Source organism: Strigops habroptila, chromosome 13, assembly GCF_004027225.2.
Source record: "Strigops habroptila isolate Jane chromosome 13, bStrHab1.2.pri, whole genome shotgun sequence".
Taxonomy (NCBI): Eukaryota; Metazoa; Chordata; class Aves; order Psittaciformes; family Psittacidae; genus Strigops; species Strigops habroptila.
The window spans coordinates 14,377,294-14,520,993 of NC_044289.2; the positions used below are offsets into that span (position 1 = coordinate 14,377,294).

Sequence of the window (143,700 nt, forward strand, 5' to 3'; positions counted from 1 at the left end):
TCATGCAGAGTAAATGACCTTTTAACTAGTAGAATTTCTTTCTACCAGGATGTCATTTGGAAAAACGTCAGGATTTTGGAGAAGTTAAAGGCAATAGAGGGGTGAAGAGGAGAGGAAATAATGAAATCAACTGAGTTTGACCTATAGGAAATGCAGACCTCAGTCTGTTCCTCCCATAGGGTGATAAAATTGAGATGCAAAAGGGAGGATTTATTTCCAGTTAAATTAATCACCTTCTACCGTTATAAAGAAGCTTGGAGTGAAAACAGCTTGTCTTAGGTTTGGAGTTATCACTACACAAGATCCTAAATGTGTGGGTTTAGGAGTGAGGCATTAACGCTCATTAGGATATAAAGGACCTAAGGAACTCCAAACGTGGCACCATTTCACATTGCCTGGAAGATCAAATGAGAGCTTCCCATCAACCCCACATCTGCCTTATACTGTAAGCTATAACATAATGTGGCAAAACAGCAAGAATGACACTGAAACCTCCCCAATTCTCTTCTCCTTTCAGATTCTTTGTCACTTCAGCATTTGGGAAGAGAGTGTTGGGTCTTGGAGTTTCACTTACAGATTTCATGTCATAGATGATAAAATACCTACATTTTGTCCCCAGCTATAAAAGTGCATTATACCGCGGGTTTCCTGCATCTAACCCTCAGGCACCCATTGGGGTTTTTGCCCCAACACCACTTTGAAATCTTAGCAAGTTCTCTGAACTCCTCCCCGTACCCCTGAGGACCCAACTCATGGTCTGGAGCAGAGTGTCCTCTAGTGGCCACCCAACCCTTTCACATAAACAGGTTGTATAAGGCTGAATTACCCGCTTCAGCAGTCCCCTAACGACTGGCAGCTGAGAGCACATTGTCCCGGGTGACTGACAGCTTCCCATTCCACTTTGAGAAGTGAAGTGCATTAGAAGCGCATCCTTCATGTGCATCAGGAAAGACAACGCGGGTTATGGCGAACTCTTCAAGACTTCAGTCCTGTGTTCCTCTAGCCTGATTGCTCCCCATATCACTCACCTCTTCCCCAGACACATGGAACTCTGTTAGGACAAGGTAACACAGCTATTTAGGAGCAGCTCTGTAAAGAAGTATTCATAGGAAAAGAAACAAAACTGCCCTCTTCAAACCATGCTCCAGTGTTTAGGAAAGCCATCAACACCTTCCCCAGCACATCTGGCCACTTCACAGACACAAGGCTTTTGCCTTCTGCCTCCAATTACTTATCCCTGCGCGTAAACTCCAAGCTCTAAACCATCTGCAAAGTAATAATCCCTGCCAGGTTTATCTGTGTTGCTAGCAGGAGAGCTGGGCTAGGCACCAGGCATGCTTCTATACGTACTGTCTTTGGAATCTCGCTCCAGCGCCCAGCTGTGCAGTGGGTGGCAGCTTCTGGAAGGATTGATAGGTATTTGTCAACTGCACTGGAGGAATGGAGTCTGTTAAATGGAAGCAGATTTAACAGTGGCAACACAGGGAATAATTTGAGTGCAAAAAGGCAGGTTTCGCAACCTACACATTGACTCAGAAGCAGATCTTCACATGAACTTGAACCATGCGTCTTCTACCTGATCTCCCCACATGATGAATGGGATGTCTGTGAGATGTTACAGAACATGGCAACCACCACTCCCTTCCTCGCACATTAATTTGTCTTGTTTCCCATCAACATGACAGATTGTTTAGAAAGGGGTGTGCAGCTCTGATCAAGAACCAGCAGTTAACTCCTAAGCAACAGGAATGGAAGTTGATGCTTGTGTCCCATGGTTAAACATCTCCAGCCTCTGCTGAACAGACTTCTTCACATGCAGAGAATGCAATGAGGTTTTGGGGTTGGTTCTTCAGGTGTGGGGGGGTTTCCGTCCCCAACCCTTGTTTTACCTTTAACTTCCACTTCTAGAGAGATTTCACTGGAGCAGATCCCCTGAGGAGCTCATCACTACTTCCCAAGGAATTGTGATCTTCATCTTACTATGAAGTGAACATAAACCTTATCTGACCAATTTAACTTGCTTGATACCCTTTGTATGGCACATCCATAGCTTTCCAAAGCAGAAGAGGAGTTTTCTTTTCCAGCAAGCATCACATGAAGGAAAACATTAACACAGAACCACCTCATGTTATAGTTGGTAAAAGGACATCTCTCATCACACAGGTGACAGGAAGAAACACATCCTACAGGCAGTTATCCTGTGGAGTAAAGGTGATCAGATGCAAATACCACTGTGGCTAATTAAATGTATTATGATCAGTTTGCTATTACAGCTGAAGTATTCTCAATGCTAGTGAAATAGAAGCCTGGAACACCAGCTCTTACAAATCTGCATTAACTAAGCACTGAAACAGAGCACAGGAGACAAGTTTAATGCATTCTGTATTAATGCATTAAACTCCTGACTGGTTTAGGCAATACCTTGAAGCACAGAAATGGATTAAGTGACATCCTGATATCTGCTGTCTCCAGGTCTAATAGTCAGGTAAGTGAAGTCATTCTTTAACCATCCCGATATATAAGATCTGGATCAGTGCTGTGCGGCTCATTCCAAAACACATCTTACACAACTCCATTACATCAAGGTTTATGGGCAGGTTTCTTTTGAGAGATTATATTCTGAGGAGTTCATCTAAAACTATTCACCTTCACCGTGTTATTAAGTGCTTTCTCCAGTGTCTCAACCTTCACTTAAGGAAACAAGCACCTATCTCCAAAGTATTCCGATCACAACATGACGCAAAGCCATGTTAAGAAGGCTAAAAAGTCTACTGAATTTATTGATACAGAAACACACATAAAGGTTCAGTTGCATAACACTTCTGCATGCCTCAGGCCAATTCAACTCTAGTTTCTATACAGAGATTCTTGCACTTACTAATGATGAAAGCAGCTTGAAGCTCATTTCTCTTTGCAGATCTACTGCTGTATTGAAAGCTAAAGAGAGTCACACACAATTCAAGTGAAGACTACTTGGAACACAAAGGGAAACAGAGCAGGTAGAATTCCCAGACAGCTTATAGACTACACAAGAAGAGTTATGCTACAGTTACTCTACAGATGCATACAAAACTACAGTGCTTGTGCATAGGGAAGATGTATTTACAGTTCCCCTTTATTTACAGGCTATAAGCAAATGCTGTTTCACAATTATGTTACACATAAAATCTCTATTATGTTTGTTTGGATTTGTGGGGTTTTGGACAAGGGGACAATTTGACAAGCTAGAACATAGATTTATTGTATATATATTTATTTATTCAACCTCATCCAGGAAAAATAGCAGTATTTTATGTTCTCTTCTAGAATGCTAGAAAAATCTAGCAAATGTAATAAAAAAGGCAAATCTGGTGAAAAAAATCTGATGGAATATCTTTTAGAACTGGGGGTGGGATGGGGATAAAACCCAAACAGGGATAAATAAAAGGGAATTCTCCCTCAACTGGCCAGTTTTAGCACCACCTCAGCAAGGCTTATTGATACAAACCTCAAGTTTAATGTCATTTTTAAAGCAACTTCTTCCAAAGAAAGAAGTGTTGTAATTAAACTGAAGGATGATCTGGCAGCCAGAAGCAGGAAGCACGCTCTACTTTGTAGGGGTATGGAAACTGTGCCATGATACAGAAATGTACATACCTGGATGATGGCCATGCAGCAGAAACGGCTTAACAAAGAGGCCACAGCCTTTGGGGAAGCACAGAGAAGTATCACACATGGATTATATTAAGCCTCTATTCACCACCATAGTCAGGATTTTCATTTGGAGAAAGAAATCCATTGCAGTTGCCAGAATTACAAGGTGGCTACTTGCATGTTTGCAGGAAACCATCAGCTCAGTGGCCACAGAACTGCCCCATTCCAAAGGAAGAAGTTAAGATCCGAGGGGGCACAATAGCTTGGGTACCATTTAAACCAAAAGTAGACACTTAGGAAACCAGAGGCAAACCAAAGCCTATGTGTTACGTGCCAGCAGCCACACAACAGCACATTATCAGCTGATGTTCTCAAACATACACAAAAAGCCTGTTAATCAAGGAAGAGTTCTCCACCTTAGACATACAAGTTATTCCTTTATTTCCAAAGCCACACAGAAACATTGTTTATCATTAAGCAAGTTGTGCAACTCAGTACCATGAACCGAAAACCCAGCATGTTTTTGGCAAGAGAGTTTTCATTCATTCCCCCTCAGAAAATGAGGAGACGGCATAAAAACAATAAAAGATATCAAAGTGATACCAACTTAAGTGCTTCTGATGGGGTAATGCCTTAACATAGCTTCATTACCTACTGAAAGCAGGTTTTCACACATCCTCCCCCAGGTTTAGGAGTATTTTACATCACTACAAGCTCAAGGGTTTCTTTCCAGCCCTTACCAGTTTAGGTAGATTGTTTTCAAACAGGCTGAACCAAACAAAACTTCCTCTTCTAAACATGGTATCTCCTTCTATCACCATTCCAGGAAGACTTAGGAATAAAAATAAGAGTTCATATCCATGGAATTGCATAGTGTAAAGCCCTTCTATACAAGTCTGTTAAAACATCTACTTAATAGCTGCAGGAATAAAATAACCTACCAAGTCAATCAGCTCCATTCCACCTACAGCACATGGACCGTGTGTACTCAAGTTGTATTCAGGCCACCTTGCTACAGCAAAGCCACACACATGAACAACCAAGAACCGCATCAATTTGGCTTTCTAGACCGTTTTCAGGTTCTACATAACCTCAAACAACTACATTTGGCTGATGTACCAGGACACAAACCACTCTGCTCAGGTTGGTGTTCTGCACTTCACTCCGTTCAGCTCAGCAGACTTAAGTTATCTCACGCAACTGCAAAATCCACTGATGCTGCTTTGACAGGCAGTTTTCACAAACCCACTGCTCTGCATCACCTCTCCACCCTCTTCCCTATTCAGGATTACTCTGTAAACACTCCCAGAGACAACAGTCACAATCCTGCCTACCCCAGCATCCTGTCACAGCCAACCAGCTTTGCAATTCTTCACTTGCCTCCATTGCTATAAAAAAAGCCAAATAAAACCCAACAACTTTGCATCTCAGACTAATTCACTAGATGAAGAGTTTCCCGTTCAGAAAACCAATATTCTGTAAAACATTTCTACCTTTTACTGAAAAAATCAAATACAGTTTAGAAGCAAAACTGAGACCAATCAAAGGGGAGCTGATGCTTTCCTTCTCATTCAAAACCTGGATGCCCTAAGGGTAATGCCAAAAATTCTGTTGTGCTTTTTCAGGTTACTGGAAGAACTAAGATTTGCCAGGTCAGTTTTTACTAATAATCCTCCTTCTCCATTAAACACGCACCATGGAAAACACATGGCAGGTTTAGTGGGAGAGAGCACAGACAGCAAAGGTCTTTGGGGAACTGCTTAAGAATATTAAAAGCTGCAATTCAGTAGAGCAGCCACGAGATTGAGAGTATCTCTGTGCAGTTAGTTCCAGGGACTTAAATCCTGCTTTCCATAAGCAGCTGAGCATTTCACCAACTTGCTGCCTCAGGAATCCCTGCTGTAGGATAAAACTATAGCACACAACTGAGAAGAAAGAAGAAACTCAAATAAAAGCTATAATGTTTAAGTATACAGCAGCCACATTCCCCAGCTAGCCTACTGCCTTGGGTGGTCGTATTAGCAGGCAAGCAAGTGGTATACATTTGTCAAGCCCTAAGTAGTACTTTATTTTCTGCCTACTTCCAGCTTTCTAGAAGGAGGAAATTACTTCTCCCTGTAATAAAGCAGGTAATACTTCAAGGGATCAGGCAAAGGCAGACTCAAGACCTTTTCCCTCAAAAAGTTTACAGGGGGATCTGGCTTTAGTTCAGAGGGTTTAGCATCCTCCTCCTCTTGCGTGTCATCCTCGATATCCTCACTGTTGTTGTTATCATCTGATGGGTTGGAGATCCGACTAGCGAAGACCTCTTTGTCCAAGAACACAATGGTTTCCATGCGACGGCGCCGCACACGTCTTCGTTTGAACCTCGGAGGGCTCTTGAGCCCGTTGCCAGTTTTGCCCATTGTTTCTTGATGGATGAGTTTCTTGATGGTTCCTCGGATGGCAATGCGAGCCAGGTCCTGCAGGCTGCGAACAGCCACCGGGGCTGCAACGAAAGGAAAGCCATGAAGAGACACGGAGAAACTCCCCCTCCAAAGTACTCACAGCAAAAAGTTGTATTTGCTCAAGTTAAATCAGGCCACTTGAATTCCCTGCTGTGATTACAGAACCAGCTCTATTCAACCCCTGTCAACTCTGATCAACTGGATTGTAACTTCCCAACCAAAATTTAATCATGCATTTCTCTCATTAACTGAAGAAAAAGAATGGGATGAAAGAAGAGTTTCTTATTCTCATGACAAGTCCCCACAATTATTTTAAGATATTATGTCTTAGAGATTATAAGAATGAAGACTTAAGTGACTGAAACTGTGACTGTTTAATAAAGGTATTTTCCTCCTGTAGGTAACCAGACCTAAAGTCTATTTAACTCTGCCATAAAAATCATTTTTCTATTGTGAAGTTCTTTCAGCTTTGCCAAGTTCCTCACTTATAAAACATGAGTGCTATTTATGCTCTTCAAAAGCTGCTTTGGCTTTAGTGGTGAAAACAGGCTGGAAACCATTTGGTAAAAGTAATTACAGAAGCACACAATAAGTTATTGTATTAAAATACCTCCCACATTAATGGGTTGGAAGACTGTTCTGTCATCTGCACTTACTTGCTGCCAGCCCATAAAATGCACAGCGTAACTCATGCGGCATAAAGAACAAAATTTATTGATGCACACACATCCACGTACTAAAATGAATTAAAACTGGAACAAACCCCCTTGTCTTCTACTGACAAGTGAGCATTCCTGTGACCTGAATGAAGGAACTAGGAAAAAGTTACATGTCATATATATACAGGTCTCACTACAAAGCCACCACATGCTGAAATGCACTTGATGGTCTTTATAGCACTGTACAGAGTGTTACCGAGCTGCTTTTTGTCATGCAAAGACACCTTTCCAGAATAAGAACAAAGCCTGACTAATCTCTTTATGGAAGTATCTCTGTCTTCATATGTTCTTAAGAGGCCTCTCTACACTCAAGGATTAATCTAAAGATTGAGGCCACTGTGTACAACGTGTATTTCAAAGAGCTAACCAAAAATTGCACAACTTTATCCCTCAAGCGTTCCAGGCTCAGGATAATTCTGAATTGCTGGGCGGTGAGGGCCTTTGAGCAGATAGGTTTGTTCACAGGTACTGCTGGTGTATTTGCCATCACCATGGCATAGTGCCTGGGAACCATAACAGTACGTAATTCAGGCTTGCAGCAGCTGCCTGCATGTGCAAAAACAATGATCAAACATCCCACAAAGCTTAGGTATAATTTCACAAGAAATCATTTGTATTTACAATATTTTATGCAATTTTGATCCTTGCACCAGGCCTCACAGATATCCTCAAAGCTAAGACTGGGATGCAACACAAGACTTAGGCAACTGTTCAAAGAAGGAAGCAGTTGGAGTAATTTGCCTTGGAAGGATTCATAGGGATGTTACATCTAAGGTGCAGCTGATAGTCAAACAGCAGGAGAAACCTCCCCCATACTCAAGAATGTCTGTACTCACGCAAGTGAACAAGCCTTGATTTTCCTGAATCTGCGTGGTTGGGCTGAATCAAAGGAGCAAAAGAAACAGCAAGAATCTTCTTGGTTTCCCAGGCAGAAGGACCAGTACGAGTTATCTTTGTCAACTAAACCAAAACAAAGAGATTATTGTCCATTGTGTGAACCGCAGTAAGATTTGTGAACAAAAAAAAATATGAACAAATGACTTAGAACTTCTTAAAGGATTAGCCCCAAGTGATTTCATCTGTTGCAAGAAAGTATGAGCACTAGCAGGTTGGGTCACACTGCTCTCCCAGATCATCCTCAAGTCTAAACTAGAACAGAGGTAGAAGGTCTGATACCTACATCTCAGCCATTCAAGTCCATTAGAAGAATATACCTTTACATGAAAAGATAATACAAATTACCATCCTGAGCTCACACACAGGGCAGTTACCCACCTTTCACTGAAAAGAATCCACTGACACTTGCAAATAGGGACAACTTGCTCCTTCGCAAGCCAGTCAGGGTGTAGTATCTTGTATTTTGCCATTAAGTATAACACTACTTTATACAACTTGAGCAAAGCTTTGCAAACACTTTTCTGCAGCATGAAATTAAGCTTGTAATTAACAACAATGGATTGGAATATGTGGGAGACTGGTAGAACTATGAGTTTCTTGAGTATTGTGAAGTGTGCAGAGTTCAGTTTCCATTCATAGTGACAAGTGGTGCCCTTAATGCTTTCTTCAGCGTGCCATAAGAAGGGCAAACTGAAGGAAGAGCTATTGACTGAACTGAGATCAGAATTAAGAATAAGTGAAGAGGAATCGTAAGTAGAAAAGCACTCAACCTTCTCTTCTAGAGGCATGACAAGAATACCCCCGACTTTCAACAGGTTCTTCATGTAGTCTTCATGTTCCTTCTGTACTCCAGCCCCACAGTAAACACGGTCATACTGAGTGCAGTCTGGAGAGATCTCTAAGCAATTGCCAATTACAAAAGATGGCTCACAGAATTCGAATCTAAAAAGGAAATAAAGATGTGCAGCACACAAGAATATCGCAAGTCAGCAATGAAACATCTTGAGAAACCTCCCCCAGTTTCACAGGATTTCTCCTCTGCAGCCCATATATTCTAGACCACAGCTACAGGACTCAAAACCACAGAACAATGAGGTGAGAATTCCCAGATGGAAACCTCCAAAGGATAATGATGTATAATTTCATACCTGACTTGCATATAACTTCAGAAAGAGCTATTTTCAGTCACCCAATGCTGACTCAGTTATAATATGCAAATATAAATATTAGACCTGCAGTTTCAAGTGTTCAAGTCTTTTAAGCACTGCACCAGGGTGGTTTTGGCATTCTCAAAAGCTTTGAAATGGCTTTCAGATGTTGTGGGGAACTATCACCTGATGCTTCTGAAATATGCTTTGCTGAAGCCAATGGAAGTTTTGCCACGAGCTTCAAAAACTGTGATTTCACCCTTCAGAAAAAGAATTCCTGCCTATAGCATTTCTGATGCAGTTTAGAAGAAAAATGAATGACTGTAGGATGCTCCCGGTTTTCTTACAGGCTCCAAAACTACAGAAGGTTTAAGCCTTACATTTAAGGGCTGATTTTGATAGAAGTTGAAGAACAGATCCATTCTTCTCCTGCTATCTTGAGAGGCAGCTCAATATAGCACCTATTTATTCCTAAACACTTGCTGAAGCTTTCTGCTTTGCCAAAGCGTGCCACACATTCAGAGCAGGCAGCTAACAGTGCCTGCACACGGTGTTCTAACAGCATCACCCAGCAGACACTGCTCTCAGCAATGCCAATTTTCCAGTCATTTTGATTCCTGAATTCAGCTCACTTTTGTTCCACAGCTATATTTGTCTGGGGAGAGGAAAAATAAGTATTCCTTATCACACCTATTCAAAGAGCAGTAATGTGACTGAAAAAAACCCCAGCTATCCATGTGCAAGCACCATCCACACTGAAAACTGTGTCTGCTGCCAACACCAAGAAAATACAGTGCTCTCATCAGCAGCTTTCCAGTCCAGCACTAGCAGAACAAGGCTGAGTAGCTTAAATTCCAGCATGTAACGACTTTAATTCTCTTCCTCCCAGGAGAGGAGGTCTACCAGGTACCCAGAGATGCTATACTTCCCTGTTTGAACAAACTGTGAGACTGAGTCCAAAATATGACAGCTACAACTTTTATTGCTGAGGTTACTATTGGCAATGGTTATCTTGCTGGAGAGATATTACTTGTGACAGCAGCAAAATGGATGTTCTAAGGAAGAACATAAATCAAATCCCAAGCACTTTTAGTACCACTAAACCTACCATCATATTTAAAACACCATTTTTCTCCTCAGATAAAACCTATTAGGCCACCACGGAAATCAGTTCATATTTCTCTGATGCATGCTCTCAGATCACAAACATAACTATTACTGTTATCTGCAAGCTTCAAGTTGTACCTGTAAGAGTATTATTTTAAAGTAACCTTCTTTGGCTCCCTCTAAGCTCTGCAACAGCAGCACTGCAAAAAGTCCTGAAACTCCCCCCCAACACACATCAGCTTCGAAGGTCACACACTGCAGCTCAGCCAGCCTAAGGAGCCAGAATCCTCAGATTACCCTGATCCAGAGCTGCCCCATAGGAGCAAGAACTGCCATGACTAAAGCCAAACACACAAAAGGAATCCGAATGGCCATTCCGTGTTCTTACTTGTCAAAGCTGTCGCTTGTTTTAATGAAGAAGTCCAATTTCTGCTTCGCATATTCGATCACATCGGAATGAAGCTCCACCCCATGGTTAACACCAAAAGGACCTGGAAGTTTAAAACACCAGGATAATGTAGGCACCAACAGCAGGATTGAATAGAGACTTGGTTACTTCCTACAACAGATTGCTCCTCGAGTGCCAGCCAGTGCTTGTGTAGGGTCAGCTACCTTAGTACTACAGTGGGAATTACAACCCTATACCTGCACTTTCTGGCAGCAATGAGGCTGCTTTGCACAATTGATTTTGAATCATTTGCTCTTCACTCTGTAGGAAATTCCTCCGTGGGAGGGAAACACTGATCCTACTGCTGTAAAATTGATCACCTGGAAAAAATGCCAATGCAGAACAACAGCCTGAACGCTTTAAAGATTTTTTTCGGAGGGATTTATTATGTTATTTTTATACCTCCTTGCTGATATGCTACAAATCTCCTAGAGGAGTCAGGAACATTCGCCATACACTGTACATCATCTGACAGCAAAAACACGTTGCAAAATGCAGAAGTTGTTCAGGACTTATGCTTTTTATTCAGAATTGACTCGGTAACTTTTCCAGAAACTCAAAAGCCCTGGAGTTACATATCAGCATCCCAGGTAATCTCAGCAGACAAGGAGAAAGCCACAACTGGCAGACGGGAGCAAGGCTCTATCCTGACAACAAATACTTCAGCAGTTAAAATTCCTGACACTCCCACAAGAGGAGAATAGGTACCCAACAGTCATTTGCTATCATCTATCCTGGCAGCACAACTGCTGGCTACAATACTTAAGGGTGAACTGCAATTGTGTAATTGCACTTTGATGCTTTGCCTTGTGCCTATGGGGTCACAAAGCCAGTTCTGATGCACTAACTGCTTTCCTGAGATTATTCCCACCTGTATGTTGCCAAGAGTTAAAACAGGATCTCAAACATGTTTCAGTCTAGGCAGGACAGTGTAAAAACAAACAAAGCACAGAGCTGCCTAGTTACAGCTCAGGAGCTGGAGTGCCTCCTTTAAAGGACAACAAACCCAAGTTTGCACCCAGTCCTGAAGGAATCCCACAGCCACCTGTACAACTGCATCCTTGCTTGTTCTGAACTGCCAAAGAAATCTAGATTGCACCCAACCCCAGAGAGAAGGTTGCAAGAATCCTGATAAACTGGCCACTTGGATTAATGCATTCTTTACTTTCCCAGCTACCTTTTAGTTTCATTACTTGAGGAATGCTTCATTCCCAGTTTCAGAACTCTTTAACAGAAACAGTTAACATGCTTGAAAAGGTATTTACCCAAGATGAGTCCAACCATAGAACTCAGGTAACCAGTGCCACTGCCAAGATTCAAAAACGACAGCCCTGGTTGCAGATCCAAAGCTTCCATCACCTCAGAGTAAATGCACGGTGCTGAGAGATGGATATTTCCATGCTTCCATGCCAAGTCCTTGTAGGCATTGTCTTTGAACTCTTCCAGGTAGTAATCTGCTCGATCAATGGCTCGGAACGCCTGTTCCACCAGTTCTGTCCTGATGTATTGTGCCTCCTTCAGATTATCAATTAATTCATCATTATCTTCTCCTGCACTCACAGCACCTCCCATATTCAAGGGCACTAAAACTAAAGGAATAATAAAGGAAGGTGAGGTATAGAACATGCACTTCCACACCGAATTATGCTGCTGTATAGGAAGTACTTTGAGAGACACCTTTTTAGGTACTCTAAGGACCACAAGCACCAGGAAAACATCACCTCAGTCAAACAATGAAAACCAAACTGCAGCAGATCTGGCATCTGGTACCTGACACTAGTGGGGAAAAATCACAATAGACAATTTCAATGTGCCCTGCCTGTCTTCAAACCCTACCAACATTTTACTAGCACGTCAGCTCTTCTGCTGAACCCTTTTATACAAAGGATTATTCTGGCTCCTGTGCTCAGAGGTCATTTTCCATTGCAAATCCAACCAACAGCGCAAGTTTGGCTTGCCTGTTGGAATTCTTGCCACATGCAGACTTTCCTATCTCTAATAGTAACAAGGGGAAATTAAGAGACTAAGACAGAGGTAGAAAGAAAACTCTCAAAGAGCATTTCTTTGAATATGCTTCAGGGTGCTGATTTCACTGATGTTAAAAACACTCTGACCTAGAGCACAGCCTTGCTCACTTTAGCAAACACACTTTGACACAGCTCATCCTTATAGCCTGAGCCACCATCATTAGTAAAGCACTTAACACAGCAACTGCAGAGAGAATTCCCACTGAAGCCTGTGGAATTTCTGAGCTCCTCTTAAGTCCTTAGAGGAGGTAACCCCCATTTTGGAAACTCTTCAGTGACACAGATGTATGAGTTACAAACACTTCTTTCTGACTTCACCAATGTGATCATCCCCAGCAACATATCCAGGCTTGTTGGTGTGGGGCAGAGAAAAGCAAGCACCTTCCCTGTCTGTGCATCACACTAAGCATGGCTATATGCTTCCTGCAGTAAAACATCTACAGGTTTTAAAGGCAAAGGAGAAGAACATAGATCTTACTGCTCTAAATAAATCTAGTTTCCCTTTCCATATCCTAAAAGTAAAACCTTTTCAGAACACACAACATGATTTTTGTCAAGCATTTATTTACTCTGCCTTTCTCTGCCCACAATAACAACCCAGAAGCAGCAGCTTTCGAGTTCATTCCTGGGATCAGAAGATCTGCCTACAGCTAAATTGTTGGGTTGATATGTTACATTCACCAAGAGCAAATTATGCACTTTCATTTTCAGAGGAAACAAGGAAAAGCTATAGAAGTCTAAAGAAATTTCACAGTTCTATATATATATTTCACAGTGTAATAACACAGTTATTATAAATAACACCCCATCCTGATTACCTGTAGGGAACACACAAACCAGGATATACTTATGCAGGGAACTCATGCCAGTTTTTAATACATTCATGTCTCAAACACACCAATCCAGTTCCACACCATTAATAAAACTTAGAGGAAATTGCTACCCCTCTCCTTTCTAGAGTTACTCCTTCATTTTCTCTACAAAAAATGACTGTATTTTATTACTTCACAGTGGAAATACATCAAGTTGAAGGTTTAGGGGGGTTCACCAGCCAATTTGATTCTTTCTTTTCCCTCCTCTTACATACACAACTCAGTGCATCTGCACATATGGGGTTGCTTCTCTCTTTGGTCAGACTGTTTGCTATAACATTCCGCATTAAAATCCTCCCTTCCCTCACAGTATTGATTCCCTTGACCTTCTTTTGTCTATTTGTTCTTACGCTTACTTCTTTCTTCCATTTAAGCTCTTTTTGCTGTTAAAAACCTACATTTCTAGCTATAAAGTAGAAACAAAAAGTTGTGTCTCTAACAGTGTTCTGCTTCAGATCCCAAACAAATTCTTCCTGCTGTACACAACCCTCATTTGGACAACTGGCCCGACCTGGTTTTGGCTCAGCTTTATGATCTACAACTGTTCCTCCATGTTCTACAACATGGAAGGCATTTTTCTAATGAGATCAAGAAATATCCAAGTTGTGCCAGGTATCAGTTTCTCCTGAAACTGATCATTTTTTTCTGGATGCTAGCTTACTTCCAACAAAACGCATGTTTTAGATGCAGAATATGTTTAAATGATGTTCAAATTCCGCTTTTAAACTCCTCTTTGGATAATTCCCCATCTTTGTTTAACCTTTATCTCTTCTCCCACTGGAAGTAGGAACCAATGAGCAGGACTTACTTTTAACAAGCTTTTTAAAACCAGATCCTCTGCCTCCACAATCAGCTCAGTTGCACTTTTCACACTTCTAAGCAAAGCACCGATTGTCACGAATACGAGCAGGGACCAAGGTGATCCTTCGCTGGTCACAACACGGGGAGCAAACCAAGCAGTCCTTCAGTGCTGAAACATCCCTTCAATTGCATGTTGCCATCTTCCCCTTTAAGAAAAACAAACCAGAGAAACAAACAAGTCCGACATGAGAAGCTGCATTCAGACGCCTGAAACAAAACACTTGAAATTAACACAGTTTCTTGCAGGGCAAACACCAGCAGATGCACAGGGGAACACTCAGAACAATACACAAGGCACAAAAATGCAATTCTTCGCCCCAACAGATTTCCAGGGTAATCCCGGCTCTGACATAACACGCGCCAGAAGGAATAACAAAAGTGAGGCTATTTACCCATTAAAACACAGAGTTACAGCAGGCACAGCTTTCGACCCAATCCCTTCCAACCCTCTCAGACAACACATTAAGAAGCCCCACGCCACATAACCTCAATCACTACCTGAGTTATCACGCTGTTGATGAGGAAAGCGATGGAGAGATGGGAATGAAGCGAAGGAAAGCCTGATGCTGGCACCCCCGCCCCGGTTTAACCATACCTGGGTACCCCAGCTCTCCGCAACGCCCCAATCCGCAACCGGCCGCCTAATGGGGACGCGGTGCTGGGGAGAGGGTGAAGCCCGCAGAAGGGTCATGCAGGGACGGGGACCCCAGCGCAGGAGGAAGCCGCAGGGATGGGGGGGGGGGCAGCGGGTTGAGGCGGCGGCCAGGGCCGAGGTGCAGACACGGGAAGGGGGAGTAGCGCTGCAGCGGCCCGGGGAGGTCGGGTCGAGCCGGGACCGCAGCGGATAGGGTGTCCTCGCCCCGCGGCTGTACCTGAGCGGCGGCTCGGCACGGTGCAGCCCGGTACGACCCACTCTGCTCCCGATCCCGGTCTCGGTCCAGATCCCGGTCCCGGTCCAGCTCCGCGGAACGGTAAACACAGCCCAGCTGAGCGCCGGCCGCCACACTACGCATGCGCAGCACGCACCACCACTGCGGGATGGGGGGGGACGGGAGCATACCATTGCTGCCTGCGCTGTACCGTGGAGCGGAGGGGGGAGGACTGTACCACTTCGGGGTTTTGGGGGGGGGTGGGGGTGGAAGTGGTGGTTCCCTGAGGGCACGGGCGGGCTGAGCGGGTCCGGGGTGCGGCACAGCGGGAGCTCGGGGTGTCCTGGTGGCTGAATAGGGGCTGGGGCAGTGTATGGAGCCTGCTCACAGCGGGGTCTGTGTATAGGGCCTACATGCACTGCTACAGAGCAGGGCTAAATGCAAACCACAGCACTCAACACGCTGGGCCTGCGGGTTAGAGCGAAGTACAGCCCGGCCGCAGTACAAACGGGGTCTAAATACAGCCTAGGGCAGCAGGCTGGGCTTAAATAGGGACCAGAGCTACAGACTGGGTCTAAATACAGCCTAGGACAGCAGGCTGGCTGAAAGTATGGACCAGAGCTATAGACTGGGTCTAAATACAGCCTAGGTCAGCAGGCTGGTTTTAAATAGGGACCAGAGCTACAAACTGGGTCTAAATACAGACTAGTTCAGCTGGCTGTGCTTAAATATGGACCAGAGCTACAAACGGGATCTAAATACAGCTTAGGAGAGCAGGCTGGGCTTCAGTATGGACCACAGCTACAGACTGGGTGTAAACATAGCCCAAATCAGCAGGCTGGGCTTAAATAGGGACCAGAGCTACAGACTGGGGCTAAATTCAGCCTAGGTCAGCAGGCTGGGCTTAAATATGGACCACAGCGACAGTATGGGGCTAAATGCAGATGGAGCCAACAGACCAGCCTGAATGCAGCCTGGGCCGACAGCACAGGGGTGTCAGCCAGGCATGAACACAGAATGGGTCTCAATACAGGCTGGGCTCCTCTCTAGATCAACCTGATGTAGTTGAAGATGTCCCTGCTCATTGCAGGGGGTTGGAATAGATGAGCTTTGGATGTCCCTTCCAGCCCAAATGAGGCTGTGATTGTCCAGCTCCGATTGTGCCTGTGCAGTGACTTTCCCCCCTTCTTAAATCTGTTATCCCAGAGGCGCTGCCACCATCGCTGATGGGCTCAGTCTTGGCCAGTGGAGGGTCCATCTTGGAGCTATTGACACCGGCTCCATTGGACACAGGGGAACCTTCTAGAAGCTTCTCACAGGAGCCACCCCTGTAGCCCCTAGCAAAACCTTTGCCATGCAACCCTGATACAAGAGAGCAGGACTAAATACTAGGACTCTCTTCTTTCCTCATCTGTCCCATTGCACAGCTCCTGCGAATATATCCCCATCCCAGTGTGGCTGCTTTCCCCCTGCCCTATACCCCCCATCCTGCCCTAATTCCTGGCTCCCAGCACGGGGATGCATTTCCACACCTTCAGCTCATCACCCAGTTCTCCCATCCCCTGCACAACACCTCCACAGCAATCCCTGCTGTGACAGCACACTGTCCTAGGGTTGGGCATTGGGTGGGTGGGATTGGGATGAGATTGGGGATGGGGTTGGGGGTGGGATCTGGGGTGGGATAGAGGCTTCCCAGGGTATGGAAGCAGATGCATGGAGCAGCCCAGCAGTGGGAGCTGGAGAGGAGCTGGGAAGGTGCCAGTCTCCAGCTGGCACACGCAGCCGTCACGCTGTAGCTGAACCTCCTGTGTGAAGCGTGGCCAGCACCAGATGTTCTGACAGCGTTAGTCAGGCTTGGGAAAAAATCCTGGAAACATAGGAAAAACCCATTACTTCGGGAGCTAATTGCTATTCCTCATTCTGAGCCCACGAACACCCAACTTGAGTCACATGCTGGCCTTTTATTATTTTAGTTCTGCTAGCATAAATGCCAGATATAAATGTACTGACAGGGAAATATGTGAGCTGCATATTCACCTGGCTGCAGGGGCTGGGGCTTGAAAGAAACATGGAGTATTGGGAGACTGATGCAATATCTGACCTACCATTTGTGCAGTGGAGGGATCCCTGTCCTCTATCTGGCTGAGCGGGGCACCTAATTCAGGTTTTACCCACCTGTGTTGGCTTCTTCAGTGGTTATAACCAACATGGAATCACTGAATACCAGGTTGGAAGGGATCTCAAGGATCATCTGGTCCAACCTTTCATAGCAAAAGCACATTCTAGGTAAGGTCCCAACATCCTGTTCAGCTGGATCTTGAAAGTATCCAATGTCAGGGAATCAGGGACATGGGGAAAAGGTGGCTCCTGTCACCCATCTCTGACTGAGAGGAATTACCCTCTAAAAGTACACATCTGTCTTCATCTGTAAGTGATGCACGGAGTGATCTGTGTGACTGCTACAGCTGCAGATGAAACAAAATGGTCTGAGCTGGCCTTAGATCTAGGACTTGGTTCTATGTATGTCTGCAAAATGAGAAGGAACAACCACATTTAGACAAGAGGCTTCTTGATTTAACTTGTCTGGAGATGAATTGTGAGAGAAAGAAATAGCTATTCCCTCCAGACACAACAAGCCCACAGTGGGAAAAAATAACTACCTTGGTAAATGAGGCTCAGATAGGAGAAAGTGAATCAGCATCCGAGATTTATTTATGCTTTAAGGTGATTATCTCAGCTCCCTTCATTAAAGTGATAACAGCAGACTCTGCAAATGGGCACAGGGTAATAGTGTAGAGGTCTGCACTTCCAGTGCGCACAAGACAGTTGCCTGGGAGAATGGGATTACTTGTGGGGAGGGAGCACTGGAACTCCTCCTTGCTGATTCAACCAAAACAGGATGTGGTGATTGCGCTCGCCTCATCTTGCTTAATACAGAAAGCACTCAGGCGTGATGGCAACGCAAACGCAGAACAAACTCCTCACACGTGTGATTCCAAGGCTTCCCTTCAGCATCTGCTCCCCTTGCCTCTAGAGCGGCTGGAAAAATAGCACTTGGTTTATTTTTAGCATAAAAATTGTTAAAATAAAACAAAAGCTGCATAAAAAGTATCCCATTATTGCTGGAGCAGCTGTGCTGCAGGCAGAGCTGGCAGCAGCAGAGGGGGACACCACTTGTGCCTCCCTGCAAACAGGTCCTAAGGCAGAGACGAAGATGTGGTGGCAGCAGCTGCTTTTGCAGCAAGCCCTTGAGAAGGCCAAGAAGAGCTTGAGGAGTGTTTTAGGGATTCCCAAATACCTTGAGCCCTCCAAGGTGTGTTCATGATTTCTTCCATTTCACTGCCAGGGTCCAAGAGGCAGCCCCTCTGTTTCCAGACAGAGGATTACAGGAATCAGCCAGAAGAGTGCAGGGAAAACACTTGCCCACTGCTCCGTCTCATTGCCTACACCCCAAATATATCTGGGGGCACAGTCATGGGAAGGGAATAGCTGAAGAGAGATTGTCTCCCCCAAGGGATAGGTTATTTTCTACACCTCTAACTCGTACACATCTCTGGAGTGCGCAACCCAAATCATGTGCTAAGAGAACACTGCAGCCAGGCTGTGCTCCCACCCACTGGCTCTGCTTCCCTATAAGCTTCTTCACCTCTGGCTTTGAAAATGCAGTTCTTGCTGAAAATACCTCCAGGCAGGTCACAGCACTGGGCTCCAGCACTGGAGGAAACCAAAAGTTGTCTGATAATACCACAAAAATACTCACATTTAATACAACAGAATAGTTGGGTAGTTTATGGGTTTGTGATTGCTGATTCTTTGTGCTACTTCTCTCCCTGCTCTTTAAAAAGACCTTCCTTTCATCCTTATAGCTCACCTGGGGCTTTGTTATCCGTGAGTTACAGTCAGCAATAGATTAATAACTCCTGCATCTGCATTGTCTGCAATGTGTGTGGCCTGAGGAGCCCCAGCAACCTCTGAGAGAGGAAACAGCAGAGCAGGGTTGGGAAGCAGGGCCCGGATAAAGCCCAGCATTATTATATTTCTCATCCACGTACCACAAGGTGTCTCCAGCAGTACAGGCATTGCCGCGGGTTTCAGAGGATGCAACTCAGCATCATCTGCTGGGCAGGCACCCTCACTGAAACAGTGCAAACTTGTCCCTGCTCTGAGCAACCCCCACCTCTAGTCTTACCAATGAGAATCAGGTCTCCATCCTTCCTTAGCTGAGATACTTAATTGCTGAGAGCAAGCCAAGGTTTTTCTTGCTTTTCCTTTATTTCCCTATGTTTTACAGTTTCCTCTTTGCTTTTATTAAAACCAATTTCTTTTATGCAGAATTTTAAAACACCAGTTGACATGAATTAACTTCCAAAGCTCATCTTAGTGACAGGCAGTTAAAATGGGATGTTTTTATTTATTTGAAAGAGCAGATAGTGAAAAGGCATTTTAACATCTAAGTCAGGGCCCAGCAGGCTAAGCCTGACCTGCAGCCTTGTGATATAGGTGGCTACTTAAGTCAGTGGGGTAATTTGTGAGTGACAGGATGAGTCACATAAATCAAGAGCTGGAGGAGCATTAAATCATAGGGTTCTATTTTCACCATTTTCTTTTCCTTGTATTATTTCCCAATATACGCTCTATTGTGTTTCCTGGTGAGTTCAGCACTTCCAGAAACATATACTATATATGCATACACACACCTATGCATGTATGTAAATAGACTCAGACATAGGCATTAACACTAGTATTACTAGATTTATAGTTGACTGTTGAAGTCTATGAAGTACTGAAATAGAAAGCCATTTTTTAATCAATATTTAAGAACATTGAAAATTAAAGATAATTGGCACATAAATTACTCCTAGTTTAAGGCTTTGTTGTAAAGAAAAAGCACATTTAAATTATAGATAAATCCTGTAATTTATGTTATATATATGAAATATGTTTTTCATAGTATATTTTGTATTTTTTATATTACGAAAAATGTAATATTTCATATATAGCAAATGAAATAAATACATTTAATGTCATACCTTTCTTCCTTGGTTTTCTGTTTCAGACTTGTGAAAGTTTGTGTGTTTGGTGTGGAAAGGCTGTTTCGTGTACCTGAGCTCTGCAAATCCGATTTTGAGTTTCAACATGACAGCAAATCGCTTGAGATCCTCCTGCCCACACAGAACGTATAGATATATATGCGTGTGTATCCTAAAGCTCCTCTTGCCTCACTTCATCAGAGGGCTCTGTGAGTAATTGCTGAAGCAAGAGGAAGAACATATGTCTTGATTTCCACTGTATTGCCCTGTGCATAACCACTGCCACTTGGAGAAAGGACTCCTAAAGACCTGGATCCATCTCACTTAACTGCAGTGTCAAAGGAGAGCAGCCAGGAGGCTGCTCAGCCTCTATGGGAGCAGGAGAAAGCATCACCAGAGGCCCCTGCTGCTGGGGACATACAGCAGCAAGGTGCTTCATCCCTTCTCAGTGCTGCCAGGGGCAGCGGTGAGCCCTGTTCAGTGTCCTGTCTTTCCATCTCATTATGACCCATCTGCTATGATTTAGGAGAAGGCTGATGAATAAAAACCTCAAAAATCAAGCTTTGCATTTTTATGGGGGGATAAAATGATTCCTGGATCTTTCAAGCGATTCATGGATTAAATAAAATCAATGGATTCTATGGATTCGTAATTAATAATAATACCACGAGACAGCAGCCACGTCCGATTTTCCTGCTCCTGCTTTGGCTGTGGTAGCCCTACATGTCCTTACCTGAGACCTGCCTGTTGGGCTGCCCGGCTTCAACATGTGTCCTTTGGGCTGGGCTATCCTGCTTAGAAGGTCTTGACAAAACCTCCCTCCTCCAGCAATAAGGAAACATCTTCATATTTCCAATGGAAATTTACTCCTGGCCAAGATGCGCCTTATTTGATCTCTATATTATCCTCGAACTTAAATCATTCCCCTTCCTCCCACCTTGAATGTATTTATGAAGAGTAGTCATATCCCCTCTTAACCTTTGTTTTTCTAGGCTAAACAAGCCAAGCTCTTTTAATCCCCTCTTCTAAGATAGGTTCTCGTTCTGCTAATCACCCTGTCAGTCCTTCCCACACCTGGTCGAGGAGAAATTAATCCTTTCTTTTTCCAAAGAGAAGTCCCAGAATTACCCACAATGTCCCACATGAGGTTGTACCTACTCCTGTACTAATATTTCTCTGTGTCTACTGAATACATAGTATGATGCATGAGCCTTTTTGCACAGCAAATGGAAAATAGATACAAATCCATAAACCAATAACCATAACATAACCTTACTCAAGGAGATCGCTCTTTCACTTGAAAGGGCATTCTACTGCTTCGCATCTGTGGGTCCTGGTCCTTTAGGAGGCCTAAATCAGTGGGTTTCCCTATTTCATTTACCCTGGATGAGCATCAGGACCTTGTGTTAAAGGGGGCACTGAGGGAAGTCTTGTCTGTGTTTCACTCAGCCTTTGCTCTGGCAAAACCCGCTTTGAAATCACGGCTGAGGGTTTGAACTCCGAAGATGTGGCGTCAAGCAATGTGAAAGCATTTTGCATTCGTCTCTTCTCTTTTCAAAATGATTTTCCAGTTTTACTTGGGGTTTAATTAAATCTCTGTGACCCAGGCAGGGAGTTCAGCCTGTCTTGATTAATGCTCTTTTAGGTGGCTCTGATAAGAATTTAGCATCAACAATTGAGCTAACAAGCCCCAGTGAACAGTTTATAGCAGGAGACTAATTCTATTAACGCTTTGCAGTGTCAGGACTCCACTTCGAGCTCACAGCCGAGAGGAGAGATGAGGGAAGAGGGAGCAAATGTAAAATTTGGCAACTAAATCACCAAGATGCAGCTTCTTTGTGGGAAGAGCTCATCTGGAAAATATTTTAGCTGAGAACATCAGAATTTCACCTGGTCTGGTCTTTTTTTCCCTTTCTCTCCTGGCTGATCCTCTGCACTTTCTTGGCACATTGTGATAACACTGGGAATAAGGAGCGGAACTGAATGGTGGCATTGATAAGAGAAATGAAAGGGTGATGTGATGACATGATACTGGGGTAGGGCCTCTGTGGTTATCCCTGACTATGCTGGGTGTATGCTGGAGTACAGGATGGTCAGGACAAAGATGCATGTGCTGATGGTTGCAAATTAATCTGCTGCAAGGGAAAAAGAGAGGTTATCGCTCTGCAGAGATGGTTCTCTTTCTGGTGGCAACAGAAATATCTTGCAGGTCTGTTGTGATTCATGAGCACTTTCTCTCCCTCTTTCCCTCTTCTCCCTACCCTGCTTAAGGTATCACCAAAATCTCATTCTACTCCCTGTGCACTTGGTTCAGATGACAGCTCTTTGCTGTCCCTGGAGGAAATGGTGACAAAATATACCAAGGGCACAGTGACACCCTCCCTCATTCATTACTTCTGCAGCATCGCTGCAAATTGCAGTTGTCAGTGGGGAAGCACGCTCTTTGGGGGAATACATCCATAATCACTATAAAGAGGATGTGTACGTCTAAGTCCTGGATACTCCCCAATATCAGATCACAGCAGGGACTGAGCTAATACCCGTGTTCCCTCTCCTGGAAGCATGAAGACCCACTGGGGAACCACACATGAGGGAAGCTGCGACAACGTTCCCAACCTCTCAGGACAAGAGGCAGCCAAAGAACTGGTCCCTGAAGGCTCCTGCCCTCAGGCTACTGGGTCCAGACTCACTGTGGGATCCACGTCATGAACAAGAGGTGAACACCAACAAAGATCCTCCTGCCTTCATCTCTCCAGCTGTTGGGAATGGCGTCATGCACAAAGGGCAGTGTCCTCATTAAATTCCATGGAGGGTTGCCATGTGGCCAGCAGAAACTTCTGTTTTGTTTCATTTCGATAAGCGGCACAGGAATAGATTCACCACCTCAGAACGTCATGGGGTGACAGATGGGAGCTGGGCTCTGGCTTTCATGGGAAAGGCTCCTCTCAGCAGGGAGGCAGTAAGTTTCCCATCTAATCTTCTGTAACCTTCAGACTGCTAACAACTGTAAGAAGCAAAGCAATGGGTAGTTATTAAATTAATGACTTCATCCCCAAGCTGGTAATAAATATTTTACAGTTTTATCTCTCCACCCTGTAGACTGCTCTAGACAGACTAGACTGTTTATTAATCTAGCTTCTGGATTTATGTTATTTAATTGCTAAACAGCCTCAGCGTGGTTGGGCTGGATTATTAAACCTTGAAGGCCGAGAAGGAGTCCTCTGGCAAACAGCAAGATCTGAGGAGCTGATCCTTGATCTTGGACTTGATGAGCTTCAGGCCAAAACCAGCTCCCCTGAAGTGCTAAGGCCAGGTTAGCCCCTGTTTGAGCCCAAACCATTTGGCCATTGCCTCATGCTCGGTCTGGGACTTGTTGTGAGTGAGGAAGAGGCAAGGAAAAGTTTTGGCAAGTCCTGGCTTCAATAAGGGCATGACCAAGTTAACCATGGCCACGGATGCTGTGGCATCAGACATCGTGCCATAGAGTGAATAGGTCCTCCCGGGGTGGTCCAGCCCTTTGTGCTAGTCCTGGAGCTCAGGCAGAGCGTATGTCCTTGCTTCATCCCTTCATGGCTCATGTTTCTTAAGATCATCAGAGATACTCGCTGTCATTCAAACAGAAGAGCGTTGCAGTTATATAAATGAAAGCAGGCTTTAATAGTTGTTATACCTCCTTGTCGGCAGGGTTGAAAATGTCTTTAAATCCGATACTACCGTTTTTACAACAATTGGCGATTTATTCATCCCACAGAAAGATGGGGATGAAGGCATCTGGAATAACGAGAGCTATTTGTCTGAAGGATGCATCATCTGTGTGCTTTCCTACAGCCTCAATCCCAGGAGCCCTTCTGTACAAAGCAGAAGGTCGTTTCAGGATGTATCTTCTCATAAAAGTGTAGAAGTGAGTGTGTTAACAAGTGTTGGCCACAGCCTTTAATCCAGCCAGGCTGTGCTGGTTGGAAGGGGAGCAGTTTCCAGCCAGGGGCTTCTCTGTTGACAGGAGTGTCATCTCCAGCCCACCTGATTGCTCCCCAGCCATAGCAGCATCTTCCTGCGGGCCAAGGGAAGTGAATTAGATACCAGATAGCATCTCTAAAGAGCCAAGTTGCCTTTTCTCCCCAGCAACCCCTTCCTGACCACACAGCTGTGTGTTTCTCAGGTTGTGGGAGCAGGGTGAAATGGACCAAGCATTATGACTTCATCCAGAGTGGAACAAAAATGAGCGAAAATGAGACTGGGAGGAAAACCCCTTTCTGCACACACCTGAAATCCATTACAAGAACCTGGGGCTCTCAGGGAGAGGCTGGGTAAATGTTGACAAGAGAAGGGTACCACTTGAACAGAAGACTGCAGGGATAGGTTATTAGCAGCTTTTAACAATCAACAGTGGCATCAGTGAGGCCAAATGATGCTCTTGTTGGTCAATAGTTTATCAACATATTTAGAAACAACCATATGTTGACAAGTATCTTTCCTCTTCCAGCCTTGAAGCAAAAGACCTGCTCTCCTCTGCATCCAGCTCTCACCCTACACATGGTGGAGGAGGCTTAAAAGCTCTCCTAAGCACACCTATAAACTGACAGTGTACCTTCTTAAACCAATTCAATTCCCTTCCATGCGATAAAGAACACCAGTTCAGAGAAGGTAACATCTCACAGTGATGGCTCCCAAAGCTGCAGTTTAATACAAATCTAACTGCTGTATTATACAGCACAGCAATTCATTAAGAAAGGACAAGCAAGCATGTCTATTAGCTCTATCATCATCATCAAATATTGGCACAAGGAACTGCTCAGTGGTGCAAAGTCTAGTGAACCGCCCCTAAAACAATTACATGCCCTTCAGAAACACAACGTGGCCAGCCAGTTTAGGTGAGTCGATGGGGTTTTCTCCTTTAAAGCTGCACAGACCTTTGTGGAGAGGACAAAACCCCATCAACTCTCAGTCCTTGCTCCCAAGGGTGTTTCTGCTCAGGCATTTGGGACTACATGGCTTGGGGATGCAGAGCAGGTCCTAAATCTGACCACTCAGAAGGAGGAAAGCCAAATGCTGATAGAAGAACCTGGAGAACCTCTCCTCCATCATCCCCACAAGCCTCTCCTAAACCTCTGCCAGTTGTCCTGCCCCAGGGCAGCTTGCAGACATCCAATGAAGACAGAAAAATCTTCCAATGAACACCCATGGCCATGTACAAGCTTGAGCAAAGGCTTTAAGAAGTCTTCTTTCTACCCCAAACTTTGCTTTAAAATTTTCTGGCTAGTTTTTACCCTTTTGGCTCCATCTTACTTCTGCCTTTCACCTCTGTGTATTTGTGACCACCACCTCCTGCTGTAACCCAGCAGCACATGTTCCTCTGCACAGGGACAGTCAGGAAAGTTCAGCTTAGTTAATCAGAGAATTGAATTTCTTGGCAATGAACCTGCCTGAAATTCCCATTTGACCCAACTCACTCAGCTCTGAATGGCCTTAATACGATTTACCTTATTTCACCTTGGAAGCTACAGCTGCAGCACAGCAATTTCGGCAACTTCAGTACTTACATCCCCAACACAGAGACCGGAGAGAAATTCTCTTCATTGTCAAAGCTTCCAGATGTGAACTCTTTGCAATGAAAAGGCTCCATTCTTCCAGGAAGGTAATCTGTGAACAGCAGAGTCAGGCAGATAAAAGTGAGGCAATCCTGTTGACCAAATCAAGCCATTTCCCAGCATTTTAACTAAACCTTAGAGAGAAATTTGGCGAAGCTTTTTTGTATATCCAGGAGGGGAAAGCATACATCTCTGCATCCCATCCCAGGCCTGGCATCTCCTGTGCTTGCACGCTTTGTGGGAGCAGGAAGCCATGAAATCCAAGGGATGCTGAGTGCTGGGGTGCAGGGTGTCTTGTGAGGAGCTGTCAGGGGAGCTGGGGGTGTTCACCCTGGAGAAAAGGAGGCTCAGGGGAGACCTTATCGCTCCCTACAACTACCTGAAAGGAGGTTGTAGCAAGGTCAGGGTCAGTCTCTTCTACCAAGTAACAAGTAATAGGACAAAAGGAAATGTCCTCAAGTTGCTCTAGGGGAGGTTTAGACTGGATAGTAGGGAAAATTTCTTCCCCAGAAGGGTTGTCAAGCACTGGAATAGGCTGCCCAGGGCAGTGGTGGAGTCACTGTCCCTGGAGGGATTTAAGACACATAGATGTGGTGCTTGGGGACATGGTTTAGTAGTGGATTTGATGATCTTAAAGGTCTTTTCCAACCTAAATGATGCTATGACTAAATAAATACATACCTTTGCTTGCACTTTTGATTTTCCCCGTCACGGGACTAGTGGGATTTTAGGTGCCCGCTTGGCTGGATGGTGACAACTCCTTATTCTTCAAAGCCTTCAGAGACACCAAGCCTAAATTCCCCTTTAATCCCCCAATTTAGTGGTTGGGGAGAGCCAAGTTTGGAGTGGGCAGTCCCCATCTGCATCTCTAAGGTGGGGGAACACACCAACCTTCTAAGCCATGGTGCAGGAGCAAGAATGAAACCCGTGGATGACACACTGGGGACATTGGCAACAGCTCGAAGAAAGACCATAGGAACTAAAGTCACAAACAGAACTGGGTTTTATTACGAAATAACCCTGCCAGTACATAAGGAAGTTCTGTCTGCAAAATACATTTCCTGAGGAAAGTAGATCACAGTATTCGTTTTCACAGAATAACATGTAGCCTGCTATAACTTTCAATGTGACTCTTTATTATTTAAATATGAACAGTATTCCTTCACAGAAACAAGTACTCAGTCATCACGTAACCAACACACAAACGACAAAATAAATATACAACAAGAGCACAGGTCAATGCTTTTTTTCCCCCCCTCCCCGACTTAAATATTAAATAAATAATAAATACACGATTCTCATCTCCTGTTATCAGTGCCTGAAACAATAGGAATGAAAAAGAAAGATCGAACTGAAAAGGTCTCTCTTTTTCCCACCATCACCCCCACCCCCCCGCCGAGTGCCCCCGCAAAAAAACAAACCAAAAACTTATCAAAAGGTCTCAGTTATAAAATATCTTTAAAAAAATTCCCGTCCTTAAAAGAATAAATAACAAAATATATAAAAAATAACTCGGTTGCATCAAAATTACAAGTAGGAGTTGGAGATAGGGGTTCTTTTTTTTTTATTTTTTTTTATTTTTTTTTTTTTATTTGGAATATCCTTTTTTTATGGTCAAAAGTTTTAAGTTGTAAGGTTTTATTATTTTTTTGCCTTTCTTTTTTTCCCTATGGTGCAGTGTCCAGTTTTCAAATCAGTAGAAAATTAATAAATAAAAAAGTTAAATAAATAGCAAAAAAAGTTAACAGAAAGGTGTCGTAAATATAAATTACATACATCTTGCCAAAATTAAATAATTTACAGGATAATTAAACTAACTACTTATGGGTTTTTCCCCTCTCTTTCTTCCAGGAAGTGCAATTTCTCTACTTTTAAATACTAACTGAATTGCAGTCACAATCAATTTGGACTCTATTTACATGTTAAGAACGTTGTGTTTTTAACACCTCAAATTATTATTATTTATTTATTTTCCCCTTTCTTTTGTATTTTTGCACTTGGAATGGGTTCTAAAATAAGTGAACTCATGGAGTCTGATCCTGCAAACACCTAAGGACATGAGCAAACCCACCCACCCCAGCTGCCCTGTTGGCTCGACAGGGGAACCAACATGAGTTGAATCACTCATGAGCTCCAAGGCCGGACCGAGCGGCTGCTGCAGTCACTGAGGAGCTTTCCACCAACTCCAAACCATGGATTACACCCTAAAAGCTAAATATCTGCAGGATTGGGCTTGAAATGACACCACAGTCTTGCCTTTAGGAGGGCTCAGCAAAACCCACCCCAGCTCTGCCCGCCCCGCTGCTGGGAGGGATGTGGGATGCAGGATGTGCCCCATGCTGGGACCCCTCAGGGGGCTTTTCCCCCCCTCTGCTTCCAAAGCATTTCCAGGAGGGGAATAGCAAGCTCCAGATGGGAATGAACGTTGGGAGAGCATGCGGGGTGCTGCAGAGCAGCGTCACAAAGACATTCATCAAGTTGTTCTTTAAGTGCACAGTGGGCTGCATGGACCGAGCTGCTTACAGAATGCTTCTTTGGAAGAATACCCAATACCTGAATACTCTTTTTTCCTCCCTTTTCACAGCACTTGTGCTGTGATTTTGCACAAGCATAGAACACCAAACCCCAAAATACCCATTGCCTTGTTGATACCTGTAGGAAATCAACTACCGATTGGTGGTAGTAAGCACTTTGCTGGCCGTCAATTGACATCTCTCTTCTTGTTGGTTTTTGGTTCTTGGTTTTTTGCTGTTCATCACAATCTCAGCCATTTCTCTGGCATTTGATGTATGATCTCTGGACTGGCAGTACTGCGCCGCTGCAAGGGTGATCACAATAATGAAAAGAACCAGAACTGTCATCAAACAGACTTCCAAAAAATCATATACACCGGACCATGACACATTAAAGAATTCTTCCGTATGAAATATCTGGTATTGGCCTATTCATAATAGCTATTCTCATATTTAAGACAGACAAAGGAATACTGTAGTTGCAAACTCCAAAAGCTTCCCTGAGAACCTTTTTTCCATTGCGCTTTCCACTGGAGATCCAGAACTGCTCTTCAGATTTCTTTCAGAAAATAAAAATAAGCTACTTTATAATACTTAAAGAGTTCCCATGCCCAGTGGAGATCTGAACACTTCAGGGTTGGGAGGCCCAGCACAGGTTCAGATTTACAGGTAGCTTGCAGCTCCAGCACTTGTAGCAACACAGAACATAATTCATGTGTGAGTAGGTGATCTGGACATAGGACCATAGACAACATGAGGGTTTCAGCCAGTCAGATGCTAGTCTTGGATCAGACAAGACCCTGTTCTTGTAACGTTTTAACCCTTGGATCAACTCTGCAAGAGCATGGCAACTCAGGAAAGATGCCTGCTCTTCACCAGCTACCAAGCCCCACAGCCTACTGGAGAATTCAGCCTTCCATCCTGATCTACCTCGTGGTCCAGGTAGAGAAAAAAATCCCACTTTTCTCAAGAAGGTCCAAAGTTAAGTAAACGAGAACATTGAGTTCGATCAGTTCCACGTCTCAGAAATGGCCTCTTGGTTACATTTTGGTCCTTTTTTTCTTTTTTCATTCATTAAACAAGTTTTCTAACTTGTAAACCTGAATATTTGGAGGGAAAGTTCCGTCTTGCAGTCTGGTCGCTTGCTCGTCTCCATCCCGTGCCACTAAACCTGGATGCCCTTGACGGCTTGCTTGATGGTCTCCAGCAGGTCCTTGTTCTCCGGGTTCTGGTAGCACTCCTGGTTGGTGTACATGTCGGTCAGCGTGTTCACGTATGCATCGAAGTTCTGCTCACTAATTGGCTCCTGCAGCCAAAAAAGCCAAATAAAAGCATTAGAAGTAGAGCAGGAAGAGGCTGAGATGTTTCTTTGCAATTAAACCTAGAATTAGTTTGGGTTGGAAGGGACTTTAAAGCTCATCCAGCTCCAACCCCCTGCCACAGGCAGGGACACCTTCCACTAGAGCAGGTTGCTCCAAGCCCCTGTGTCCAACCTGGCCTTGAACACTGCCAGGGCTGGGGCAGCCACAGCTTCTCTGGGCACCCTGTGCCAGCGCCTCAGCACCCTCACAGGGAAGAACTCTTCCTAGTATCTAATCTAAATCTCCCCTCATCATCCATGTACCAACAGCCAAAGGTCTCCACATCAGAGCCTTTTTGTGTGCTGTGCTGTTGGTATGGGAATCTCATCATGCAACCCCTGATCCTGCCAGATTGTCCTGGGTTCAGCTTAAACTACGACACAGATCTTAACTGGGTCCTTAATTTTATGCATTGGCCTCATGGAGCTATTAACAGCATCAAGTTAAGCGTGTGCCGGCAGATTGACAGGCTTGAGGCTGAATTAAGCCATGGGAATGAAGGGCTGGAGGACAAGAGGACTGCTGAAACATCATGAAGGGAATCAAAGGCAAAGCTGGGACAGAAGCCTGGTCACCTTGGGCTCACTGCCGCTGTGCAGCTTTTGCTTTTGAGGGGCATCGTAGTAACCTTGCAAATCTCACTCGGAGTTAATGGGGAGAAAAGAAAGGGAGAAGGAAAGAAGAAGAACAGGAATAAAATGAGCATGTCAGCCTTGTGGGCATTCTTTAATTGGAGTTGCCTGAAACCTTGAAAAAATATTTGCTGAACAGTTTATTTGACCTTTATGTGTCAAACACTTGACAAAAAAAAAAAAGCTCTCAGCAAGCGGTTTTCTGCCAGTTAGGCAGCTGGGTGAATACCATCCAAAACTGCTCTGCTGGAGGGTGGCTTCTCTCCAACCAGCCTGGATTTAAATACAAACCCCAATGAAAAGGATTCCCAAAAAGGAGAAAAGATGGCAGAAAAAAAATAAATCAAAAGCTCATTCCTCTCATCATTGCCATAGTCTTCACAAGTTGTAAGAGGACAGCTTCTCCCAACAACACAGCCCCCCCCCCCCCACACACACCTGGCTTTGACAACAGTAATTACATTCCTGGGAATAGAAAGAAGGTAATTAATAGCCTTTTGTGGTTTTACTATTTTAATGCAGGCTTTTCATTTTGCAGTAACTCTATGGTAACATGCTGTGGGCTGTTAGACCTTGTTAAATTAAACAAAATACACTCTCTTTAAGAATGCTATTCTTTGGCTGCCAGCTATTCAAAACTGAATTGAAACTACCTGCATTATAATAGGAGCTCTAAGATCTTTCTGACGTTGAAATCCAATCCCTCCTGATCTCTGCTTGTGCTGTCTTAGCCTAAAAGGCGCTGGGTGCCCTTGATAAAGTTTCCTATTTTGCGATAACGCTCCCAGATGTAATGAGACAGAACAATAGATACAAAGGCAGATCAGCAGAAAATGACAACAAAAGGGAGATATAATGCAAGCTTCAGAGATACGGCAAAAGTACTGATCTTATAAAGGACACGTAGGTGTGTGTAGAGAAATTCTTCCACTCTTTAATTGTATATAAGCCTTATTGTGGATTGGGTTTGGTACAGCTCCCTCCATCAGGGCCGGCTAGGGTGAGCACTGTCAATGTTTCTTACCATGTGCGGAAGGCGGATATTGGCAAGACTTTGGATTAGAGCCTGGCTCAACCCTGAGAGCTCCAGGAACAGGGCTTCGTTTTGCTCCTCTATGATTTTGTTTTCCTCCTCAATGTTCTTCAGGTTCTTCTCCATGCTGGAGATCTGCAGAGCAAGGAGCACGGCAGGGTCACCAACCCTCATGCGATCGTGCCCACCACCATCCACCCAAGGGGCTTGGCCATGCGTCTATGGGCTTGGATACCCGTCCAAGCACACAAACCTGTGACTGCAGTTTCACCATGGCTGCTTCCATCTCCGAGTTGGACTCGTTCAGCTCACTGATCTCCTTGTTCAGCTGCTTGATCTCTTCATCATTCTCCAGAACTGCAGGAGAGATGATTATGGGCAGTCACCAACATCACTACTCACAAAGTAGCCTTTGCTTTTACATCCTCGAAACAAGACACACATCTCACCTGCTTACATATATGCATACTTTTCATAGTAAGGGTTTTTATCATCACAGTTCAATGGCACTTTAATAGGTCAATATGTAAATGCAAAAGCAAATGACAGTGGAGCAGATGAGGCCCAGCACATCCTCTGCAAGGTCAGTTGCCCTGAAAACTCAGGTCACTCGAGTTTGGGAAGATGCCATTTAAAAAGCTAATGCATGTCTCTATTAGAAATTACAAGATTCATAAAATAAGTATTTATAGAAGATGCAGGTATTTATAGGTTCCAAACGATAGAAATATTCAAGTTAAATGCCTGAACCTTGTCAGATACCACAGAAACCTCAGTAATAGAACTGGAAACGCAAAGTGCCGTCGCTAACAAAATTCCACATCCAGAAATATCTCAGGATTAAAAGCCCTGAATAGGTGGAAATTGCTGAACGACTGCAAGGGATTTGTAAAAATGCCAGTGAATATTTGATTAAAAACCCCACAAAAACCTAAATATCTATTTCAGCATCATTTTTTATTTGCCTGGAATTTTACTATGGAAACTCTTTATCGTTTCACAATGTGTCACTCAGGAGCAGTGCTGGTACTACGCTGCCCTCCAACAACCAAGAAATGGGTGTTCGTGGCACAAGTCATCCTGGCAAACCTGCAGCCAGATTTAAGTTGTTGAATCCTCCCCCTAGCCTGCAAAGAAAGGTTCATGGACCCAATACTCTGACAAATCACAAGGCAAAAGGAATTCAAGTCCTTACCATCGCTGGTCTTGAACTTTGTGTTGAGAATTTCATCCCCTGAGAGTTTTCCTTTCTTCCCAGCAAAAGTAGCTCTTGGACACCCCGATAAACTGAAAAAGCAAGTAAAACTGGGTTTCATGAACTTTTGGTATTTATAGGTGCTTATGTTCCCAACAACAGCTCATACCATTTGGTGGAGTTCATGCTGTGAGACAGTTCTTGTAAAAGCTTTTTATGGCACAGAGAAAATTGCTTTATGAATAATGCCACAAAACTCCTCATTTATAAAGCAAGAGCAATTTTCTTGAGCAAAGATTAAAAAGCATACGGTTTTCTAAAAGAGGGACTATGCCAGGTCAGGAAGGTGAGATGAGTCTGGTCAGTGGGTATCATCCCCTACTTGGGGTTCCCAAATCCTGTCTAGCATGCTAATGGAAGGACATCATATTATTAATTTCCTTGGTTTTGCTGAATCCATCCCAATCCAGAGAGACCTTAGAGCAGCTTCAGTGCCTAAAGGGACTACAAGAAACCTGGAGAGGGGTTTTGGACAAGGGCCTGGAGGGACAGGACAAGGGGAATGGCTTTAACCTGCCAGAGGGGAGATTGAGATGAGCTCTTGGGCAGAAGCTCTTCCATGTGAGGGTGCTGAGGCGCTGGCACAGGGTGCCCAGAGAAGCTGTGGCTTCCCCATCCCTGGCAGTGTTCAAGGCCAGGTTGGACACAGGGGCTTGGAGCAACCTGCTCTAGTGGAAGGTGTCCTTGCCTGTGGCAGGGGGTTGGAATTGGATGATCTTTGAAGTCCCTTCCAACAAAAACCAGTCTGGGATTCTAAGATTCTGTGATCATTATTGCAATATTAAAACAATTACACATTTACTTCTAAGTAGAAAATTCCAACCTCAGATCAACCCAAGGTCAGCACATAAAGCTCCGGCTATCGAGCCTTGCATGAAGAGCTGAACTATGCTCCAGCAGCATCTGCACACAGATGGGTGAGTCTAGGGCCATGTGATGCTCACAATGATTTCAACCCTGTGATTTACCTCCTGTGAGTGAGGAAGCTCCCATTGGCATGACCAGAGCCGTCGCAGCCTGGGGTAGGGCAGGTTGGGCCTTCGTTCTTCAATGACTTCCAGGAAAAGGAGGAGCCATTGAGTGATCCCTCCTTCTGCCTGCGGGCTGCGAGGGGGCACCCCGAGGCGCTCCGGTGAGACGCGTATTTGCCACTGATGTGTCCAAGCCCAACACAGCCAGGAACCGGACACCTGGGCACAGGGAATTACCAAAGATTACAGCACAGGACTGAAGAAGGAAGTAAGGAAATTAGGTATGAGCAGGAACCAGAGCATTCACGTTTGTGGATCTCATCGGGACTTTGCGGAGTAGTTGTTTAGTTGATGGGAAATGAAGAGCTATAACTGCCAAAGAGAACCGAGGTAAACCCTGGAAGAGGGAAAGACTTTGGAAGTCACATCATGCTCACACTTGCAGCAAAAGAAGGTCCCAGTGGTGTCCCAAACCATGTGTTTGGTGTCTCACTGAGGGCAAAGGGTTGGGCTGCCTGACATGGCATAGGATTCTGACATGCCCCAAGGCTGACACACTCACGCCGAACCATCACGCATTTACAGCTGGCTCTGCTGAGGAACCCAAGATCATCAACTTCATCACTCTATGCTAGCATGGTCAACGCGACCTGGGAGCACTGTGCCCATAGAGACACAACCCTTCCCATGAACCAGTCCCTGACCTGCAAGCCCATCAGGCTGCAACCTGTACGATGAGTTGTCTAAAGGATTTCTGAGCCTGTACCCCTTAAGACAGGACAAATAAACCCATGGGCACTGCTCAGCCTCACTTGCCTCCTCCTCCTGGTTCACATTCCACGGCTACCGAGAGATAAACCTGTGCTCTCAAGGGGATAAAAGTGGGAATTACAGTCACCAGCCCTCCTGTCCTTGTGCTTCTTGCCACCGTTTCAAGCATGCAGGAGCTGTGAGGGGTGTTGTGGAAGCACGGACATAGCTTGAGCTAATTGCCAAGAGGATGAGGACCTCTCTAAAGGGCATCTCCTTCCTCCCCACTCGCATCCTCCCCGCCTAATGGCATACTCACTAAATTCAGCCGTTCCACAGAGCCCGGTCTATCTATTAGGGTTTCTGCTGTAGTTTGCATTTGTTTAAAGATGTTGGTCAATAAGAAATACAGTTTAAAGTTTATTACTCAAGGGAGGTTGCTCTAAAAAAAGGGGAGGTGGAAATAGGTAAGAAATGGCAAAAATAACCCCCGTGTCCTGGGTTTGAAAGCACTTAGAGACTCAGTTTCCCCAGCAAAACATCCATTGAGCTGCTTCTGCAAATCACAAGCTGCATTTCACCCCAGAAATGATTGCCCTGATTGTTTGTGTTTCGTACAAAAGGGAGATGACAGCAAAAGGGGGGGGGGCTCTGTACACCCAGCCCTTTCCCAAGATAATTTGAAAACTGCTGATCTCGATTTTAATCAGCTGCAAATGCAGCACAATTCACTTATAATATCCCTGCCAGCAGGATCCTCAGTAAATTCATAACATCATTGCTTTTATATGATCACGAGCAAATTACTGAATCCTCAGGAGGAAAAGGATGAGGAGGGGGGGGAAGGAAGAGCAAGAGAGAAAGAGACAAACCCCAGCATTTAACATGCAGTCATTACAGCCCAACCATTACATATTTTACGCTGTTAATTTAACTTCCATTACATTTTCATTGTTAACAAATAAACCAGAGCCTCATTGTGCAAAACAGCTGGATGGGGCTTTTCTACTAGTATTATTTCTTTATTTTTAATTATTACTGTTATTATTTAACAGAAGCATCAATAGTGTCTGATCAGTTTGGCACCTGTGGATGCTCCTGTTTGATGCCAGGGCTGGGCTGAAGGTCGAGGCGATCTGTTCAGTCATGTCTGTAGTAAATTACTTGAGGGATGAACAGCAAAAACAACAGGGACTAAATGACTTTCTCCTCAGTGGTGATGTGTAAAACTCGGCTGGGTTCCAAGTGGCGCTCGGTGCAGGCAGAGGAGGGATTTAGAGCCAAAGCTGCTTAACGCAAACCTGCACCAGGCGCACCTTCCTGTGAACACGGGATGTCCGAGGGCTGGGAGAAGGCAGCAGGAAAAGGGTCATTATACTGGGTTGTTTTGCACAGCTCAGAGGAGCTTCTGCCTGTGCCATAGGACAGAGGGGGATGCTTTCACATCCTTGTGCCACCGAGACCCTTGGTGGACCCGTGCTAACCAAGCAGCAGAGCCACAGTGAGCCTCCAAGGCCAGCATCAGCTTTATAGTCATGAGAAAATCCCAACTCTGGTGATGCTCCAACCCCATTTCTTGCCACTTTATCTTCCTGGCATTTGCATTTTTAGGGTGGACTAGGTTAAAGTATACAGGGTGTTCAGCCTGGAGAAGAGAAGGCTCTAAAGAGCAGCTCCCAGTGCCTAAAGGGGCTATGAGAAACCTGGAGAGGGGCTTTTGACAAGGGCCTGTAGGGACAGGACAAGGGGGAATGGCTTCAATCTGCCAGAGGGTAGATTGAGATGAGCAGAGAACCCACACTGGGGGAGCCACTGAGCTCATCTCTGACTGGTCCCGGCCCTGAATGGGGCAGGAAAGGATGAGCAAAGCCCTTGCTTCCCCAGCCCACAGGGCACACATCCCTGGGGAGGACATGGAGAGGGACAACCACCCAACCAGGGGCTCCAACTGCAGAAAAGAAGCAAATGTGAACAGTGCAGCAGCTGCGAGTTACATGACAGCATTTGCTGCCCTTTCCTCCTCTGTGTCAGTGGTTAATGGCACAGCATTCCAACCACCACCAGCAATGCAGTGTATTGGAGCCAAAACCGGAATTTTTTATCCCGCAGATTCTCAAGTAAGTTGCTTAATTTTTAATAAACTCGGCTAACTCCTGCTAATTACCACACGGCTCATTTAACTGGGAGCTTTCCTTCCTGTACGCTGAGCAGTGAGAACACAGCAGATGGCTCAAATACCATCTTCTTCCTAAAGGTCCTTCCCCCGGCTGGCGCATCCCTGTTTCCTGCGGGGCTCTTCCGCTCCCACAGGCTCCTGCTCTGGCTCAGCCTCTGCTCCAGGGCAAAACCCACATACACGGAGGTATCCACCGTGTTCTGCAAGGGCAAGACCTGCCCTGAGGCTAAAATGAGGTAAAATAGATGCATTTGGGTACAGGCTGCTGAGCCAAAAGGGTATGGCAAGATAAGCCGGTGCTCATGACAACTGGAAACTCTTGGATGGGGTTCATAAGTTTTTCCATGTTTCTTTTTATCCCTCTCCACCTGCATTTGCTGGGTGAGTGGACAGGCTCTGGAAAGGCTGGGAATACTCTGGATTAGGATCTTGGAGTCAGTGCTGGCCCCAGCCTTACTGTAAAGGCTTTGATGTCCTGTAGCAGCATGAGGGGGTCAAGACGCAGACCCTGAACCTCACATCAGGCCCTGGATGCTGAGCTCGTGATGCTAAAAGTCGGCATGCTAAAAGTCAGGACAAATGGATTTCACAGCAAACGAAAGCTAAGGGATTGAAAATCTCTATTCCCACTAGGAATAAACCCCCTGGGATGTTTAGAAAAATTCAGTCCGAGGCAGTGAGCTTTTTGTTTGCTTTGACTATTCAGCCGTGGCAAAGACTCTACAAAACACATGTCATTCCAGGTTACCTGATTCCGGTTGGACTCAGTTCCTATTTCTGCTGCATTCCTAGGAGACAAGCAAACCCACCAGCACCCCTCACCTGCCCACTGATGCCGAAAAATCTGGAATATTTTTCTTGCCTGTGGGTTTTTACCCTCATTTACAACACTGGTGGGTTCTTTAGGAATTATATTAAGCACAGGAAGGAGAGGAACTGCTTGTACCCTAAGAGCCTATCTTCCACATCCATAAAATCAAATACACCATTACCTCCCCACTGCCCAATTTTCCAATCAAATTCCAAAATTGCAACACCATTTTTGGGATTAGGGGAAAATTCCCCCAAAACCAACAGAAGAGCTTTGGCTCCAGTGCGGGCAGATGATGCTTTGAGCATCATTGTGCTGCTCCGCATAAATCTGTGTGAGGCAAAGGGGGATAGAGCGAAAGGCTCCACCCAGGAGGTATCTCCAGACTTACTTCATCAGCTCTGGGTCTTCTTTGTCATCCTTTGTCGGGGTGATCTTGATCCCACTTTTCTTGGCACGAGGGCAGCCTGACAGACTGTGGTTAAAAAGAGAAGAAAGGCCTGTCTCACTGGCAGAATCACTGCATTTGCTATTCCCCCGCTTCAGTCAGCTTTCCCTTGCATTTGGCACAGTGTTTTTGATCTCCCTCGTTTTGCTGCTTCACATCACGAGGAGAAGTCAGGAGGAAAAAAAAAAGATAATCAGAAATTGAGGGAGATGGACAGTAATTAATGGTGTCTAGATAAGAAGATCTCTGCTAACAGCCTGCGATGTTTAATGGAATTGTTGAAACAGAAGGCTCAGATCTCTGCTATTAATGCTCTAAAGTGATAATAGAAGTCATAAATAGGTAGCATTATTAACAGGAACATTGCATCAGCTAAAATCTGACCCTTTGTCTTTTATTCTGTTGAAAGGAGCTTCTAATCAGATGCTGGAAACATCAGAAAAAAAAAAAAAGCAAAAGAGAGAAGTCAGATTAAAGAGATGAAAATAGGCTTCAGTTGTCAGTAACATTAATGTTTTATTCAGAACTTTGCAACTCTGCCCACTGCAGGGGGGAGAAACACACAAAAAAAACCCCAAAAATCAAAACAAAACAGAAAGAGGCTACACAGAAACTAATTGAAGGGAGATCTTACCTTCTATGCGATGCATAATTTCCTGTTATGTGACCAGAGCCATCACAACCAGGAGTAGGGCACCTGGGGAGGAAAGGGAGGCTCAGATTAGCCTGGGGATGGGAGCAGGGGATCGGTGCTTTGCGACAGCTCGTTGCAAAGAGAAATCGAGGGACTGTCACACAGAAGCAGGATTTTCATCCTTCCCCTTCTCCCTCCGTACAAACAAGGTTTGGTCTGGAATATCCACAGCACCAAAGTCGATGTATCGCTGCATGATGGTGGTGTTGGAGAGGAACGTTGGTGGGAAGGGGTGGGATGTTGGGAGTGCGGTGGGTGGCTGCTCTCCAGTGGAGGGACATGGCTCCCAGCTTCTGTCCCCCCCATCACAAAGGGGACAGCTCAGGAGATGACTATAAGCCAAAAAAAAAAAAGACCTTCAGGACAATGTATGTCATCTTGAGGAAGCTGTAAGGAGACAGCAGATGCTATCCGTGGCCATTGGGCTGGGTGTAAGCCTAGGCAGAACCCAGAACAATAGCCTACAGCTCTGCACATGGGAGCCACCTCGGCTGCCACCAAGAGGAAGCACAACTGAAAGTTTCAGCTCTGGCCCCTATGAGTGAATGAAGCAATGATTTCAACAGATGCCTTTAGCGTTGCAGCTTGGAAAGCAGCCTTTTAACATCTCCTCTTGGGGTTTTTTTGTCACAAAATACCAAAATTCTCCTCTTTGCACCAGCTCTGGGGAGAGTTTGGCATTTGTGGGGCAATGAATAATCTCCATTGGTGAAAACATTTGGCACCTCGCCTAGGGTGGGAGAGCAGGAATGTATCCTGGTGTCAGAAGAGGCAGGGAGACTAAGTCAGGAGCAAGACCCAGGAAAACATAAATACACACGTCTGGTGCAATAAGAAAAGGGACACATCCAGCAGGACCTCGGTGAGGGTCCAAACTCTCTAACTCATTTGGAAGTACAGGTTTAGGAGATGACAGTGATATTTCCCTGTTATGTGCTGTTAAAGTAGAAAGCAAAACTATTTCTTTGTTGTTCTTGCTTCAGGGCAGGATGGAATTATAAACCCACTGCTTTTGCCTTTAAGGACTTTAAAGAGGGGAAGAGAAGTGATTTGATTTTCATTTTTAATTATCTGGAGACAAATCATACCGACAGAGACCTTTTATTGCATGTTCCAGCCTGGAGCTATTTTTTTATACCAGGTATATTAACCCCTGAAATAGAATTTATAATAGAAACACTGACATGGCCTTATCTGAAGTTGTGAAAAGCTCTGACAGTGCTATCTGTAATATCTCCAAATCCTCTTTCCCTTCCTCCCTCCTCTGCTCCCATCCTCACCGGGACATAGAATAAAGAATAGTACTCAGGAAATAACATTTAAAAGCTTTGTTTTGTCCAGAATTCTCCTGTTTTAAACAGTATTTTGATACAAAGCACTGACATTGGGTGCCCAAGGGGAGCAGAGGATGCTGCCCACACCAAGGCTTGGTGTGATGCTCTCAGGACCAACCCAGTTTGCTTTTTCTCCAGGTCCTTACTGGCAATGGGCACTGTTCCTGAGAGCTTTTAATACCTTTAACACTAATTGCCTGATCACTGGCTATTCTTTAAGGCTGTTGGAGAAACACCAGTTCAGCAAAGCTCTCGTAAGAGGTTCTTTCAAAATGTATATCGTCTATAATGCATGATTAAGTGTACTTAGTGCTAATCATGCGAGTCCTTCCCATCCACTAGCATATTCTATTAATATCAACTAATCCAGCCACTTTTCCACCTTTGTGATAAGGAGCAGGCTCCTAACAAGCATTTTTCCTGGCACCAGCATTCACATTGGTGGTGAAGTGTGGAGCAGTGCTGGCCCCATGCTCCCTCCAGGGCAGCAAAAGGGATCTGGGACTTCACCAATCACCTTAGTGTCCAAAGGGGCTCCTACATGACTCTACTATGGCTCCTAACATCGCTGACAGCATACAGGACACAGGGCATTATTGGTTTTTATGATGAATCTATGCAATCTGGAGTCCTACATGAGGTTTTCCTTTTTGTAGACGCTCTTCAGCTATAGCTATGAGTATTTCAGTATCTAAATAATCCTGAAATTGGATTCAAAGCATAGAGCTCAGAGGAGAATTGGCTTCCAAAGGTAGGCTGGATCCATGGAAGAGGTGTTGAAAACAAATTTAAATAAGGTTTTCACCAAAGATGCAGGTTGGGTGGAGGAGATCTAGGGTCCCGCCAGTGTCTCCATCTATTTTAAACACTATTTCTATTAAACCTCTCTTTAGGGGAAGCAACCTAAGAGAGCATTTGGGAAACCCCCTTGTGAAGAATAAGCTCCCACTGAAAATAAGGAGTTTAGGGAAGACAGCAGCAAAGCTGCAAACAGGATTCCGAGGAGGATATTTGAATGAAGGTGTCAAAACCAGGTTCTTCCCTTCAGGAGTAGAAATGGAAACAGGAACTCGGGTGCCCGTGAGCCCTTTGCCACCGGCTCAGGGTCCAGCCTCACTGAGTGTGTCCTTGACCCCTGACCCCTCACAAATCAAATTCCCATGGAAATTAATAGGAATCTCTACCACTACATCATGAATGGCCCCTAAAATTGAGGGTATTTTCCCAGCTGTGCCTCCTCCCAAAAATAAAACGTGTGCCTTTATCTGGGCTTTGGATTATTTGAGACATATACAATAACATTGAATGAAAAGGGTTATGGCACAAACTAGGGAAAAGAAGCCAAATGAAAATAAGAAGGAAATTTTCCCTTTAGGAAGGAATTCCCAAAGGAAATCTGCCAGGGATCCAGGTTGTTTCTTATCACTGCCCTGATCCCTCCTCCCCAAAATAAGCCTTTCTGATGCCACTGCCTCTTCTCAATGCAGCAGCTGGAGGTTGGACTCCACCACTGCTCCTCGCAGGTGGATTTTGATCGGCTCTTTGAAAGGAGAAGGGAGGGGATGGAAAAGCAGAAGCAGAGCAAGAGGAGGGGGGGCAGGGAGGGGAAAGAGAGAAAAAAGAGTGGAAATAAAGAAAAAAAGGAGTTTCAAGTTGAGCGCAAACATACTTGAGGTCAGCAGAGTGGGCAGCCATGAGGTTTCTGAGGCTCTTGTCAGCAAGAGGACAACCAGAAAGGCTGAAAGAGAAGAGATGGAATATCTGGATAAGCAAAAAAAAAAGGGAAAAAAAGGAAAAAAAAAAAAAAAAAAGGAAAAAGAAAAAGGGCTGGGGAGGGAGAGGGGCAACAGAAGAGGGGAGGAACCAGAACCAAACTATCCACATGGTCAAAAAATACACTAAAGGACAAAAATAAAGATGTCTGTAGAGTCCAAACCATGAACAAAAGGTCGACCCACCTGCGGTGAGAGGCATAGTTTCCTGTTATGTGTCCACTGCCGTCGCAGCCTGGGGTTGGGCAACTGGGTAAGAAGAAAAAGGAGCATAAGTGCTGGCAATGAAGGGATTCACCCAAGAGCCATGGATCTGCAAAGCTGGCTGAGGCCCACCTCAGCTCCTTCCGTCAGACCTCGGGGTGTCTCTATATATTTGCATGCAAATAAACCAGTTTTTTCCCTGTCAGCTCCCCTTCCTCCCCGCTTTTTTTTCCTCCCCAAAAGATCACAAGGATCCTTAAAAAAACCTGAAAACACAGAAAAAAACTCGTGGAAAATGTGAAGAAAGCATTTGGAATATGGAGCTGCTTGGTTTGGTCAGTGGGAGAATTGAAGCAACTGGGTGGGTGGAATGGACAAACAGGCATGAACACCCTGTCTGGGTGCTGCCAGTATGGATGATATTTGCAATACTGAAGCTTTGGGAAACAGCTTATTCCTTGAAAGCCTCAGATTTCAGCTTTCTGAAATGGTTTTCTTTCTTCCAGTCCTTGTATCTGCAAATAAAAGCTTGGAAATACTGTTCATTCCACAAAGGGAATAAAAGTAATCTCTGATTGATGTGCCCGAGGGATCCTAATGTGAGGATGGGCAGAAGCTGCCACATCCCGCCTGCTGCATTTCCCCCCTTCCTTCTCCGCTGCCTTCCCTGTGAATTGCCCTTGCACGGTGATGGGAAAAGGTGCCATCCCTTATGGGTATCCAGGGAGTAAAACCCAGTCTGTGCCTGAGCAGTGAGGCTCTGGCACAGTCATGCCCTGCCTGCCCAGGGTATGCAAGAGAGCAGGAATGTCCCGGGACACTAAAGGGGTGTCCTGGGACAGTTCAGCTCAGGCTGGGAGGTGAAGAGGACTCAATGGGCTCACCCTTGCATCCTCTTCACAGCCACAACACCCTCACAAACACAGTGAGCCCTAGAGCCAGCACTGATACGAAGATGCTCAAGCAGCAGTGATGTAGGTGGTACCCACTCGTACACCAACAGGAGGGTGACAGAGATGAGGAGCATCTTCACAGCGACTGCCGTGAGTGCCTGGAGATGGCCCCAGAGCTACACCCAGCTCTGGAGCATCAAACAGACACAGTGAGCAAGTCTGCTCCTGTGTTAACTACAGCTAATTCATTACAGCCCTTAGGCCAGAAAGCAACAAGAATGCTAAATAGGAAGAGAAGGCTCAGGGCTGCCCACAACACCATTTATTTATTCCAAGGCTATTTCTGTTTCGGAAATTTCTCTACTCTTGTAATTCAATTAAAGCACAGGAGGATTTCAAGGCTCTACCTCAGAAATTGCTGTTCACATCACTGCTGGGTTTAAAAAAGCCTTTAGAGCTTTGCGCAGGGCAGCTGGTCTGTGCTTGGCTCATTTAGGGAAGATGCTGCTGCTGCTGCTCTGCCCCCACGGATCTCCTCCCTGCCTGTCTGCTCCCTCAGCCTCCTGCTGCATCACCAGATAATGAGCTGTGTTGTATATGGTCAGCAAAACCATGCCCTCCAGCTCCTTCCCTGTTTAACATATAGGAAGGTCAGATGCACAGGAAAAGCCAAGAACAGCAGATTTACTGGGATGACCTCCAGACTGATCCTGACCTTCCATTAGGTCAGAGCCAGGTCCAAACTGCAGCGTTTGGGTCAGACTCTAAACATTAACCACTAGTTTGGAGATCAGTGTGGATGCAGAGAAATGCTCCATCTAACAGAACAGACCTGGATCTGTATTCCCACCCACCCAGTGCCATGACTACATAGACATGAGCTGGGTTAGGATCTCTCTCCAATCTAAGATGCACCATGACAGCCCCATCCATGAATCCTGAAAGCACCAAGCTCCCCAAAACGTTCCCTTCATCACTGCAGAGTTTCAAGGCCATATAGGAACATGTTTTTCCTTAACAATCTGCAGTTGTATGAGGACTATGAGGACAGGGTTTCTCTTTTGAGAACTTTCATTTGAACCACTTAGATGAGGCAAGACCAAATCACAGTAAGAAAGGGGACTACACTTCTAATCTTTAAAATGTATTTGCTAACACATTTTGTCTCCCACCAGCCTGGCTGTGCTGGGTACATATTTGATAGGTTTTGGAGGCAGGACTTACGTGAGCAGCTCTTTCTTGATGTCCTTGGAGAGGAATTTAAGCTTGAAGTTGGTTAAAGTAACTTCCCCTGGGTATTTTCGTTCCTCAAAGTTTTCCTCCGACACTTCCTGCTCATCAGCTTCCGAGGAGGCAAAAGAGTGGGCAGCAGGCTCTGACTGCAAGAAAACAGCCAGGGAAAGTGGTTGTAGTGGTGGTCATTGTTGCTGAGCAATGGGAAAAGGTGGGAAAGGATCCAAGGTTCATCCTAGCTGAGAGTTAGCGCAGCATTACCAACACTGCCTGTGGTACCCAAACCAGAGATCCAGTAGTCTGTAATTCCCCCTTTTTAGAACAGAAATGTGTAAACCATGTCTGTACAGGGATTTACACCTGGTTTTCACAAGGTGAAAAAATCATCCTATCCTTGAAGGGATGAAGAGGGCAATCCCCCCATATTCATCCTCAACAGCACCTGCCTCCCCATGGGCAGAGAGGCAGCATGCTGATTCCAGGGCCAGGATGCTCACTCCAGCCAGGAGGCAATGGCTGGGTTCCCCTAGCTGCAGGGTTAACGTTAGTGGCATGCAAGACCAGATCTGCTAATGGCAGATATAAATCATCGTGGGGAACGTCACCAGGAGCACCACTGGTGCAAATGAGCTGAAAGGATTTACAATGAAGAAAGCACTGCAAAGCCAGGACAATGCAAGAGCACCCCAAGAGCATCTGTCTCCTGCACAGTATTCATAGCTGATATCTGGTAGCACTGATGAAGTTAATATTTATCTCCTAGGCTCAAAGGACAGATTAAGGGTTCTAGGGGAAAATAGGACAACTGCACAAGCAAACATGGCATTCAGTCCCCCATGAGGCATTATTCAAACATCAAGAGTCACCACTCACCTCTTCTGGCTCCTCTTCCCGCTGGCGGTTTGGTTTAGTGTAGTCAATGGGCCCATCCCATTCATCCTGGCGAGAGGTCTGGCTGGACTGGGGGGAGGTCATGGTGCTGCTCGTGGCACTGGTGCTGTTTTGGCGCTGGGACACGTCTGGGGACTTCATGCTGGGACTACTGCTGCAGCTGCTGCTGCTGGGAAAGGTGCTCTCCCGCTTGCGGTGCTTGTTCATACTCAAGTCCAGAGTCCCATTTTCATCCACCTCAATGTCCATGGACTGAAAGGTTGGAAACATGCCCAACATTAGCAGCTGCCAGCAATTCCCAGTGGGTATCTTGCCCCCATTTGTCTTTTGCAGTGCAAGGGGCAGATTATTCACATGTCCCATCCTCTCCACAGTCAGTTAGAAGGAACTAAATGAAAAGGGATGCTCTTTCACAAATACTTCAGAAACATGCCCTGTACAGCATGTGGCATTTTGGCTCAGTTGCTTGAACACAGGCATCTAGTGCAATTTAAGACGCCCCATGGTATCCAAGACACCCGCCCAAGGCTGAGAATGCAACACAGGACTTGCGGAAAACCTGCATTCCTCTGAAAAATAGCTGGAGGTCAGCCTGGACGCAACTGGGGGATCTCAAATAGCATCAGACACAGACCAGTGAGCAACTGAAACCAGCTCAGACTCTGGTTAGGAATGATGCTCATCTCACATGGGTAATTTGAACCATGATTCATCTCCATAACACACTAAGAGCCGAGATTACCTCCTCCAAACTGCACCACCCAAAGCAGGAAGTTAAAGGGTGATGTGATGAGTTTCTGCATTCCCTCTATTAATTAAAATGAAAGGAAGGCTAAAAAAGGTATTTCTCCCATGCCAAACTTCAAGCTTAAACCCACTCTATGGCAGCTGGAGTTGTGGTCACGCTCAGCTCACCTTGCCAGGGGCCTCTTGTTGCTTGGTGCTGAGATTCTCTGGCATTTCCCAGCAGCGGGTGGAGAGGTTGAGGATGGCCGTGGCAGCCATGTGCGCAGCCTCAGCGTCCTGCGAGTAGTCGAAGCCTGTGGAGGAAGATGAAGTGCTCTTCACGTAACTGCTGGAGGGGCTGTGGCTGGGGGAAGAGGCCTTTGGAAAAGGTTTGGCTGGAATAAAAACAGAAGGGACAACACAAGGTTAATGTATAACTGGCTCAGGCAGCAGTTAAGAGCTGAAGTCAGTCTGACACAGCCCCGTATGAGCAGAGCCAGGGCAGCTTGTGGTTATTACCAATCCATGGGCTATTCTGTTGCTTTTGAATTGGTGTGAAAACCTAATTCATTAACAACTCTGCCACCAAGGCCCCAAAACACGAGTGCTTTTCTTCATTAAAAGCTACTCCTCAGTCGAAGTGGTCAAAGAAGAAAGCTTAGAGAAGCTTTCCAGCTCTTTCCTTATTGTTCTCTCTATGTTCATAACTAATCTGCGGAGCTGATGTACGGGGAGATTTCTTGTAGCACATTTGAAAACTTACTATTTAAAAAATTCCATCAATGGCAAAACCATGGCCATGAAATATGAGCTTCCAATGATGACGCCAGTGAAATATGGGTATTCTCACAGCTGACATGTCATGAAAATACGCCTGAATAACAGGATTTATTACACAGCCACGACACTGCTGTGTTGCTGTATAACACAACATACAACAGTGCAATCCTGGATGCAATTTCTCTTTACACCCTATGAAATGAAAATGAGTATTTTCCAGGGTCAACCCACAATTAAACTTGCCCTAATCCTGAACCTGGTCCTGACTAGGAGGGCCCTGGCACACACTAAGTCCCTCTGAAGTCTGTAGTTCCAGTGGGTGCAAACAGGGGATCATCTGATTTTGTATCACTCACAGGATTGTACTTTGAATTAATCAGCAAAATCTTCACATTCTTAATTCATTTCACTACACCCTTTTTGGGGGGAAAAAATGCCCTTTTCAGTTGGAGTCTCACCCCAAGGAAGGCTCAAGCTTTGGCTTGATGGCAGCAAAACAGCAAGACAGCCCTGGTTGATGTGGCTACAGAGCAAAGCGATTTCATTATTCCCATTATAAACTCATCATATAAGGCACTATAAAATGCTAATCTTCCCAAGGACTGCTTTCTCCCTCCTTGTGTGCGTATATAATGCATATTGACATTAATGGGAGTTTTGCACACACATGCAGGGCAATATAAATCCCTCTGGAGGAAGATCTCTTTCAGATAAGTTCTCAGTGAAAGGAACAGATTTCCCAGCTATGATTGGCAATCATATTCGTCTTGTCGCTCTGATTAATGCATTGGAGCTTTGCCCGAATGGTTATTCTTGTGCATGGCTCCTTGGTTTCGAGTCCAGTTTAATCCATGTCTTTGCAGCGGGATGCGGGTATTTGCCAGCCCAACCTGACAATATCCCAGATCGTGAGATGCCAATTTCAATTTCACACCGGAGGCTCAGCGATGCTTTTCCATTTCATAAGTATTTCTACCACTAATAGACTCGCAATCAGCAAATTAGTGAAATAAGTGAGGAGAAAAAATAGAAAGGATTATCCTAGTGGGTCTGCTGGAATTATTTTTGTCAGTACAATTACCCTGAAAATTCTTTGCTAATATTGCAAATAACACAATCTATTCAGCAAGAGAATCACTTGTGCTGGGAAACAAATTACTTTTCCATCAGCCCTAACCCAGGATGACAGTGGCAGTTGTGCTCTCTGGCCTCCATCCAATTTCATTGTCTGATCCCGTACAGATTTAGTACTGCAATAAAGGGCACTTCCATTGTAGTGCAACAACCGGGATGCTTTCAAGTACGAGCACTTTTTAGAGAGCAGCTGCATCAGGATTAAGCAGGATTGTAGAAGTGGGATTAGCCAGACAGAAAACCCTCTCGAGGCTGCTGACTTCTGCAAACTAGGCTCCTAAATCTTATTTTTTTCCTCTCAAAAAGATGTCTTCAGGTGCACATTTGGTGTCGAAGGAAAGGTAGATTTTTAACATCATCTGTCTCTCCACTCAGCATCCCTCCTGCTCCTGGCAGCCTAGCCCCTGAGGGTTTATTTAGCCATTTCATTTTCACCCACTCTTTCCTTGCACAGTGTTGTAACCAGTGCAAGGTCCTTGGTACAGAGCAGAGGTGGGTAGCTACGATAGGAAAAAGCTGAGAGGAGGTGAATGATCGATAGGTAGCAGAGCTGGAGAGCAGAGCACAGCAGAGAAGACAAATGGGTGGAGTGGGTCATATATAAGATGGAAGAGAAGAAAACTGTAATCCATTTAGCTAGATGAGGAAAGACAGATCGATAGATATGAACTGCAAAGCAACAGGGACCGACTGAGGACAACTGTGTAACTTACCCCACCTAGACACATCACTCAGGTTAATATTCCCACCCATTTCTCCACCTGTTCTGCAGCAGCAGGAGGGATCCAACACCCCAGCCCCAAGACTCTCCCATCACCCCAAAGCCACGATCCCAGCAGCTTTGCAACACACTGAGAAAGGCAGAAAATACAGAAACCAGCCCATCCCTGCTCCCAACTTACATTTAAAGGCTTTAGGTGAGGTTTCGCTAGTCTGAATCTTTGGGGCAAGCATGCGTTTGCCAAAAACCTGAGCATCAAAACTTGCATAATCGAAGGTGACCTTGGAGTACTTCTCCAGCTCCTTGGCCAGGTTGGCCCGCGGGGTTGCTGGGACCATGTTGGGCCGGTAGCTTCCGTACTGAGGGATCTCCAGTTGCTTCACAAAGCACATAGGCCTGAGGATGAAACAATGAGCAACAGTGATTTCCCTTTTCCTTGAAGAGATGGCTGTTGGGAGGGAACCAGATGCAATGGGGATGCATAGCTGCACCTTGCCCCTGAGGGGCTACTGGGGAAGAGGGGCCAGTGACATTCCTCTTGCTCTAGTGTGCATCTAGTTTGGGTCTCTTGGATTCCTTTTATTTTTCCCCGTTTTCCTGTTTTTTCCTCTCTCTTTTTCTCTTTTTAAGCAAAACACCGAGGTGTCAATCTCATCCAAACCCATATACTTGAAGGCTGCTCTGGCGTGGTAGCATTTTCCAACAACAGTAGACACTTGGGCATCACTCGTTTAGGGCACCCATGGCACAGGACAGCACATGAATATGTGACGAGCCCAGTTTAGCTCCACTCTGTGATGCAGGTTCATTGCAAAGGCATCAGGGCCTCTCCCCTGCCTGTAGAGTCCTTCTTAAAGACCTGTTTCTGCTGGGCTGCCTATCATGAATCAATTTGTCTTGCATATAAATTGTATATAAATGGCCTATTATTATTCTCCTTCCCATGACCTCTTTCCACCAGCGAGTCCTCGGAGTGGGAGCTCCTCGGAGCATGGACCATCCTCGTGATGGCTCCGCTGCAAATAAATAAGTAATGGCCCTAAATGGTCTTTCCAAAGCAGCAAGTGCTGGTGCACCAGGGTGCTCAGCAGTCCTGGGGAGCAAAGAAATAAATTAATCAGACCTTGAAGCCTTTGTGGGAGTGCTGCTCAGGGCTTGTACTGTGGGTTTTATCCTGCTCTTGTTGGAAAATAACTAACCATATTACACTCCATCTGTAGGCTCATGAATCACATCGGCTACGGAAGCCAGCAGCTATCAGGGACATCCTTAATGTGAGACAGCCCTTTCTCCTGGGAAGATAGAGATGGGTGAAATAACAGAATAAATGTGACTGGTTTGGAAATGAGTGGCAGGTTCCTCTCCTCTGAACCATGCGGGCTAAGGGAGAAAAGAGAGTGGACTCGTGTGAAACTGCCATCGAGTGATTTATACAAAGCCTAAATCTCCTCCTCCCGCTCCCTGAGCCCACCCTACTTATAATGCTAATATAATAGCCATCATTCTCTGGCAGTTTGCATTGCAGAGCAATCGGCACAAATGCCTTCTGCTGCACTGGTGAAACCCTTTGGCCTGTAGCCTCAGCATTAATTGATGCTACAGAAGCAATTCATTGTCCTCAATGCCCTCCCTGGGATCATCAATTAAGTATCTCCCCACCTTGGCGAGACCTATGATGATAATAACAGGACTCAGCAGTATCCAGATGCAGCCGGAGGGAGCAGTGACGGCTGCTCCTGCAAGCGTGGCAGCACAGGGAGAGCTGGGGCAGCATTGCCCACTGCAGCCCCACTTACCTGAGTATCCGGTCAGAGTTGGAGCTGGTCTTTGAAGGATCACCAGACTGGGTTTGTTGCTTTTCATGTGATTTGGCTAATTTCTCAGCAGCAGCAATGGGGCACCCAGATAAACTGTGGGAGGGTTTTTTAAAGGAAGAGAAAAACAGAGAGAAGGAAACCAAGCATGAGGGATGAGTGTGGAAAACTTCATCTCAGGGACCCACTGAGCCCATGAGAAAAGCGTTTGCATTTAAAGGTTTTTATTAGTATCAAAATAATTATTGTTGATAATTATTATTTTTGCTATTAATATTTAAATTAATAATTAACATTAAATATTATATTTCTTATTATTGCTTTTAGTCTTGGCCAGCAGCAAAGTAGCCAAACATCAAGTGCCAAATGTCTCCAGGATGAGCCCCTGAGCATCCCCAGGGCCTGGAGGTGGATCAAGGCAGCAGCTCCCCTGAGCTGAGCACAGAAGGGGCAGAGAGAGATGAGGCTGGTTTCTTGGAGTGGTTTTAGCAGTTAAATGGCATTTTTTCATTTGTATTTATGTGAATTTTCTGCAGAGAAACATTTACACTTCTGATGTGCAGGGCTGCCAGCGCATCGGTGCCTGGGGGAGGTTGGGAGCTGTAATGGCTTTTACCCACATACATCCTAAATGTGAGCCAGGCTTTGCCTCTTTGGGACAGCTTGGCTCTTACAGCAACTGCTTAGGGAAGGTAAAAATCCCCTCTTAAGCAGAGCTTTCGTGCTCCCAGTCGACCCCAAGCCATCACAGGCATCTTCATCACTGGAGCAGCCAGCACTGAGAGAAACCAAACCCAGCCTCCTGTGAAACTCAGAGCTCTAACCCCAATGGATCTCACCCCAAAGCTCGCTCCATAACCCACTAACACCAGTGTATCACCTCGGTCTCACTGCGATCACTGGCTGCCTGCACCAAACCCAGCTTCTCAGTTGACCAAGCAGATTTCCGCAATTTTCCTCCAGCAGCTACAACAAAGCGTCCTCCAGCTTCCTCCACAGCTGAACGAGTAATGACACAAACTCACCTTGCGCCTGCAAACGCATCAGCACTCACAGAGCTGTCACTCTTTGCCAGTTAAGCTCAAGTGCAACGAATGGTAAATCATAAATTCATGAGTGCATCCCTGTAGCACAAGCTGGTCTGGCTTTTTGAAAGGTTTCTAGCTTTTAAGTGCACCATCACCTCCTCTTACAGCCTTCCTGTTTGTAAAAGTGCTCAAATTTAGCTGAAGCCAGAACATGAGGTGTAATTACAGGTCAAAAGCACAACCCTGTCCCCTCCTGACCACATCTGGGCTGAAGTCTTACAGCAAAAGGACCTAAATTCCCAGCTCAATAATCATTTCAGCCTAAATATTATGGATATTCCTAGAAATCCTGTGCAGTGCCACGCAACCAAACATAAACAGCATCCTCCAGTCAGCCTCACTGGGCACCCTGTGCCAAACACCTCTTCCATGAACTCTCATCTCCATCTACCCCTCCATAGTCCCACCTGGAAGCATTGCCTAGCCAGAAATCACTGCCCCGTCTTGCTTTCCCATATTATCCTTTGTCTATCCCTGCTTTGCCCATCTTAGTTGCCCCATCTCTCAGTGCAAGAGTAAAGCCAGGGCTTTGGGGGTGGTTTTCCTGCTGCCATCCTTGCCCTGGCCGTTAGGGAGAAGAAATTAAAGCTGGTACCTCCTGTGCGTGTTGCGGTTGCTGTTGACGTGACCCTGTCCTGTGCAGCCTGGCGTGGGGCATTTCAACACGTTCTCGTGCATTGCCAAGACTTGGGAGCGAGAAAGGGAAGGGGAAAGGGGAAGGGAAGCAAAAACAACTTGATAAAAATCAGAGGGAAGAAAAAAAAGACAAAATCATCAAGTCTTGTTGCTTCTTAGAAATCAGGGAACGTGAAATGCTGTAATTAAATTTGTCTGTGTAAAGAGTAAGAGATTTACAAGGCAGCAGCACTCAGGTCAGCACTAGATTAACATCTCTGCACACAGCTTGGCCTTCCTTCCCCTTTGCCAATTGTAATCTGGTTTTCCCCATCCCACCACCACCCTTTTGGAGCCAGATCTCCCAGTTTCAGGTAGTTATAAGTGATTGAAACCGTCTCTGCTTTATCCTTAGGACTTGTCTTTTTTTTATTTCCTTATTTTTCTTTTTAATCTTCAGGGTTATTGTTTCCTGCAGCACTGACCTTAAAAGTAAAGAAAATGCTTTGATTTGCAAGCTTTCCTGAAGCAGACAGCTCGTGTTAGGGGTTTATTAATACCCTTTTCTTGCACTCAAGCTGTACTTCCCCCTTGTTTCCTGCAGTTGGGTGTTTATGGCAGGTCTGCAACCTTTGAAATTACCGATAAGGAAAGGCTCCTTTTTTTTCCTGTCTATTATGGCATTATCATAAACATACAACATTGATTTTTATGTATATGTACAGGGAAAGCTATTTCAGGTGCTGGTAGAGAGGTAGAAATAAAATCTCTATGCATCTATATATATAAAAAGCTGTTATGACGATGATAAATATTTTCTGTGGAATAGATGAATCTTGGTATAGCACATTGGGAGTTTTACAGTGATGAGAACATAAGAGGAGACTCAGCTCTCCTGCACATCCCGAAAAAATCCTCTCCTTTGCCATACAGCAACACCTTCAGTACTGTTGGACAGCGAGAAGGAACAGTTTCCTCTTTTCCCAATGTGAAATCCCAAACAGGCTAAAATAAGTGACATTCAGTGTAAAGATGGGAACTCCTTAACACACCTCTGGAGGTGGGCAGGCATTTTTAAAGCACCTCTTGGATTTTCAGAGAAGGGATCTCATTCTCCACAGGATGGTGCTAAAAATCTTTAAGAGGGGTAGGAGTTCACAGTGAACTCCACAGCCACCATATCCATATGGTGGATAGAAACGTCCCGGGACAACTTGGAAAAGCACCATCCCGTGCCAGAAACTCTGTTATACCCCAAGGATTAACAGCAGGCTTGCCCTAGGGACTCAGTCATAAAATTCATATCATTTGGGACTATTTGGAGTGCCCGCTGGCCTTGAGACAGCATCTACCCATCAGGTGAGAAATTCCCTCTAGGAATTAAGGGTTCAGACTAATTTAAGCACCATGTATCCCTCCGTGTACTCACTCTCGGGAGGGATCCTGTCTTTGTGCGGACAGCCAGAGAGGCTGCGGTGGTGAGGGTAGAGTCCCGTGACGTGGCCAGTCCCATCACAGCCAGGAGTTGGACATTTGATTTCTCGCTTCTCAGGTCTTGAGGGATCTAGGGATTGTGGGAAAGGGAAGTGGAAAGCGGGTTAGTGGATTTGGAGGGGGAGAAGTGGAAAGGAGAGGAAAAACTGCTGAGGATGCTTCCCACCACTTTTCCAGTCAAACGGGGAGAAACTCTTCGGGTTTGGAGGGTTTCTTCCTGAAGGTGGATTTATAACACTGGAAGCTTCAGAAATTAATATCAGCAAAGCAATTTGAGTAATTAACCTGGCTTGGAGCATGGAGCTGCTCACAGTGATGGAGCAGGCAGCCCAGCTCTGCACCCAGGGGACTCTGCAGCCACTAACAAGTCCCTCGTGTTGCTGTGGCCATTCTCCTACCACTACTTTAAAACCCACTTGGATTTTAAACCAGGCCTATTGCTCAGGCTGAAATTTTCAAGGCTAATTTAGCCGAGCAATTCCCCTGCTGCAATATAGAGGACAGCATCATTTTGCGCATTCATTGTTGACCTCTAGGATATCCCCATCCCTCTGGGCATTGAGGATTTGTGGCTAAATTCCCTCTGCGGGCTGTGAACCCCCCTAGCAGCCTAGTTCTCATGGGATGCTGAGTGGACAAGTGCAGCTCTTTCAGTGGGGATGGGCAGGAAGGAGGCACATGTCCCCATACCTTTGCCATAGTAGCTCTTTCGGATGCTGTCCAGCGGTTTGCTCTGCTTCTCATCCACCGGGAAGTGCTTCACGTGCTCTCCCGGCAACCGACTGGGCTCCCGCACAATTTTCACCTGCTCGGCTTTCAGCGCAATGGCTTGTTCCAGCAGTCCCAGGTTCCCCCTGGTCATCATGTCGTACATCTCTGATTCATCGGTCACCGCGGATTTCTGGGATCGGGCATCATCATCTTTGTCATCGTCTGACCGGACCTCCACGATGACCGAGTACTCGGGCTTTGGGCTGAACTGCCCTTCACAGTGGCTTTTCTGGGTGTCCTGAGAAGTGTGAGGAGCTTCTTCACAGATCACTTCAGGAGCCATCTCCTCCTCCTCTTCATCCTCCTCTTCTTCTTCCTCTTCCTCCTCCTCATCTTCATCCTCTTCTTCCTCCTCCTCATCTTCATCCTCCTCCTCCTCATCCTCTTCTTCTGCTTCAGTCTTCTGCAGTTTGCAGGACTCCTCGCAGTGCGCATCGTCCCGGTGCTCCGGACACAACTCGCTGCTGCGTTCGCTGGTGACCTCGATGACTTCCTCCGCATCCTCCGTCTGGATGATGATCTCCTTGTCGCACTCCTCCTCCACTAACTCCTCCTCCTCTCCCGCATCCTCATGGACCAGATGCACAACGTTGGATGGGGGCTTGGAGACCTGCAGCTCAGCCTCAGGCAGCTGCCCTTCGATGGCAAGGGTTTCCTCTGCTATTTGGCCTAGGTTTAGGAGAGAGTTGGCGATAATTTCTTGATAGCTGCTATAGTTGGCCTTGCTGGGCCCAGACGTACTTGTTGCTGTGTTCTGTCCATAGTGGGTTGATTTTGCTGGGCTTCTCTCTGAGGAGGGCAGGGAAAGGAAGAAAGAAAAAGAGAAAAAGGGAGGCAAAGGAAAAAAAGAGAGGAAGTGGAAAAGGAAAAAAAGGGAGGACAAGTAAAAAGAAAAAAAGGAGGAAAAAGTAGAAAAAGGAAAAAAACAGAAAAAGGAAAAAAGGAGGAAAAATAAATGAAAAAAGGAAAAGGAAAGGAAAAAGGAGTAAAAGAAATTAATTATATAAGTTCATAAACATCTCTTTGTCTTACTTAAGCTTAATTGAAAGCAGAGCCTGGCTGTTATACTCCTGGAGCAGCCTAATTTATTGCATTAGCGGATGGCAGGTAGAAAGGGGATTTCCACGTGGAAGCTTTTGTGGAGCTCAGATGCACGCAGTTTCCCAACCCCCCTCGCTCCCAGTGCTTCCCAAACCAGGGGCTCCAGACTGGGGCCCCAGCTGGATCATTTGCCTGTCACTCCTCCTCTGGGATAGCAGCTGGATCCATTGGGATTGCTCACGCAATGGGGAAGCCAGCCGAGCCCCTCGAGGCACCGATGCGGGACCCTGGCTGCCTTCCCCACTGCATCTGAGCCATTCAGCGAGTCCCTCTGTGCTTCCCATGGGTCCTTCCCCAGGGAGCATCCCTGATGGAAAAGCTCTCAGTTTGAAAACACTGGGGACAATCTGTGCATATCATATCCTCTCAGCTTAACAAGAGCTTTGCCATTGTGCTTCCACCAAACATAATAATGGAAGGACCCATCGTGTACAGAGGAGCTGTAACTCCTGGTTATTAACACTCCCTGCCCTTTATTCATCTGCAGAACACAGCTCTGCAATCACTAATGAATGATAAAACACCTTCTGAGGGCTCGGGGCTGTGGGTCTCCTCCTGCTCCACCGCCTCTGCCTCATCCTCCTCCAGCGTCCCCTCCGACTCCTCGGAGCCGGACTCCTCCTTCGCCTCTGCCTCCTCGCTGCCGTCGCTGTCGACGTTGTAGCCTTCATCCAAGGCCAGCTTGAGCGGATGGGATTTTCTCTTCGACACCAGATGTTCGGCCTCCGCATCCTGAAGTTTCCTCTTCTTTGCTAGAGGGCAGCTTTGTAAACTGCAGGTGGGATCAAGGAGCAGAGAGGAGGCATTGCCGAATGAGAAAGGCATGGCTACGGCATCTGAATCGGTTTGGCAAAGGCAAGTGGGACAAATACACACTAAAAATACCAGATCATTCAGCAGCCCAGGTTTTTATCTGGTTTAATTCTTCATGACCAGATCTGCTCTCAGACCTTGACTTAGTGCAGCTACATCAACTTTTCTCAGCACAAGGGTGCTGGGCTTGCTCCAACAGTCTGGCCCTTGGCCATTTGTCCTGGGACCAGCAGGACCAACAGCTCCCAGTACCGCTATGAAACCAGGCTGGGTTTCTAGGTCATGTCTACCAACTGCTCTGATTTCACCATTATAGGGTGATGACAACCATCAGTTAAGGCTAGCATGAGCAAGGCAGACAACATGCTCTCATTTCCCCTCCCCATCCACAGAGGCACCAAAAAGACAAAAATCTCTGCCTGCCAACAGCTCCCATCAACCTCAGGTACCTGAACCAGATACTTCTGCCTTGTTTTGGGGTCTGTGGGAAGGCTACTGTCAGCCTGGAGAAGCAGATCCCCCAGGATCCCTCACAAACTGATGGAGAGACTGAAATAGGCTCTTTGGAGGGCAGATTTGGGACAGGTGAGCGGGGTTGCTTCTGTGAACCAACCTCTCCCCAGTGAACGCCTGTCGTTTGGTTTCTTGCTTGCATTTTGCCATCCCCATTACCTCCAACCCATGCTCACCTTCTGTGTCTTGCGTACTTTCCACGGATGTGTCCTGAGCCGTTACAGCCTGGGGTTGGACAGCTTGAGAGGGAAACAAGCAACCATCAGGAGCAGCAATAGGACTCAGAGAATTCATTTTTAATTAGAAGTATATAGATTATGGTCAGTTAAACAGATCCTGTGCCCAAGGAACAAAATAACCACAAAAGGGAAGATAATTCCCCTCAACTGGTTCAGCTTGGCCCTTTGAATTCCAAGCGAGGAGGGCAGGAGAGCAGCCTTGCCGTTTGCTAAAAATTAATGAAATTACTCACCCCATTTAATTAAATGAACAGTTCATTATAGTTTTATGAGTATGTTTAATTAAAGATTTGCATGTGTAAGAGCAAGCTTTTAAAAAGCAGACAACCACTGCGCTCTGCCTCCCCGCTTCCACTCCTCAGCTTGCTTTCTCTCTGGTGCGGGAGGAAAACATGGGCTTTTCACCTCTTTGATGGCTTGTCAGGGAACTGGGGGTCCTTGCAGCAAGAAATGGGTGGCTTTATGGGAAGAGCAGGTTGGGAATGGAGCAAGAGTTTAGCCAGGGCATGTTGGGGGGAGATTGCCAGGACAAAAGTCCTCAGAAGCACCTCAGAGCCTTGCTTTTAGGGGGATGGATAGGATTTAGGTGACCAGCTCTCCCAAATCCCCACATTTGTTCCTGCTGCTCTGCAGGACAGGGCGAGTTAAAGACTTCCAGGGAGCTCTGAGCAGCACTCACAGGCTCTGCTGCCTTTGCCATAAGCCACTCACTGCATCCCTCAGCGCATCCCTGGCAGGGGTAATTAGTCCCAGCTCCAGGAGCTATAAGAGCTCCAGCTAAGAAGCATTAAAGCAAACATTTTCTGGCAAAACCAGATTATGGCATTGATTATAGGATGCCCAAGTGATTTGTCTGACGTCTGAGGGATTCTGGAGTCGTGTACGATTAATAACCTCATTTAGCACCGTATCACCCTCAGCCCGGGAAGTTGTAAGCGCTAATGAAATCTTTTGATGACAGTGCAAAGGGAGAAGACATCACCAGCCCAGAGGGGGATCTGGCCAGCCTGTTATTCCTGGAGTAAAAGACACAGGACAACATTAAATAGGAGCAAGTGCCAAGTCAGGCTTTAGGGGCTCAGAATTCCTGCTCTCAGCAGAGAGCTCAGCCCTTGCGGAAAGCGATGGATAAGGAGGATCTGAGTGCACTAATGGATGCAGCAGCTCTGGATGCACCGGTGGGTTATTAATGGCTCCTCAGAACACTGCACAAGTCACATCACTGTGTTCAAAGAATAGAATTCAACCCCAAACTGTGATGGGAAAGGGCTGCTGAGCTGTCAGGAGAGGAGGAGTCTGACCTTCAGGGAGACCAGATTGCTTTAGCTTAGCAAAGCAACCTGGTCTAGTGGAAGGTGTCCCTGCCTATGGCAGGGGATTGGAACTAGATGAACTTTAAGGTCCCTTCCAACCCAAACCAGTCTATGATTCTAATGCTAACAGGGCAAATGATGGCAGCACATCCCTGAAGGGGACAAAGCTTTCTCTAAGAGCCATGGGTGTGAGCAGGCACCTCCTGGCCCCTCCAAGATGACGTCCCCCCTTCACTCATGGCCAGCCTTCAACCCGAGATGCTGAACATCCTCCAACATCATCACGTGGGGGATGGCTCCCTGCTCATCCCACTAAAGCACACAATTGGAAGAGGGAGCTCCCCCCTTCACTGCTCCCTCTGCTGATGATCTGAAAGTCTATTTAATTCTAATTGCCCTCAGTCATGACTGAAGCTCTGTCCTCAGCAGCCCCAGACACACTTTGAAGTGACTGCATGCCAAAAGACAGAGCGGTGTTTATGTTACCAGTGACTTGCCTGAAAAAGCCCTTATTCAGTGGGAAACAAGAGCAGCTCTGATGAAGATCAGATATTTGATGTGGTGAAATGAAGCCTGCAGTGAAAAGTAAGTAGGAAAGAGCCAAGTGGTTCAGCGTCGAGGTTTTCTGAAGCAGGTGGCGATTTGGGATGTCTGTGGCTTTGGTGTGTTAATTTAACCCCTTTAAAAAGCACCAGCACAGAGGTGATGCTCTTCATGCTCTGGGCTGGGCTTTCCCATCCCTGTTCTCCTCTGCGGAGATTTCATGTCTTTGGCAGGAGTCCCAACAGAGGAAAAGGGCTTTGAGGTCTATGAAATCTCCTCTCCTTCCTCACCAGAGCCACCACACCGACCTGCTCTCCCCCTCTCCCCAGCCTGACAAAAGGACCTCTTATTGTGATGCAGACGATGCCCTGCTTCCAATTAGTCGATTAATCGTCCAGTTATTCAGGCAATTAGGTGACAGCTGCAGAGATGGCTTTGTGGAGCACTCTGTCCTGCCCCTTATATATGTCACCTGCTCCAATTACCACCTCCACTCGAGTGTTCAGCAATAAAAGTTGGAGAAGTGGCTGTGTGCCGCCCGCTCCTCCTGTCTCTCTGGAGTAATAGGAGAGAGGAGCAGCAGAAATGCTCTCAAATTGGGTTGATTAAGGTCCAATTACTCTTTGACACACACAGCTCTCTAACAGAGGCTGCCAGGAGAGGCAGCCCCTGCTATTAGTGCCTGTCCAGGTTAAAGACTCCTACCTCTTGCATAAGCCCTCGTGCAGGGTTTAATAGGAACTTAGAGATGGGGGAGGCTGTTATTTCTAATGAGAAGCTCTGTAGGGCTGCAGAGACTTGCTCCTGCTCTTTTGGCTGCTGCTGTTGGCATGCCAGCGCTGCTACATCAATGACAACAGGACCTCAGTGATTCAAGAGGGGACATAGGGTCAAAGGAGAAGCTTCTGGCATGAGAAGTGATGTGGCTTAATGTTGTTTGAGGGCAATTAGAGGATGTAAAATACATGGAAAAGAAACTCTGGTTAGTAGGATGCTGTCCCTAGTGATCCTGCAACACAGAATGTGGGTATTAGGTTTTACTGGGGTGAGATAGAGAATGGCTGCAGGATCTTCAGTCTAATGTGACCCATCCAGAGCTCACGTTTTCATCCTGTGGTTCCTCTGATGTGTGTTGTCAAGTGGTGCCCTGAGAACTTAGACACAAGGAGGTGCCCACCAATATCAGCTCCCCAGTGAGACCTCCACCTCCTTAGTCCCATGGATTCACTCCCCTCACCCAGGTTCCCAGCACAGGGCCTCCCTTCCCATTGCCAAGGAGGAGTAGGGTCCTTACCTCACCTCCTGGCCGATGAGCTCCGTGGGCACTGGGGCAGGATGCAGCAATGGAAACAAACACAAGGTCAAAAACACAACAGGGGTGCCCACAACCCCCCCGAGACATCCCCCTTCTCTGGGGGGTCCTCTCCTGCCTGCAGCTGGGTTTCTATTACCTCCACAGGCATGCCATTTGGGAAAGAGAGGACAAATCTATCATACCATCATTTACTGCATGCCAGCCTGTAGTAAATCATAATCCTGCCTTGTAAATCCTCATGCCTGTGCTTAATTTAAAGCACGTGAGTGCATGTTTGTAGCATCAGGGACTGCCCCTCTAAATACATGATGGCTTTGAAGTCAATGGAGCTGTACTGATATACATGCATATAACTCAAAAGCTTTCAAGTAAAGACAGAGTTTTCTCATGCCTTCTTCCCTATGCTTGCCTTTAAAACATGCTTCTCCATTACTTTTTGCACAATTCACTACTCTTTTGCTGCAACAGCCACGTTTACCTCCAGAACATCAATAGGCACAGCCACATTTCTCTTGACACCCCAGACTGATGTGGGAGCCCTTGGCTGTGCTCAAACACATGGTAGAGGATGTGTTACTTTAGGGTGAACAATAGTTTGCAGGGGCTTTAGAGGTTATTCCCCGCTTGTGAATAAGAGAACTTCTCACTGCTTGCAATAACAACATACAACATCACATCGCTGCTGAAACCTTACATCCAGCCAGGAATCTAAATAATCAGGAGGAAAAAAGCCCCAAAACACAAGTCTACATTTGTCCAGGCTGAAAACCATAACACGATTGCTCAATTTGTTTGAGCTAATTGGATTTCCTGGGATCCAGCTCCCCGTGGGATGACTCACAAGCCTCAACAAACTGAAGGCAGCGGCAAGTCCCAGGGTGAGTGCAATAAATCACCTTTTCACATCAAGAAACCCAGATTCAAGTGTGGGGAAGGCAGGGTGCAAGAAAATAAATAGAATCGGAGCACTCTCATTAGCAACCTCAGCCAGCACCTTTAGGTACATGCAACAAAGCAATGAAACCCACATAGCCAAGCTCTATTCAGCACAATTGACAGCATCTTGGTTTGGTTTTGTTTGTTTGTAAAAAAGACGCAGATGCTGAGAAGAGCAAGGAGGAATTTCAGCCAGCCCCATCCAGCCACTTTTGCAATTCATTTAATCCATGACCACAAAAAGGAACCAAACTGGAGAGGGTGATCTGTAACCATCACACGTGCTATGGGACCACTCAAGGTACCACCCCGTGCTCTGTATCAGAGCATCTCCCCTTCTCCCAAAGAGAAAACACCTAAAGACCTGCATGTTTTTTACAGTTGGGAAATGAAGAGCAATCAAGCCTTGCATTAACAAGCCGTTTGTCCTCACATCCCTGCCAGGGACAGACTGTTTCCTTCTCCAGCATGCGCTACTTCTGCCAGGCACTCTCAGATGTGCAACTTCAAAGCCACTGGCAGAGTGTGCATGATGAAAGCCCCCGGAGCTGATCTGAAGCTCCCGTGATTGTGATTCCCCCGAAAGAACAGCATGCAAAGGGGCTTTTTTAATGTTGTTGCTTCTCCTGCGTTTAGGGGATGGGGGATTAAATACCATGAAGACCTGTAAAGGTTTGTGGTTGGGAGTTTTCCAGGTTTGTAGGCAAATTTTGGTGGGGTTGGAGAAGGGGGCAGTGAGAATAACTTAGAGTTAAGCCTGGATTTGAAAAATCAAAGCTTATTTAGAACAAGCAAAGTGCAGGGAGCTCAGGTCTCTACATCCCTGTGCTGCAGGATACCCAGCTGCTTACCTCTGATAGACTTGGATCGCGTGCGTGCTCTCTTATCATCATTTTCTAAACTCATCTGGAATAGAAAGAAAAGATTCTTGTTGTCTTTCAATAACTAAGTTATCGTTAAGGGACACTCACATGTGGTTGTTGCTCTGTATAAATACCTGGACCGCAGGGAAAGCTTTCCCATTTTTTTGAGACATGTTTCTTGCACTGATTTCATTGTTCAACCCACAGTACCCAGATTTAGTAACCTCAAATTAATTTCTACATCCCGGGACACAACAAAAACCCTGCCTGTTGGGTACCACAAAAGGACAAACATCCCAATGTGACGGCCTGTAATGGAAAACAGCTGTGTCTGAGACATCACTTGTTAAGGGCAGAACTGATTTCTCTGTATTTATACTGCAGAAGTGCTATCAGCACCCAGGTGAATGGCCAGCACATACACAGAAATCTCTGAACACACAACTGAGCTGATCTCATGCCCAGGAAGGGCAACTGTTCGTGTAGTGCCCCAAAGAGCAACTTCTCCTCTCTGCTTAAATCTGACACAAAGAGGGTTGCATCTAAATAACCCCTGCGATATGGACATCAAACAGGAAGGTCTGCAGGGAATACAGGCATGAATAAGTAACATCAGGGACTTCAAAGTGCTTCATATTAATTAAACATCACGATATGCCACAAAGTAGTGTAAGGCTGAAGTGCAGCCACCTCTGGGGTGCAGTGCTGTCAGGGGAGCTTTGAAATTAGGCTGTGCCTGAGGTGGGAGCAGCAAAAGCAAAGGACCTCCATGGCAGGGCAAAAGCCAAAGCCAGAGTAACAGAGATGCTGCTGAAGTGGTCAAAGAGCTGGTTTTATGTCTCACCCTTGACGCAGATGTTCTCTGCAGGCAGGTGAATTTGGCAGCAAATGCCAAGAGGGTGCGCAGGGAGGTGAATCCCTGGTAGTTTGGGGACAAGACAATTTGGGGTTTATTGTAGCATTGCCATTTGGGACATTGCCTCCTGGGATACCAAGAAGGAGGGAGAAAAGGAGAGAAAGGACCATGTGACATAATAAAAACAAATTCTCTTTGGAGCATCCTCTACAAGGCCCAGCTGGAGAGGGATGCAGCCAGCTCCTGTGCCAGCCCAAATGAGGACGCTCCATAGCTGACCCTCCAGAATGTTGACAGAGGGGGTCACAGGCAACTGCTACCCCAGTTAGGGAGCAGGAAGGGACACACATGCTGAGTATGTGCTGCTCCACTGGTGATGGGGATGAGGCACGCATGATATGCGCCACCACATCCCCATGTGTGCTTTGAAAGTTGATGGATTCTGCTTGCAGTCACCAGCAGAAGAGGCTGGGCATCCTCACCCATCACCCTGAAACCATGAAGTGCTTGCTTGGGCCTCACCTGTCCCCCCTGATGTTTGGGGGCAGCAAAGAGGGAAGGAGACTGCTGGGCAGTGAGGGAGAGAGGACAGAGGTCCCCCAAAACACCTCAAAGGGGAGAGATAAAAGTGCCCCAGGTGCCTCTCTTCAGAAATGCAGCATTAACACACAGTGATTTATGCGAGTTGTTAGATGGGGAGATTGAAGAGGGGGGCTGAAGGGGGGGGTTGTATCAAAACCTGAAGCAATTTATGCATCCTGTCAGCATTCAGCTCGTGGCGCCGCGGTGTTGTGCTCCACGCTTATTACAATCTTCCCAATAACACAGCAGACAATTACTATAATTTGTATTTTTAAAGCCCCAGTTCCCTGCGGGCCAATGGCTCACGTTTAAAGTGTGGAGAGGAGCAGGTGTCAAAGGGACTTCATTACATTTATGAGCCTTTCAACATAGGCGTGCGCTGAGCGAGGTAGCTAATGCCACCGCTGCACACTGGCGGTCCCACTGATCCGTTTGATTGCTGGGAGCCTGCCTCCAACCAGAAGGGATTTCAGAGAAAGCTTTCTCTTTTGACAGCTTTCCCAGGGAATCGGCACATGTTGGGCTGCTGCCTTGGCAATCCGAGGTTTCTGCAGGGAAATTAGTCAGAGGCAGAGGAGGGCAGGCTGCGGGAAGCGTAATGGGCACTTCCTGCGAGATGCCAGCTCTGGCCACAAAAAACAGAGGAAAGGCTGAGATCCTGCAGTGATAGTGAGGGGAAAAGCAGAGCAAAACTTACTTAAACCTGCCCCTCCAGGACTGGAAGGTGGGAAGGGCTCAAGCTGCTTGTCTATAAATAGGAGAGATCCCATTTCATGTCATGTTTGTCTTTAGAAGAATTGGGTATCACATCCAGGCTCCTCACTAACCCCACAACACCTCATAAAGTAATTCCTCCCATTGCCTTCAACAACATTTTCAAACAAGCATCAAACATACCAGGAAGACAGGAGAACTCTCAGTCACTACATGGCCAAGGGGACAGGAGCCTCCTCAGGCAGAGATGGACCCAACCTTACTGAGGACCAAAGGATGGAAAAGCCAAATAGGCTGCCCAAAGCAGCCTTTAAAGAAAAAACAAGCAGAAAAATTAATTACTGGGGTTTTTCCCCATAGGAAGACCCTATAATTCAGTTAGAGAATTTGGCACAGCCCCACCATTGTGTATTGATGTTTCTCTTACACCACCGGAGCGATGGGGTGCGCTCTGCACTCCCAGACTCTGTTTTCTACCATCAGGCTCCTTTCCTCAGCTTAAACCAACAGCAGCAGCATCCTCTAAATAAATAAATAAATCTTCCATTTCCCACCAAAGTGCAGAAACACCAAGAGGGAAAAAAAAGATCCATTTCTGAGCTCAGCCCCTGCTCCTCCCAGGCAACTTAAATTAACTGACATGGCCATTACCGCGCTTCTGGAGCCTCTGTGGTTATCGGGCTCGGATGCATGAAGGTTACATGAAACCACTGTCCTTTATTGTTTGCCTCCTCAGTGAGGAGCCCTCTAGACAGATCGTTTTAATGCGAAATTTCAGGTCACACAGTGCATGTTTGCAGTCTCAGAGACTGACAGGGTATTTCCATTTGTTCTCTCTCTCGCTCACATAATAGCCAGGCTGAGGAGCTATCTGGATTTCACTCTTATTATTTTAACTCTGAATGGAAAACAAAGCAATCTGAAAGGAAACCTGCAAAGAAATTATTGCTACCACATGCCAGCCTCAGAGTGTGTTAGCTCAGCTAGAAGAGACAGATTTATTCTGCTCCTCCTCACCTTATCACTGGATTATCTAGAACAAAACAAGCATCCAGCAGGTTTCCTAACCCAACACCACAGGACAATGCAGGGGAAAGGGCTCTGTGCTGTGTCTTAGGGTCCTTGCTTCAGGATTCAGTTCAATGCTCTGACACTAGGGATAACCTTGAGAACATCACTTCGTCTCTGGGTGCCTCTTTTTTCCCCTCTCCTCTTCTCTCTAAAGGTGCCGGGCACAGGAGCTGTTTCTTACCATGTGTTTGCTCTGCACTAAGGAGCTTCCTGACACAACCGTAATACAAGCTTTACTGATGGTGTCCCAGAGCTGCAAATCTAAATCAGCGACGTTCAGACAGATAAACTCAAACCCCAGTTTAACCTGAGCACAATGTGAATTTTAACAGCCTGCTTCTACAGCAAATGTCTTGCTCTGCTGCCACAACTACAGCAATACAGTGTGGGAACAGCAGCATGGATCTGAAGTTTAATTTCATGGAGTACCTACAGGGTTGATATTTTCTTCTTCTTTCTTATCTTAATACACATTTCTTTGCCAATGGAAAACCGAGGTGCTAATATAAAACCACTGGAGCCTTCCATGCATTGATGCCCAGGTGTGCCTGGGCTTGGATAGCTCTATGCAAATACACCATTAAGGGCCGTGCTGAAATTCCCCACGGTCAGCGGTAATACTTTATATGTATTCAGGAGCACCACGGAGCTCAGAGAAGATAAACACGCTGAAAAAGCCTTCAGCTGGACAAAGGGAGGTGAGGAATCAGCAGGAATGTTTATTTTAGCTGAGCTAAAGCAGCAGAGCTTCCATCAGTGCTTATTTGTGAACATAGCAAAATGCCATTTGCAAGAAGCTGTGTTTGAGCTTTCGAGGGGACAGACGGACAGACAGAGCCTCTATTTTTAGCTAGAAAAGCAAAACTAAAGTCTGCCTAGCAGCAGGTAAAGCAGGAGGAGGAAAATGCCAGGAGAAATGCTTTTCCTACAGAATATTTGAAAAGTGGTTTACTACTTGGTCCTTCCCCTCTTCCAGGTCCAAAGAGCCCCTTCTTTAGCTCCTCAAGGAAGGAGGCAGTGTTGAACACTCTAATGAAGCAGGACACCACCACCCCTTACTCTACCTATACAGAGTCAGAGGATGGTCCAGCTCCCACAACCCTGATTCAGGGCTGAGTTCAAAGCCAGGATGAAGGAAGGGAAGGGAGAAGGATGCTGTGTGGGAAACCTTCACCATCACCAACCTTATCCCAGCAAACTCCAAGTTCTCACCAGGGAAGATTAATTTGCTGGTTAATTTGCACTGTTACTGTTGTCTGCTGCTCCTTTCCTGCCCTTATCAGCACAGGCAATGAAGGGAGCAAACCCTGAGGTCTAAGTGGATGTAGACAATGAGGCAAAATCACAGCCAGGCAGCAAAACTGCCCCACGGCACCCACCAACTGGTGATGATGGATTTGAATTTATCCTGATTTCTCATCTCTCTGCTTTTACTTTTTTAGAGGGTTTTTTTTCCTCACCCTATGAGGAATTCACCTTTAAGAAAACAATAAATAAGGGGTGATGGAAGAAGAAATATCCTTGATCAGGAGTTTGCTTCTACTTTTAACAAAGGCTCGATAGTAGCTCCCAGCTGCTATTTTATAACCACACTCAGGTTAGGGTTTTTTTTCTTTATCCTTCTTCCTTTAGGGTTTTCCTTGCTGCTTGATTTAAATCCTCCTGACATTCCACCTATTGTGAGTCCCGTCCTCGGCTGAATAAGCTACAATCTGCCTTTTGCTCTGGCTGCTTCCAGGAAAGGACACCCCATGTGGTGTTTTCAGGCTTGGAGTCGGGGGGGAGGATTCTGCCTCAACATCTTCAGATGCAAAGCCACAGCTTGTGCCCACCTCACATTAAACATTCCAGCTGTGCCACAAACATCCTCCTGAAGCCATGCTGTCAGCTTGTGTTTGCAGAAAGGGTCCTATCCCTACCTTAAAAAAAGCCAAATGCTGCAAGTGAAATGCTTACCGAGCAGTAATGCTCTATAGGGATGGCAGAGGCATCCTCTGCACGAGTGAAGTGGACCAGAAGAGGTGCTCCCCAGCATCACGTTTGACACAGCCACAGCTGCACCGTGTGCCTCTGCAGCGCTGACACTGGAGCATTAGGCTGGGCTGATTTCACATGCAGTAGTTAAAGTTGACATATACTTTCCCCTTGACTGTTTGCAAGTGCGACAACACGCAATCCAAACGCTATTTAACACACAGAGAGACCTAAAGTGGCTCCATACGTGCAAACAGCTCTCAGGCCAGAAGAGGAGGGGTAGGAAATACAAATATCACAGTACTTCAACCTCATTGTTTTCAAGCTCAGCGATAAGCTGCCTTTTTCCTAAGATTATCCTCAAGTGGCACGATACAAGGTGATTGCTGAAGTGAGCTACATGTGTATCCCCAAGGAGGACCACAGCAGCCAGCGCTTGTGGCAAGGACACTGTGGTGGCCCCATCAACATCAGCCCTCCTCAACCTAACAGCAGGCAGCCTTCAGCATCAGCCTTTCAGCTATTTAGTTGTACCCCCAGCTAGCTCACCATAGCACAGGAGAATAGGGAAGGTTTGGGTGACAGATTCATTCCTCCATCAGCCACCATGATCCAAGAGCAGGAGCATCCATATGGATGGTCTCAGCTGGCTCTGTGCACTGAGCACCTCTCCCCAGCACTCTCCAGAGATCTCATTTCAGACCCATCATGGGAAATTTTATCCCGTGCCTGGACTTCTTTAGAGGCAAAAATAAATAAGTAAACGTGCCCCACATCCCATTGTCCTTCACCATTGCGCATCCTATGGATTAGAATCTGTAACTGGTGTGAAAAACTATATTTAAACACAATGTATATTTCTGAACAAGTGCAAGTGTGTGAACATGGTGCAGATCCAAAGATTAGAGAGGGATTGAGACCTTCTTCCCCATTGTAAGGCAATAAGGCTGCACACACACAATATCCAGGTCTAAACTATCCGAAGTTCTACCAGGATTTTAGGAAACCATAGAAAATAAGTATGCTACTGCACTGATTGAATAGAAATATTGTTTAATTTGCCTAAATGGATTTAAAGTAATGCATGGGGAAACCTGCTCATAGAGCTGACAATGGCCTTATCAAAGCCTCCTTCTCCCCCCTTCCTTTCAAGTTTAATTTGGCTTTTATAACAAAGGACCAGAATTCATCTATTGCTCACTTACATCTCAGTCTGACAGGCAGGGATGCACAGGATCAGACCCATCTGTACCTTTGACATCCCACAGTGTGACTTCTTCATGGACCTGGCTTTGCAGGACCAGCACTACCAGCTCCAAAAGCTGCAGCTCCACAAACCCTCCTCCCTCTTCGTAAGCCCCCTCCCCACCTCCTCCTCCTGACCCCAGACCAGAAACACAGATAAGCAGCAAGAAACGGTTAATATTAACAATGTGCTTGGCAGAGGCAGAGCACTAGATGAGCACCAGGTACCAGGAATATTACCTTTTATAATCATTGCTTTATTAACATACAACAATCTCATTAAATCTAATCTAAGTGCTTATTTGGCAGGTTCAATAGAAAAGCCTTAATTGAGCTGGATTTAAATATAGCAACAACTGCTTACTCTGCTTTCTAAGAAGGTGAGAGCTTTCCTGGCGACACCTGCTTGCAGCTGACAGCTTGTTAGTGAAGAAGGATGGGCTTTAAGGGTGGATTTTTGCTGGTTTGGGGCTTTCCCAACACTCGGTTTGTTTGGGGGTACAGGAAGCATTGGTAACATCAGTCACCCAAAGGGGGCTTCCTCCAGCACCCAGGTGGGTCCAAAATGGTGCCTTGCTACTGAGAGGCCAAAATGGGACAGGATGTGCTGTTTGCGTGGCGAGCAGCACAGTTCTATGCTTAATTAAAGCTTTCTAATCTGCTGGCAGTGAATCTGCCAGGAGGTTTGACAGCTTTGGCTGGACCCCTTTCATCAGCCACAGCTGCAGCAGTAAATGAGCAGCTCTATTGAGCCCCCAGGAGCTGCCGGGATCCCGGTGGGGATGAATGCCCCCCTTGTCTCCTCCAAAGGCACCACAGCTTCACCTGGTGTATGAGGGGCTTCTTCCGACCACCCGGCGCCTTGGAGAAAGGGCCCATTTTAACAGGCCTGGGACTGACCTAAATACCCAGATCTGAGCCACCCTTGAAGGATGGGACCGGAGAGGAAGGCAAGGATTTAAATATCTGGATTCAAAGCCAAATCTTGGCAGCTGGAAGCCCCGAATTCACCACGCAGGAGGTTTGGCTGAAGCAGGGAGACACAGACTTCCAAGTCCTGCCCATCGCTTTGGGTACCGGAAAGGCTCCATCCCCCCAGGACCACCTGGTCCATGAGGGATGGAGCAGTACATCCTGTGGCAGGGGGTCACCACACTTAAGAAGCACACACTGGTGGAGGACTGAGTGCTTTCTGCTCACCTTGATGTGTGTGCCGTGCAGGCTGGCGGCTCCCTCACAGCTGCTGATCTTCTCTCCACAGGTCCACCTCTGATTCAGCAGCTCACCCCGAAACTCATTTTCTGGGGAGGGAAGGAGGAACACAGGGTCAGGACACAGAGTCAGCCTGACACCCTATCAGCAGCATCAACCAGGGGTGAAAATGCACTATTTATTCCCTGCCTGCTTTCTTTAATGGCCATACAAATCCTGCCTGAGGGCTTCCATGCACCCACCAGGACCCCAGGGTGTCATGCCAAGGCCAAGAGCCCCAGACACGAAGAACTGAGCACCCTCAGCCTACCCTGAACACTGCAATGCTGCTCAGCTTGGTCATCAGTTGGAAAACAGAGTATTAACAGTGTCACCAATGGGCTGAGCAAGGAGCCTCAGTGGCAGGTGGTGGAGGGCTTCCCCCTTACACCCTCTTCTTAAGGTTAAGATCATTTGCACATCTGTAGCAGTGGATGGGACCCATCCAGTACCGAGAACAGACTGAGGTCGCCACAACAACTCTGTGCGACATCACTATTTTGGGAGTGGGTCATTACAGCAACAGGCAGTGAAGGTGCAAAACAAGGGTCTCAAAGTTAAAGCTCTCAGACACAGAGCTGTCTTTGGAGAAAGGGAGAGCAGGCAGAGGGGAGCCTCTATCCAAGGGGAAATACTGTGGGAAATGCATATTTTATAAGCAGATTTTGGGCACTTTCCCTTCACAGAATCCCAGCCTGGTCTGCGTTGGAAGGGACCTTAAAGATCATCCAGTTCCAACGCTCTGCCACGGGCAGGGATGCCTTCCACTAGAGCAGGTTGCTCCAACCCCATCCAGCCTGGCCTTGAACACTGCCAGGGATGGGGCATCATCCAGTACAACTCCAAACACCTTTAAGGGACTGTCACTGGCCCTGCAGCAGCTGGACCAGTACGGAGGAGCTGCCGTGGCACCGGAGCACATGGCACACCTTCCCTGCTGTGCAGTTACTGCTCACAGTGATGAGATCAAGACCATTTGCCTCCAGACTGTGGCCTCCGGGCCCCCAGCATCTTTGTTGCTTTGGGCACCGCTGCTGAGAGCCTCCCCCCTGGCATCTCACATTGCAGCTCCCTCTGGCACCGAGTACTGAATAATTTACTGCCTGTTCTCCAAGCCTCGCTCCATTCATCTACTGCTGATGCAAAGGGAAAAGGAGAGCATCCCCCCGAAGGAGGCACGTGAGGAGCTACACACATGCCAGTAGGCTCATTCACTTCGGGCTGCTAATAGCCTGGGGAAGAGCTCAGGGCAGAGGCTTCCTTTCCTCTGCTGAACAGGCTCCTTGACTTCATGTTTCTCTATTGGGGGTGATCTCAAAGACAGGGAAAGCAGGAAGAAGGCTCACGCATGCTAAAGGAAACCTGGGAAGGTGGGTGTTTCCAGCCATGGATAACTTGCTGAGTGTGTAGGACACCAGCCAAGCAACTTTGGATCTGCTCTGCCACAAAGCAGCTTTTAGGACAATACACAGAAAATAGCTAGGGAATTTATTCATCCTGTGTCTGTTCTCCATCTACAAGAGGTTAAGGAGCAACCAGGATGTCCCACAGTGCTCTTGCAATAAGTACATTGAAATATTGGGATAATTCGACCCTACGGTGATGTCCAGTCCAAGTTAGCGCCCAAGATGAATAACCATGAAAGTCACCTTCAGGTATTTATCCTAAAGCAGAACTGTTCTGAAACCAGGAGGGCAGCTGGGGAGACTCTTCTAGGTTTTATAGGAGAAACATCTGCATTGGAGACTCCTCTCCTAACCCCGCCTGAAGCATCTTGTTCCAGCCTGGACCCAAAGAGAAGGCACAGGGTCTGGAAACAAAATCTGAGAGATGCTGAAACATTATTCTTCTATGGAGAAGCTCCGAGGAAAGGGAGCAGGGAGGGACAGATGGCCAAGGCAGCTGATGAAACCGAGCAAAATGTGGGAAAGAAGCTAGCAAGGGACAGAAGAAAGGAGAACAGAGGGGGAAATGGCATCAAATAAGAATAAAGATGTTTCTATAGGACATTCATAGGGCAGTGCAGCCTGCCTGCTTGTCTGAAGCCGTTCCCTGAGCATCCTTCTCCCAGGCAGCATGTTTTAAAGCAGGAGCATCCACTCTGAGATGCAGTGGGGGCATGAGCAGAGAGTGGGTTAAACTGCAGAAACAATAGATCCTGGATGCAAGATAACCCTGAAGATAGCTTAGAAGGTTTCTGTAAGGCTGAGAAATCCTGAGATTCAACCCTGAGGACGAAAAAAATGGCATCACACACACACATGCACATTTATCCTCTGGGCCTGTTTTGCTCACGTGTACCTAAGTCATAGGCTAAGGGTGAGTTCTGGATGCTGCCATGGTAAATCTGGCTCGAGGTGCCAGCTTGTCTTTGCCACGGCGCCAGTCCTAACCCCCTGTGCCTTCATCCCTGTGAGCAAGAGGAGGGAAGGGGCTGTGTGTTGGGATGAGGAGCCTTGGCCAGGCTGAAGGTGTTTCGGCCATGCCAGCTCAGCATCCTCCTGCCCGCTCCTGTCCCTCTGCCCAGCCCGGCTCAGATGGCCAAGGCGGCTCCGTCAACACACGAGTCAGATTTCCTCTGCTCCCTGCTGCTTAAATGCACCTGGTCTCTGGAGAGGATCAGTTTGCACTGCTGGCTGTGCCCTTTCCACCCTGGGTTCAGCAGAAATGAAGCTCACTGGTTATGTGAAGGACACGTCTTTTAACCCCTACCTGGGCCACCCAAGAGGAGATGCAGGATATTGCCATAAATGTAAGCTTTTACCCATGGGAAGCAGCTCCCAGAAGGAACAGTGCATTCTGGGTCCCCTCCTTGCACCAAGCTGGGACACCAAAGCTCACAGTCAGGAGCACTTGCACCCATGAATAATAACCTAGATGCTCAGCTGGTCTAGGTCACTATAGATCACTGCCTGATGTTCACATCTGAAAGGAAATCACCAGCTTTCCTCACCTGCTCCATCCTCAGTTCCCACCAGGGGGAATCACACACTGGGGTCCCTCACGAGACAGGCTGCTTTTCTCCATCAACTTTTATGACAATCCACCACAACATCAGTGTGTCCTCTTCCAAATGAGGTTCTTTTCCCAAAGCTTGAATCTATTTGTCCCCTTCTCTCCTTCAGAAATACCTACAGAGAGAGGTCAGCTGTGGAATGAAGCACTGAGAGTTGTGCAGAATCCTGGCCTGAAAGAGCAAGTTTTGTGAAAACTTTGGTCACCCTCATCAACTCCAGACAAGAAGATCTGGAAAGCTGGGAGGGACACACACAATTAAGAGCATTAGTCAGACTCGGGTGGGCTTTACTTGCAATTTCACTGAGTATTTAAACCTAATGACTAAAGAAAAACGTATCAGTCTTCATTTGCTCCCCCAAGTGCAAGAAAACAAAGAGGGAGTAAGATTTCATCTTTGTTCAGGCACATTTGTCATGGGAAAGCTGAACCCTGTGTTAAGGCAGCAGCAACATGCTGAGAACAAGCTGGGTCCTTCAGCATCCCACCAGACAATGCAGGCTCAGAGCAAATACAGCAGCAGCGTCAGGGATCGGGGGTGCCCTTTGGACCCCATTTTTCATATGAATTAAAACAACCATACACCAGAACAAAACCCCCTCAAATCTAAGTTTTACATGTTAGCAATTCTCCTCCATCCTCCTCTGGTGGCAAGAGTGTTGGTCTAAGCCCCTCTCAGGGTACAGAAATACCATCTATTCAATGCAATTACCACTGTTTACTGTGGCACAGCTACGTTCAGTGCTTCAGATTTAGCTTCCCAAACATGCATTTAATTTCAGATCTAATACCGGATGTTAATTGTATATTGCACAGTAAACGACTGATCATTAAAACATATTAATTGAGGTTTAACAGCTGTGTAATAGATATTACATCTCATACTTATCAGCAAATTTGATTTAATAATCAGTTAGGATGGGATGTATGGATGGGAGATGTAGCATGGCCAGCTAGATCACGGGGTGTTCATTTGCTGACCTAAAGATACTTTTCCTTAGCTTGTTTAGAAAGGAGCTTGGCAATCACCAAGCAGATGTTTAGCTTTGATGTTCTCAGCTGGGAAACTTACATGGACAAGCCCCACAGAGTTTACAACCTATAAAGGGAGAAATGGGGGAGCCATGAGCAGTTCCCTCCTATAAAGCTGGGGCCAAGCTGCAAGGACCTGGCCCCATGACTGTCATAGAATGGTTTGGAAGGGACCTTAAATCTCATCCAGTTCCAACCCCCTGCCATAGGCAGGGACACTTTCCACTAGACCAAGTTACTTTTATTTAAAGCAAGTTGAAAATGTCATTGCCCTTGACAAGGGATATGTATATCCCAGCCCATATGCCCTTGGCTGGTCTCCAGAGCAGTTTACCCAAGTGCTCCATCTCCTGCTGCTCCCCTCCCCTGGCTCCATCACCATGTTAACCCAGCATATCCCGCTCTTGCATCCCAGGACTCACTGTTCCTCATCCCACATCATTCCCAGCCGTGCCCCCTCTAGCCAAAGTACAGAGATGGACGATGCCCTGTGTGGCAAGTACAGCCTTGCTCAGCTCTGCAGGTCCTGGGGGCACAGAGGAGAGGAGCCTGGGTTTCCACCTGGCTGTGAAAAGGGGACAAGGACATTGCTAGCACGGTGCTGCTGTTTCTCCATCTCCAGCCACAAGAACCTGCCACCCTCCTTCCAGCAATTCCTGCAGTGCCCAGGAGCCAGCCAGCAGCCCAGGCAGCATCCCCTGCCTTGGCTCCCTTCCCAGCACTGCGTGAGGCACAAGTGACTCACGTCCTCCTTCCCAGCCCCATGCCACCTCCCCTCTTGGCTCATCCTGCTTTTGATGCCATCAGCGGCCACCTTTGCCCAGCAGCCACGTCAGCCCATGTGGCCACCTCAGCCATGCCAGCTCCTGCTTTGCCCTGTGATACCTGGAACCTTGGGATGATTTTGAACTCTCTTTGCCATGTCATTGATGGGAAAAGGGAGTTATCCTTTTCCCATAGCCCTGGACAGGACATGGAGCAACCGGCTTAATCACAAGACAATTCAGATTTCCCAAACATGAGAGCATGTTGCAATAGGAAGGGAAGAAGCACCAACACCCTTGGAGAGGGAGCAAAGTCCTCAGCACTGGGGTTCAGCAGCAGGTTAAAGATCCACTAGGATTAAGGGATGGAAATCACCTTGCTATGGGACCCATCATCCCCAGGCCTCTGACTGCTGCTCTGCCATCCTTCCCCCAGGTCCCTCTCTCCATCCCTGCCCAGCAGCTCTGCACCCCAAGCACAAGTGCTCTAGGGAAGGACCAACATTTCATCCTGTTTCTCTGCATCACCCAGAACTACAGGAGCTGAAGCCCTCAGTGCACCTACAATGCAAAGGAAGCAAATGAGAGTACAGTTTCTCCTCATTAAGAGCAATATTCACGCTCCAGTGTTCATGGCTAGTTAATAAGACTTTTTATTAGAGCCTTTTTTCTTTCTCTACAAAGTGGCAGAAGCACCCTGCACAGCAGAATATACAAAAGAAGGTGTTTTCACCTTCCATCCTTGTATCACTTGTGTGCTCTTCAAGAGGGGAAGAAGTGCTGCGTGCCCATAGTAGCGCTGCTGCCTGTGAACTGTTCTTAAGTATATTGATCAGAAAAATTAAAGAGTGAACATTGTTCAACATCCCATCTTCCCCCAGCTCTCAGGTTATGCTGACCCCCTCCAAGAGAAGAGCAAGACCCCAGAGGCTCCTGCCTTTGCCCTGCCAGCCTCTGAGTTGCCCAAAGAGTGAGTTTTCCTTCTGCAATAGGAGGAACTTCATGAGCTGCTGATTAATTCCTCTCCAAACATACCTGAACCTGCATTAAAATAATTAATAATAATAGTAATAATATTTAAAAATAAGAAACAAAATACAAGCAAGCCTCAGTTTATCACTTCCAAAAGATGAGCGCCGGCATCTCCTTTCTGCCGGGTTTATCCACTGTACAGACCACTCCTGCCACTGGCTTCATCTCCAGCATCCACCCTTAATGTGCACACAGAGGGAGCCCTGCTCAGCAACACTCATCTGCTTGTGCCCAGCGAGTGTGCAAACAGGCGTGTGACACATCAGGCACACAGGAGAGCATCTCCCAGAAACAGGACGCTGCTTCTTTCTTCTTGCACATTTCCCCTTGTTATTTGGTTCTAATTTGGCTTTCCTGGTACTTTCTCTATTCAATAGGAGCCAAATGCAAACCGCGTCCCTTAATCTCCGCAACAGCAGCTCACTGCTGAGAAAATAATATAGATGTAACTTCCAGCACCACACACTTTCTTTTCCATTTATATGCAAATGCTGACCTTTCACCCAAGCTGTCTCAAAGAAGTATTTCCTTAAAAAGGCAAATAGCACATTGCAGGCAGTTACTCTGGCTGAGTCTTTCTTATATTATTATTATTATTATTTCTTTTAGCCTTACCAGCACTGTAAAACACAACTGCTAAACTGCACCCTGGTAATAATTACTTTTCATAGCAAATAGAAAGCCTCCGTGGAGCTGATGTGTCGAAACACCAGCAGGAGAATGCAGGGCAGATGAATTTTTAGAAATGGTTTTAGATAAGCAGGTCTTTGGCCAATGGGAAGGAAGCGGCTTCAAGATGTGTTGCTGTCAAAGGGAATGACCTGATGGCTCTAGTGAGGTTACAAGAGCATCTTCTGGCTTGTAAAACCCTTCCCATGGTCCTGCTGAAACACAGAAGCCCTCAAGAAGGGGAAAACAACCTGTGTGAGTCAAGAAGGCTTTGGGGAGAGCACAGTGGGCACAAGGAGTATATCCATTGGCATTGCCAGTGTTGGACATCGATGTCCTTCCCCACATGAGGTGGTCTGAGAAGACCTTATGTGCACAGGGTATCTGTGCTGTACAAAGGAGCTCTGGGGCAGCATTAAGATGCTTGGGGCTGAAGATGAATAGTGAAAGGGTGGTTGAAGAAGTGGCCACAATAAGATCATGCAGAAAGAAGAACAAGTGAGAATAGGGGATTTCAGCTCCAAGACCCCCTTAGTTCACCTCTTCTTCTCCCAGCCATTGAGATAAGGGTAAACCTCCAGGTAGGCCAGCACAAATGAGTTTGCTCTGGGACCTCACCCCAAAACCACAGAAGCTGCAAAACCCATATTGCTCCTGCCTGAAGCCCAAGCTGGGCACACAGGGGTGCTTGAGCAACACAAACCCTTCTGCCCCCACGAGACCAGGGTCCACCAACAGCACTTGCTCAAGCAGATAGTTTTCTGGGCAGGGATTTCTACCGCATGTGACACCAGGTCAGGCAGAGGAGGGAGAAGCTGCCACGAAAAGCCATGGAAGAGGCTGGCAGCAACTGTGACGCAAAGTTAGATGACTAAATGGGCTACTTCCCAGCTGCCAGCTTGTCTTTATGATATTAAGCCTTTCTTCTCCACTGCCATATAAGAAGTGAAAAGTTGACACGTAAGCGTGTGTCACACGGAGTCAGAGAGACAGAAGCAATAAGGCATAAAAGGAGGTGAGATCATCGTGCAACAGCAACTCCCCTGGGGTAAGAGGCAGCACCGCACAGTGCCCGCTGGCTCTCAGCCCCCCACCAGCCTCCCCTCACATGGCATGGGCTCAGCACACTCAAACTGAAGCCCATTCCCATGCCAAGCCTCCCAGAGCAGGGGCACACACACGGTGTCACGCTGCCCACCATGAAATGAGGCAGTTTAGCTGACCCTTCAAATGGCTTTATTAAAAAGCAGCCTTTACCCTGCCAGCAGTAATGTCACAGCCCCCCCAGGATTATCACCACTGAATGGGGTGGCTGCTGTGCACCAGTTGCTTGAAAAGAGGGAGAATCATCAAATAGGTAAAGTTTATAGCGCTGCTGGCACCACTTTTAGTGCTCCTGCAGACCCTGTGTAATTGAAATTGAGGCAAGTGATACCTTTCTGTTCACTTCTGATGGCAGCCTGCACTTGCTTGTGAATATGAGGTGGGGACAATGAGGAGGGGGGATTGGACAGCAGCTGTGTGGCCATGGGCAGTGCTCTTGGAGCAGCTTTCATCCTCGCTTCCAGCCACACTGGTTTTGTCCCACTACCAAATCAGGAAAGCCCAAGGTCCCCAGTGGTGCGCTCACTCCCTGGAACCCACAGCCAAAGATTAGCTCCTATCCCATAAGCAGGTATTTTCTACTCCAAATCCTTCTTTTCCCAACCCTCCCCTTTCCAGGGGTGTCCTGGCTTTCCTCGCAATGCTCCCTGCACAACAGGGAGGCAGCCAACCTGCCAGAGCCACTTTGCTGGCTTGGCAGTGACCTGCCACCCCAGCAATGGGAGGGAGCCCAAAGTTACTGGAGGATATGGGAAAGGAGCTGACAACCCCATGGTCCTCTGAGACACTGCAGGCAAAGTTAACTGTATAGACTGTCATATATTTTTAAAGCAACCACATTGCTCCCAGGCACTATTTTTACTTACTTTTTTAAGTACAAATAAAATGGAGCAGCTCTCTCCAGAAGGCCATTAATCCTCTCCTGTCACTTGCGTTCTTGGAGAGAGCGTTTCTCTGGGCAAAAGCAGCAAGTTGCTCACTGACTAATTACATCAAAATATTGAGGGCAACAAACAAACCTTTAACTTCACTTGCCAGAAGCTCGCTAGATGCAAAGCTTCACAATTATGGAGGAGAGATGTATGCAACAGAAGGAGAAGCCGGGGCTGCAGGCACGCTCGTGGCCACATCGGCTTTCAGAGGCATGAACTTTCTTTCCTCTCTGCAGAGCCACTCAAGTCAGGATAACTTTGCCCAAGATAACTTTACCCAGAATATCACTTACCCAAGGCTTTTGATTTCTTACAAAGAAAGATGTTTTGCCTTTACCAGGGAAAAGAATTGATTTATCTTCTCTTTCCTGCACAGGTGCTCGGGTTTTGGGTACAGAGGGAGGACTGGTTGGATGGGGCTTTAAACAATCTGGTATAGTGGAAAGCATCCCTGCCCATGGCAGGGGGTTGAAACTGGATGAGCTTTAAGGACCCTTCCAACCCAAACCATTCTATGATCTATGACTGCAAACATGTCCCACAGGAAGACTCTTGCTTAGGCTTCAAGCCCTATTTCAAGATGGTTTTCAAGTGTTCGGCTAAAATCAGGAAGCTTCTCTCAAAGCACATCCGACACCTTCACTTATCCCAGCAGCCTCCCCTTGGGACACGACGCTTCCCTGCCCCAAAACTTCCACCAGACATTCAGCCAACTTAATTTCCATCCCATCACCCTGCACTGCCTGTACAACCAGAATGGGAAGAGCCGGTGCCGGATGAGGAAAGCCCAATTCTGCATTTAGATGCTGATGTTCTTCCAAGAAGTTTTGGATGTCCAAGAGCTGAAACAGGTGACTCAAGTCAAGCTTCGGCCTCAAGCCCATGGCTGCCTGACAGACATCTCCTTCCACCCCCCCAGTCCTGCCTCTCCTGGGCTGGAGAGCACCAGGAGCAGGGAACAAATCTTGCTCTGAAACATGGGTTAAGCCAAGGCAGCTGCTGGGGTAGTTTCGCTGCAGTAGGTGGGTGTTTTTACACACAGGTAATCGGGTACTCATCACAAACCTTAACAAGCTGCTCTTGGGGAGCCTGGTGACAAGCACAGAGCAGGGTTATTCGACATCAAATTGTTGGTTTTAAAGGATTGTTTAAAAGAAAAGAAATTCAAAGTGCTCTGTGTCACCTGCCGGTTTTGCCAGCAGTACCTTGGGTTTTAAATACCGTGTGCATGAAAGCTCCCCCAGAGCCTCCTCTTGTACCTTGTAATAATATTCACCAGGGGATCCTCCTAATGTGGGGTTTGAATCCATCACTGTGGAATACACCTGACTGCTTGGCTTGCAGAGAGCCTTCAGGTAAATGTGCCCACGAGCTGCTGCTCAGACACAATTATGGTCCTCAGCATCCACAATGAGCAAGAGGCTTCCCTAAAACAGGCACAAACCTGGCCTGCTGGTACCATCCTAGGGAGAGCCACGCACTTGCCAAATGGTTTCAAATGAAGGAACGAAGAAACCCGAGTCTCTACAGCAGCTTATATTTAACTAGAGGAAAGGCAGCTTACACAGCACTTTCGGAAACATATTGTCTTACAGCATATTGGATATTTGTATCTTAACAGCTCAACATCGATTTCTTTTATGTAAAGAAAGAAGGGGGGAAGAGAACTGCGTGCCCTAAGTTGTGTTAGCTCCAAAGAGATGCCTGTGCCGCTTGGACTAATGTTTAGAGTAATCAAAGGCACGAACTCATGTATTATGTATGGGAACGAGAGTTTTCAGTCTTCTGCAAAAAGGAATCTCCAGCGTTTGGTATTTTGTTAGCAGGCTGGCACCATATGGCTCTCCCCTGCTGATATTCTTTCACACCAGAACTTTATGTTCAGATGCTTTAGTTAATATTTTACCCAGCAAGCATAAACAAGATGCAAAGATTGCAGTCGACAGCAACCTTCTCTTAAACCATATACCCACATTACAGTGAAGGCTTCTTTCAGCAAGTACTTTACCGACCACATGCCTGGCTTTTTTTTTTTTTCCTTAGGGATCCAAGCTGGGCCATTTACTTTAACTGCCTTAGCATCAAGCAAAACACAAGCTGCAAACCCAGGAAGGACATTTTCACTCCCTTCCTACTCTGTTTTCTGGCTGATCCAAGGCAGCACTGGATGCATGCAGGTGCCACACACATATAAGTTGTATTTATATGCAATTTAAGGCTTCATCTCTGCTTGGTTTTAGTTCAAGACTAGATTTTCTCTCTGGAATCTCTACTACCGATGCACCAAAGCGCACAGCCTGCAAGGACGCCTAAAGCACCAACAGCCTAAACTAACCAATACCAGTGACACAGAACATCCAACTTGAGGGGCTTCACCAAGACTTGTGTTTCCCTGCTACCCTACTCCAAGTGCGACACAGAACCACTTTGGCAAAGTGCAGCTTAGAGATTTGGCTCTAAATATTACATTTACATTTCCTCCACCCACCCACCCCCACATCCAATATTCTTATTATTCTTTAATATTCTTAAAACAAATAGGAGCTAACAGATGTCTTCCAGCCCGCACTCTTCTTAATGAGAATATTGTAAGAATGGAAATCAGGTCACAAATGTTTAATACTTTGTTTCAAAAGTCTTCAGCTTCTTTAAAGAGTTCCACTAATCCCGACATGACAGATGTACAAGGCAGTTTTGCTTGGGGCAGATTAAAATGCTCGCTCTGATTTGCTCTTTCATTTGGGCTGATTAAAATAACATTGCAATTATTTATTTTATTTCTTTTTTTCCATGTGCTGACTTCAAAATAAGAGGGAAAGAATAAAAAGTGACCAGGAAAGGCCAGAATGATCACAATAAAAGCACATTTATTGTTGTTGAGATAAAAAACAGCAAGACAAAAGGAACTGAGGGACGGCCAGCCCATACCCAGGTTAGCATTAAAGCTGCGTTAAAGATAAAAGGGGGACCTTTTCAAACTATGTTTTTTTCCATTTGAAAGTGTTTATTAATCTATTCTCTCTGAAGCAAAAAGTTCAATGAAAGACAAAGATCAAAAGTATTTTAATTCAGGTGAAAATGATATTTTTTATCTTTTGGGTTTTTTTAAACCAAAACAAAATGAAAAGCAGAGCATTGCAGAGCACGGCACTTCATTAACCTGCTGCAAGGCTGACACTTGCTGGGGACAGCCCGGCTGGGAGGACAAGGGGATCTTGTCCACCCTATCCGCAACCAAACTGTGTCTGGAAATTCCCTGTTTCCCTTTCCTGACATCCTTTCACACCACAGCACCCTTCCCTGGACAAGCTTTCACAGCTCACTTCATTTCCTCACTGCTATAAAACACACGGAGCATCCGAGTCGCGTATGAACATCGATACACCAGGATGCTCTGATCGGATCAAGGAGGTGGGATGGAGTCCCGGCCACACTCACACCCCTTATCCTCTCCCCACTCTCATCTGTAACTCAACCAGAGCCACATTTGCCTTTGCCCTCCCGGGTCTGCCCAAAACCAGCCACAGCTCTCAGTGCCAGTCCCTCTGGGCACTGCTGGACCAGTTTCATACAGGCGCTGCCCCACCAAAGGCTCATGTAAGACAGACAGAGGCATCACTTCAGAAAGCAGCCAGTGATGTTCAAAATACAGTTGTTCAAACAGTAAAGTCTTGCTTTAAGATACCAACATTTCGCACTAAGATCCCAGGCTGTTAATCTGGACCTTCCCGGCCCAGAAACCTCCTCTGCCTCTCCATCCCCACCTGCAAAATCACAGCAAGACCTCCCAGAACTGCTGTAGGGATGAACCACCCCAACAATAGAAACACACTAGTTGTGTTGTACATTTATCTCTTTTTTCCTTAAAACTCCAACTTGTGCCTTCTATAAAAGAGTCCACAGAAAATCCACAAAACATTTTTGAGGAGTTGCTCTATTCAGGTGGTTTTTCATGTTTACAGTCTTTAAGTTGTCCTCACCTCAGGGCTCACCTCCATCTATTCCCAGGGCACTAAAACACACACATGCATAAAGTGCTGCAGCAAAGCAGCTCTGAGAAGCCACGAGATGCCATCCTACACTAATGCTGCCCTGCAGGGGAAACCCAGTGAACCTGAACCAGGAGGAATCTGCTCTTCACCTTTCACGTCTCAGCCCTGTCCCACAGAGCCAAGCCACCAACAGCTGCTCCCAAGCTCTGCACAGGCAAACTCTGAACTTCCAGGAATTCCCTTCAATGGATTAACCTGCCACGAGGGGAAACTTGCTTCCTTTGAAGAGACACAAACTCCTTTTCTCCTTGGTGAAGACATTTACAGGGAGTTGGGGTGACAGATTTCCCTCCCATCTCTGAAGGAAGCAGAAGGGATGCCCCAGCCCTACTTTTTGCCATTACTCACAACCTGGTTCCCAGATCGCAGAGCAGAAATCTCATTCCACTCTAGGAGCAGGGTATTTCAGGGCATTTCTCCCATTCCGGAAACTCCACAGCAAGTCCTTATCATCCCCATTCTCTATTCACACCATGATCTCCTCTCCAAGGACTAGATGGGGGATCAAGTTTCTGCTTTGCAAAGAGGAGCAGCCCCATAAGCAGTACAGAACATTTTAAGAGGAGAGGAATATTTTCAGAGAGGAGGAAGATGGAAAAGGTGGAGAGAAAAAAAAACCACAGAAACAGTGAGTTTTCCTGGCAGCAACTTCTGCCCCTTCCAAACTGTAGAAATACATGGCAACTGAGAGGATGAGTGAGAATTAATCCCAGCCTGATAATCCCTTTCGCATAGCCATTATAAGGTTATGTCCTAAAAAGACAAATAAACCTGGAGTCTGGGACCACCTGAGCTTCCCTGCTTCTGTCAGCATCCTCCTCTGCACAGCCAGGGAGTAACCAGCATAAGTAAACAGCTCAAAGAAGGGATTTGTTGGGGGAAGGAGAATAACACACAGCAGTTTATTCTCAGCTCTGGAAGTTTACAGTGTGGATTCTCCACCCTCCGCTCCCATGTATGAAAGGAACAGCTATAAAGTGATGACAGGAGTGTTCTTTGTCATTAAGGAAAGAGCTGTAACAACTAAGCCGCACAGTTTACAAGTGTAAAAATAAGTCCTTCCATTTACAGCCCAACACACACACACAAAGCAAAGGGGAAATGGGGCCTTGCCCCCTTTTTGCCATTAAACTCTCCCGCCTGACTTCCCAGCGGTACAGTGATGCTTCCCCCGGCTCCCTCCCCTTCCCACGGCTCATTTCATGTCTTCTGGGAAGCCCAGCCCAGCCGTGGCTATTTCCCCTGCACACTCCAGCCTTTACTGTAAACCTGCTGCTTCCCTCTCCTCGCCCTGCTCTCGGGGGGCAGAGGGTCCCCCAAGCTTTCAAGCGGGGCAGATGCCAGCACTCCTTGCAAGTCAAGCACCCCCAGTTTGCTCTATCCCTCACCAGACAGGGAGCCAGGGACCATTCTGCATTGCACTGATTTTGGGGGGCTCAGGAGTAGAACCTCACTTACCCCCCACAAGCCCTGATGCAGAACCATAGTGGGATTTTTGGAAAGGGAGAAGTTTGTATTCCCAGGCTCCAAAGCTGTGCTATTCAGCCTGTTCAGGGTGCACTGCTGACTCAGGGTAAACTGCTTCCCCTCAGAGCTCAGGAGCAGCAGTGTGCCCCATCGAGAAGCCAAGTTTGGAGGCAGCACCCCAAAGCCCATGTGTCCGGGAGGGGAACGGGGGGGACTTTATCACTGTCTGCTAAGATGGCAGCTGCTCTGACGCTGAACTACGTCTTGCAAAGTCAGCCCTGCCCTCAGCATCCGACTGCCGGGAACCACGGGGGAAGAGAGCGAAGGGGGAGGTTTGGATTCTCCCTCACTCCCACCCCAAAGAGGAGGGGACACCTCTGTCCCGAAGCCACCAACACCACCCTTGACACTGACCTGAAGCATTGTCCCACAGCGGGACACCCCTCAGCCCTGCCAAGCCCCGAGGACCCCCCTCGCAGGGTTGGGAGCTGTATTCCTGGCTTTCCTACAGCCCGAGGTGCTCCCGCTCCCCGCCGAGCACTGCTGTTGGGATGGGAAATCACAGCCCCTTGCTCGGGGATGTGCAGGGGACAAGGAGGAGGTGCCTGCTTGGATGGGACCCCCGGGAAGTTGCCACCCATCCCTGGGGCCGGTCCCCCTGCCCTATAACAGCACCCGGACAGACCCGGACCTGCCGCTCTGGGATACACAGACCCCAAATCCACCGGGAGATGAGGGGCAGCTCCCATCTGCTTTCAGGGAAGGGATAAGCCCAACTTTATGGAGTTTTCCCTACTCTTCTCGCCTTTGTGCGGCAGGGATCCCACAGCCCCCTAAACCACTCACAGAGGGAAAATACAGTAAGCAAAAGTGAGTTCTCCTTGGTCTTCCCGAGGGAAGAGAAGGCAGGAAGGGAAGGGGAGAAGGGGACAAGTTGTGCCCGGGCTGCAGCAGCGGGCGATGGTTTGCGCTTTGCAACACGCGCCTGCTCCAATCTGCGCCGCTCGGGAACAATAAACAGGATCATACAAAGAAGTGGAAAGGCGGCATCTTTGCTTCTGGTTTCTATGACAGCATCAGAGACAAACCAACTATAAACTCTAATTCCTGGATTTCTCTCTCTTCCCCCCCCAACCCCCTTTTGTCTGCCATTAATTAAAGTGGCCATATGGAAAAGGCTGATAATAACAGCAGATGAGCCAACAAGAGAGAGGGAAAGGGAAAGAAAGAAAAAATAAATAACTCAAAGTAGCGGCAGGGCGATGGTGAGGATTTAGCCGGGGGTTTGCACTTGTTTTCAGTGGCTGCTCAGAGCAAAGGGGCTCAATAGCAGTGGGGGTAGTCGATGGGGGGGGCAGAGGGCAGCCTACCCCCTCCCCTGCCCCACAGCCTCTCCAGGGGGGGCTGGCATGCCCCAAGCCCCTGCTCCTAAGGGGCTGAACCCCCTGACCCACCCCTTTGTGTGGGGAGAGCTCCACAGGATGCTGAACCCCCCCCAGGGAGGGTCTGTCCTGCCCGCCAGCAAACTGCACCCCAAACTCAGCCAAACTCACCAGGGTCAATCACAGCACAAGCACGGCTTCAGGACCCCCCTTCCTTTCGTGCTCCCCCCAAATCACCCACAAAACAGCAGCAGCAGCAACAACAACAAAAACTTTGCTAAAATTGATAACGAGATTAGCCAAGCAAAGCCTCTTCCCAGCTAAAAATAAGAACCCGCAGATTTCAGTCTTGGTCAATGTATACGGAGAAATCCACCAACATGGCACACAGCCCTTGTTCCTCGCTGCTATAAATAGAGAATGCTGAAGTAATATTGGGGGAAAGGGAAAAAGAAATACAAAATAAAAGGAGGAATAAAGAGGAGTCTGCCAGGGGCAGGAGCGAGCCCCGAGCAGGCAACCCGAGGGGCAACACCAGCGCCCCGCACACGCATCCAGAGCTCCCTAAAGACCAAGGAGTGGGAAACTGCCGCCTGGGGTTGGAGTTTTTGTAGTGAAGGGGATGGGAGAAGGGGAAGGGGGGGCAGAGAGGGACGCGCGGAGCCCCGGCCCCGCTCCGCGGGCGCGCACCGCCATCAGCACCTCCGAGAGCTCCGCCGGAGCGTCTTCTGCTAACCCCGCGCACGCTTCCCTCCGGCCAAGCATCCACCGAGCTCGCGGTCCACAAACCCGGCAAGCATCCTCTTCCAGGGGGATTCGCAAAGTTTCCCAGCTGAAGGCAATGTTGTGCTTTTTTTTCCTCTCTTTTCCTTTCCTCCCCCCCCCGTTAATAAATCTCCTTTCTCATCTTATTCAACCTCTTTCCAGTCAGAAGCGGAACATGTCCACTAGCGTCTCGCAGCGAGCGAGCAAAGATGGACCTGGGAGCGTGATGATCATGGTATAAAAAAAATCCCCCTCGGTTCTCCGGTGCAATTTTCAAAACAACAAGCCAGGCTCCGTGCTCTAAAGGAGAAACGCCTGCGTCTGTTTACATCGACTGTGCGCTCCGAAAGCCTTTCCCCTCGGTCTCCATCCAAGGGAGGGGAGGAAGGGAGAAAAAAAAAGAAGAGGGGAAAAAAAAAAAGGGAAAGAAAAAAGCCAGCGTTATCTGCCTTTGTCAGTGAAAGAACATAATATTGACTTACCTTTCCCCACAGCTATTGTCTGCCCCTTTACAAAATGACATCACGGAAACCAATCATGAAATTTGCATGGGGGAGGTTGTGGGGGGAGAGTTCTTGGAGGGCAGCCCACTTCCCTACACCAGTAACACGCGTGTAAGACGGGTTGTTGGTGTCAATTAAATATCTGATACTCCTTAGTGTGTGAACTCTTAAGCCTGCTAAAGGCAATGTCTCATTTACTTAATGACCGCTCTCATTAATGGAAATGGCACAGAGGGGGCTTGCTGCGCCTTCCCTTTGTAAATACACTACCCATGAACCCTTGGGGTTGCAATATATCTGTTTACTCTCCGAGGTGAAATAAATTTACAGTATAGCATCAAAGAGAGAGGCAGAGAGAGATGGAGCCGCGGACTGGAGCGCACTGAGAGTTGGGGCTCTCCCGGCCCCTCTCGCCTCCTGCTCCCCCTCCCCGAGCCCCAGCAGAAGGTGAAGGATTTTACCCGAGCTGATTCATAATTAATATGCACGAGGCTCGGGGCTCCTTTGATAGCAGGCACACAAAAGGACGGCGACAAGCGCCGTGGCGTGTGTGTCCCCCCCTCCGCGCATCCCAGCGCGTGGTACGGCCCAATAATTCCTAATAGCAGCAAGCAGCGAGTGACAGATGCCCTGGGTTAGCACAGCTCCAGCGAAAGTACTTTACAATATTTATTGGTGGTTAGGAAGATGACCTATCACCATAAAGAACAGACTGGGAAATTTATCGCCTCTACGAACCTGGAAGTATTGCCTATTAGCTGATATACATATTCAAAAGCAAGTGGTTAAAAGGTATATAAATATTTTTTTTCCTCCTCTCCTTAAAATAAAATAAGAAATGTCATAACATATTCCCAGCAGACATCACCTCACCCTGGGAAGGAAGGATCGTGGCTCAGGTGGGTACATTTTGGGCTTCGTGATGAGGAAGGAGAATAACATAAGGAGAAGTCCTAAAAGAAAACTGTGACTAAAATAGTTCGGGGATTGTCTCTGAGTCAGAAAAGTGCATGTTCTTCCATTACATCACTTTCCAGGAGCTAGTATTATCTTTCTAGTATTATGCTTCTGTTCAGCGGAGATCTGGCCACCCAGGAGGAGAAAGCCCTCACCAAGCTGGAAGGATGCTCTGGGGACAGACCCCGGCATCATGCAGCAGGAAGGGCATTAGCACATCCCCTCTGCCTGTCTGTCCCCCGCCAGACAGGAGCATTAACGCTTGGATTACAACTTTTTGGAAACAGCAGGGAACACACAGGCAGTCCCATGGGATGGGGGGGGTCACCCTTCTACCCAGTTCTTTTTCCTGCACTCTAACACTATCCCCAGCATCACTGAGATGATTAAGACTTTACCGTCGTCTTAATAAAGACTTCCAAAAAGATGCAGGAGCTCACAAATGGCTAGAAACCCCAGGAGCCTTTAGAGAGCTCAGAGAGAAGAGGCAGAGCCTGGCACAGAGTTGAATCCTGCTGCGGATGTGCTCTCCTACGGGAAACTCCAACTCTAGAGCTACAGGAGAGCTCCAACCACCCCTTCTCCAGGTCACCCCTGCCCTGACCATGTGAGGTACAGGCAGGAGGGAGAAAAACCTCTCGAGCTACCCGAGGTTTCAGCCCATGAGTGTTATGAGCTTCCTGCCTGGCAGCGTGGGTTGTAGGGAGTGTGCACGTAACCCATCACACCCACAGATCATTCCAGGGCACATGGCAAGGGAAAGTGAGTTGATTTCCCACCTCAGGTGTTTTATTGATGAGAAGGTGATGGAAATACTAATTTTAAACTGTTGAGGCCGCTTTGGAGACTCTTCTGATGCCAGTTTCCATGGCTTGTGAGCCTGGTGCGCTCCTAAACCATTAACATAAAGGAGGCATTCAGCAGAGAGTACTCCTGAAAAGCCGCTTTCTATCTCCTTTGGACACACCACGAAAGACAGGGATATTTTACATCCTAAACCTTTGGCATTCAGAAATTCTATTAAACTCTTATCTGCAGGCAGCAGGCCTGATGCTACACTGCATCTCCATTGTTCTGCACCCGCGATAGAATCAAAGGGAGGGCTGGGTGGACTCAGCTCCTCTCTGCTCACAGTGCTGCCTCGTCCCCTCCACCACTATTTCATTTCCACACGTAATGCTAAAACTTGAGAAACAAAAGCACAATAGACAGGCTAGAAGGCAGGAGGGAAGTGTGTTTACTTGCATGTTTCCACACAAATTTATGTACACACACACTGCACATGTGTGAATATGCACATCTCCTGGGGACATTCCGTCTGGACACAAGAGGAAAAATTTTCACAATGAGAACAATCAACCATTGGAATAATCTCCCCAGGGAAGTGGTGGATTCCACTTTTAAGACTCAGCTGGACAGTGTGCTGGGACATCTAGCTAGGTCATGCTTTGCCAAGACGGGTTGAAGTAGATTATCCTCGAGATCCCTTCCAACCTGGGATTCTATGACTCTATACCTGTGCCTCTCCAGCTGTTAGTACATATTAATTTTTATCACTGTCGTTGCATTTATTAACATGCAACTCAGCAAGGAGCCCCAAGGCAGCTGACAGCATTGATACCATTCCACTAAGCTCTGGGTTGCAAGAAGGCATTTGATTTTTCTTTGTCCCCAAACTCAGACTTCCCCTTCCCCCCGAAGCCTCTCAAAACACTGCAAACACACAGCTCTGGACATGGAGTTTCTAATTACTCCCAACTTCATCAGCCAGCAGGAATTCCCATCTCGCAGCTCCCAAATCCCTCTTTAACCCCCGGAGGTCTCCGGATCACACACACACCATCCCCACGCTGGAGGAGCCTGAGGGAGAAGCGAGGCCACGCGTGGGTCGAGCGGGCGGCGGGTCAGCACCACGGCGGCGGACAGCTCCCGCCACCCCACCGCTTGTCACCCTCTTCAGCATCTTACAACATTTTTGGGGGGGATTTGGGGGTTTTCTGAGCTCTACAGAGTCACTTTATAGCATTTTCCAGGCAGGAAATAATTACTGTGCGGTCCCAGGTCGGGAAGAGCTGCCACTTCCCTATGGGAGCCTCACAGCAGAGGCGTATTGAATACATATTCATATATTTTTTCGTTGTTTGAGGCAGGAGCAGAGGGTCGCTGCCTGCCTGCCCCCTGCAGAAGCGAATGCCAAAAAGGTTTGTAAAAGTAGATTCACTTCACTCACATCCCCGTGCAATTTATTAAAAATGAAAATAATCCTACTCTGCTCCTGTTTTCAGATCAAGCGTTGCAAGTTTGAGATTATACAAAATAAAGCTGCTTTTGCTTGTGTAAATACGGGCATAAAACCACCACGCTGCGTTTCGTTGGCTTCTTTGAGGCCGTTTCAAAGAAAATTAGATCTCAAACTTTATGCATTTGTAATTGGCACCAACTTCTCCGGTTACCAGCTGGGGGTGAAAGATTTCTCTTTTTTTCCCCTCGTTTCTTTCTGAAAGCTTCTATGCAGATGGGCTGACTGCCTTAATGCCTCAGACTACAATTAGTGCTGTTGTATGCCGAATAGAAATGGCCAGCATTAATATTGTATATGGAACAGCTGAAGGGTTGCGAAGAAACCTGCCCACTACAGGCCCCTGGCAGATGGAACAGCATGCACAGGCACAAAAACCCCCCCCAACTTTTAATAACCCTTTGCTCGCTCTCCAGAGCGCCCCTTCCCCCCGATTTGGGCGGCTCCTTCCCGAAGAGGCAACGCCTTTGTCTCACCCAAACCTTGAGCTCTTTTCTCCCTGAAGAACAACAATTGGAGCAATCACCGTCTTTTTGCTCGCATTATCGCTAAACTTCCTCCTTTGTTCCTGAGTTAATTCAGGCACCAAAACACATTCAGCTGAGCAGGCAGCAACCAACTTTGTGCTTAATAGCATCGCCCTCACTCTTTTATTATCCAGCAATGTGCAAGAAGAGCATAAAAATAAAATAACACGCAAAAGCAAGCTGAACACCACCACCCCCGGCAGAAGTGTGACCAGAAGTAGCAGAAAACAGGATTTTCTCCCTCCTCCCCACCATGTCCTTTGTAATTACGCGAACCCCGCAGCAGCAGGGACAAAGCCCCGCCGGTGCCCCGGAGTGGCAGCATCCCCCCCCTCCCCCAAATCCCCATCCACCGTAGCCCTTCGCAGCTAAGCCCGGTACCGGCAAACACGAGAAACTTCCGCTCTGAAACCTCTTTCCACCATGCTATCGGAGGGATAAAACATCATAAAACAAGGGGGAAAGGGGAAGTTTGTGGGTCCGCACCCCCCCCTTTTTGGGTGGCTTAAGCAGAATTAAGATGCTGGAGTGATTTAGAAGGGAAACGGCGGGGAAAAACGCTCAGGAACACGCATACACACTCTTACACCCCCTCCCCACTCTGCCGGCAAACGGCTACGAACCGAGGAAGGTCCCGCAGAGCTTCATCCTTGCCGGGAGGCGGCGGGAGCCGTGGCCCGGGGGTCCGGGCGGGATCGGGGCCGCCGCCGCGGGGTTACTCCATCCGCCCTGGGAAAAGTTGCGTCCGGAGCAAAAACTTATGTGCGGCGGCGGCCAATGGGACCTCGCCGCAAAATCACTGCGGCGCACTCGGCGGCCAATCCGCGGGGGCCCCGCACAATGGCTCTGGGGTGTGTGGATGTGTGTGACCCCCCTCCCCGCTATCCCCCCTGGATGGGCAGGGAAGGGGGGAAGCTGGGGAAGGGCACCCGTCCTCAACAGTGTGAGGGGCTCAGCACCCCACTTCTGTCTTTCATTGGGAGAGAGGTAAAGTGAAAACACACAAATCCCGGGGGGGGGGTAGAACCCCCCTCATCCAGGCAAAGTACCCCCAGAGAGCCTGATCTACATCCACCATGTCAGGGAGACCCCAAAACACACTGTATATGCTTGTGAAGTGAGAATCCCCCCCAGTTAACCCCAAGCTGGGCAGCCATGAAGCTCTGGGCAGCCAGTGGTCAGGACACTGGACCTCTCACATGCAAACGCCTGCTTAGAAACACACAAGTCCAATTATGGCCACACATTGGAGGCTTTGGTTGAGTCCAGGGTGCATGGGGAAAGGAAAAGGGGGAACTGGTTCTGGGAGAGATCCGAAATGGAAAAGGATGTCCCTCTGCCTCAAAGGACAGATGGCAACATTGGACTGAACTGATCCCAGCTGGAGAAAACTGGCTACAGGCCAGTGAAGAACGCTCTCACTGGCCTTCCAGATGGAAAAGCAGGGAAATAGTTACCAGGAAATAATAATAATAATAATAATAATAATAATAATAATAATAATAGAAAAGTAACCAAGATTGTGATTAACATGTATGGTAGCACTGAACTTTGTTACCCCATTGACAAAGTGTCCTCCCAGGTTGTGGGACCCACTGTGCTCTGCTCATTGCCCTGGATAAAACCAAGCCGAGCTCTTTCTGTGGGTCTACCCCAGCCTGTAGAGAGAGGAAAGTGCCATTTCTGAAAGTAAGAGAGAAGATGGATTACCTGGCAAAAAGCTGGATCACCAGTATCAAACTCAGCGCCCTGGCCTGGGTGGGCAAATAAGTGCATTTGCAGGGGACAAGCCCACCCAAGCCTTGGCTTGGGTAATTTGGGAAAGGGGAAAAGCCTGTGCTTGGAGGGGCAGGTGGCACCAGTAATAAGGAGCCGAGAACAAAGCTGATATTAACTAAGGAGAGTTGAATGTAATTTATCTCAGCAGGATGTGCCTGTATATTTGGGGGGGGGGGGGGGGGTATTATCTTGTACACATAAGGGGAAATGCAGTTGGAATAAAGGTCAGCAAAGAATGTAGAACAAGAGATTAATTCACTCTTTGGTGCAAGATCCAGAACTCTTTGTTGAATACATACGACTCCTTAATCCAGATTTCTTTGAAGGCAGAGAGCTGGAAGAGGGAATGGGGAGGAACAGCTTGGCTAGGCTGGGGCAGAGGGTGGGAGAATATCAAAGTGCACCTTCTCTTCTGCACATCTATCATGGTTTTCTGCTGGTGTCAGGAATGTCAAAGAAAATAATAAGTATGATCATCATTGGATTTAATTGAAAGTCAGGAGTTGGAGTCAAATTCAAAGTGTAACTGTGGAACATGTGGGCTTCTGCCCACATAGAAGGGCCTGGATAAGCCATGCTTAACTCAGCCAGATCACTCATCCAGGCTGGATGGCTCAGGAAATGAGCTGGAGCTGGGCCCCCTGTACAGCTACATCAGCCTGCAGAGGTCTCCCGGCAGAAGGGGGTGTGAGACAGCCTGTTTGGGGACTGGCACCTCTTCTGTCTTTGAATTAACAGCTCTGTCTTTGCAGAATATTCTGTGCTTTATTGTCCCTTCAATCCCCACCTTGGAAGATGAGAGGTGACATTGCAGAGAGCTCTGTGCTTGGAAAATGACTTTCAGAATGATGTTCTGGCAATTTGAAACTTTCACTCTCTTATCTTCAGCCTCTTGGGGCTTTAATGGGAGACAGCAAAGTGCCTCTTCCTCCTCCCCTCTTTTCTTTTCCTCTCCTGTTCTCCTGCAGCTGCGGCAGCCGGGATTCAGCAAGGTCACTCAACTCCATCACTTCCTGCATGCAGGAGATCTCAAATTAAGGGGTGTTGGGAGCAGCCTGTTGAGATGAAACAGCCTTCACTCAGCTCCAGCAAGCAAGGAAACAAAACCCATTCACAGCAGCTCCAGCCTGGCCCACCTTCCCTGTGCATTAGCAGGAGAAAAAGTAAAGCTGTTGGAGGAGCAAAAAGCAGAGCAAAATTAGTCCACCCTTGAGATGAAAGCTCTTTTGTCAAGCAGAGGGAGCCCCAAAATGTCATTAGCAGGCCATGTGGCTGCAGCTGCCTTGTCCACTCCTTGGTGTTTTCATCAGCATCTCACCCTGGTTCTTGTTTTCCCCCAAATTTATGCTGCTGCCTCCCCTTTCCCCCTTCACTGGTGAGGCAGAGCTGGTCCCGGCTCCCTCCATCCTGTGGTCTTGGAACAAAGTGCAAAGACACGGGAGCTTATCCCTCTGGGCTTGCCAACGGTGTGATCCTCTTCACACCAGCCTTAGTCCTGTGCAGGCATAAAGGGGAGAGGCAGAGAGCACAGATGGGAATGGAGAAGAATCTACTGATGGTTCCCTGCCGTGGGAACTGGGAAGCCTGGAAGGGACCTTAAAGCTCCTCCAGCTCCAACCCCTGCCATGGGCAGGGACACCTTCCACTAGAGCAGGTTGCTCCAAGCCCCTGTGTCCAACCTGGCCTTGAACACTGCCAGGGATGGGGCAGCCACAGCTTCTCTGGGCACCCTGTGCCAGCGCCTCAGCACCCTCACAGGGAAGAGCTTCTGCCTCGGAACTCATCTCAATCTCCCCTCTGGCAGGTTAAAGCCATTCCCCCTTGTCCCATCACTACATGCACTCGTAAAAAGTCCTTTTGTGGCCTGTGATTTTTGCTGATGCACTCCTGCTCTGGGGGGAGTTTAGTGTTCCATGTGTGCAGTTTTGTATCTGAAAATAAAATAAATAAAATATAAAATAAAATAAAATAAAATATATAAAAAATAAAATAAAATAATAAAATAACCAAGACATTTCTCTTCAAATACCATCTTCCCAACAGCCTGTGTTATACTTTCCTCCCCAGTCCACAGCAGCCCTGGCTTTTTATCAAAGGGGATAGTTCCAGTTGTCTGATGACTGCTTCTGTTTCCAATCTCTTCCTCCAGCACCTCTCTCATGGCTGCACCAGGGGAAGCCAGAAAAGCAGTATGCAGATATTGTCAAGCTCAACTTGATAGGTACTGTCAAAACTGCCAGAGTGTGGTGACAATAAACGTTTTCGCTGGCTAACAATTTGCTGCAAAGAGGGTTGACCCTGAAATCAAGTTCTGCTGTAATGAACACTCTGTCTCCAAATATTTGCATTTTTGCTGACAAGGTTCACTCTCCAGGAGATTTTCTCCACCCGTGAGCAATCTGCCTTAGACGAGATGGAGGATGGATGCGGCTTCCTGAGCCAGTGTGTTGTCTGCTGTGCAGGAGGGATGTGCACATGGCCAAAATCAGCCACTCTGGATGGGGGATGCCCAACCACAGGAGCTGCTCAGCTCCAGGGTGTTGCTCACCTTCACTGAGAAAACCCTTTGCTGTTAGGTTCTGCATGGCAGTGTGATGCTGACAACGCGAAGCTAAAGGTGATGATTAACCTCACGGGGAAATTGAGGCACGGGGTGATTCAGGGCCATGTTTAGACTGGTTTTGCTGAGCCAGAGAGGGAGCAGCCAAGAAAGGGACAGTCAACGCAGACCGCTCATCACTCAGCACTGCCCCAGCCCTGCGGTGGGAGGAGGCTGAAGCCCTTCAGCACTCTCAGCAGCTCCATTTGGTGCTGCAGCTCCTCACAGCACATGGAAAGCTGGAGCTGCCTGCCCTCAGGAGCTGAATCTTCTTCCACCCTCTTCAAAATGGCAAGTGGTTTGACCAAGGTTACACAGACTGCAGAGTGAAGAGCTAAGCATCACCTTCCTTAGCCCAGAGTTCCAAAGCCCGGCTGGCCCCGGTGTACCAGAGAAGATGCTCAAAGTTCCCTTGCTGCAGAAGCAGAAAGGCAGTGCTTATGTGTTTGGGGATTAAGTTTCTCAGGACAACTATATTTGTAAGGACGATGCCCCGATTAGTGGCCATTAATGATGGACGAATGACTGTTAATTCAACAGGGGCAATATTTCCAGCCTGGATGGGCTGGGGATTTACTTCCACAGTGCGCTTCAGTGCAATATGTCCTCCAAGGCTTGCCCAAAGTCGAGCACCTCCCTTGCTCTGCACCAGCACAGGGAGAAGCTGCAGAGTTTGAACCCACAACATCCAAGATGCTGCATAGGGGTATGTCCTTTGAGCCAATGCACACCCTCATGGCTCAGGTCTCACGCATCCCACTTGTCCCAGTGTCAGGCATGGGGCAGAGCAGCAGCCAGGACAGGCTGCTGCTTTCTAGCTTATCACTTCAGCATCCCATTGCCACAATTAATCTTTAATACTATGAAAATACCCCCTGTTGGGCAGGTTCTCACAGAGAGGTGGGAGAGATGGATTTCATCGCTATTCCTGGCACTGGTTTTTGAGGGTAGCCATGGGAAAGTGTCTTCATCCGTTTTCCTTCTGACACCTGACTTCTCTATTTTGAGTAAGAGGTGCTCAGAGTTCACCCTGCCTCTCACCACGTCCATCAGCAGTGCTTGCCACGCTGGGGCTGTGATTTGCTTGAGAGCCCTAAATTCCTAGACAAATACACAATAAATTGTAATAAAACTTCACACTCCTGCAGGAAAGTGGGGGGAAAAAAGACAGAAAGAATCCTTATAGGTTTGAAAAAAGGACATAAAGGGAAGAAAAGCACAGTTTATTTCATTTTTATCTCCCTTTCCCTTCCCTACTGTAATGAAAGGCAATTTTCACTGCAGAGTGTTGCCATTTTGCTGAAGAAAAATTCAGAGTTTTGGCCAGAGAGAATTATTTGGAGTTTTTTTTTTACCCTATTCCTGACAGAGCTGTTGTGTTCCTGGTAGCACTGTGCCTTGGAAGGCATCCAGGCTCCCACCTCCATGCTCTCCAGTGCGGCCATCCTGCACAGTGCCTCCTTGCTGGGCTCACCGTGGTACTCAATACAGTGAGAGAACTGAATGGCTGCTGCTGTGCCCAGTTGTGCTACATCCTTGGAATCTTCTCCCTGTGGCCCCTCTGTACATCTCTATGGGGATTTTTTTCCTATGCTTCTTGCTACAAGGGAGTTTCTCAGCACTGGCAAACATGATTATCATCCTCTCAGCCCTCCTGGGATTCTCTATCTCCAGGTGGACAGCCCCAGGTTCCTCCTATTTTCCTTTTCCATTATAAATGCCCTGGTTAAAGGGTATAAGCTGAATTCTCTGATTCACCATTTACTCCAAAGAGATGGTTTTCTCCTTTTCCTTCTTCTTCCCCTCATTCCCTCCTCTCTGGCACAGGACAATTACCACGGCTCCCAGCCACACACCACAAGCCCCTTGCCAGCTGAGCCATTTCACCCTGTCCTCGTTGCAAGCCGTGATGGGAAGCCCATAAAGCACAAGGGAGGGATAATTACTAGTCCCAGCACTGCGATGATAATTAATACTCTGCTAAAAGGAGCGCTTGTCAGGTCAGGGAGCAGGAGGAGGGATGGGAAAACAAATAGGCATAGATAAAACCCAAGCAAAAATTTGCTGTGAGGAAGGGGCTGGGGACAAGAGGCAGGAAGGAGGAGCAGTGAGGTGCAGATAGCCAGGGCGATGGGGATGGGGTCTGTTCTCATCCACAGGCTCTTGGAAAGTTGGTGTTTCACCCCCATAGATGCACTGTTTGGGAACTTTACCGTGCATTGTATCACAGGACCCCTTCCCATTCTCCCTTCAGCACTAAGAGCCAGGAAAACCCTGCAGCCAGCAACACAACCAAATATGGTCCAACCTGGACCATATTTGCCCCACTGGGGAGGTGAGAAGTTCCCAGTGTCCTCTCAACCAACAATAGAAAAGCTCTTTGCATGGCGGGTCCTGGATTGGCTGGTGTTTGTCAGCCAGGCTTCTGCATGCATCTCCCTGCCTGTGTGTCACAGGGACTGGAGGTGGTTTTTGCTCTCCTATCATTCACTTCTAACATAAAAATCTCTTCCCTGGGAAACAAGCACTGTTGTACTTTCCTTCTAAAAAATATGTGTGTTATTTAGCACACAGTTTTGATATCCAGCCCAAAGTAGCTCCATCCCTGACTGAGCATCCTGCAGACCTCATGCCTGAAAAGCAGGACGTCCAAACAAGTCAGAGCATCTGCTCACCTCCCTTGTGCACACAGAGAGCTCCTCGTCCCTGAGTTATGGCTCTCCCCTCTTCAAATCTTTCTGAATTTAAGACTGATTTCACCATTTGGGGGACATCAGAGTCCACCTTTTAATTGGGGTTGTAGAAGGAAAGGTGGAAGAAATATAAATAATTCTATGGTAGCTATGGGGAGCTTGAAACCTAAACTTCATAAATCTAAACTCAATAAATCTGAGTGAGGTGAAGCATAAGAAAAGGGAGGGTGTCGGAGAAATGTGGGCTTGGGGCTTTCCTCAAGAAGAGATTTCTGGACAGCCCTGGGCAAACAGGTTTGTTCTTCTCTCCCTTGGTCTCATCATTTGAATGATCAGCAAAATGCCTCTGCATACGCTGTGTACCAGCCTCTTTGCAATGGAGTCAAACCAAAAAAGACAACCCAGAACCCATGGTAAAGGGTGAGAAAAACAGAGGAGTGCTGGCAAGGGAGAACAATATGTTTTCAGACAAGATTTAAAAAGAAATGTTATGTTAATACGAGTTTGGCGTCACACTGTCATAACACCATCAAAATGACATGCTGCCACCACTAATACGACTGTTTAGGGAGTATGCAACATGAACAAAAAAGCAATTCTCTTAGAAACAAACTGGGATGAGTCTATATTGTGAGAAAACAGAAAGATGCTGCAATCCAAGGGAGGACCAGACAAACGCTCCGCGGTTGCTGGTGGCAGTGGTGCAGACGGGAAGCAGAAGCTCTGAAGAGAACTTGCTCCTTGTTTTCCATGGCCTCTTAGCCTTTGCTGGGATAATCTGCTCCTAAGAGAGAAACAGTTTAAGGACAGCTGTTCTGGCATTAATTAAAAAGCCCTACAGTCTTTCCCTAATAAACCCCCTTTCCTCCTAAGATGATCTTCCTCCACTTGTTTTCATACCTGTCCCTAATTAAGTCCAGTGAGAGGAAATCACTCCTTCAAATGAGTTAAAAACAGATGTTCTCAAGGCACCTGCATCTGAGGAAACTGATTTTTGAAGCCCATGAATTACATGAAGAGGGGACATTTTCAAACTGAATGCTCCCTTTTGATGAGCACAAACAAGCTGCTCAACGTTAAAAACCATTGCTCTCGCTTTTAGAGCTCATTTGGAAAGAGCTCAGCTGGTAGGGTGCTAAATAGTCACATTAAGGACTACAAACCTATGAGCGCATCGAGGATGAGTCCTTTAGAAGGGAGATTCAGCACCACGTCACCTGAGGATGCCCCTCTCCACAGACAGCTATGGAAACACGAAGCCCAGCAGGCCTGAGAGAGGCTTGTTGACCAACAAGATTCTGGCACAAGCCCTGTGGATCAGCCATGGCAACGGGGCTGGTGGCACGGCAGCAGCAGCTGCTGCTGCACACGGGGAAGAGCTCTTCAAAATACCACGGCTCAAACCCATGACAGAACACAAAAATAGCAAATAGGAGAGAAAACGAGGCTGTGTGTGAAATAGATGCCAGGAAGGATGTTAGGTACAATTATAGCTATTGCCTGCCCCAAATCTTCCTGGACTTTTAACTCGATGCTTTGTCACTACAAGCAATGCAAATGCTATTTTTTATTTGGTTAGAAAATGTTAAATTTCCTCCTTGTTTTCTTTTTTAACTCTTGATAATGTGACCAAAATTAAGGCTGAGTTGTATGAGGCTAAAGCCAAAACACTGGGATCTGCTCATCTCCCAGACACAGGTTCCCACCCCACGTTTGCCTCCACACCATCATCCCGTTAGCCCCAGCCCCTGCAGAATCAGCCCACGGGGTACAAAAGGAGATGCTAGTTGCCTCTCTTCTCGTGTAAATCTGATAGATTTATACCTGCAGGTATAAATCTGATAGAATATGGCTTAGAGCCTTTCTGAGGGGCATCTTTAATGATAATTCCATACCTCTTGTCAAAGCCTTCAGAAAAGGTGATCAATCCAAGAGGGGTGATGCAGCGGGATGGAGCGTAAGCTGCTCCAAAGCCACCCAATCTCCAGCTGAGCCTCCAGTGAGCTAAATTCATTCTCGGTGTCATTCCAGTGAAGCACACAATTACACAGGCAGGATTTTGGGCTGTGCTGTCTAGTTACGTTAGGCCACCACACCAGGAGATGGAGAGATTGCGGCCAGGAATTTGCTTATGGAAGAATGAAAAATTGCCCCGTTCAATCTCTTTCTTCCCACCTGCTGTGCTTTATCTCTTAAAAACCTGAAAAATAAGGCAGGAAGATTTGCTCCAAGAGCTTTGACCCATGAGTTGGTTTTTCCATCTTGCTAACAGCTGAGCATTTCAGAAGAACAAGCCCAGTCTTTGCCATGCGGGATGAATTATCCATGGTACAGCAGATCTGCACAGTGGTAGGCTGGTTTCTGCTGGAGCTGGGCATTTGCCATGCTTTCCTAGAAAAGCTCTCTGCTGCTCTCCTTGCAACATTAATTCTGAGCAACAGAGATGGAATGAAATGTACGTTTGAAAGCAAGCCACAACGCAGAGAGCAATATTTAGCTTTCCTCTCCCAGAGGTCTCACCTGTGTTGGCACTGGTTTAAAGATGTTAGAATGGGATTAAGGGGCTAAATCAGATGTTTTATTAGTTACAGGAGCCCATTTTCCTTGCTAAATAATTGAACGTGTGCGCTTAAGGCAAGAGTCAAGGCTGGCTGCTGAAAGGGTGTCCATGGAACTCCAGGCTGAGATTTCACAGAGGATCAGATGGAGACTGCAGCCTGTCTGTGAAGACATCTGGTTCTTCTTTCATCTGGTGTGGATGCTGCATGTTACTGGGAATAGCAGTTCCTGGGGCATTTCTGACAAGGATTTACATGAGGAGACACAAAGGTCTGAAATCTCTTTAGAGGCAATATTTTTTCTGCTGAATAAGAAAACAGGAGCTGAACTTCTGTCTTCAAAAAGGGTTTCTGTTTGTCTTTTTGTTGGCCAAATCTGTCTATGATAAGAATTCAAAGCCCTGGTTAGCTTCAGGTCTTTATGGAGCATTATCCAGTGCAAGAAAAGAAAAAGCTGAGAAACTTGCAGCGAAACCATTCTTATGAATTTTTCAACTATTCTGCAGGTTTAAGAAATTAAAATACTTCTGCAAATACTTTGAAGCTTATTCATCTCTGATAACACTTGGTACCTTATTATTTCCAACTGAGCTACAGAGAAAAACACATTATTATGGATTTTGTGGTAGATCCTCCAATTCATCAACCTAAAAAGATTTCCAAGCAATAAAGACTTTCTATACAAGTTAATATGTCATAGGCTATTTATCACCTGGGGTTTGCTGAGTCCATGTTCCTAATCAATGACTTGACAACTTGAGTTAGAGAACACCTAAAGATTATATCCATGCAAAGTAAGGGATGTGACTGAAGCAGTTTCAGCCTCCAGGAGGGGATACTGGGCACCTTGGTCACCCAAGACATCTTATGCATTTTTGGTTGCATTGTCCAGGGATGAGCATCAGCAGTAAAACCACCATTTCCTCACCTGAGCAAGCATTACTCTTGCAGAAATGCACAGGAGCAGACACAGAAATACCCCAGGACTCAGTCAATGGTGGAAAACTCCACTTTTCAAGATGTATAATTCCATTCTGCCTCCTCCAGCTCTCCCCGGGGCCAGGGTGGATGTCCATCCTTGCAAGCATTAATCACATCCCTGCCTCGCTGATGCTGCTTTTGCTTCCTGGCACCTCTCCCAGAGGTGGCTGCCTTCGCGGGAGGTGAAGGATGACAGAGCATACAGAGCGTTATGGGCACTGGGAGGCTTAACACACTAAATAAATGTAATGAATATATATGATTTCATTTCCCTCCTACCCCAGATGCATTTCTACACTTTCATTTGATCTCGCTGATGTACTGCAGCCTCACTCTGTATAATCTACACAAACTCCACATGCCATGGAGTAGAGCTGGGAAAATTGGCAGGTAGATGATTCAGGTGAAGGAGACCCCAGTGCCACGTATGGATGAACTGGGAGCTGGCAAAGTCAGACATCCCACTGCACACCTGCCCTGAAAACCACAGGGGCTGCGGCTTCCCATCCCATCCCAATCCATCCCATCCCATTTCGTCCTACCTCATCTGCACCATCGGTCCTCTGTGCACATACACGTGTGCTCCTGCTGCATGGGGTATGTGTGCTGCAGACCTAGAAACGTGAGAGCAGAGCAAGCATTTCCACACACATTACAGACTCTCAGGAGGGACAGGGATGCTCAGTGGACAGGCGCTGCATCCCCTTCAGTGGAGGAAACCCATCCTTCAGTCCATGACAGATTTATTCGTGTGACCCAGCAAGCAGAGGTCAGAAGACCCTGACAGAAAACAAATGAGAAATGGCATCTTTCAGGAATTCCTGCAGTAACTTCTTTCCCTTCCAGCTCTGACATCTCTCCTATCATGTAGAGCCACAGTGGAGGGGCCAGGCAGAGAAATACCCTTCCCCGCCTGGGTGCCAACTGGGATGTCTCCTTAGTGCTTGCTTTGGCCATCTCCTCCCAGCTACAACCTGCAGTGCTCCTCAAACCTTACACACTGTTGCAGCAATGACTTGTAAAGCTACCCGCCAGCATCCCCCATTACACCTGCGTTGGCTCATGCTGCTCCTTATAGCTCCTGCGGGCGAGCGGTGAGTTACATCTGAAATAAAACAGATGTGTTAAAAATGACTTTGTCCAGAAGCAGAGGCACGGTGCAACTTTGCACGCTCTTGTTTATGTCCCTCTGTCAAAGCCCATGTCCCCTCCCATCCCCATTGGGGATGCACTTGAGGCCACTCATCTTAGCGAGCTGCTATGGGTCCCTGTTTAAACCCTGTCTTGGGAGCCCCTAAATACGAGGCAGCACGTCCATGGGTGCAAATCATCTGAGCCCCACAGGGCAAGGACTGAATCCTCTTCTCCTTAACCCCTCCCACTTGCTTTCCAATCTGTCCCCAGTTACAAGAGGTGAACACATTTAGGGACAGGGTAATTTATTGCATCCATTTATGACGAGGACAGCACACCGTCAGTCAGAAAGCAGGGGAAGAAATGAATTAGCTGGGTTAGTTTTCTTCACTGCTTAATTGTTCCTGAGAGGCTGAGTTCTGGGGAGGGCGATGAATCATTGTTTATGAAATATTTCTTCCAAGAAGATGATTTGAAAAATACATTTATAATTTATCACAACCTCTCGTGTTCTCGGGGAACGGCAGCCAAAGGAAGAAAGTTCCTCCCTCCCCCGTTCATTATCTCTATAATCTTATCTCCCGCACCCTCTCCTCACCCTTTGAATATTACATCTCCTCCCGCTTGTGTGCCGAGGTGTAGCGGGGGGAAGCCGGCGGGGAGGGGGGAGACTGGGAAAAATCGTCACATATTTCAGGCTGGCTCTATTTAAATGAGTTTGGGATTGTGCTTCTCTGGAGCAGATGGCCCTGGAGATAATGATGCCTGAGCAGCGAAGGCTGGAGCCCCTCTCTCCTGTTGCCATGGCAGGCCACGGGGCTGAAATGGATTCTGCTTATTAAATTTGCGAGCTCTTGTGTACTCAGGATGAATGGCGTGCAGTCATAAAGAGGCCCAACCTCCTCATGGCGCTGGATAGTTTTATCTTAGAAAGCCAGGCACTCTAACTCCGCCAGACGAGGGTCTCATTAACCTATTAACAGCAGCCGTGGAGGAGCTCAACTCACAGGGGCTTTGAGCGGGGAGAGCAGGGTGTTTCCAGGAACGTGCCTGTGCTCCTCGTGGCTTAAAACCCCGGGTGAGGGCAGTCGATCAGCTGTTGGCTCAAAAAGGGGAGAGTTTCACTCAGCACACAGGGACCCACGTGTTTCCCACACGTGCCTGTATGGGACATAACAGCACAGAGCCCAGCGGAGCCTCCAACAGTGCTGTTACCTCCCATATGGAGTTTGGGATTCACCGAGCCAGTGATGCTCGCACCCAGGTTTGCTTTCTATCACATAGTGAGACTTAAAGCATTAAAATTTCATAAATCAGTATAAAACCAAGTTTACCAGCAATTTGAAGCGTAGTATAGCCGGGACTTTGATTTCCACTGTACTTTTCTATAGAGCTGCCTTACAGAAACATGCCGATGGTTTGGAAGAATGGAGATTTGATGTGCAGTGAGACAACGCACGTTACATTAGAATGCGGTTAACTGATTAACCAGAGGTTGGTAAAACAGCACCGCACTATATTTAGTTTCATATCACATTTTTTTTACATGTTATTATGCAAATTTTTGCACGAGCCTTATTTCAAATGCATCCCAACTCTGTTTTCTTCCCTGCTTGCGGGAAATCTGCATTCCTGCATAGCCAACAAAAGCCCACATGACCAAGCTGTGCTCCTTGCTCTGGCAGCATCCACCTGCCAAGCCAACCTCATAATACGAAATAATCACATCAAAGGTTGCCAGCGCTGGGCTTTTATCCCCAGGACTAACATGGAGGTGAGGACTGCTTGCTCTAGGACAAGTCTTCCCACTCCAAGAGGAGAAGTCGGAGACCAAACACCTGCAAACACCTCCATGATGTACTTACTGATGGACTTGGTGTGGTCTGTAGCTGTAAAGTTGGTGAGAGATTTTCCCCCCATCACTGGAAAATACTGATTTGGTGGAAAGGGAAGCATTCATGGACCAGAGTTGGGGTTGCAGGTCTTCCTTCTTCCAGAAGAGCTAGCAGGAAGCTTGGCCTCTTTGATGCTTAAAGTATCTTGTCAGGTCTGTGTGACTGCAGAGTCACACAGAAGGGACTGGAAATGGTCCAAAAACTCCTCCTCAGCTTCCAAACCCCTCATCACAATTGCGTAAAAGAGAGTCATCGCACAGGGTTGGTGCAAATAATCACCCGTACTGTGGAAAGATCATCCTGGACTCTGAAAATAAAGCAAAAATGTCAAATCCATCCAAATTTCTTGGCATTCAATTCTCCTACCTTCAGGCCAGATCTCCAGGTTAATACTCTTAACGAGATAGTGGCAAAAGGGATGTTCACAAGAGTTCACTTGGCAAAGCCAGCTGAATAGTTAGATTTAACACTGCTATTCATTTCAGTGAGTGCTGAGTACCTACATCCTGCAGCTGGCTTTGAAAATCATGGTCTCATCCAAGGCCTCTGGACATTTCTGACATCTACCCCGTCAGCTGCTGGCCTCGCAGCAGCTCCTGCAGTCTGTGCATCTTTAAACCGAGATGATATGAAATCTAACCCTCGTTCAACATCAGCTATTTAGAAGGCACTGCAGACCACAGGAGCAGAAACACGTGTCCAGATTTTCACAGAGCTCTCAAAATACAGCCCCAGAAATACTGAGTAGATGCAGTCTGAATTTTAAAAGGCTGGTTGGAAGTGCTGGTGAGGTGTTTATGTATTTACCCATTTCCAACCGTGTCCCCCAGCAGGTCTGCTGACTGGGGCTGGCCACCAGCGCTGGGCTGTAGGCCAGCTTCATGGATGGGTTCAGTGTTAGCGTGTGTAAGTCTAATGTAGTCTGCAGGACATATCCAGGGTCACCATGGGAGGCTGTATAAGAGCAGAGGGCTGGAGCCAGGACTCCTGTGTGCCAGGTTGGTGCTCCCAGCCCCGACCCACCACCCTCTTTGTTCTGAAATCCCTGTCAACAGGGAGGGTGAAGGAGAGGACAGGCAAAATGCTTCTGGGGCAGCTGCCTACAAGTGCAGACCATAGAAAAGGGATTAGCTCCGTCTTCAAAATGCAAATCCCCTTGACACACGCCAAGCTCACAGGCACTCCTGGAGCCGTTTGCCCAGTCCTGACTTACAGCTTTTACACAGGCACGAGCTTGCCAACTTAATGTCGGAGGTATCAACATCGGTGAATTAAAACGGAGCCTACAAATGAAAAGCCGATTAGCAGATATTAGAAGGACATTGAGATGAAGAGGCCACAGTGATGGAGAAAGGCTCCTTTCCCCCACCTTGGTGTGTAGCACAACCTCCTCGCTGATCTTTGTGGTTCTTTTGCCATGTCCTAATCCCCTTGCACAGAGACAAGGAGACACCAGAGGGAAGAGGGGCTTCTGCAGACTTCTCTGTGCCAATTTACACAGAAATTCCACAGAACCACAAGAAGAAAAGGGGATCACAGCGGGCTCCTTGCTCTCCAGAGCAGCCTATGCAAGGCAACTGTGTGCAACAGAAAGGTTCTCCATTGCCATTAGGGAAAATTTTCAAGGATTGGTGGAGAAATGTGGCTGAAAGGCTTTCAGGTAAGCGATGGTAAAGCTGCGCTTCAGCATCACTCTTACAGCCCAAACCTTCACATTCCTACCCTGCAATCAGCATTTACACACATTTCTCTAACTGGACACGCATTAAACTAGAAGACCTGGATTGCCAAATCATCACTGCTTCTCAAGACGTCACAATACATCAGTTAGACTAGGCTGCTGCAAAGAGGTGGTGTTTGCCCAAGCCAGCAGGAGTTGGGATGGTCAATGAGGAGCTCCACCAAAGCTGCTGCAGTCTGAGCAGTTCACACAAAACCAAATGAGAGCAGAAAATCTCTTTCCCTGATCCCCAAAACAGACTGAAATTCAAATGGACCAAAAGGGCTTGTGGGAAGGGAAAGACTTGGTGACTTCTCATCAGTATTAGTTATTCCACTTCTCTCTGCTTGGTCCCTTGATGTGGCATTGCTCAGGAGAGGCTGTGCAAGGTGGGTGCAGGAGTCGTCATGCTCGCGGGCTGGCGTCAGCGCAGGGAACTGAAAGAGCAAGCAGGAGATGCTGAGATTGATGATCAAAGATCACTGCAAGTTTCCTGACAGTCAGTTTTACACCTTAGGATTTATGAAGCAAACAAGGAAAAGCCACTTGAGAAACACTGGCAAAGGCAAGTTTGAAACACAGGATAAAGATTGGTCTTTTCCCTCCCTTTGTTACTAAACAACCAATTTGGAACCTGAGATTTTCGCGCTTGTAAATGCCTCTTGTGTCTTCCCAAAGTGGGACATACCCACAAGCAATTTGATAAATTGAAGCCAAACACTTCAGTCACAAAGCCAGCTTAACTTCACAGGGAAAACAAGGACAGCATTAACCCGGCTTTCTTCAAGTAACATTGCAGTTTTTTTCTGTTAAGAAATAAATTACTGGCTACGGGAGGAAGAAAGGAATCGCTTTGCTGTGATAATTGCAAAGCACACAAAAAAGGTAATTTTTGCCTGACTTCCATTTAGAGAATGTCTCAGCTTTCTCCAAACAGCCTTAGTTACCAACAGAAAGCAAGCACTGGAATATGCAAATATTTAAAAACTAGCAAGCAAATCCCTGGAGAAGAAGGAACAAAAAGGAAGAGGGGGAAGGGGTGGCTGCAGATACAGACATTGCAGGCTGGGGGCTTCTTTTCTGAAGCCTCCAGGAAGTTTTCTCCAGGGTCAGACCAGGAAAGCAATGGCATGGGGACATCCTCCAAGGCCCAGCTCTCAAAGCAGCCTATACCCATTTGAACAACCACCACAGATCGCTGCCATGCAAGCTGTGGTGTGTGCAGCAGCCTCAGCCTGCCCTCACATGCACTCAAAGCAGGATATGTAAATGCTCCTTAGATGTTGGTAGCAACACCACAAAGAAGGGACAGCTCACACCTCTCAGCTCTATCCCAGCCTGGAGGAAGACCAGGCAGATATTCCAGCTCTGTTTTACACCTAGCTGACACTGAAGCTTATGTTCCAAATCATGACACTTGCAGATTTCATCTCCTTAATCAAACCAAGACCTATATTCCAAAGCTTTCATCCTAGTAACTTTGCTTGCCCTTGACGACAGGGTCTATGTCAAGTGTCTGGTCACCCTCAGCCCAAGGAAGGACCATCTGTGAGGTGGTCTCACTTGGGGAAAGCAGTTGGGGTTTTTTTCCACTTTCTTTGCTTGCATATTGTTACTACTCTCAATAAACTTGTGCTACCAGTTACACCAAGAGTGTTCCCATTTCTAAAGTGCTTTATAGGTACTTCAGGTTTTATTCTGTTGGCTAATGACTCCCAATGTAAATGGGACATGTTGGGGGTTACAGTGCACCCAACCTGGGCAGGCTGCAAGTTCAAAACAGGCAGAAGGAAATATTCCTTCAGGAATTATTTGTAGAGTTGGGAAGGAAGCTCTTTGCATGAGAAACAAAATGATGCAAATTCACAGAACAAAATATCCCTCAAAACCAACTCTGTGGATAACACAGGAATTTCCATAGCCCCAAATCGCTATGATTAGATAAAGGATTCTGGAGGAAGCATCCCGCTCTTATTCCCACTGCCATTCAGACTTGTACAGCCTGTTCCTATAGGGAGCAGTTCCTACGCATCTATCAACCCCAGGCACATCCCCCCCTCCCCATCCCGAAGCCCATTCCCCGGGTGTCCCATCATGTCAGGGAGCCCTGCCCGAGGTGGGTGGGTGGCAGAGGCGGGCATGCGTGTGAACCCGAGGAGCTGGGTGCATTTTCTTCCCCGCACGCTGACACGGCTTTGCTTTTGTTTCCTGAGTAAATAGAAAAGCCACGGTGGCAGGAAGGAGAAAGGCAAGGCAAGGGCTGGGCGAGCAGCGCCTGTTTACAATGACAAAGGGGCTCTGCCACACTTCGGGGAGGAAATTTTCCTTCCAGACTTCAGGCCTCATTAAGTGAGTGGGCACAGCTAATAGGCTTTGTGTGCGAACGGCCCCAGCCTTGCAAGGTCCAGCTGTCACTGGGGCGAATGTCAAAAATAACAGCGGGCTCAGCCATTCTCCACCCCGCTCCGGCTTTAAAATTTATCTTTCCAAGGGGGAGGAGCAGGCACTGAAAAGTAGCAAGCAATTAATGGGAGACAAAAGCAAATGGACCCACCGGGGCTGATTGCAGGAGAAAGGGGGAAAAAGTTCCCCCGGAGCTGGGCTGCAGGGTTTGGTGGGGAAGAAATAGAAGAGCTGAAGAGCCCCCGTTGTCAAGAAGAAACTCATTGCGGTGATAAAAGCACAGGCGGGGCTGGGAGGATGCTCAGGAATTGAGGGTCCCGGTGGTCCCTCTCCTGCTGCAGCCGTCTCCCTGCCACGTGTCTTCGCTCCCCGATATCTCCCTCACAGATGGTGACTCCGAAACAGCGAGCACACGTCTTCCCTCGGATAATCCGGAGGTCAGGCTCCTCCCAAGTTTAGTCTTTCACTGCCAGCAGAAAGCTGACAAAATTATGCAGAAATAAATATGCTTCTATGTTTAACTTCTCTCCTTCACCCCATCCAATCTCAGCCTGCCCTGAAATAATATTTGTGTGCATTTGGTTTATCCCCCCCCGCCGTCGGCTCCGTCTGGAGGGAGATGCACAAATGGCTCGTTTGAGGGTATTTGTGATTCATGTGATACATCAATGGGAAAAAGGATTTTAACATCTCCAGAACTTTTAATAGCTTATTGGGTCTTGGCATCCACAGACCCGCAGAACATGCCTGCTGTATTTTTAGCTCACCTCGAGCTGACTTTGTTTTCAGGCAGCAGCATCACAAAATCCAGAGCTTGTCACAGCTTCTTTGTTTTGAGGGATGTGTCTTTACTCCATACCCACGTTTTTAAAACACATGGGGACATCCCTTCACTTTTACTTCTGAAGACTATATTTCCATGAATCTTTCAGCCATTGGGTCTCTGCATCGAGGCAGATTGTGCCTGATCAGCCTGAACTCATGACATTTACACAGGTCTTTGCTACTTCTGGGTAGAAGACATGAGCTACCAGCAGTGGGTTATGTATATCAGAAAATTTAGGGGCCAAACTATGGTTTTCAAATGGAGAGGTGGTATCTTATATATGAAAATCCTCCATATCCCATGTCTGGAAAATGGAATTCCTGAAACAAAGGCACTTGCAGGGGTCCGCCTTAACATAAGGGTTTAAGAAGAGGGTTTAACATCATTTCTCTTTTTGCCAATTAGAAGTTCAAACCACAGGGACAGTTTGGCCTCCCAGCATCCCAGAAGAACAGGTTGGGTATTTCCTACCTGTAAGCCCAGGCAGAGCTCCATGCTGCTGGGAAGGGCTGGGATGTACAGTGCCGTGAGGTCGAGGCAAAGGATGCCCATGATGGACACACTCCCAGAGGAGTTCGGGGCACCTTCTCCAGAGCCAAGCAGCCTTGGAGAGGAGACGCTGATGCACCTGATTCAATTCTTGTTTCAAACAGTGGTTGCACACCTTTTCCATGCCCCTCTGCATTCCCTGTTTCATCGTGTCCAGATATGCTGTGAGAAAACATAAAGAAATCACATAAGAGGTAGTTTTGGGTTAGTTTGAGGCTCAAAATATGGTCATGGAAAAGGTAAATCATGCCTGGAAATCCTGGGGGGCCCCTGAAAACTGCACAGAAATTTTGCCTGAATGAGTCACGCTGGTGAGAGTTTGAGCTCTCAAAAGACTCAACAATACACCTTGATGGGAAGGAAGCAGAGAGAGAGAGTCTACTCCAAACACATCTGCTCAGATCCAGGGTTCAGCTTGTTGCACTTGTACAGGGAAATCTGTGCAAACAAACAGTTATTGAATGGGTCAACTGAGCAGGGCGGCTGAAGGAGCCCAACAATGGAGTGGTTTATTCACTTAATGTATGCCAAGGCCATTCACCATGCAAGCACCTCTTAAGGAGCCACGTGATAAACAGACTCGATTTGCCGTTTGCCGAGGTCATGCAATTGGGATGCCGTGGACAATCTTGGATAACGGGAGCTACAAGGATGGTGAGGAAGCTGCCTCATTTCCAGCGCTTCCATGGTGCTGGGGTTTTGTTCCCTCTAATTGCACATTGGTAGGGGAGGGGGCTGCTGGGCTGCTCATTGAGATGCAATGCTTTGTGGTTTGAGTGTTTTACCTTCACTACACTTGGGAAGTCAATGTGTGTGTCCCCACCTTGCCACGGGTCCCGCCTCCATTGCCAGTCCCTCCATTGACAGCCTCATGTCAAGTGGGGTTTGGAGTCCAGCAGCAAAGGCAACACGGAGGCAACAGCATCTGGGAAGGGACATGCAAAAAGTAGGGGGTGAGCTCAGTGTTTCATTCATATGCAACCTCAGTGTTCTGCATGCTGCAAAACACCCAGAGATCCAGCTGTGCAAACAGAGGGTTTGACAAATTCATCCTCCCCTTCTGCCCAAGGACCCTTCACGGCCGCTCACAGCTCCTCTGCATTTATTTGCTATTCAAACAGATTTGATAGATAACTTTTCTCTAAAATAAAGCAAACAGACTGTTTATGGACCGTTGCAGTCTCCAGTTGGAGTTTCTCCAACCCTCCTGAGTGGGGGTGAGGGGATTGCAGGCTGCAGCTTTTCTCTGCTCATTGATGGAGGTTTTGTTCAACCCTCCTTAGGCTGCAAAATCCAACAATCACAGCCTGGTTTGGGTGGGAAGGGACCTTAAAGCTCATCCAGTTCCAACCCCCTGCCGTGGGCAGGGACACTTTCCACTAGACCAGGTTGCTTTAAGTCCCGTTCAGCCTGGCCTGGAACACTGCCAGGGATGGGGCACTGCTGCTGGTAAATGCCCACCATTGGCATGGGACAGGGACTTGAGATGGCAGGGTTGGGGTTTTACACCATTTGCACAGTCAGTTGGCATTGTGCCCTGGGTGAGATGTGAGACATTGCACAGCACCCAGAGCCGTTGGACAGCTGGTGAGCAAGAACGTGAAGTATTTAAAGTATTACCCTGGATCTTCAACAAAAGACATCAGGGTGGAAAAAGCATGAGAACAGGCTGATGAAGAAGGAAAGAGAAGGAAAAAGAAAAGTGGCAGGAAACGGAGAAAGGAGGAACAGACAGGCAAGAATGACGGTGCATTTGGGGGACCATCCTGCACCTCCTGGCTTGCTCAGCTGGAGACTGCTCCTGATCCTACACGCACTGGGGTGGATGTGGGGACCGCTTTGCTGTTGGGTCCTCCAGCCTGCCACAAAGAGATGGAGATTTTGGGGGGCTGCACATTGTCCATCCTTACCTCTTTGCCCGCATCAGTGGTCCCTTTCCCCCTTGAGGCCAGGATCCGCCAGGATTTCCTATGCATCTGTATGCAAATCACAGGCTGCCAGCACCAGGAGAGGGACTTTGTTCAGAGCATCCCCAGCACAGCTGCTCTGCTTCCCGGGGCTGGGCAGGAGCCCCTCCGACTGCCCGCACCACGGGGCCTGGGATATGGAAATACCAGGTAAAACTTTGCATGATTTTAGGGAAAGATCCATCCCACAGCCATGGTGTGCCATGAGTAAATTCAGCGCTGAAGGGTCTTGGGTAGGGACAAGGGAAAATAAAACCTGTTTTTATGAAGCATTGAAATAGGGGAAGCAGGAGGTAGAATCATAGAATGGTTAGAGTTGGAAGGGACCTTAAAGATGATCCAGTTCCAATCCCACAGGCAGGGAGATGCGAAGGACAGAGCCAAGTTTGGGGAACCAAACTAGAGCATTCTGTGTATTGACGTGGCTCCTCGTGTCCAGCTCAGCGCCTGGCTGGGGAACAATCTGCTCCCAGGCTGGAAGACAGATCCTTGCAGCTGAGACTTGGTGGCAGGACTTCAGCTCCCTCCAGCCCAAGAGACACAAAGCGCAGCCCCCACCCCGCTCCCACATATGATAGCTTTGCTTTTCTTCAGTATCTCAGCCAAAATCTCCCCACTCCTTCTGCCTTCTCCTTGGATGCTTTTTCCTGTTAGAAACCCACCACGTTCCGAATATAAAGCCCATTGTCTCAACAACCTGTTTGTTTTCAGCAAGAAGTGTTTACAGAGCCCCAGAGAGTTCCCAACAGCCTCTGCAAACACAGAAACCTGAAACACCCTGGGAGGTGATTTTTCAATCTCCCAAGAGAAAAGCACTAGAAATCTCTGCTGATGCTGAAACGAGCCATTGCTCCCCAAAATAGAGGATAATGCTGAGGTGCTGGCCCTGAGGAACCACATGGGATGGTTGTCTGATGGGGCGGGCAAACCACAGCCACCCCACAGCACCACCGAGCTCTCCTGTAGCAGGGCAGCCACCACCTCACCTCTTCACCACTGGAAATCATAGAATTACAGCCTGGTTTGGGTTGAAGGGACCTTGAAGTTCATCCACTTCCAGCGCCTGCCCCGGGCAGGGACACCTTCCACTAGAGCAGGTTGCTCCAAGCCCCTGTGTCCAACCTGGCCTTGAACACTGCCAGGGATGGGGCAGCCGCAGCTTCTCTGTGCCAGCGTTTTGGGGAGAAATGGGAAACTCCCTCATCGAGGTGCATGGTGCTCACGGGACAAGCAAAAACCATCATAAGGTGGCTTTTTACCAGTATCAGGCTGATGGTTCAGCTCCATGCATGGCCAGCTGGGGTGGGAAACCTGTGTGCAAACTCCTCCGGCCTCTCTGGTGCCGTCTTCCAACCGCGTTGTCATTTGCAACTCAAACAGCCGGTGCCTCAGGGGATCTGTTTATTTTCTTCTTTCTGCTGGACGAGATTCTCTGGCTCAACACTTTATAAAAGCAGATTTTATTTTTCCCTTCATCCCATGTGACACGGATGCAAATGGGGAACAGTAGGATGCCAGCTTATCTTTTATTTGTGCTTTTAGGTTATAATTGCAGTCTGAATCACTGACTTTTAAGTTATGCCGTGTTCTGCCTCAGCAGAGAAAGGGAGAGGAGCGGAAACAGGGAACGATCCCTTGAAGTTCAGTAACACCAAACAGCTTTGCCTTCAGACAAAAAGGCATTTGCAAGTGTTCCTCCCATCCGTTAAAGGCACAAACTATTTCCGTGATGAAATAATAAAGAGAGTTAATTGAGATGGAGGGAAACAAAATAATCGAACAAGAAAGGCTGCTTTGGTTCCTGCATGACCATTGTGCTCACGATTGTGGCGTCCGTTTTCCAGCTCTGATTTAGGGAGTTCACAGTGTTTCAATTACCCCCCAAAACCATCATTTTGGTGGATTGCAAAGCAAAGCCCTCGCTCTGCATCCTTCCCATCCATCCCTTGCCTGATGCAGTGAGCTGCCTGGCTGCTGTCCACATCTGCCCCCATTCCTACTGGAGCTGGCATGTCCGGCCATGCCACAACCTGCATTAACACATCCCACAGGAGCCAGAACTGCCGGCTCCGTGCAGCCACGGACATGGGAGGCAATAAAGCAATGCCGGCTCCACTGGCTGCTCCCTCCTCCTTCTCCCCCTGCAGGGATGGAGAGTGGGATGTTGCTGTAAACCTCCTAACGACATGGTCTCAGCCATGGAAAGGGCATTTTCACTCAGTGCTGAGCCTTAACTTCCTTTTAAAGGATGTACATGTTTGATTAGCCAGCCTCAGCACCCCCATAGCATCAGGTCAGAGTAATTAGAGACCTGGTGTTAATGAGTAAACAACAGCTCAAGAGCCTAATTGACACTTGCAAGCGCGTGTATGTAGCTAATTGCCAGAGCTGGACCCACAGCCCCTGAGTTAACACGTTAAACCCTTCCTATGAATAAGAGTTATTCCTTCTATTCCCAACACCAGGATATCTCCAGCACCAGGACCAGGGGAGAAATGCAAGGTGTTGGGACGGGTGCTGCAGAATGCAAAGGGCTGGGATGGGTGCTGTGAAATGCAAGTGTTGGGATGGGCGCTATGTGCCTTTCTCCCCTGTTCAAAGCCCATCCTGAAGCTCCTGAGCAGGCAATACCATTGCACTGCCGCATGTGCCCCCGGCAATGACCCTGCAGGACCACCCTCCTCGGAGGTGAAGGGTAAAGCATCCATCCTGCTCCACCAGCCCTCTCAATCTTCCCCAGACAAAGGCTGTCTTGGGGGAGCAGGTCCTGGGGAGGGGGCCGGGGCAGGGCTGTCTGGTGGGAAGCAGCGAGGCTGGGTCACACAGGGATAGGTCTGAAGAAGTGGGAGAGAAGAGGTGAAAGGGCAGCCCTCCCTTCCCACCACCTGCCTCTTTGGCTCGCTCCTCCTGGCCTTTGCTTCTCCATCTTGCTGCTCGCCTCAGCTTGGCCTCAGAAAGAAGGAAAAACCAATGTAATTCGTGGAGTTTTTCACTCCCAGATAATTTACGGATGCAGCATCTGCCGGACACGGGGGACACTGTACTTAATCTCAGCATTCATGTCTTCTAGCTTCTTTCCTGATAAGTTTGAGTATTAATCAGGCAGTTGGACTAGATGATCATTGTAGGTCTGTTTCTAACTGAAATATTCTGATAGACCTTTTTTTTCCCCTAAAAGAACCCAAAAAAGCACTAAAAGTACCTCTTTGTCTGATGCCAGTCGTAGGTCTAGCACAATTAATCCAAGCAAACTGCACTGAGAAACTCAGCCCAAGGATCACACCTCATCCCATGGGAGCTCAGCCTTGGGCAGGACGTGATAGAAACACCGAATCAGCCTTCATTTCTTCCCTCTGCTCACAGCAGGGGCTGAAACCTGTCTCATCAAGTAAAGCCTTCTTTAAATTAGGTTGATATTATAGACTTAAGAAGCTCCTGGTGACAGGATCGACACAGACAAGCTAAAACAAATACCTGAGCTGAAAACAGAGGTGGAGGCGAAAGACAGCAAGCAATAAGAGCTTTGAAATGCCCCATAGTGCACGGCTTGGGTATCCTGGTGAGAGACATCCCTGCAGTTCTGCTTTTATACAAAGCAACATCAGAGGATGGAAGTGGGAAAGGGATGTCTCCTTCATGTCAAAGAAAGAGACAAAACCCCCCCTTATGAGCAAAATCACCCCCCAATACATTTACCAGCCAAAGGCTTCTCCACTCCAGCTGATTCCCTGCCCGTGCAGAGCCTAATTGTGAAAATCAATTGTGAAGTGGACTAGATATTTACATGTCCTGGTGCCTGGGTTAGTGCAGCATCACCCTGGGCTGCACACCCAGTTGCAGAGCTGTCCCCGTGTCCCCATCCCCAGGCTTTACGTGTCCCCAAAGCAGTGGCCGGAGCATCCAGGCCAGGCTGGGCACAGACCAGATGCATACTTTCATATAAGACTCACTAATGGCCTTTCAGGTACAACATTATTATTTGCCTCTAATGGCTGCTTTTCTCTCTTTCTTCCTCGCTGGCTCATAAAAGGCACATCATAACTACAGAGGGAGGGGGGGAAAGAAGGCGAAAGCTTTGCAAATTACAGCAATCAGAGAGCCTGAACCATTAGGAGCATCTGGGGCTGCATTTTACATAACAGTGGACACTTTCTTTGAAACAATTACAGCTAATAATGAATTAGGATTGACTGGGCTGTAAACGTTTCAAATTGCAATTCAGAGACTGTCACTCCTCACCATCCCCTTCTCGCTGGAAAAAACCCTCTTAATGCTCCACACAAGTACTACAGTGGGGATCTTGTAAGAAGATGAGCTTCACCATAGCCAAGAATGCCAGGTCCTGTGCCCTGGTCTCATCCTGTGGTGTTTGAACAGGAACGCAATCCTGTTCGATTTGGGATCTTGCCTCCAAATGTGGCTCATGGCAGATGCTTCAGGGAAGAGTTTACGGCGTAAATTGATGTATCAGGGCGCTTTGTCCTTGCCTGTTTTGACTAATCCCAGTTTAAGGATGGATCAGCAGGCTGCCTTTTTCTTCTAAAGAACTGTTTTCCAAAGGGGGTTGCTGTATTTTGGCCCACGGGGTGCTCTGCCTCCAGCTGCCTCAGCCTCGGTGAGCCTAGCACTACCCTGACATCTCCAGCCCAGTCTTGTCCCAGGTTTTTAGTCCCATTCCATGGGGATCTGAGTTGCCCTGGCACTTGAATCTCACACCTGCCCACAGCTGAGACCATACCCCACTGCTCAACCGTTGAGCCACCGCTCAACATCCACAGAATCACAATGGTTTGGGTTTGTGTTGGAAGGGACCTTAAAGCTCATTAGTTCTGACCCTCTGCCATGAGCAGGGACAACTTCCACTAGAGCAGGTTGCTCAAGCTGTGTCTTTTTCTGCCTAGTTTAGGGCAATGAGATCCTCCAGGTGTAGGGAACTTAAGAAGTGGAGGAGTTTAATAAAAACTAGAAATGCTATTGCTCTTCTCACCTTGTCTCTGGGGGTTGCACCGGCTCTGCAACGCCATTGCATGGGAACCCACCATACCCACATAGACTGGAGCTGTGCCTGAGACATCCCCATATCCGCCCCCAGATTCCCCAAGCAGAGCAAGGACAGAGCCAGGGTGTCACTGCAGCTCAGTTCCCCACCGTGGCCTGCACAAACCCCTCCAGCTGGGCTCCATCTCCCACCGCAGCTGCCTGAGCAACCCAGGTACCCAAACACAGAGTTAAGAAAAAGGCATCAATTCCTTTACTTTTGCTGGAATAAAACCCTTCCTTCAAAAGGCAGCAAATATAGAGGGGGAGATTGAGAGGAGGGAACATTCGCAGCCCCTCTGCTGGGAGTGCAGATGTGGTATCAATGGGGTGATCTCTACCCTTTCAAAGCCCCCTTCTCTCCCAAGTTGGCAGGTCCTAAAAGGCCACTTGTTCTGCAAGTTGGCTGCTGCCTTGCCCATCGTCTCCCGGGGAAGCACGGTGTCACCTCAGGTCTCCGAGATCCTTCGCACTGGCTGATGCTCATCCCTGTCCCCATCTCACTCCTGTCCCCTGTTCCCATGGGGAGTCACCGGCCACAACCAAAGCACAGGGCACATGAAGACGCAGCAAGGACCCCAAATCATCCCAACCCCAGCCCTTCTCAGAGGAAAAGCAGCATATTCAGAGATGAATGGAAGCAAACGCAACCTTAAGCAAAAGAAAGACTACACTCCTGTGTCAGATACACCCTGAAGAACTTATTTGTATCTATTCCTCAGTGATATTTGAGTTTTGAAATGCCCAGCGAGCTGCTCCACTGCCATAAATCCACAGAGCACGGCTGTCACCACTTGCACCCTGCGCCCACCTTTCTTTCCACCTAAACCTGCCAGGTTTTCAACAACAGCATCTCTTTTCCATCTCTGGGAAACCCGCAGCCTTGCAATAAGCATGCATGGCGAATGGCTGCCAATTTTATAGAGATGGCTCACACCAGCCTTAAAACTCTAATTATAGAAGAATAACAAGGCTCTAAAGCTCAGAAGCACTTAGATATTATTTCAAGCCAACCAACGAGGAAGTTACAGCTGCTGTAATTAAACATGACACAGAGAAGTCAAGCATTAAATGCAGGTTCATTAAGAAAGCTCCGGGACTCACTGATCCATAAAGGCAGGACCTTGTAGTTGTGGGCCAGCCAGAGAGAGACACAGAGAGGGGAAGTTTCACACGTCTACCCTGAAAAGGCAGCAACAAAGCTACTAATTGTGTTTGCACTGATGATAACAAGACACTGGCAGGACTTTCTGGAGCACAGCTCAGTCACTGGCTGCAAAGGGGCTCCCTGGGCATCACCCTATACAGGGATACTGGCCAGGCACCACACAGGGTCAGCACCACGACACCCATCACTTTGCTCTTCACCCATGTGCAAAAGGACAGGGAAAAGGTCGGGTCCTGCCTCTTCCTTCCTGCTCCCTCTCAGCTTCAATATCCCTTGGGATGCCATGTTCTGGGTATCCCAGCCTCAAGCCCTCAACCCCTCTCATGAGCTTGCACTAATTAAGCAGGTCTCTGGGCTGGGTGCTCAGTCCAGTGGAACCTGGAGCAAAGCAGCCCGAGCATTGCCCATCTCTGAAAGCTTTGGGAGAGCAGGGATAGGAACTGCAGGATGCCACATTTTGCGGTGCTCAGTTGGGTTTTACAGATCCAGCAGCCGTATGTCTTTACTACAAGAAAAAGCCCCAGACCCAAGAAAACTCTTTTGCTATTTAGGTGCTGCTTCACCAGCTGTTGCCTCATGCTTCCTAAGTGCTATCACTCTGTGCAGGGCAGGATTGGGACCACTGATGCTGAGCCTGGATGGTCTGTATGTTGCTAGCACAGGGCAGGGCTGTTCCCTCCAGGTTTAGGCAAGCCCAGGGCTTTTCCTACATGGGAATCACGGTGTGAAGGCGAAGCAGCCAGGCAGAGCAGGATCCCATGCAGCATCCCAGGGCCATAACCCACCACCAAGCCATTCTGACCCCCCAGGGGAGAAAAACCCACTGGGGGGGGGGGGGGGGGTGTCTCTAGGCACAAGCCATAAGAAGAGCCCCCAGACCTGGAAGAAACCCCACCAAACCCCAGCAAGATGAAGAAGAAGGGATGAAGAACAGAAGAAAAGAGATGAACAGCACGACCCCCCCTGACCCGGAGCGTGCAGCCCCGGCTTTGTGCGAGCCCCTTCCCCCCTACTCCTGCCTGTACAATCAGGGCAGCTGCCTGGAACGGGGCCGGCTGCCGTGGAGGAGAGGGCAAGGGGGCAGAGAGTAATTTATTTACTCCTTACAATGTGCTGTTTGAACAGACTCCTAAAGAAAACGGAGGAGGAAGCAGCACTCTGCCAGGCGGGAGGAGGAGGATGGGGGGGGGGAGATGCGAGGCTGGGGGAGATGGTCCTAAATGGATTAAAAATTTACCCTGCAACTGTGGGGCTTTAATTGATACACGGGGAGGGGGCGAGCGGTAAAATTTCCCTCTAATTGTATTAAAGATACACTAATTAGGTTGATTAAAACCAGAGAGGCTGCTTCTTTCTTTCCCCAGAAGGCCTAAGGGATGGCAATAGGGAGGGGGGAGAAGTGCCAACAGATTGGAGTTCTAAAAAAGAAAGGAATGAGAGAGGAAAGTGCTTGTGAGAGGTGCGCCAGGGAGAGCAGGAGCAGTGTCCTGGGTGCGTTAGGATGGCCAAAGCTTTGCTTTGCACCCAGCAATGAGTTGAAAAGGTGACAGAGTCACCCTCACAGCTCCAACACCCCAAATTCCCAGGTTTTGTTTAGCTGTGATGCCCTAAGATTGGGTTTTGCAGTTATTTGGCCCATGTTGTGAATTTTTGATCAGCCTTATCTATACAAATGACTATAAATCCTTGTGGGTATATAAATGTACATGCATATTATAAAGCTTTAAAATAGGGACTCTACTTTTGCCCCCAGAGACAATGAACCTAAAGCAGTTGGTTTAACTGCTTAGTCCCCTCCCAAGCAATCTCAGCTTTTAGAGGATGAGCACTGAAAGGGAGAGGATGGGGAAGGTCCAAAACCTTCCCTTGATCCCCTCTGATCTCTTGTGATGCCAACTCTCAGCACAGCACCCAATGAGCAGGTTCTGACAGCCCATCCAAAAACCGCTTCGCAGCCTGTGTCATCTTCTTACCTGGGAATTCCTGGTCTGAGGAACCACCTGAGCTTTCCTCTTTCTGTAAGAAGGACAAAAAAGTACTTTTCAGCCCCAGGAAAAGTTTCCCTGTGACAGGTTTTATTGCTCATGCATGAGCCAGTGCCTGATTGATCTTTCAAATGGCCAAGCTGTAAAACAGGAATGGCAAAGAAAGAGCTGTGACTTTTAGGAAGATAAACAATATTGTGTGTTCTCCCCCCCTTCCTCTTCCAAATGACCATTTTCTCCTTAGCCTGAAACCGCGGGATGAAGGGCAAACTCAGATTGAGGAAGGAAGCTGGATGATTTCTGATGCTTCCATTACTGCATAATCAGGATCTGAAACTGCCATCAACAGAACCACCTTTGCAACCCAGCAGCTTTCAGACAAACTGGAGTGAAAGGAAGATCATTTTCTTTGTGGGTCTTTATGTTCCTGAACCACCACCTCCCTTCTGTGCTTTCCTCTTAATGTTTGCTTAGAAAAGAATTGGAGGGCTCTGAGATGTGTGAGCTCAGGATATGCAGCTAAAGAATGGTTCAGGTTGGAAGGGACCTTTAAAGGTCATCTATCCAGAGGTCCGGGGCAGAGTGATGCCCTAAGAAGGCAACTAGTCACCAGAGAGGCTGGAAGAATGACTGAATTGCAATCACCCAAAGGATGAGGAGACCAGAGGCAGTTTTTCCCCTTTTCCCCTTGAAAGAGCCCGTCTTTCAGGCTGCCCAAGCCTGGATCTGTCCCCATACCTGAGTTGACCCCTATAAAAGCTGCTGGTGTCTCATCTCCACACAGGTTTCAGCTGGACATCTCTACAGCAAGCTGGTTATCATGGTGCAGTTTGTGCTTGCTGGGAAAATTCACCCTTGAGCATGACTGCATCTCCCAAAGCAGAAATGTGGGGTGGTTTTGGGAAGCTTGCTAGTGTTAAGAGCCAGATCCACTCCCACCATGTGGGAATTATACGTGCAGCTAATAGAAGTTTTCCAAACCCAAAAGGGGTTTTCCCCTTTGCCAGCATTGAAAGGAGGTCCCTGGTGGGTGCTCTGCTTGCCCAGCCTGCCTGGAGGATGCTGAAGCAGGAGCTGGGACCACAGTCCTGTAGCCAGCCAGACCATCATTAGTTTTCCCAGCAAGCACAAGCTTGGGGTTTTTTGCATGAAGATAACTGGCTGAACTTGATTTAAAATCAAAACTGGAACTTTAGCAGATTAGGATTATTGTCAATATTTCATACTGCTGAGGCAGCTTCTGGGTCTTCCTGAAGCCCTGGGAAAGCCTCCAGATAGACATTTGTGAGGCCAGAGGATATCTTTTTCCAGGAAATGAATGCTCACAAATTGAACCTGCTCAGCTTTATATGATTCATCCAAATCCTTGAAATAGCACCAAACTAAGCGGGGACTGGCAAAGACAGGGTTCAAGACACAGGATCCAGCCTGCCTCTGTGTTTCAGCAGCAAAACTACCTTATTCTTCCTACCTAGAATTGGTGTTTGCTGGTTTAAGCTGGTGGGGCTGCTGGTTTGCCCACCAGCAGATAACTGGGAGGTGCTGCAACAAGAGAGTAAATGGTGTGTGAACTTGATTTCTTCCTTATCCAGTGACACCAGCCAATTAATTGGTGCTATTCTAAGCCCATATTGACTATGCTCATCAAGACCCAAACTCCTGCAGTCAGGTGATTTGAAAGCAAATATAAAGACTCCATGTTTTCTTCTCCATTTCATTCTAATTTAGGCAGTGTTAAGGCTTTGGCAGGGCAAGGGTGTGCAATTGCTGCATGCCAGAGCTGTGGCAACAAGCACGCACTACAGCAGAGCCTTCGCATCCTTTCATCTCCAAGTGATGGGGTGCAGAGCGGAGCGCACACTCACTCACTCTCCTCTTGAAAGCATCTCTTGGCTTCAGAGGCTTCCCCATCCCCTTTGACAAACACCTCCAGCCTTTGCGGGCGACTATCACACTCTGCCACAAGGGATGTGCCCCGCCAGCTATTCCCTCCGCTGCACAAAAAGCACCACTTTAAAGGCAGCTTTTGATTGCGTTTGAGTTGGCTGATATTCGAACAGTCTCTGAGCATCAGCAGTTTGCTCTGGCTGGAGGGACCCCAGCGTGTGCCCAGGGCATGCCAGGAGGTTTTGAAGTGTGGTGGTGGATGCTGGCAGGTGAGGAACACCCAAGGCGATTCCCTGCAGCCCTTTGGGTGCTCTGATGCAGCCAGACTTCAACCAAGGGTGCAGCAAGGGAGTAGGAGGAAGGTAAAGGGACATCAGCATCACCACCCTTCTCCCAGCCCGCTCCCCCTTTGCTCCCCTCCCCCAGGGCAATTTTTGCATTTGGAATATTCCTACCACTATGATTCTAAGTGAATAAAAAGTGAATCAAGCTCTTACTGGAAAATGACATGATTACACCTTCCCTTTGCACCACGGAAATAACGACTGAGGTTGTAAGACAGCGGCGACCTCAGCTACCCAGGTTTCCCATTGCTCATCGCTTTCAAACTGCACAAGGCAGCAGTTGGAAGTACTACCATGCTTGCTGGAAAATTAGGTTTTAGGAGGACTAAAAATATGAACAAATTTAGGTTGAGAAAAGGGGAGGAGGAGGAGAACGGATTTAAAAAATGTCAAAACACTCAGATGCAGCATTTTTAATGAAATGTTTCACTTCAGAAATGCCAAAACATTTTGTTTTGACATTTTCAAAATGCAACTTAATGATATTTTTCTTCGCAACAGCATGGATTGCTTTGTAATAACTCAACTTAAGGGGGGAAAAAAAAAAGAGGAGAGAAATGTAAAGGCTTGACGGCCACCAAAACAAAACAAACTTTTCCCCATCCTTCCAGCAATGCGTTGACATGGAAAGAGCATTTCCTTCCCTCCTGCTGCCATTTTGCCAACAAATTTAAGCATTTTCTGTTTCACTTCATATTGCACTAATGAGTTCCCCTCCTTTTCTGCACTGAAAACAGACTCTTGCCTTCGCCCGGCTTCCAAGATCCTCCCTTCTAGAGATGCTCTTCCCAAGCCTGGCCTTGCTGCAGGAGCTGGGATAAATCCCTGTGTCCAGGGGTGTGCTCAGCACATTGCAGCTCTTCCACCCCAAAAAGGTTTTAATAGAAGCAGCAATTGCTTCCTCCTTCTTGGGAGAGGAGCCTCCTCCTCTATTGCTTGTGTGCTGAGCATCCTGCAGAATGAAACCTCTCTCTATGGTATCACTCATGCCAGAAATCACCCTTTTCCTTGGTCTCCTGCCACACTTTGGAGGCAGAGCTGTCCTCCCAGCCTGGAGGAATCGGCACATGAAGCCAAGAAGATCAAGGTTCAGCACCACACCCAAACCTCCTGCAGAGCAGAAGGGTGATGGTTGGTCCACAGCCAACCAACAGCATCCTGAATCCTGAGCCCTCCACCTCTGCATAAACAGTGATAAAATGGACCATGAAAATTTATCATCCATGAACCAAATGGCTGTTTACACGTGTTTATTATGCAGTTATTTGTGATCTGCAGCCCTGCTTGTAATGCCTTATCCATAACAGTTACTATCCTGAGCCCCTGTACTCTTAGCCTGTAACTAACCCTCTTACTGCTGAGCCCCTGTAGCCTGGCATCAAATGGTGCAGGTTCGGGGACCTGGGGATGCATTTCTGGAAGCAGCCCTCATGAATAGGACAGAAAGCAGCATACTATTAACCCTCTACCCCAGGTGAGGGCTCCAGGCACCCTCAACATGCTTTTGAACATAGGGTGGGACTCCTCAGCCTGCCATGTGGCAAGGGGAGCCCATGGCATGGCATAAATCCAGGCTGAAGCACAGATGCTAAAGGTCTCTCTGGGTAAAAATAACCCTTTCAAAGGGAGAAACACAAACAGAAGGAGTTGCAAGCTGTGAAAAGGACAACTGGAAGCTCAAATCCCCCAAATGGAATGAGTCAGGTACCTTTTGCAGGCTCCTCGTCAGCTCCCAGCCCAGGGATGAGTGGCTGCAGCTGAGAGGATTGGAACTGCAGCTTTTGGCTCCCAGGACAGGAGGATGGATAATTCCCTTCTCCCAGGTCAAGAGCTGAGGCCGTTGTGAGCAGATATGCAAAGCCAGAACATGCCAAAAAGCGGCAAACCTGTGTGAGGAAACAAAAGCAGACTTTGACACTTCTTGTTGGAAAACACACACCTAAGGAGGCAGTGGGGACAGCTGAAGGCAGCACTCCATGGGAAGCCAAACCCAGCAAATCCTGGCAAGTTTTCACAGAGAGAAGGAGGTATCAGAGACCCACATAACCCTGGCACACCCCTGAGCCGTGCTGAATTAGGCTGGCACAGAGTCCGAGCTTAGGAAAAGGCCATCAAATCCCTGAGCAGCCTTTTATTTTGGAGGCTCAGACACGCATGTTTCACTGTGGGATATTGCACTTTGCTCAGTGTAGAAGAGATCAAAACTAATGAATTGCTTGCACACCCCCTGCACATGCAGACCTGTATTTACATATGGAAATTAAATCCTTGGCTATGCAAAGCCAAGCACATCCAATGGATTTACAGCAGGTTCCTTACTGAGGATTGCTTGGAAGTGTCTTCACAGCGCCAAGTCTTGGGGGCTGAGCCCAGTGTGTCCCTGGGTGGCTGACAGCAAAGGGACAGGGAAGTGTTTGAAGATGCCCTTGACCATGGTGCCCTTGGCACTGTGGTTACCCCTGCAGCAAGAGCACGTTGTGCCTGGCCAGCTCCGCACCTCAGAGGGGGAGGTTGGACCCAACATCCCTCCATTTGCAAATGAGACTTCTGCATCCTATTTAAAGGACAGCGCTGCCTATTAAGCAATTTACTCCTTTCTAATTGAAATTATCCAGTATTCCAGGTTTTGTGCTTGCAGCTGAGTGCTCCCAACTGGCCACACTCTCGGTGAGAGGAAAAGAGATTTAAATACCCAGCCCTTGCATGGATGGTGGTACAAAACCAAGAGGGAGAAAGCAACAACCGCCCAAATATGAACTGTCCCTTTAATTTCTGTCAAGGCTCAAGCCGACAGATGACAAAAACAACATTTTAATTTAAATTCTGATTCCACATTCATTCATGGGAGCTGGCTCTGAGCGGGGATTTCATTAAAGGCTTTAATAGATTTTATAGGACTTGTCAGATCCGGAAAGGTTATGGAGCAAATGCATTTTCTCTGCTTCCAGAATTTCAACAACGGCTCGGTAAACAAATTTACCATGAAAATGCAAAGAGTCCAACCTTGTACAGACAAGGAGAAATGAACTTCATCTGAGTGACTTCAAGACATCAAGATGCACTGTCAGTCCCTTTCCCAGCTCACCTTGCTCCACTCCTTTCCCTCAGCATGCTGCACAGCTCCAATGGTGGGGTTTTTTTGGGTGGAAAACCAGAAAAGGAGAAACATCTTTTCCATTTGTCAGAGTTGGATTTGGAGATATTAATAAATGTTGGCAACTTTAGCAGCAATGCATAGACAGGAGTCTTAGGAAGGTTTGTTAACAGAGCTCTCACTCGAGCACAGCTCAGACCTCATGCAACTGATTGACTCAGGGCAGTGGGTTTTGCAGGTAGAAGTTGCTTTGCTAAAAAACCTGGATATTGGAGCAGAGGTTCCCAGACACCACCTTCATTGACCTTCAGCTGAATAAAGGTGGTGTGTGGAAGAGTGAACAGGCAGGAGAGCTAACAACAGCCTCAGCTTTGCTCCCAACCCATCATGAGCTTCATGACTCCTTGTTCCAGGTCCTTCTTGAGCAGCCCTTTCTATTCAGCAGGGAGAATGAAGGTGATTTCAGTTGCCCAAGCTCTGATAAAATATCCTTTTGCCAGAGTTTCTTCCACCTGCATTTTGCCCTTGTCAAAAACGCAGATCCCAATATCAGGCCCGGGGAAGGCAGTGGTGGCCAATGCCCCGCCATGGGGACACAGTGGTGCTCAGCTGCAGGATGGGTGCTGGGATGGCTGTGGTGATTCAGGAGGTGTCAGGCATCCCTGGTTAGAGCCAAACCACAGGAATCAAAGGCTGACGCCTTGGCAACCGAGTCGTGGTGATGCTGAACAAAGTGAAGAAAAGGCCTCTTGTTTTTGGATGAGCTCTGTAAACAGAGATGAATGTCAGAGGAGATTTTGCCTGAACATCCTTTATAGGCTGTATGGTGGCATCACGGGGAGAAATCAGCTTGGAGAGAATTATAACTAATGCAAACCTCCAACTAAAACCTTTTTTCTGTTGGAGGGTGAGACAAGTTGATGACTTTATTATTATTATTATGACGATGATTATTTTCCCTCCTTATGACTTTGCAATTTGAGATTGACAGGTCCTAACACAGCTGCTCTGGAGCCTTTCCCAGCTCCACAAAGAGAGCCGCAGTGTGAAAAGCAGCCGAGAGGTTCAAGAGCTGGGAATGGAGATCAGCGGCTCTGCCACAGAGACCCCATGGATGTGGGACCCAGCACGGAGAGGTGGAGAACATCTGGGAGTCCCTTTCACCAGGAACAGGCACTGCAGGTGGCTGGGATGTGGCTGACAGCTACGCTGTAATTATAGGAAGCTGAGGAGAGAAGCAGATTTAAATCAAGTGACTACTGAGTTCAAGCATGAGAATTCCCTATGTAATTTATGGTGCATTAAATAGCCGAAATATTCTGTCCCCATGAGTTACTCTAATAGCTAATAGCTCTCATTTTGAATCAGCTTTTTCCATGATTCACCTTAATTTTGGGTTGATTTTTTTTCCCCTCGTTGGCATGTACCATGTTAAAATTTCCTCTTTGCTTCTTTAGGAAGCCTTGGCAGGGCTGTACCTGTGAGACATGTACAGCTTCAGCCTCAGGGTCCTGCTGATGCATCTAGGACACACTGACAGCTATTTGGAAGGTGTCAAACAGCCTGGATGATGCTTCTGAAGACTCATCTGTTCCAGCTGAAGAAGAGGTAACACTGTGCAATCAGTTATAATGCAGAGAAAAAACATGTTATATTAACCCAGATGAGTATGATGAGCACATGCAGATCAGAGAATCCCAAATTGAAAGGGACCTCAAGGATCATCTGCTCCAACCTTTCTAGGCAAAGCATGACCTAGATGAGATGTTCCAGCACCCTGTCCAGCGAAATCAGGCTGACAAGCACTGAAAACCCCTGGATATCCCTGATCCAACCTCCTGATCCAACCACGACTAAGTTCAGCATTAACTCAGGATGTCAGCGCCTTGTTCAGTCAAACTTTGAACATCTCCAACGACAGAGATGCCACTCTGCCTCCTTTGGCAGGAGACAGGAGCCAGTTTTCCCTCCTGGCTGTGATGCACCAGTTTGTACCTAAACTTTCAGACTGCTCTGATGTGAAGTTTAGTGGGAGCATCCCCCTTCACACTTACGGGTGTCTCCCATGCACAGCTCGCACAGATCACACACAGAAAACTCAATCCCATTCAGCAAACTGGCCGCAAGTCAGGACAGGGCTGTGAGCTGGCCAGAAACACAAGAGCCAATGGGGCCAGCAGCAGGAAAACACTATCCAGAGCAGAAATCACAAAGAAACAGGAAAATCTTTTTCCCTGCTGCCACCTACAGTTTGGGTTGCGGCAGGAGGCTGGGCAGGGAACCCGGGGGAAAGGCAGCAAGAGAAAGGCTCAACTCCAGATAACTATAAAGCTCTTCTGAGTACTGGCTCCTCCACCAGCACCCGGGAATATGCTGCCATCTATTGATGCAAGGGACACGGTGTCCGGCACACGGATGCTCTCGGCAGCAGCCCGGCAGAAAGGATGGAGATAACTTCAGTCTGTATGAGGTGTGATGAGCTGCACAGACCCCAGAACCTGGGCATGCGGTTTGGTCCCAGCTTTAAAAAACTTTGCTCTTAAAAGGGCCACAATGCTGGCCTTGAGCATGATGTACTGCAAAGTATGTCCTGCTCAGTGGTTTCTCCTCTGGCTGAAGATAGAGGATAGTGGCTGGAAATCCTTCAGGCACTTCTCTGAGCTGGATTTTCCAGCATTAACTTGTGGCTGCAAAAAGCTCTTCCGTGCTCTGAGGAAGGCCATGAACCCCAGTGACTGTGGTCCCCATCACCGCACCAACACGCTCCTTTCTGTCCCCATCAGAAGTTTTCCCCATAGTCCTGGTAGAAGGGAGCTCTGCCATGAGAACTCACCTGGAAGTGAGACAAGACCCCATCACATCCAGGGCTAGGTAGCCAGGAAGATCCCTGCCTTTCCCCTTTCCTCCTTAAAGCTACAAGCTCATTCTCACACAGTGATTTTTGAGCCCAACAGGTCTCCACCTTCTCTTCATTCTGGTGAGATGTGATGACATGAGGGGACAGTGTCCAGTCCATGCCACCACCCAAATTGTGAACCGTGCTCTAAAAATTCCAGATGGGATTTTAACCCTGTTCCTCCTCCAGGAACACTGACATTTTTAGCCTCACTCACATCCTCTTCCAGGAGTAGCTGATGGCAAGTGGATGAATCCCTACATCTGCGTCTCCTCGGGCACCACACAGAGCTTTCACAGCAGGAAAGGAGAGAGGAGGAGGATGGCTGAGTAACTGCATGGCTTGGAGTCAAAAAAATCCTGTTCTCTGCATCTTTGGCTTCCTTTGCGTGGTTAAGTTTCACGCTCACTCTTTCCAGACAGCTTTTTGATTTGCATCTCCTGTTTCTCCTTCCTTGTGCTCTCAGGGTGGTGGGATGGATGGAAAGAGGAATTCAAACCACACTGAAAGGCCAAGGAAGAGCTGCTCCAGCCAAGATGTCATGACAAGGGGTCATCTTGGGTGACCAGGGATGCAGCAGGTGTCTGAGCAAGCCCTGGGGTCCAATCTGAACTTCTAGTCCAAGGGAGGTTTGCAAAGAACAGCAATAAATGGCTCTAAGTTAATTTTGAGCTGGTTTGTTTTGGGGACACACAAGGAACAAGCAGTAAAGCCCTTGTCTGGGAAAGATCTGGGGGGAACTTGTCCAAACGAATGTGACAGTGATGATGCTTTAGGATAAATAAAGCAGAGAGAACACACAGTGGTGTGCGCAATGGGGGGAAATGAGGTCAGGCTCCATGAATGCTGCCTTAGCAAGCAAAGTGCCTCCAACTCGCTTGGGAAAGTTTCCAAGGACAAAAAAGGACGCTCTCAGCTCAGCCCCCTCCCTCAATGCAGCCTTTGTGGCGCTCCCACTTCCAGGACAGGCAATATTCCTTCCTGCTCCATCTTCCTCCAGCCCCGGGGCTGCAACAAAGCCAAGTTTGTTGGATGACACAAAGCGAGCACATAGCATCTCCCCCAGATGTGCAGCCCTCCTCCAGCTGCCCTGCTTGCAGCACTGTTCTGCTTCTCCTCCCTCCAGTTACATACAGCATAAACCACCAATTTCCCAGTTTCAGCCCCAAATATCAGCTCAGTTTGATCCAACAGCCACCATCACCCACATCTATGTTCTTCCCTGGTGCCTCTGAGCCCAACCCTGGAGCGTCTTTCGTGCTTCACAGAGCCAGGGACCCAGGAGGGTTGCAAGCACCATCATTTCCTGCAGTGCCAGAGTGAAATCAGCTCCCTCTACGAACAGCTAAGAAGGGAACAGGACACGATGGCTTTTCCAAGGGCTAAAAAGTAAAATAAATAGGGGGGGTTTAAGAGGAAACTCAGCCACACACAGGTAGGCAGAGTTCAGCAGGCTGCGAGGCTTTGCCAGCATCATACGAAGTTATCATGCCTGACATTTACCCCCCTTCCAAAGGGCAAAATAATTCCTTTGCTCTAGATACAGATCAGTTGGCAAACAAGCTTTCAGACACAATTATTCTGCCCTGAGAGGATTCTGCAGCTGCTCCTCTTTTTCCTTGAGATCAATACCTAAAGGATAATCCTGGAGATTATCCCACAGTTTTTGGTGGTGTTCACTCGAGCTCTCTTGTTTGCTTTATTTCCTTTATGAATTATACAACTCCTTCTGGTTAGAGGGGCAGGGGGTGGAGGGTGTTTCTATATTCCATATTGCCACAAATGAGACTTGATATCACAAATTGTCTCTAGTTGGTGGGAAATCAGTTTTGTTGACTTTTTTAGTCCCATTGGAACACAGCAGATTCCAGGTGGTGACTCAACCCTCTCCAGAAGAGCAGAGCAAACAATAGCAACCACCTAAACAACACCAGAGCAGATTTCTTTCTTCCCAATCTAGCAACTATATTCTTTTAAAGCAAATCAAGTCTGTAGGAGTTAATTCTCCTCCAAGTCCTGTAGGCAGAAGGCAGCAGAGATCAGAAACATGTTCTTCGATAGGAAGGGTTATTTTTATTTAGTTTTAAGCTGTCACAAGGTTCTGCATCCAAAATAGCAGCTCCTGACTATATATTGCTGAAAAGTTCCCAGGTGGTAAACTTGAAGAAATGGGAACATCTCTCTGTCACTCCCAGGGCTGCTACTAAAATAAAAGGTTTCTCTCACCATAATTGCCACAGATTGGGTTTTTACTGCCCAAAAGATCAGATTTGTAAACATCCCCATCCATAAAAAACATCCTACATGTGGGGTGAAGGAATCTTCAAAGCCTGAGGGACTTCTGAGACATTGCTGGAATTTGAGGGCTTCCAAAATCCTCACATCCAGTGCAGGATCTCATCCATCTCCCCCATCTTCACCCCACCTTCATTTCAGCATCTCCAGGGCAGGGTAGTGCTGGGCAGCTGCATCCCTGAGCAGCATCTTTTCACAGCGGGAGCTGTCTCCATTTTTGCTTGTGTGATGAAGAAGAAGCAGAAGGAGATACCAGACCTGACCACAGGCAATGTGAGCTTCAGGCCAGCAAGCAGGTATCCCCCACTGTACCACAGCACTGCATCAGAATGGGATTCTGCAGCCAGCAGCTCCCTCCCAAACCCAGAGATACCACATACCCTTTAGTCCTGACCTCCAGACCTTGCCCTGCTCCTCTCCCATCCCCAGAGATCCTGCACAGGAACATCAAGAGCCCTAAAAAGCCATCAGGGAAAAGCACCAGAGTCAATACAAATGTCACATTTCTTCCAAGAGGTTGAACCGAAATTGAACCTTTTCAGCATCAGGCGTATTCCCCATGATCATTGATCCACAATCAAAGGATTTCTGGTGATGTTTTCCAATTCATCCCATTTTATCCTTTAACTTTCTCTAAGCTTTAATGTAAGGAAGGGGACCTTTGGGTGTGAAACCTGCTTGGTGCCAGACGGGAGAAGCGACAGGGTTAGTCCCACAAGGGGGCAGAGCTCCATCACTCATCGGCGGCCGCCACACAGAGAGGATGCTCCAAACTCTCCTGGAAACACCCTGGTCCTCTGTGGGACCCTGGGACCCCCAACCCGTGGGGACCCCTGCAGAACACTGCTGGTGACAAAGGGCTCCTTGCTTTGCTGCTTCAGCATTTCCCAGTTTTCCCATAATGGGTGTGAATTAGGCGTGTGGCTGCTTGGAAGGCAGGAGAAATGTTCTTGAGGTTTCTGGTGCTGGTTGGAGGGGACAGAACAGACAAAACTTCCTTTTTTCCTGTTGTCTGGAATAAAGTTTCTAAGAAAATCTTGCTGGGAAAGAATTAGGAAGTTCTTCGCACACTCCAGGGAGTCGTAAGGTGGGAAAGAAAAAACAAACTCTCAAGCAGGCAACAGTTGCTGTAATAAATTATAATATATATATTTTTATATATATATATGTAAAAATTATATATAAGTGCTTCAGAACAGAGTGTGGAGATTTTGCTGGGATTTCAACCCTGAGGCCAAGCACGCAATGCCCTGTAAGAGCAGACTTCTTGCCCTTCAGCATTGTACCTGGTGTAGAAAAAAGGCCTTCTCCTCTTGCTGGGCTCACACCTCCACCACCTTTTCCTCTGATAAAGATGGAAAACTGGGCAGGGGGCTGAGAAATACCATGGCTGTGAGGGATTACAGGAAGAAGGGCTCCTCATGTCCAAGGGAGACACCAAAGAGTGAAACCCTGTCTCTTCAGCATCTGATATTGGGTTTTCAGATTCCTTTCCAGGCTGTTCAGAAACAGGCAATTTCTCCCTGTCCTCTCTGGAGCTTCATCACTACCGTTAAATAAATGGCAATAAACTGCCCATGGATGCCTTTCAGCAGGAAACTAAGTTAGTTTCTGAGCTTCAGAGCAATTAAACTCCCCAAGAAGTCTGAAAGGAGGAAGCACCAGTAAGAAAAACAATAATAAGCAGCACTATTTTGTTATACTTCTTGATCGGTTTAGGAAGAGCTGCAAAGTAATTGCAACTATCAGTCCTTCACCATCCTATACCAATAGTGAGGTTAACCCTTGCTCCACACTGAGCAGAGACAAGTTTGGTTTAGTCTGGGTAAAGCAGCACATTCCTTCAGACATGGTTTATCACTGCTGTCCTTAGACTTCAGAGCAGATCCCTGGTTTTCTCCCACTTACATTCAACAGGTCTTTAGTCTCTTTTATCACTAAGGACTCGTTTCAGAGCTGCTGGGGTTTTAAATACCATCTGGGCACAAGTTTGGAGATGTCTTCAAAAGAGAGAAGTGAATGGCGTAGCGGTAAATGGACAAATGAAAGCTTCCACGCTCTGAGTGGAAATCAGAGATGTGATCTTTCCTGAGGATGTTCTCCAAAGCAAAGGGACATGACAGCAGGAATTTTCCACTGGAGGAAATCACGCTCAAAGGAACGGGCTAATTTGCTGAAGCCAAATTAAACCTTCCCTGACTCAAACACCCAAATTGACAGCCTGACAAAACAGTTACTGTAGCAACCAGAGGGGAAAAAAGCCGCACAAAACACAGGTTATTTTCCCCTCAATGAATTGAAGAAAATCAACTTCTAATTGCACCGAGCATCACCATGAGTGTCAGTGACAAGACAGCCGCAGCGGCTCAGCCAGCGTGGGTTGCATCAAGGGCTGACACTGTGATACCGTGAAACCAGGGCAAAGCTCATGATTTGTTATCACAAACCCTTCATCTTCGTCAGCCTGGAAAGTGCTGTGACATCCTGACTGATCTGTTTGCCTGCTTTCTAGGAGGAGGAGAAAGCCCTTGAGGAAGCTGCAGTGCAAGTGCCCCAGGAAAGGAAAGGGAAACAGGCTCAAAACCACCCCAAATTATAATAGATGAATTTAGCTTACGAGGCCAAAGAGCTACAAGTGAGTTTACCCCCACTGCTGCCCCCAGACCCTGGGCAATGTGTATGCAAAGAGTTATCCAAAGTGGTATTTAACAGCCATATTGATCAGTTTGAGCTGTGCAGTACCTTGCAGTCAGGTAGACAGCAGCCAAAAAGCAGAGGTACCCCAAAAGCCAGGATCCTCAGCTGCCCTGGGCTACCACTGCCCCAGGGGCTCCTCAGGAGCTCCCAGCCCTCTCCACCAGCTACATGTGGTAGAAAGAATCCCAAAAATTCCACTTTCACAACTAGGACATGCACCGAGTCCCAGTTGATTAAATAATCCTTTGCTATTTAATCGGCTCCTGCCTCTTCTCTAATTACTTCTTCAATTCTTTCAAATAACTGCATTTGTGCTGGAGAAGTACCATCAGTCTGGGGGAGTTTCATGGCAGAGGATGCTGTTGCTGTCAGGACAAGCACAAAGGACCTTGTGGATCACAAGCGCTGCAAGTCCCACCATCACCTCAAGGGCTTCACTCCTGCGTCTCTGTGCACTCTCTGTGTCCTCTGCCCTGCGCATCGTCCCTCACCCTGGAACTCCAAACCCCAATGAGACAGGCTGAGATAAAGGCACGTTTGTTGCTGGCAAGTAAAAACCTCTAAAAAAACCCCAGCGCATAAGAACAACCTCTGCAAACATCCCACACCTCCAAAGAGACCTCAGACAAACCCAGCAGTGCCCTGCCTTTTAATATCAGCAGCGTTCACCCACTCCAAGAGGTAATTGCTGGCTCCACAGATGCCTCCATCATACAATTTATGGATATTTTTATCTTGCCAATAGAAAACCCAGCTTGCTCCAAGGAGCCAGAACTTGCCCAGGAGCCCCTTGCTGTGCTGCAGGACCCATCCATGCCCCACCACTCCACAAGCAGCCTCGCCTGCCTAGCTCCATGCTCCTTTTCTGCCTTTTCTTTAACAAAGCAGCTTTTAATTCTGATGCAGTGCTTCCAGTTCTCAGAAACAGCATGGAAAGGACATTACAGTCCCCTCGGGTTTATATAAACATGTCCTGTTTATTACCCTTTGCAGTGACTGTCTGAGCTGAAATGCTGTCATTTGGTGAAAAACAGTAGAAATTGGAGCCATCTCTGACTGCGCTGCACGAGGCTGGGGCCCTGACTTGAGAGCTGGTTAAAGAAGGTCAATAAGGTCCTTATTAAGAGAAGAATTTTCTTAATGGCTGAAAATACACTCTTCAGTGACTTGTTTTCTTCTTCCCAGTCTCCCCACTTGCCTCTAGCCATGCCCCTACATGACTGAGCACATAGACTAGCAAAGCCCCACCAAGCCTAGCTCCAGCATCCATAGGGTGCTGGTCCCAGCACCATCCCAGAGAGAGATTCCCAAACCAACCAATGCAGAAAACAGTGTTTTGCTTCTCCCTTGTTTACATCCCTTCACTGAGTCATCAAGTAAACTCATTTTGGGTGTTTATTTTCCTCAAAACTATCATTTCCAGCCTGTGATTCCAGCTAATTTACAAGCCAGCACTGCCAAGCAACACTGAATTATGGAGAAAGATTATGGATAGGTTTGTCACCATTCATGTTTGGAGGAATAAATGGGAGTAGACTGTTAAATATGATTCTTCTCGCCTGTCTTTCCTTAGGGTGCCTATCACAAGTGCCACGTGCATTAATTAATTGAAACAACACATTTACATGATTAGGGATTAACTCCTGTGCTTCTCCTTTGGCTAATTAGTGTATCTATAGATCTAGTTAGAAAGAAAACACCTTGGGGAGAAGCAGAAGCCTTCAGAGCTTATTTCGTATAAACTGGCTGTCAAATTCAGGGATTAGAAAAATGCTCACTTCTCCCTTCTCTCCCATGACACCTTAGATTTGCTTGTTTTATTTCTCTTGACTCCCATGCAGCATCCACACTTAGTTTTAGCAAGAAAACACTACTGGGTTTTTCTTCCCTCTTTTTGTTCCCCTGTTTCTTGTTGACTGTCATCCTCAGGCTGCTCCCGGGCTCCAACTGTCAATACACCCAGGTGGAAAAGAGCATTTTACGATGGTGGTTTCAATCTGGTGGATTCAATAACTTCCCCTGCTCAGGGTATTCCTCCAGGTCTCTGCGCTCAGCTCACAGGGAGCAGAAATCTATATATCCAACGTGACAAGCACTGTAAGCCCAGCTCCAAGAGTCCTTCCCTGGCCATACATTTCAGATGCAAGCACCTTCTGCACCCTCCAAATCCATCTGCTGGTTTCCATGGCAAATGGGATCACTGGATTCCTTACAGGCTCCATAGCAACATTTATACCTGGGCTTCTCCACTCGCTGACATCCCTCTTTGCTCACATCTCCCCTAGCCCCGAAACTGTTTACATCCCTGGTTTTCAGCCCTGTGATCCCATGAAGCCAGAGGCATCCTGGCAGTGCGTGACTGAAGGGATGCTGCATTCCTTCCCTGAGCATCACTGTGTTTCAGTGATAGGTCAAGTTGCCCTTGTAATCTCCATCACCTGCTTTAAGCTTGTAAGAGGCTCTGACCTATTCACCGAGCTGTGCGGAAAGGCTGGTGAAATAGGAGCTGTTAGAAAACACATAAAGCACTGAAGAATTATTTAGAGAAATAAAGGTATTTAAGAGAACTAAGGCTTTTTGCTGCTGGAACTAATGCATACACTATCAAATTAGATTTTAAGCAGCAAGAATTTAGAAGAAAATAGTGATTACTTTTCCATGGGCTTTTGGATGAAACCCTTTTCCAGCTTGCTTTTAGGGGAATTCTTCCCATACACCTCCCAAGACTTGTGCCTTGACACAAAATGCACCATTGCATGTGCAACTTTGAAGACCATTTTTTGTTTGATAAGAACCCAGACTCCTCTCAGATGAAGACCTCTATGTCTTCAGGAATCTCTGCATCTGGGCAGTCCCCTGGGAAGGTGTCAAACACTGGCCAGCATCAACAGAATCAGAGCCAAGGCCTTTTCAGAACGCTGCCTTCTAACAAGTGTTAGTGACAAGCGTTATGCAAACCGGCTGCATAGACCCAAATTCCTATTCCTTCCAAGAGCACTTGGATTAGCCAATCACACAATTAACTCCAGACAAAACTTAAGAAGGAAAACAGAGACTTTCACTTTTCACCACCAGGATGACTGGGCCTTATTTAATTTCCTTTTTTCTTTTGCAGGAGACAAAACAAGAGAGAAGAGGTAAATATCCCAACTTCAGATGCAACACAGGGCTTTGTCTGTCACTACAGCCCACAAAATGCTTCTGCCCCAGCAGAAAAGGGTGCAGAATGTCGACTTTCAACACCAAGTAACCCTTTAAAGCATTACTGGATTGCACAATAACTCCCTGCCCTGCTCAGAGGCAAAAAGGCTTTGCTTTCCCTATTATCCCATCAAAGCTTTTAGAGACCTTCCTGGCAGCTTAAAGGCAGCACTTCAAGGTAGAAAAAACAATAACAAAAACTACTTGTCCCTTCAGAGCCTGACTTGTATTTGTTTAAATGAGCCCTGGACAAATTCTCTATGAAATAACCAGCTTCAGCGTCACCTCAACCCAGAAGCAGCTCCATTCCCTCCGAGGCTGGGGAGGAGGAGAGTTCATTCATTAATTACTTGAACCTGATTCAGGCTTATTTCTTTCCCCCAGTTTTCTATGCTCATGGCAGGATGAATCCCATCCTCCTGCTGAGCTTTCTTGGGGCAGAATACAGCAAACTTCAGCAATGAATCTCCTCTCCTTTACCCCTTAACAAGGCTTTCATTTGAAAGTGAAGGGAGATGCTTGCTGGGGTTCCTCTGCAGCATGAGAATATGATATGCTAATATTCCCCCCTGCAGATCTGCATACCCTTGTTAGCACACTCACATAAACACCAGTGCATTTACATACTTTACTTACACTGGGAATATTGCCTTAAGTCCTGTGTATATTAACATCTGAACATACAGATGTTACACCCAAGCTATGAGTGCCTTTGCTGTGCAGATGCAGAAAGAACCATGGCTGGTTTTCAGTATCTGCTCCCAGGATCCCACCCAAGGGTGCTTGGGGACTAGATCCACCATGTATTGCACAGACAGTAGGAAATATAAACCTATATAAAACAGAAAAGCTTTGGCTAAGCTGAGATGGGAACAACTCCTGTTGGAAAACCTCCAAGAGGCTCTCAGGAGAGAACTTGTGATGCTGCTGAACCAACACTGCAGCCAGAGAAGTGTCATTGCACACTCCAGCATCAACCAAACCTGTTGCAGATCTGAACCTGGTGGTTGTGAAACAGCTTTAAGAGGCTCCTCCTGAGGACTTTGTTCCCACCCCCCAAGCAGCAGACAGGGAAAGCAATAAAGCTGAGTCCTGCTATTTCTCCATTTGCAAACATCCATCAGGGGAAAATGCTGTTTCAGAGTTCGAGCATCTCACAGCCTGTGAACGAGCTTCACAACGGAGACTCATCAGCAAACATGGTATTTTAGTGATTCACACGGTTTCCCTTATTGGAGGCTCATGAACTCATTTTAGAAACCCAGGAAAAGTGCAAGGCTCACTGCTGGGAGAAATGCTTTATTCTAACTGAAAAGAGATCCAGCAACTATTACAAAATGAAATCCCAAACCAGCTTTTTCTTTCACTCCTGTGCAATGACCCTTGTTTGCCATCTTTAGATGCCTAAATATACAAGATTTGCAAGCTAATGCAGAGACCAAACTAAAGTTCCCATGCTGCAAACTGCCTTCAAAACCAGCAGTTACCTACTTCCACAGGTCTAGAGCTGCTATAAAGCAGGATATTTCTCTTTTGCATCATTTCTGTGTTGTCTTGGGCTCTTTAAGTTGCTTACATAAAAGATTCCTGCAGAACATGATGGCTACATAAGTAAGTGTTGATTTTTAGGCTCCTGGAATGAGAGGTTTTCTTCTACCACCACTTGTACCCAAATGTATTTTTCTATTTCATTCACACTAACTCCCACCTGGACAACTGAAATTAAAACAAGCTAAATGCTTCTTTACCTTTTCTTAAACTTGCTTTGAATTTTAGTCTCTGCTAAATAAGCTTTGATGGCTGAAATCATTTAAAAAACAATGCTTTGGCATAAAGCGGGAAAATCATGCAGCTGAGCAACATTATTATTCTTTCCTCGTGATTTTGACAGGTTTTTAAGCAAGTAACACGTTAGCTTGCAATGGGGAGGTTCAAGAAGCCCAGGAAAGGAAAAGGTGAAGGAAAAACCCTGCTACAGAAGTGTTTCACTTGACACTCCATTAGCACTTGGTCCTTCACTACACTTTAATTAGGGGAGCTGTTGGCTGTGGTCACACACGCTGCTAAAAGTCTTTCCCTACAAGTCCAAAGCTGTTCATCTATTCACACTGACACCACTAATGAAGCCGGAGCAGAAGCAGACGTGTTGGTCCTTGCGATGTGCGGAGCAGGCTCCTACACCAGCTAATAGGCAATAAATATTTGCCTGTCAAAAATCTGTGGTGTGACTCATAGGACTAAACTTAGACAGGAGGACAGAGACAGATAAAGCAATGTTAACAAGTGTGAATCATGGCAAGAAATAGGCCACTTGGAATGTACTTTGATGAAGGTGGGGGAGATACAAAGTTGGCACCAGATGATCTTTAAGATCTTCCAACCCAACCCATTCTATGATTCCATGATAAGAAAGGGAGAAGCTCTGCTGAAGATGCATCAGTCAAGAAGGTCCAGACTCCTCTCTAAGGCTGAGTGTGGTGATACTCTTCAGCATGCATAGGGAAGACAAAGAAACACCAAACATTGGAGCGTGTTTCCCCCTGTGGTGACCCACTAGGATTTTAATTTAGCAGAGAAAGGTATTAAAGAAGCAGCAGCTGCCACCTGCCACCAGAAAATCCACTGTGTAAATTCAAAACCAGCTCCTAGCAGGGAGGGAGACAAAGCAGCAAACCACCAGCTAAAGGAGAAATCCTCCATCAGCTGCAATCATTTGGGAGTTGCATTCAAACCAAGTGCATGGAGAATCACTTGCTTTTGTCAGGTTTCTTGGATTGTTTTATTGAAAACGCAGCTATTTAAAGATTAAAAGAGAGTCCAGAACCCACAAGAAGTGCTGGAGTCTTACAAAATTAGCCCACATCTTCCTTAACCTGATCCAAAAGCATCATAGCTCCCATTTGACAGACTTTGAAATACTTGATAACATTTGCAATAGCCTCAGCTTCAGCTTTGAAGCTCTCCCCACAGACTGGGTTTTTCCTGTCTCTGGGTGGATTTATAATCACCTGCCAACATCTGCGCCGAGCCTGAGCTATTGGGGGAGTTTCATGCTTTGAAGTGACAATGCATCAAAGCCGAAGCGCAATTGATGCCACCCCCACATCACCTCCAGTCAAACATTGACATGTGAGGAGGTACCATCACCAGCTCGTGCTAATAACGCCTATTCCCTGCATACAGAGAAAGTTTTACTGCTTCTATGCCTTCCTAGGAGTCGGTGGGATTAAGAGTAACACAAAAGGAAGAAACAATGACATCTGCCCTTCTTGCTGGGTGTGATGTCTCCAAGGGCTCCTGCTTGAATGTCTCTGACACAGACAATAAACACTCCACTGCATAAAACAAAGCTGGCATCACCAACAAATAGGTTTCCTGAACCACAAAAAGACCGATATTGCACCCCCAACTTTATGTGGACTAGCTTTTTAGTAGCACTGTTTCTCCCCAAGGCAGACAGCCAACACGCAACCACCCCAATGTGCCTCAGAAAGAGCCCTGGTCTCCCAAACTCCACTTCAGCTGCCTCCCATCAAAAAGCCTCACGTAAAAAAGGACCAAATGGCAGGTTTGGTAGCTGCTACACAAGCCTCAAGTATTTATTTCTTTTTCAGGCCCCACCACTACCCAGACAGACCTTGGGACACACTTGTCCTCATTGCCTTAGGGACAGTACAGGGCTTCAGAGGCAAAGAGGAGACATAGCCCAAGTTCTAGCACCAGTTGTTGTAGATTTCCATTTAAATAGAAGTTACAGATGCTGTAATAATTACTAGCAGTGATTGAATGCAGCTACAAAATCCTCCTGCAGAAGCTGTCCTTCTGTAGTCATTACAAGGTACGTACGCAAGGGGAAAGAAACACAGAGATCCAGATAAGCTTCTCTGGTCCCTGTCCAGATGGATGAGATCTTAAATATGAGCAAACAACCAACCCTCCAAAAAGCCACCCCAAAACAAACATCTTCACTTTCCTTTTGCTGAACAAAACCTCAGTGCATCAGACTGAAACTAATTTTGCTTCCTGGTAATTATTGATCCTGTGGCAGCGTGACTTTAAATGGTGATAATCATGCCTATAAAATATTGTTCTCTTGGAGAAATCTGTAATCCTAATATTCTGCATCAGTATTTGGGGAAGAAGTGGGAGGAAAGAAGAAGAGGGAGACTGAAAGTTGTACTGAAGGGGGACTGAAAGGTATCCAGACCTTGGTGAGTGCTGGGAGGATGGGAAATCATCCAGCCCTTCAGAAGAGAAGGTGATGGAGGCAGGAGCCTGGGGACCAGCCCCTCAAGATCAAGGAAAAATACTTAAGTTTCTGAGCACAAGCAAGTTCTTTCCAAGATACATCTTCCTTGGGAACCTCCATCTCCCATTCTCCCCCTCCCTCATCCTCTTACCAGACCACAGCAAACCCTCCGATGGGGCTGCACTGCCAGAGGCTGCAAGAGAAAGATCTGTGGCTTGCTCACACTTTTCTCCCCATAGGAAAAACCCAGCCTGGGCTTTGCTTCTCTTACCCCAAGCAACCCCAGTTCTCACCTCGGGGAACAGCTCAGCTCAACCCACAGCATCACTCAACCCAGCTTCCTCACAGCCCCAAGGACCTGACACACCAAACAACTCCCACAGTGCATAACCAACCACCCAAACTGTCAGGATAAAGAAAGGGAATAACCAAAAGCAAAGCACTTGCATTTCTGCAGCGCAGGTTTCACAGCTGTTTGCATCTGGCACATGGACGCATCATGCACACGCAGCAGCCAAGCAGTTGAAGCAAAGCACATTGTGGCCAGGCTTGCACATGGAAACAGTTATTTTCCCCAGTGAAGCAGCTCTGATTAGGCAGCAAATCATGAAGAGCAAAATTGGAGGCTGGAGCTAAATAGCCTGGCCTTCGTTACCAGCAATAGGAAGCAGATGGCTCGAGCAGCAACAGAGCTTTGATTTGGTGGATTTCAAGAAATTAAAGCTTGCAAAAACAAGAAGTCCTTCACTTTTTTAGTCAATTCCTGGTATCCTTCAGCTTCTCAGCCAGAACTTCATGTCCATGGGGAAAGCATTGTGTTTTATAGGAGCTTAATATGATTTAGTGGGCACACAGGCAGACTAGTGTTTGCTTTTGCAGCCATAATACATGATGACTTATAAAGAAACCTGAGAGAAGAATAATGTTTCTGTACTTCATGATGAAGGACTTACTGTTGTTTTCATATTATTTGTACAAAAACCAGTTTGAAGTGGTGCTGGGATTGAACAGTTGAAAATAAAAGCCAGGTTGAAGATTTAAGCACAGGCACACACCCTTAGCTCTCCTTGGGCAACTAAATGGGCTCAAGGAAAGTGCCATATTGTACTATTGATCTACATAGTAAGTACCATCTGTACAAATGGATGTAACATCTTCTGCTGGATTTTTATCTCTCAGTCCCTGCATTAATTGAATTGTCAGGAGCATTCCTCTCCATCATGTTTTAACTGGGCTTTTTGGCTTCATTTGTGCTGCAAGATGACTTGTGGGTATGATGCTGAACACTTTCCAGCTACAGAAGGTGAACTGCAGGCACAAATCGGTTTGGTAGAGGTGGGAGCAATCAGGATTCTGGAATGGTTTTGAGGCCAACTTGTGATGACCTGAGTCCATAACACAGCCTGAAAACGTCCATTCCCATTGCACACATCCATGGGAAAAGTATCCTGAAGCTTCTTGGCCTGGGAATGAGGTTGGGGTGCATTATTCAGAAGTGAAGATGAGGTGATGATGTTCCCCTTCATCACCATGCCCAGACAGATTTCACACAGGAGAGATGTTCAGTAACATTGATCCCATTTATCCCTGCTCTGATCCCACTTATCACTGTGCAAAACCAGGCAGCGTTTTAGCACCTCATCAACGCCTGTTGCACGGGATGCCAGCTCATTTACTGTGTGTGAATTAGCAATGCAAAGCCTGTGCCAGCCTTTATCTTATTTCCCAGAAAACGGAAGGCTCAGTCAAGCAGAGCTCAGCCTCTCAGTAACTCATACCCTGACTATTGCAAAGCTCACCAAAGTGCTTAGAAAAATGATGATTTGGTTTGAGACCATTTGTTTTGAGACAGGAGAGGGCAACTCAGCTCATTCTTGCAGCAGAAGAGATGGAGCATGGCAGGGTTTGCTAGTGACACTGCGTGGAGCTGATGCTGCAGTGGATGCCCTAGATAGAAACCCCAGCTGTAGCACACAAACCCATGGAAGTCACCAGCACTGGATACTCTCAGATGTCCCTAATTCACTGCCTCCTGCTCTAACCAAATAAATGAAATAACCTGATCTATCTGATGGTTTTGCCACCTACTAGGAAAGTCCCATCCTTGCCGCTGAGGCTGGAGGGCTCATTCCCCTCTGAGGACCATCCTTGAGGAGGAGAGCAATGGCAGCTTTCATGCATGCAGCCTGCCACCGGTACAGCAGCACTGCTGGTCTGCGGAGAGGTCCACGCTGAGCACAGCCCAAGAGCAGCTGTTTGCACTGGCAGAAGGAAGGGAGAGAAAAAATTAATGAGCTTCTCTTCAATTCAGACAATTGCTCTGACCTCTTTTTATGAAGTATGGCTATAAATAACCCGTTTCCTTCCAACAGGTCCATTCGGGATGACATTTCGCTCCATCACATCACAATCAGATCCTGTGATAGTAGAGAAATCTTTTCCTTTTTTCACAAATCATTATTTTGTTTTGCCTTGCAAACTAGTTGCGTGTTGATAGAAAAGGCATTTTCATTAACAAGCCCAACTGTTCCCCCCCACAACACTGACAAGCTCTAACCAAATGGCATTCACAAGCACCCCCTGGTAGGAATCTGTAGCATCATTTGCAGCTGAATCCCCTCCCTGCACTTTCAAAATCCTTGAAGCTTGATTTTTAACCTGGCTTCCAAAGGAGATGAGGTTTCTGCAACTGTGCTGGTTGATCCGGCTGCTTCTCATGTTCAGTTCACTACCAGTGTTTAAAATCACTTTGTTATGGGTAGAAGGAAGGGTCTCAATTATGAGCTTTGTGAAAATTTTGGCCTGAGTAAAGTGAATGAAACAATCCAGAAAGCTTCATCCATGACATCTTCTGTTGGCAAGGTGCTGCTGACCAGTTGGCACATGCTGGTGGACCAGTCTGCATCCATGCAACTGGAGAGCTGCTCTCCTACTGCCCTGCCTTGTCTGGACAGGATGGCCACAACACAGGACACAGGATCAAGGTTACTGAAATCAAAGGGGACAGATATGGGATAAAGGATCCAAAACCATGGGACATAGAAGCTCATTAGTCCTCCTGTTGTTTGAGATGCTGCAGAACGGACCCCACGAAAGCAGAGCTGGTGGTAATGGGAGCAGGATGCTATAAAACATGAATCACAGGCTCCAAATGAAAGAGTGGAAGTCAGAACCACACTCTTCTAATATTATTTCCTGACAGCAAAAGGAACACTTAAGGGAAAGATTCAAGGAGCTCTGGTACTTGGAGCTCTGCAAAATGCTACAGAACTCTTCAGGGGCAATGTCATAAAACTCCCTGCAATACAAATACAGCAATCCCCGTTGGAACCAGGTCCGCATGCAGAGGCATATGTGTTTGGGGACAAGGAGGAGGGATCACCTCACCAACTCATACTAGGGGTTAAGTATTGGAGAAACCTCCCTAGCAGTAAGGACACTGAAGCAATGGAGCCAATTGTGTGGGGAATAGTGAAGCCTCCAAGGTTATGATATTTGTGAAACCACAATAGGAAATGATAGATCAGATATACCAGATAGAGGGATGGATTTCTGTCATGTCATGTCCTGATTCCCTCTCCTCACCCTGTTTTCTATGACTGTATTAATGTATATCTAAAGCAATAGGGGAATTCCCGACTGAAATCCTAGCCCTGATGAGTTCAGGGAGTTTTGCAATTAATCCTGATGACTTCATTTTGGTGAAGCTCTACATTTCTATTACCTCTACTTTTGGACTTGTCAAGTAGAGCTCTCCCTTGCAGGAGATCCTCTATTATCCATCAGTCTCCCCATGGAGAACTGGGCTATGCAAGGTAGCAAAGAACAGTTGGCTCTGCTCCTGTGTGTTGGTGTCTTTACCCAGGCAGTGCTCAGAGAAGCTGGAAACTGGGTATTCTTTATTCTATTGGCTGCTTAGATTTGATATTGTGATCCCACACAGTCCCCTTCATGAAATGAAGGTTAGAATTGCTGCCATCACTGTTTGGGGTCCTTCCTCCAGTATAGTCTCAATGTTATGAACAGATAAAAGACAAAGGCAGAAGAGATTATGGAAGCATTACCAGCTGGCTTTGAAAATAAATCGAAGGAAGGGACTGTGGAAATGACATTTGATGATATGGAATTTTGGGAAGAGGACTTTTTTCAAGATC

At 47.1% G+C, this 143,700-nt stretch overlaps 2 protein-coding genes across 7 annotated transcripts; both read right to left on the reverse strand.

The window, feature by feature from the left end:
* Positions 1 to 2,750: 2,750 nt before the first annotated feature.
* Positions 2,751 to 15,168, reverse strand: PCMTD2 (protein-L-isoaspartate (D-aspartate) O-methyltransferase domain containing 2). The gene is made up of 7 exons (XM_030503219.2): positions 15,032 to 15,168; positions 14,107 to 14,305; positions 11,665 to 11,988; positions 10,340 to 10,442; positions 8,467 to 8,638; positions 7,636 to 7,759; positions 2,751 to 6,121 (listed from the first exon to the last, which is right to left on the reverse strand). The coding sequence occupies exons 3-7, from the start codon at positions 11,969 to 11,971 to the stop codon at positions 5,739 to 5,741; spliced, it is 1,089 nt and encodes a 362-aa protein (XP_030359079.1). The 5' UTR covers positions 11,972 to 11,988; positions 14,107 to 14,305; positions 15,032 to 15,168; the 3' UTR covers positions 2,751 to 5,738.
* An 11,468-nt stretch (positions 15,169 to 26,636) lies between these two features.
* Positions 26,637 to 90,285, reverse strand: MYT1 (myelin transcription factor 1). Of its 6 annotated transcripts, none has more exons than XM_030503220.1 (23): positions 90,213 to 90,285; positions 69,039 to 69,139; positions 61,385 to 61,439; positions 59,577 to 59,607; positions 56,364 to 56,426; positions 55,386 to 55,633; positions 53,680 to 54,549; positions 52,925 to 53,059; positions 51,476 to 51,566; positions 49,775 to 49,888; positions 48,160 to 48,374; positions 45,533 to 45,738; positions 44,600 to 44,869; positions 43,718 to 43,872; positions 41,583 to 41,645; positions 41,294 to 41,362; positions 38,231 to 38,293; positions 37,540 to 37,623; positions 33,409 to 33,630; positions 32,381 to 32,472; positions 31,439 to 31,542; positions 31,177 to 31,320; positions 26,637 to 29,465 (listed from the first exon to the last, which is right to left on the reverse strand). In XM_030503220.1, the coding sequence occupies exons 1-23, from the start codon at positions 90,235 to 90,237 to the stop codon at positions 29,325 to 29,327; spliced, it is 3,561 nt and encodes a 1,186-aa protein (XP_030359080.1). In that variant the 5' UTR covers positions 90,238 to 90,285; the 3' UTR covers positions 26,637 to 29,324. The 6 variants fall into 6 exon arrangements, with proteins under 6 accessions (XP_030359080.1, XP_030359082.1, XP_030359083.1 ...); XM_030503222.1 differs by lacking the exon at positions 90,213 to 90,285 and adding an exon at positions 85,786 to 85,983; XM_030503223.1 differs by lacking the exon at positions 90,213 to 90,285 and adding an exon at positions 85,456 to 85,764.
* Between the last annotated feature and the right edge of the window lie 53,415 nt (positions 90,286 to 143,700).

Excerpts from the sequence above, each read along its gene's own strand:
- PCMTD2 (XM_030503219.2), bottom strand. The coding sequence starts at position 11,971 with ATGGGAGGTGCTGTGAGTGCAGGAGAAGATAATGATGAATTAATTGAT. Across the intron at positions 7,760-8,466 it reads TCATGCCTCTAGAAGAGAAG|TTGACAAAGATAACTCGTAC; the intron begins GTTGAGTGCTTT and ends GTTTTGGTTTAG. Across the intron at positions 6,122-7,635 it reads ATCAAGGCTTGTTCACTTGC|CCCCGGTGGCTGTTCGCAGC; the intron begins GTGAGTACAGAC and ends CTTTCGTTGCAG.
- MYT1 (XM_030503220.1), bottom strand. The coding sequence starts at position 90,237 with ATGAAGCTCTGCGGGACCTTCCTCG. Across the intron at positions 55,634-56,363 it reads AAGTACGCAAGACACAGAAG|TTTACAAAGCTGCCCTCTAG; the intron begins GTGAGCATGGGT and ends TCCCACCTGCAG. Across the intron at positions 45,739-48,159 it reads CTCACCTAAAGCCTTTAAAT|CCAAACCTTTTCCAAAGGCC; the intron begins GTAAGTTGGGAG and ends TTTTTATTCCAG.